At 55.2% G+C, this 123385-nt stretch overlaps 6 protein-coding genes across 16 annotated transcripts; all 6 read left to right on the forward strand.

Moving 5' to 3' along the window:
* Positions 1–15727: 15727 nt before the first annotated feature.
* Positions 15728–25422, forward strand: BCL3 (BCL3 transcription coactivator). 2 transcript variants are annotated; one of them, XM_004271193.4, is made up of 9 exons: positions 15734–16178; positions 17897–18050; positions 22355–22463; positions 22702–22906; positions 23012–23100; positions 23310–23387; positions 24005–24172; positions 24543–24660; positions 24798–25422. In XM_004271193.4, exons 1-9 carry the CDS (start codon positions 15923–15925, stop codon positions 24983–24985), a joined length of 1365 nt encoding a protein of 454 aa, XP_004271241.1. In that variant the 5' UTR covers positions 15734–15922; the 3' UTR covers positions 24986–25422. The 2 variants fall into 2 exon arrangements, with proteins under 2 accessions (XP_033286657.1, XP_004271241.1); XM_033430766.2 differs by having other exon boundaries at positions 15728–16178; positions 24543–25422.
* A 9434-nt stretch (positions 25423–34856) lies between these two features.
* Positions 34857–53416, forward strand: CBLC (Cbl proto-oncogene C). Of its 6 annotated transcripts, XR_007474371.1 has the most exons (13): positions 34857–35243; positions 37813–37959; positions 38364–38520; positions 38760–38881; positions 39998–40135; positions 42806–42893; positions 43586–43717; positions 45171–45308; positions 45597–45677; positions 48267–48382; positions 48503–48568; positions 52324–52414; positions 53196–53416. XR_007474371.1 is itself a non-coding variant. In XM_033430764.2 (11 exons), the coding sequence occupies exons 1-11, from the start codon at positions 34894–34896 to the stop codon at positions 48510–48512; spliced, it is 1479 nt and encodes a 492-aa protein (XP_033286655.1). In that variant the 5' UTR covers positions 34857–34893; the 3' UTR covers positions 48513–48751. The 6 variants fall into 6 exon arrangements, 1 of the variants encoding a protein (XP_033286655.1); XR_004483927.2 differs by lacking the exon at positions 52324–52414 and having other exon boundaries at positions 53196–53415; XR_004483926.2 differs by lacking the exon at positions 53196–53416 and having other exon boundaries at positions 52324–53189.
* A 570-nt stretch (positions 53417–53986) lies between these two features.
* Positions 53987–64548, forward strand: BCAM (basal cell adhesion molecule (Lutheran blood group)). The gene is made up of 15 exons (XM_004271191.4): positions 53987–54150; positions 56279–56400; positions 56964–57192; positions 57290–57360; positions 57590–57686; positions 57778–57960; positions 58491–58627; positions 58894–59050; positions 61027–61142; positions 61244–61385; positions 61548–61684; positions 61866–62010; positions 62099–62243; positions 63159–63276; positions 63370–64548. The coding sequence occupies exons 1-15, from the start codon at positions 54069–54071 to the stop codon at positions 63373–63375; spliced, it is 1887 nt and encodes a 628-aa protein (XP_004271239.1). The 5' UTR covers positions 53987–54068; the 3' UTR covers positions 63376–64548.
* Positions 64549–71612: 7064 nt separating this feature from the next.
* On the forward strand, positions 71613–99845 carry NECTIN2 (nectin cell adhesion molecule 2). Of its 5 annotated transcripts, none has more exons than XM_033430760.2 (10): positions 71613–71946; positions 83265–83660; positions 86730–87026; positions 88276–88393; positions 88812–88960; positions 95730–95883; positions 97398–97536; positions 97780–97843; positions 97990–98100; positions 98739–98885. In XM_033430760.2, exons 1-9 carry the CDS (start codon positions 71856–71858, stop codon positions 98049–98051), a joined length of 1470 nt encoding a protein of 489 aa, XP_033286651.1. In that variant the 5' UTR covers positions 71613–71855; the 3' UTR covers positions 98052–98100; positions 98739–98885. The 5 variants fall into 5 exon arrangements, with proteins under 5 accessions (XP_033286651.1, XP_033286650.1, XP_033286647.1 ...); XM_033430759.2 differs by having other exon boundaries at positions 97990–98076; XM_033430756.2 differs by lacking the exon at positions 97398–97536 and having other exon boundaries at positions 98739–99845.
* A 1421-nt stretch (positions 99846–101266) lies between these two features.
* On the forward strand, positions 101267–112641 carry TOMM40 (translocase of outer mitochondrial membrane 40). The gene is made up of 9 exons (XM_012533484.3): positions 101267–101726; positions 102437–102504; positions 102976–103068; positions 103939–104040; positions 104665–104770; positions 110172–110294; positions 110447–110523; positions 110643–110745; positions 111971–112641. Exons 1-9 carry the CDS (start codon positions 101453–101455, stop codon positions 112108–112110), a joined length of 1086 nt encoding a protein of 361 aa, XP_012388938.1. The 5' UTR covers positions 101267–101452; the 3' UTR covers positions 112111–112641.
* A 1774-nt stretch (positions 112642–114415) lies between these two features.
* APOE (apolipoprotein E) lies at positions 114416–117189 on the forward strand. Its single transcript, XM_004271187.3, has 4 exons — positions 114416–114517; positions 115308–115373; positions 115858–116047; positions 116342–117189. Exons 2-4 carry the CDS (start codon positions 115331–115333, stop codon positions 117057–117059), a joined length of 951 nt encoding a protein of 316 aa, XP_004271235.2. The 5' UTR covers positions 114416–114517; positions 115308–115330; the 3' UTR covers positions 117060–117189.
* The last annotated feature ends 6196 nt before the right edge of the window (positions 117190–123385 follow it).

Raw genomic sequence — 123385 nt, forward strand, 5'->3', positions numbered from 1 at the left:
CCCCAAAAGGGGAAGTGGGTCACCCACGGTCACCCGGCACGCGGTCAGCTCGGGACCCAGGGTCTCGTCTTCTCCATGTCCCACCACAGCCCTGGGAGGCTGGGGGAGGAACCGACAATTCTTTTCACATTTCTCACGAGAAAACTGGGGCTCCAGGAGAGGCCCACGCTCACCCGAGACTCTCCACGAATGGGGAAGTCGGGATTGAAACCCAGGTCCTGACCAAAGGATGCCTCTGTTGTAAGCTCCGAGGAGAAGGCAATGGGTGAAAAGAACCCAGTCCCGTCCTCCCAGGACCCGGTAGGGGAGACAGACCTGTCACAGACAGTGACAACCCAGCATTGGTCAGGGCTGAGATGAGGGAGCCCAGGAGTCTGGGTTGGGGGATGCCTGACCCAGCCGGGGGGTCAGGGAGGACCTCCTGGAGGAGGGGATGGCTCACTGAGACCTAGAGGATGAAAGGGAGGTGATAAATGCAAATGTTCCAGGCAGACGGAACAGCATATGCAAAGGCCCAGGATTAAGAGGGAACCTGGGGGGCTTCCCTGGTGGCACAGTGGTTAAGAATCCGCCTGCCAATACAGGGGACATGGGTTCGAGCCCTGGTCCAGGAAGATCCTACATGCCACGGAGCAACTAAGCCCGTGCACCACAACTACTGAGCCTGTGCTCTAGAGCCCGCGTGCCACAACTACTGAGCCCATGTGCCACAACTACTGAAGCCCGCGTGCCTAGAGCCCGTGCTCCGCAACAAGAGAAGCCACTGCAATGAGAAGCCCATGCACCGCAATGAAGAGTAGCCCCCGCTCGCTGCAACTAGAGAAAGCCTGTGCACAGAAACGAAGACCCAACACAGCCAAAAATAAATAAATATAAAAATAAAATAAATTAAAAAAAAAAAAAGAGGGAACCCGGGGACTTCTAAGTCTGACCTTGTCCCTCCTCTGATTAAACTCTCCTATGGCTGCTCTGGCAAACTCTTTAGCCTGGCATTCATTCATTCATTCACTCACTCATTCAAACAAACATTTCCTGGAGTTTGTAGCTAGTGTCAAGCCCTTTGGGGACATAGCCCTCCCCATGGGACTGTGACCCTGACTCGGGGTGTCAGGGAGGGGCTCCTGGAGGAGGAGGATAAGAGATGCTGGGAAAGAGGCAGGGAAGGGTGTTCCAGGCAGAGGGAACAGCCTGTGTGAAGGCCTGAAGGTGAGTTCTGAGCAGGACATGCTCCCCAAACTACTCACGTTCAGCTGAAGCACAGAGTGCTTTGGGAGAGGCTAGAGAGGCCAGCCTCGCAGCCCTTGTGTGGGCTTCCCTCCAAGGCACTGGGGAGCCATGGAAAATTTGTGAGCAGAAGAGAGACAGGAATAAACTTATGTCAGAAAGACACTGCCCCCCAGCCACCTGGAGGATGAACACGATGAAGCCTCAGAATCACAGACGGGTTTCTTTTTTCCAGGGGTGTGGAGGAGGTCTGAAAGAGGGGGTCCTGACCTTCTGGGGGCCCTCCTCCAGCTCTGAATGGGAGGCCTGGTCTGAAGCAACCACTAGGTGGTGCCAGGATCCCACCAGCCAGGTCTGAGCTCACACGGGGGGGCCAGGCCCAGAGCCCAGCAGAACTGCCTCTGGGTCCAAGAAGCAAATCCCACGTGCCCTTTGCCTCTGTGTCCCTTGGTCCTGCCCCCTCCAGAGCTGGGGCTTGCTAATGGTGGCATTTCAAGCATTCAGGTGCTGCTTGGAACCCCGCGACTCGGGAAAGAGCTGGCTGAGCCGCAGCAGACATCCTTTATCTCTCCTCACATTGGAAGCTCAGACTGGAGCCTCTTGTTTCCCACTTCGGGGTCATGGAGGACTGGGGGGATTCTTACCGCCCCCATCAGACTGGGGCTACCTGTCTCCTCCCTCGGATTAGAAACTCATCATCTCACACGTCAGAATGGGTCCTCCTTACCTTCCCCCAACAGACGGGAAAACCAGACTAGACACCTGTTCTCCACCCAGGGAAATGGGGCTTATCTTCTCTGTCTTATTTGGGAAATCCTGTCTCTCTCATCAGACTTGATGGGGGTGCTTTATCGTCCCCAGCAGGCTGGAGCTCCTTGCCGTCGCCATCAGACTTGGGAAACTTTGGCTCCCAGTTAGACCAGAGGGGAAGATTCCTCTGTTGTTGCAGGTCCTTCTTCCGTCCATCGAAGGAGCCATGCCCATTTTACCGAGAGGTAAACTGAGGCACAGAGCAGCAAGGCAGCACAGCCCGGTCGAGCTGCAGACGCTCGCCTTCCCCCTTTGCTCCCTTCTCTGCACCTACCCTTTGCCCTCCCTCCGCGCCCTGGGTAACTCCCCTGGCACTGGGAGTAGGGGAATTTTGCCCACAGGCCCTTGCACCGCTTGCCCGCCTTTTATTGGCGCGGGCAGGCGGCTGGGGATAAAGTCCAGAGCTGGGCTTGGGGCTCAGGCTCCGGAGGGGGGGAGAGGTGGCGGCTTAACCCCGCCAGAGGACGCCCCTGGAGGGCAGCAGGGTGGGTGGGGGATGGGCAGGGCCTCATCCTGGTCTCGTGGAAGGAAAGAGTGTGGGTTCAATTCTCCCCACCCTTTCCCGACTGTGTGGCCTTGGACTGGGAACTTTGCAGCCTCTCCAAGCCTGTTTCCCCAGCTGTGAAAAGGGGATGCTTCTGTGGGTGTTGTGAAGACTCTCTGAGTTCGTACATGAGAAACCCTTGGGACAGTGGCATGGTGACCCCGGAAGTCAGCATGGACCCCACCATCTGCCTTCCCCAGGAGGTTGCCTCCTAAATCTCTGGAATTGATCCTCTTCACTCCTCCTTCACATACCCTCCCAACCCAAGCCACCTGCTGTCTTGAGGCACAGCCAGTCCCCCTGCACAGCCAGAGGGGTCTTTCCAAAACTCAGTCCTTGGGCATTCCCTTTGGTCTAGTGGTTAGCGCTCCACGCTTCCACTGCAGGGGGCACAGATTCGATCCCGGGTCAGGAAACTGAGATCCCACAAGCCACTCGAAGTCTGGCAAAAAAAAAAACCATACAACCAAACAAAATTCAACCCTGACCCCTGCTTAGAACCTGCTATGGCTCCCCAGTACTCTCGAGAGAAAGCCCAAGGGCTGCACCTCAGCTCCAGGCCTCCTGGGCACTGTGTGGCCTGACCACTGCTTGTCTCCACCCTCCTTTCTATTTTTCTGAAAGATCCTGGTGTTCTCCTCTTTCAAGCACTTCCCCAGCTGCTTTAGGTCTCAGCTGAAACATCAAGGCCCCAAGGATGTCTTCTCCGATCTCCACAAACCAGGCCTGGTCCTCTCATTCCTCCCTCTCCTGGTTCCCTGTACCTCTCCACACAGCCCCTATCACAGGTAGAAATAAGATGTATTGGGGTGTCCACCTTCAAAGTAGCCTCTGAATTCATCCACTTCTCCCCATCACCACTGCCTGCATCCTGGCCCAGCCACCATCACATCGCCTATGGCCTGGACCATTGCAGTCTTCTCCTCACTGGGCTCCCTGCCTCCGTCCTTGCCCCCCGCCCCCATGCAGCCAGAGGGACCCTGTTAAATCCTCAGTCAGATCACGTCCATCCCCTGCTCAGGACCCTCCCATGGCTCCCAGGTCCCTCTGAGTAAAAGCCAAAGTCCCTGTAGTGAATCACAAGACCCAAATGATCTGTTCAACCCTCCCTCCTGCCCTCATCTCCCCAATCTCACTTCCACTCTCCCCTCTGCTCACTGAACTCCAGCCACACTGGCCTCAGTCAGCACAATCCACCTCAGGGCCTTTGCACTTTCTGTTCCCTCAGCCTGGCACGTTCTTCCCCCAGATGCCCATATGGCTCCTTCTCTCCCCTCCCAAATGTCACTCCTTATATGGGCCTCTGGATTTAAAAAACACTTCAAACCACTGCCCATCTCTCCCCCACCAACCCAGTCCCTTGACAGCTTTTTTTCTCCACAGCAAATACTTGACATTGTTTATATTTTCCTTGTCATACTGACAATCTGTCTTGAGAACTAGACTCTGACTCCCCAAGCACCAGACCTTATTTGTTCACCGCTAGAGCAAGGCCTGAAATACCTGTTGGTGGAATAAATGGATTGCATGCATCTATTTTGAACCTGTAAGACATTCACAAGTTTCAAAATCCAAAAAGCACAAAATGGTAGTGACCCCTGCCCCTAACATGACCCCTGCCCCTCCCGCCCCCCCAGTGTTGTTCCCATCTCCCAGTTTCTTGTGTTTTATCCCAGAGACAGTCTACGCACGGACAAGAAAATATGTAGACATATGTCCTCCCCCTCCCCTCTTTCCACAAACGGCACACACTCTTATCCTGTTCTGCACTTTCCTCCTAGCAATACATCAAGGGGAGCACACCACAACAGTCCAGAATCGCTTCCTCATTCTTTTTTTCTTTTTAAGCAACTGCATGCGTGGTGACCAAGGGGGAAAGAGCTTTTGTTGCAATCATTGTTTTCCAGGAGCGGTGTGGCTTGGTGGCCAAGCCCTCAGATCCGTCTCAGAGCCGGACTCGTATCGTGGTTCTGCAATCAGATCTCTCACGCCCTGCTGCTGGGCATGCAAACCAGAGTAGCCACTTTGGAAGACAGTTTGCCAATCTCCCCAGAGGTTAAGTATACACTTCTCATGTGACCCAGCAATTTCATTCCTGGGTACTTACCCAAGAGAAATAAAAACCTCTGGACACACACAAAAAAACCTATACGCGCATGTTTCTAGCAGCTCTCTTCGGAATCAGCCAACAGCTGGAAACAGCCCAGAGGTTCTTCAGCTGGTAGATGGAGAAGCAAACTGTGATCTATCCACACGTGGCAATAAAATGCAACACACTTCTGATATGCCAACCTGAGTGAATCGCAGATGCATTAAACTGAGCCAGAGAAGGGAGACTCAGAAGTCTCTATTATTTCATTTACAAGACATTCTGAAAAAGGCCACTCGATAGTGACAGAGAGCAGATCTATGGTTGTGAGGGTGGGGTGGGGGAAGGATGTGACCACAGAGGGCCAGCAGGAGGGGATCTGGGGGGTAATGGAAACCATCTGCATTTTGATTCCGGCGGCGACTACTGCATGCGTGTCACAAAGCTTATAGAACAGTAGAGAGAAAAGAGTGAATTTTACTGTATGCAAATTCTTTCATGAGTTTTTCTAAAAGGGTACATAAGGTATGATCCCATTTATATGACATTCTGGAAAAGCAAAACTATAGGAATAAAAAAACAGACCAGTGGCTGCCAGGGTTTGGGGATGAAGGGAGGGTTTGACTGCAAAGGGGAATAGGGGTAGTTTTCAGGCGATGGAATTCTCCTATATCTTGCTGTGATGCGATAATACGACTATCAACTTTTATCAGAACTCGTCCTTGGTACACACTTAAAATGAGTGCATTCTATTGTATCTATTGTATTGTAAATTACACCTCAATAAAGCTAGTTTTGTTTATTTATTTATTTATTTATTTATTGGCTGCATTGGGTCTTCGTTGCTGTGCACGGGCTTTCTCTAGTTGCATTGAGCGGGGGCTACTCTTTGTTGTGGTGCCCTGGCTTCTCATTGCAGTGGCTTCTCTTGTTGTGGAGCATGGGCTCTAGGCATGCGGGCTTCAGTAGTTGTGGCACGTGGGCTCAGTAGTTGTGGCTCACAGGCTCTAGAGCACAGGCTCAGTAGTTGTGGCGCACGGGCTTAGTTGCTCCGTGGCATGTGGGATCTTCGCGGACCAAGGCTCGAACCCGTGTCCCCTGCACTGGCAGGCGGATTCTTAACCACTGCGCCACCAGGGAAGTCCCCTCAATAAGGTTTTAAAAATCCTATCTCCCACTGCCCTTCCCTGGCTGTGGGACCTTAGGCAAAGCCCCTAACCTCTCTGTGCCTCCGGTGAAGGAGGAGGGATTCGGGGAGGAGGTGGGCGCTGAGGTCTCCGGTCTCACCGTGGGTACACAGGTACACAAGCACACGCAAGAAATGTTTACAAACAAAACAGAAGGGCTTTATAAGGCTTTAGGGTGAAACTGGGGGCAGACAGCTGAGCCGCTGACAATGGCTCCTGTGTCTCAGGAGGGCAGGTCCTGGGCTGAGCACTGTCAGGCCTTACCTGAGTCCCTTTGAACCACTGGGCACTCCTTGTTGACCTAGAAAAGCGAGGAGAGCCATCCCTGGGTCCCAGAGGGATGGCATCAGGGCTGCACAATTCAGAGCATTGTAAGAAAGTCTTTTTCAATAGTCAGATGGAGCTGACAGATCAGGTCGCTTCAGTCTCAGCTGTTCGGGAAAGAGTTTGGGTATGTACAGCCCCTTGCCTGCCCTCACAGTCTCACACGTAGGGGAGACTGATCTGCCCCGAGACAGTGACATCCCGGAATGGCTGGGACTTCGGCTATGGAATCCAGAGGGGGGTACGACCCAACCTATGGAGAGAAATCAGGGAGGGCTTCCTGGAGGACAGGCTGCCAGAGCTGAGCCCTGATACGTTGATTGAACATCTGCTGTGTGCCCTGGTTTGGATCTCAGTGCGAGAGATGGATTTTTGAGGCTGAAGTGAAAGGGGCGTGTGTGGGCAGGAGGATGAAGGGAAAGGCCGCTGCTGAAAGCTGGGGTGTGGGTGAGGGCAGAGCAGTGGGAGATAAGGCAGGAGGGAGGTGGTGCCTGGTTCAGGGCCTCTGGGGCAGGAGCCTGGACTTTCTCCCACTCACGCCCCAGGCAGGAATAGCTCTCTCAAAATCCATCCATGTGTGCAGGGAGGACGAGGCGGGAAGAGGCCGGAAGGGTGAGTGGAAGCGATGGGAATCAGGTGGCTGTCAGAGCCACATGGAGAAGCAGGTACAAGTAGGATGAGAAGGCAGAGGCCTTGTCTTTTAGGTCCCACCTGAGACCCTTCCAAGAGCTAGGAGGCCTCTGCCAATGGAGCTTCCTCGTTTCTAAAGCATGAAAGCAGTGAGTCTAAGGTTTGTCAAAGATGCTTTTTTTTTGTGTGTGTGTGGTACGCGGGCCTCTCACTGCTGTGGCCCCTCCCATTGCAGAGCACAGGCTCCGGACATGCAGGCTCAGCGGCCATGGCTCACGGGCCCAGCCGCTCCGCGGCACGTGGGATCCTCCCGGACCCGGGCACGAACCCGTGTCCCCTGCATCGGCAGGCAGACTCTCAACCACTGCACCATCAGGGAAGCCCCAAAGATGCTTTTTGATCATTCTTTAGCTCCTAAGACTCTCTGACCTGATCATTCTTCATGACTTAAATTCTGTTCGTCTTTGCTCCTAAAGTTCCACCATGGCAAGTATCTTGGATCCCTGGAGTCTCAGATTCATTCATTCAGTAAATATTTATTGAGCCTCCCTGTGAGAGGTGACAAACACAGAAAAGAACAAAATGGATGAAATTCCTGCCTCAGGGGAAACCACACTTCCCGAGCGTTCACTATGCACTTTCTTCCTGTCCCCAACCTTATGAGTTAAAGACATGAGCAATCCCCGTTACTCAAAGGAGGAAACTGAGGCACAGGATTCTGGAATGCCTTGTTCCTAAAAGTCTGGGACTCTAGAATTCTTTGCCCCTAAGATTCTAAGGTCCCAGAGCTGTTGTTGTTTTTTTTAATTGAAGTATAGTTGATTTCCAATGTTGTGTTAATTTCTTCCATACAGCAAAGTGATTCAGGTATACATATTTATATATATTCTTTTCCAGATTCTTTTCCATTATGGTTTATCTAAGGAGCTAGAGTTTTTTTGTCCTAAAGATTCTGTGTGCTTGGATTCAAGTGGACAGTGGACTCAACCTCATTAAGGAGTGAGGAATTGCAAATTATAACCACTGTGAGATTCACACACAGGCACGAATACCGGGATGACTCGTATTTTCAAAGTCTGGCCAGATCCAGTGCTGACAAGGATGTGGGGCAAGGAGAACTCACAGCAGACATTGGAGATGGGAGTGAAACTTGGTGCAAAACTGTCTGACTGTATCTTCCACAGCTGGACATCTGCACACCCTATGCCCCAACAATTCCACTCTTGGATTCTGGGGGAAAATGCGTGTACTCATGGGTGCCAGGAGACGCACACAGCATTGTCAAAAGAGGCAGAATCTGGAGACCGCTCATATACCCATCAACAGGACAATGGATTCACAAGCTGAGGTTTTCCATGCAAGAGAGAGATACACTGTCATGGAAATGAAGGCAATCCAACAGACGTAAGAATATGAGTGAACGTCACAGACATAATAAGATTGAGTACAAGAAGCCAGACCTAAGGTTCAAAACTGTGGGGATGGGGGGAAGGGGTGGGATAAATCAGGAGTTTGGGATTAACGTATACACAGTACTATATATAAAATAGATAACCAGCAAGGACCTACTGTATAGCACAGGGAACTATACTCAATATTTTGTAATAACCAATAAGGGAAAAGAATCTGAAGATATATATATATATATATATATATATATATATATATATATATCTGAATCACTTTGCTGTACACCTGAAACTAACACAACATTGTAAATCAACTCTACTCCAATATAAAATAAAATAAAATAAAAATAAAAAAATATAAAATAAAAATTTTTTTAATTAAAAAAATTTAAATAATAAAAAAATAAAGAAAAGAAATACAGTTGACGTTTGTAAACTGACCTAATATTCTAAGACTTGCTGAATTATTATGGTGGCTTTTCCTAGATATGGGATTTTCTATGTATACAACCATGTCTTATGTGAATAAAGACAGTTTCAGTCCTGCAAAATAAATAAATAAATGAATTCAAAACTGTAGTGGTCAAGTGTGTATTCACAGGTAGTAAAAGGAAAGCAATAAAAGCAAAAAAGAATGAGTTACCTTGGGCTTCCCTGGGGCGCAGTGGTTAAGAATCCGCCTGCCAATGCAGGGGATACAGGTTCGAGCCCTGGTCCGGGAAGATCCCACGTGCGGCAGAGCAACAAAGCACGTGTGCCACAACTACTGAGCCCGCAAGCCACAACTACTGAAGTCTGTGCACCTAGAGCCCATGCTCCGCAACAAGGGAAGCCACCGCAGTGAGAAGCCCACGCACTGCAGTGAAGAGTAGCCCCTGCTCGCCACAACTAGAGGAAACCTGAGAGCCTCAACAAAGACCCAACGCAGCCAAAAATAAATAAGTAAAATTTTAAAAATCTAAAAAAATAAAAGAATGAGTTACCTTGAGAGGAGGGAGAGGCAAGTGAGTTCTGATTTGGAAGAGGCCTGAAGAGGCTTCTGAGGAAATGGCAGAACCATTTCTGAGCCTAACTGTTCACAAAATGGAACATTCTATGTCATGCAATTCTCCACATTATGGTCCATCATTTAAAAATATATATTCTTTTTCATCCCACGATTCCACACCTCTCCGTTCCTCAGATGACTTCGTTCTCCAGGGGGCAAAATTCCTGAGGCTGGGGCAGGAGGGTGCGGTGAGAAGACACAGAAGAGAATTCGGGACCTGAAACACACGATACAATTTGATTTTCCCAGAAGCGAGCAAATGTCCTGTGACCGTGTGACCACAGGAGGCCAAAGTGACAAGTTCAGAGGTGGGTAATGTCCAAAGGAGATGCCACAAGCCAACCCTCACTCCCACCTCCCACAGTAAGCCTGACGGTAAGAGGTCTCGTGTACCCCAGCTGTCACCAGCCAGCCCAGAGCCAGGGCTGCAGGGGACCAGCCCCAGTCTTTCAGATGTAGAAACCGAGCCTGCCCAGGGTTGAGCAGCTGGGAGGCTTCAGTGCAGTGATTTGCTCGCTCCCAGCCTGCGACCTGATTCCACGGGGCAGGAGGGGTAGTGGAGACACGCCCGCCCCATCCTCACTCTTGTGGGAAAGTGCTACAGGGCAGGGGTGGCCCAGACTGGGACAGCGGTTGGGGCCAGGGAAGGTGAGTCCACCGGGGCCCCTGCTCAAATGAGGAAGGGCCTGGCGTGACCTGCTTTTCCAGGAGCCTGGGGAACTTTCGCATCTGTGTTTTTACGCTGTGGTGGCTGCAGGGGAGGTTGTGGCCTCGGGCTGGGGAGGCACCGACTTCCAGGGAAAAGGCCAGCTTTTCAGGGAAGGTGCTGTCCCTTCCTCAGAGATGGGCTCTGGGCTCTGCCCTGGGAAGGTGGGCTTGGGAAGGAGGGGGTTCATCCAGGGAGTGGCTGGGCTGATGCGTGACGCAGACACCAGCTTCCTCCTGGGTAATTCATAGCTTGCCCTTCAATACCGGGGACGAGACGGAATCTCATTAAGTGCTCCTAGTAAGATGGCCGATTCAAGCTACACCACTCAGTGAGCTAGTCTGATGGAAGAGGCAGAACCCAGAGGGCCAGACCAGGCTCAGAGGGCAAAGCACTTGGCAAGGGCCACAGGGCTGGAAACTGGCAGAGTGGAAGGTAGACCCAGAGTCGATTCGTCTCACTCCTTACAGATGAGGATGACGGAGACAACAGTGCTGAAGGCGCTATTGCTAACTCACTGGATCCTCTCGGCCATCATGTTATCATCCCCGTGGCTCAGAGGGGGAAACTGAGGCCAAGAGAGATCAGACGCCACTCCAAAGCCACTCAGGCAGAGCTGATACTCACACTCAGGTTGTCTGACTCCAAAACCGATTGTCGTGGATGGGGTCCCCCAGACAGCAGACACTTACAATTAGGAAGGCAAAATGTTTATGAGAAAAGGGGGTGGGGGAAGCAGAATTGGGGAGGGGGACCATCAGGCCATGATGCCAGCCCCAGGGGGAGCCCCTGAAGCAAAGACTGCCCATGAGAGGAATCCCACAGTGGGTGGAAATGGCCAGACCCTCCGACCCTGCCTGGCTCTGTTAATGGCCAGAGGTTGCCCAGGAGACCATGTCCCCAGTTGGCAAGCTGAGGCAGACCAAGTTGAAGGAGCCAACTGTTAGCCAACTGCACACCTGGCAGCTGGGCCACAAGTCCTTTCTTAAAAGAGGATCCAAGCAGTATGCCTCTGTGGCAGCCCTCCCATACCCTATATTAATAACAGCAATTATCTGAAAATAACAGCTTCCATTTACTGACAACTTACTCCACGCCAGCCTGTGCCAACGTGTGTTCATTCATTTGACCCTCACGACCATCCTGTGAGATGTGTGCTGGTTTTACCCCATTTTATAGATGAGGAAACTGAGGCTCAGAGAGGGTAAGTCACTTGCCGAGAGTCACACAGCTGCTCAGTGGCAGAGCTGGGGTTTGAACCCACACAATTAAAGAGTGAGCCCCATTTACAGATGAGGACACTGAGGCTCAGCATTATACCTCCTGACTGTCCACCATCAGCTCACTGGGACCCCTCTGCCCTACACCTGACCTTCCCAGAACCTGACCACCCCCCCCTACCCCCGCCCAGGGCAGATGCTGATATCCACAAACCTCTCCCACCACATCGCCCCTGTCTGATCAAGGCAGTGAATGCCGGGGAGGCTGTCCAGTCTCAAAGCCCGCCTGGAGAGGATGTTGCAATCCTCTGACTCAGCAGAGTGCGTGCAGACCCAGCAAGAGGGAGAAAAGGGAAGATTAAGTCTTGGCCCAAGCCCCAGATGGGCTGATCCTGCCTAGTGCCAGGGATTCCAGTAGCCTCCAAGGCCCCAGGGTGGGGAGGAACCAGGAGGTGCAGGGCATGCTCCAGGAAGCTGGCCTGCACTCGCCCCTGGGGGTGGGGCGGAGCCTCGGAGAACAGAGCTGCCTGCCAACCCAGGGTGGACTTGCAGCCCAGAGCCCAGACGGGAGGCTGTGTGACCTTGGGCAAGTCCCTTCCCATCCCGATCACCATCTCTGTTTTCCTCTGTCTGCAAAATTCACTTGCTCTCCCCAAGCCTCTCTTAAAGCTAACTTGATTCCCTCCTGCTGCAATGTGACCTTCTCTCCATTGGCGCAACCCTCCCTGGCCTGCAGAAGAGCACTGTAGGGAGAGTGTAGACCCCAGGGCCCGTGACCTTGCCTCTCCTGTGCCTGAGTTTCCCCATCTAAACCACTTCTTCCCAGGAAGTGTCTAGAATTAGAGCCGAGAGGGAAGGCCTGCGGTCTCTGGGACTAATGACCACCCCTCCCAGGTAAGTGGTGCAGCAACTAGGATGCTGGGGTCACAGAGACCTGGTTTAAAGACATGACTCCCCCTGTCTCTCACATTTCCCTAGGCAGTGACTTCACTCCTTTGTGCCTGTTTCTTTCTCTGTAAAATAGGGATTTTCGTTGACTTTTCCTCACAAGGTGTCAAGAGAATGAAGTGGGTCAATTCCTAGTGGGAGCTCAGCTAGACTGAATATGTCCATCTTGTCTCATCTCTGGGTGGAAAACGGTGACAAGGAAGACCTGGCCTGGTGGGTGAAGGCAGGCAACGTGGAGACGAGAACAGATATCATTCATTCATTCAGCCATTCATTCTGCACACCTGGTCTCAATCTGCTCAGCAGTCCTGAGAGGCAGAAGCTGTTATCATCCCCAACCATAAAGTCACGACAAAGGCACAGAGAGGGAAAGCTACCTATCCAAGGTCACACAGCCAGCACATGGCAGAGCCAGGGCTCCAACCCATGTCTCTAAGCCCAGCATGTTGAATCCTAATTTCCTCAATGAAATGGGTCCTGCCGTTGAAAATTTGGGTCAATTGATAATAATAATAATCATTGTTATTATCCCTATGCCAAGTTATAACAGGAAGAATGACAATCGCCGCTACGCTGTATTGAGCACTTTATAATTTAGGACCTACAGAATGGAAGCGTATTTTCTTGGTTTAGTCTGTTTTATAAATGAGGAAGCTGGGACCCCGTAACGTTAGATAATTGCTGCAAGCGACAAAGCTAATGAAAGCCCGAGACAGGATTTATACCCAGGCCTCAGTCAGAAGCAAAGAGGAGAAGGCCCAGGAATGAAGCCAAGAGGAACTTAGGGTCTGACCAGCCCAATCTTCTCCTCTTAGGAGGAACTGAGCTCTCCCCCACCCCGACCCCACCAAGAGCAAGAAAGCTGTCCTAGGATCGCAGCCTTCTAGCTAGGACTTCATTTCCCTCTTGGGACCTTGAACAGGTATAATCGTGGCCCTTCCTCCCCCAGGGACGTCTGGGGAAGGACAAGGGGAGAAGAAGCAGTAGGAGGCAGGAGATCTGAACAGGTATAAAGGGTGGCCTGTGTGAGGGAAAGTGGTTAGACACCAGGCAGGACTTCCGGGCCTTCTCTGGGAAGTTTCTGGGACTCATCCAGGGGCCGCCCCTACCGGTGGGGGACCTCCAGAGCTCAAGGCCCAGAGAGGGGAGACCCTGGTCCTTCCCACTGAGGGCACAGGGGGCAAGGGGAGAAAGGAGGGGGGAGCCATCCTGGTTCCTCATCCTCCGTTCCCGACACTGAAGGGAGGCAGCTGTGGGAGCTGGGACTTTCCTGAGCAGCAGAAGATTCTGGGAAATCAGAGACAGCTGCGGGGCGGTGCTGACTCCAGGCCTCCCTTCTCCTCCCCCCGCCACCCTCAGACCCTCTTCAAACCTCCTCTTCCCTCAGATCTTTCATCCTCCAACCGCCGCCCCCACTCTCTCCTCTTCCCTCAGAGCCACCGTCCTCACTTGGTCCTCCTCAGACCTTCTCCTTCTCCCTCAGACCCTCACCTCCTCCCTCAGACTCTTTTATCCCTCCTCCATCCTCAGACTCAGAACCCCCAGCGCCCGCTCTCTCAGCCCCTCCGAGCCCCTGTGGGCCGAGCGCAGACACCCCCTTCCCCCTATCTGGGCCCACAGCCATTTCTCCACCGGCCGCAAGGGAGCCCGGGAGTGGGAGGGCCTTGGGCAGCCGTCCAGCACCACTTCCTAGGGCCGTCACCTTGACAGGCCCCGCTGCTCCGAGGCTCAGCTGCCCTCTGTACAGCAGGGCAGTGCTCTACATCCCAGCCCTCCCCTGTGTTTGAGAGTCCCGGGAGGTGAGGGCTGGGTAGGCGGGGACCCCAGACTTACCACCCTAATTCCCTCACCTTTTCCCTTGTAGCCACAACTCTGCGGGCAGGGGGTGACATCAGCCCCATTTTCCAGAAGAACAAACTGAGTCTCAAGAGAAATGACCTGTCTCAGGTCCACTGTCAACAAGGGGTGGAAGTGGGACTTGAACCCAGGTCTTGCCCCCAGATGCTCTCCCATTACAGGCGGCCGAGGGGGAGATCCAGAGAGGCAGAAAGGAGAGAAGGGGGGAAAAGGGTGAGGCTTCTGTCAGCCCACAGCTGCTCCTCACATCCCGGTTAACGATCCACTGGGGTGGGGCCCCAGTCTTGGGCAAAGTCCCTTCCTGAGAACCGGGGGCCCACACCCATTTTCAGGGTCCCAGGAAGGGGAGACGAGGCGCAGCCAGAGATCGCGAGACAAAAATATGGGACGGGGCTGGAGACAGAGAGAGGGAGGCCAGGGATGAAGATGCAAAGACATGGGGAGACACACAGAACCAGGGAGACCCTGCGAGCCGCCTGGACAGACCCGAGGTGCAGCACCCATTCCCTGGCCCCCTTAGGTCCCCAAAGCCTTCCGCTCCGCCTCCGGTAACTCCGTGACCGGCACTCAACCCCAGCAACGGCCCCGCCTCCAGGGAAATCCGGGAAAGCCCCGCGCGACTCGGGCCCCTCCCCGGGGCGGGGAGAAGGGAGGCCGGGGAGGGGACACGGGAGAAGCCCGCCTCTGCCCTTCCCTCCCCCCCGCTTACACCACCCCGCCCAGCCGCCCGCAGCTCCTGCCTGCCTCTGAGTCATGCCCCCAACCAGCCTGGCCTGTTCCCCACCCACCAACCCCGCCCGGGATGGGAGCGGGACGTGGGGCAGAAGGGGAGCCAGACGGCCCCCGTCTCGTGGGCCCGGGCTTTGGTCGCTGTGACTCTGGTCTTGCGGCCCTGCGGCTCTTGCTATGTCCCCGTCTCCCTCCTCCTTAGTCTCTCACGACCTCCATGCCCCTTTCGCCACGTCTCTTTCTTTCTCTGTGCATCGAGGATTCCCGGAGCACCCACCCTGTGCCCAGCGGCTCCGGCTGGGTGCAGGGACCCCGCCGGGAAGAAACACGTTCACTGTTTCCCTGCGCACTCCCCACCGAACACCACCCCCAACGAAGTTCAGACCCAAAGCTGAGGAGGCACAGGAGGAGGCAGAGATGGGGGCAGGGCAGGCTGAGGGATAGTGCCTGGGCGCCTGCGGAGCGTAGTCCCTACCCCGGGTGCGTCTTTTCGCTCCCACAAAGGAGGAAACGGCTCACAGAAGGGAAGCGCCTGGTCAAGGTCACCCAGCAAGGAAGTAGGAGTAGGGAATCGAACCCGCGTCTTAGCGACCCCAGGGCCTCAGGGAATTGCCTCCCTGGAGGAGAGGCTGAGAGCAGACAGCACTCGAGTGACAGAGAGATGGTGAGGGAAGCAAAGAGACGATAGAGACAGAGACACTGAGAACAGAGACACAGAGATAGAGAGACATCTATCCAGACCCGAAAGCCAGACTGAGAGATACAGAGGCCTATAGCCAGAAAGACAAAAAAGCGGAGACGGAGCCTGACGCCCGCAGCCGCAGGGGTGGGGACCCCGCAACCCGCGACACCGCCTTCTTCCCACCCACCCCCCGCCCCACGCCAAGACCCGGCCGCTCCGGGCGCCGCGGGGCTGGGAGGGGGCGGGCGCGGGGCGCGGCGCGGGCGGGGCGCTCTGCAGGCTGCACCGCGGGAAGGCGGGAGCGGCGGCGGGTCCAGGAAACCCCTGGGGCGGACGGGTGGCCCCGGGGGGGCCGGGGGCGGGGAGGCAGGCTGTCGGCACCGCCCGGGCCGACAAAAGTCCCTTCAGTTCAGCCGGCAGCAGGGGAAGTCCCGGCGCTCGGCGCAGCCACCCTCCCGTGCCGCCAACCCAGCCGCACTCCGGCCGCCCGCTCGGCCGCCGTCCCCGGCGGCCCCATGCCCCGATGCCCCGCGGGGACCATGGACGAGGGGCCTGTGGACCTGCGTACCCGGCCCAAGGGCTCCGGACCCCCAGGCGCCGCGCTGCCGCTCCGCAAGCGCCCTCTGCGTGCGCCCTCCCCAGAGCCCGCCGCCCCCCGCGGCGCTGTGGGCCCCATCGTCCCCCCGGATCCCCTCCGCGGTGGCTTAGACACGCCAGCGGTGCCTGCGCCCCCCCACGGCCTGGCCCGGCCAGAAGCAATTTACTACCAGGGTGAGTGGCTTCCGCGGGTCATGGCCGGGTGGGGGCCAGGCAGTGCAGAGGGTCACTACCGGAGCCAGGAGCAGAGCTCCAACGTAATATACGGGGCCTCGGGCAGCTGAGGGACAGAAGCCAAGGTCCCAAGGGCACAGATATGGGGTTCCTGGGGAGCTGGGCGCACAGCCAGAGGTCCCAGGGGTGCAGATATGGGAGCTTCAGGGAGCAGTGCCTTGGGACACAGGTATCGGGGTTGTAGGAAGGCTGGGTGTCAGGGGGCCCTGAGGGATAGAGCCCAGGGTCCGAGTGCCACATATAGGGAGCTAGGAGACAGTGCCCAGCAGTACAGAAATGGGTTCTCAGGGAATCAAGCCCCAGGAACACAGAATTATAAACTCTTCAGAACCCACATATCTAGGGTTATAAGGAATCAGCACTTGGACCCAAGAAACTGGGGTCTTGGCATCCCGAACTATATGTGGGGTCAAAGGAAGTCAGGGGCACAGAGACTGGGGTTCTAAGGAGACAGATATTAAGGATCCCCGGATGTCAGAATCTCGGGAACCAAGATATCGGGAGACGATGGGAATTAGGAGAACAGCGTTGGAGTTCTGAGCACCCCAATATCTGGGATCACAAGGACCCAAGGAAACCGATCCAGATACCAGGGGTCCTTAAGGAGCCAGCAGGCCAGAGATCTGCGGTTCTGAGCACCCAGTTCTGTGTGCTTGCAAGTGACCAGTGTCTTCGCTGGGGTCACAAGGTCAGGTGGCCTTAGGGGGCTTGGGCTCAGTCTAAGAATTGGGGGCAGGACTGGGACTCAAGGATTTAGAGCCAGGAAGAAGGATTCAGGGGTCTCTGGGCAGAAGGCCTCAGGGTGTCAAGGCCTGGTATTGGACATGCAAGGACCAGGAAACTTGGGGGTTCAGGAATGGGAACCTCCAAGGACCAGGAGATGACAGAGAAGGCCAAAATCCATTTTCCGGATCCTGTCTTCATCCCTGACCTCCAGGAGGGGGTGGCCCCTCCCACAGCTGTGCCCACCTCACGATCTCGGAGTGACCCTCAGAGCTGCAGAGACCCCATGCCTAGTGCCTCCAGACCTGTGCCCAGTTTCTGCACCTTCCACCCCCTCAGAGTACAGCTTCAAGCTGTGCATCAGGAGGCCGGTCACAGCCTTCTCCTTTTTTCCTATTCCCCCGATGAGAACCTGGGCCTCAGTTTTCCCTATCTGTGTGATGGGTGGATATGGATTTGCCTGCTACCATGGTCCCTTCCAACACTTTGATCTGAACATGTTTCTGGCAGCACTCCCTCTCCCCAAACTCTGTACACAGTCACCCCACACCCTACATCCAGTGCTTCATCCATCCTTACCTCCCTCAGCCACAAATTCACTCAGCAAACAGGCCCTGAGGTCCCCCTGCTGAGTGATGATGGGGGTTCAGTCCTTAAGGGACTCTCTGCCTAGTGGGAGATGGGGCATCAGACACAAGTAAAGATGTGACAGTGAGAGTGTCCAGGGCTGGGGCGGGGGGTGGGCTGGGGGAAGCTGCGGGAGCCCAGAGGAGGGATGCGGTAGAGGAGTTTGTCTTGCACCTTGAGGACTCAGTAGGAGATGCAAAAGGGACCTGGGAAAAAGGGCAGGTGACACGCAGTAGCGAAGGCCGGGAGGTGGGGAGTGGGTTGAGGATCTGTGGGCTTGGTCTCACGCATGTCCTTTCTTTGCCCAGGACCTTTACTGTCCCTGTACCCCACCCCAACAATGGGCTCCCCCTTTCCTCTGCTGAACCTGCCTACACCCCTGTACCCCATGATGTGCTCCATGGAACACCCCCTGTCGGCTGACATCGCCATGGCCACCCATGCGGACGAGGACGGAGACACGTGAGTGACAGTCCCCCATTCATGGAGGGCAGTAGGAAGTGGGGAGACCAAGCTTCCACCCACCTCACCCACCCACCACAGCACAGGGGCACTCAGCGTGGGCTTTCAAGTTACCTGCACCTGAGTTAGAACCCTGTCTCCACTGCTGTGTGACTCTGAGCTAGCCCCTTTCCCTCTCTGGACCTCAGTTTCCTCTTCTGAAAAATTGGGCACCCTGAGAGCACTTACCTCCCAGGAGTGTTTTTGGAGCAGTGGGCTTCAAATGTTTTATCAAAATCCCAAACTGAGGAAGACATCTCACTGACCAATTTATTCTACGAACTATACATGTTAAACTCCTAGCACTGAGCCTCGCAGATTGCCAGTTCCATATGTGTTAATTACTGGTATTATTATCGTTATTGCTTTTTACTAAACCCAGCACACACACGCACATATAAACTTGAAATAAAAATTGCACAGAACAAAACAACACTCACCCTTACGACTTGGGATCTACTTTGGGATTTTCTATTCTAGTCTTATGTCATGGTTTCCTGGTCATAGCCCACTAAATTAACTTGACGACTCCTTAAGTTGACTTCCCAAATCTCATGGTTTTATCATCTGCCGTTTGAGGGGCCATGCTTCCGAGCAGCATGAAGCTGCTGAGAAATCCTGCACGGGAGGGCCTAGCACACAGTAAGCACTCGATATACTTGACCGCCATGGTTATTGTTATTCTATCGACCTCGGTTTGAATCTCAGCCGGCCACTTTCTCACCCCTCTCTACCTCAGTTTCCCCCTGTAAAAACAGGAAGCATAAGATGAGGGTCTCTGTGAGGCAGAAATGAAATGATTTCTATAAAGCGATTATCTGGGAATGGGGTTTGGGGACTGGAAACCACAGGTGGAGATGGGATGGACAAGCCTATTTCTACAAGGAAAGGGGGAGGCCTCCACCACTGGCTCCTGGGTGACTTCACATCCTCGAGCCTCAGTTTCCCTATTTGGAAATCCGGGCTCATAATCACAATTAGGATTCAGTGCAGTGATGTACATACACACAGTGCATAGAACGGAGGGGGGTGCACACGGTAGGTGCTCAGTACATGGGAGCGGCTTTTGGTTGGTTGAACAGAGCTCCCAGGGTTGTCGTGGACTTATCCTTGTGAACCCAAGCAGGAAGAAGTGCCTGAGATATACATATACAGGGCTCGGTAAAGCTAGTTCCCGCCCACTCTGGGTACGTCTGGGGTCATCAGTGAAATAGATTTAATTTGTATCCGTCCCCAGGGGTGATTTGTTTGCAACCTGTGAAAGCAGGGTGCAGAGGCGACCTGGCACACCAGTCTCCAGCCCCACACCCCAGCCGCCCTCCCCGCCCTCCCCGCTCTCCCCCAAAGCAAACACTTCTGCCTCAGCTGCCTGTTGGGGGAAATCCCTTCCCGCAGAACCTGACCGCAGCCCAGCTGCTCTGCCTCCCCCACGTCAGCACCCGTCACTCACTCACAGCCTCCCCCTCCTGGCGCTCCCTCTAACCTTAACCCCTTCCGCTGGGGCCGAGACTTTACCGGAATGGGCAGCAGGCACAGGCCAGGCGGGGGCGCGGGAGGGGGGACACGCTAGGTCTGGGTCCCCGGAACGACAAAGCTATGATTGGGAGGCTGAACTTCTAGGGATTCAAGGGAGTAAGATCTCAGGGCATTCGGACAACCTCCCCACCCCCCACCCCCACCCCCCCGCCACCAAGAAGTCAGGAGGCACTGGGGAGATGGAAGTCTGGGTCTCCAAGAGAGAGGGGAACGCGTTCTGAGTCCCAGAGAGCAGAGGTTGGGCGACTGCCTTCCGTGACCCCTGAGCGGGTAAGGAGCAGCGGGCAGGGCAGCTTGGGGATCTAGAACTCGGAGGGAAGGGGAAAGTTCGTATCCGCAATGAGTTAGGGCACCGTATTCCCGGGTCCCAAGAGATCTTGGGGATGGATGCCAAGATGTGGGGGTTAGGGAGCCAGCTGGAGTCGGAGCCCTGGAGGGTGGAGTTCCAGAGGGGTCCTCTGGCTGGAGAAGTTGGGGCCCTTACCCCCAGGGTAACTAGATCGCTTTGGATTAGGCTCCCCTCTCCGCCCTATTCGAGGATGGAAGTTGGGGTGTCCGGGTGGCCGGGGTAGATCCCCGACGGGACAGGCTTCCCTCCCCCGGGAGCAGGAAGCGGAGCCCCGCCCAGCAGACCTGTTACTGGAAGTCCGAGGGCTGGGCCGCCCCTCCCGTCCCCACTTCCTCCAGCCCCGCCCCACCCCCTGCGGCCCGCGCGTTTATGGGAACTCAGGCTTGGACGGTTTCTCTGAAATAATTTTCTCCCTCTGCCCTCACTTAACCCCTCCCGCCCCGAAGGGGACCCAGGCCGGGCGTCCTGGGAGATGCAGGGAGGGGAGGGAGCCCTTCCCAAGGGGGCCCTGGCCCAGCTCCGACCCCTCCCCCAAGATTTCTTTTTAAATTTGGCTTTCTGGGCTCAGGATCCAGGTTCAGCGTTACACCTGCATAATCTACTGGGAGATGGGCGTTCTTGTAGGCTATACTTTACGGAGGAGAAACCCGAGGCTGTAAAGGGCCGCCTAGGCGCACAGCTAGAGAGACTTGTAACGCAATTTGCAGCGCCGGCCTACTCAGCCCCGGCAGAGCCTCCAGGGCTGCAGGATTTCTCTGCCTCCAGTACCTAGGGAGCTGGATTCTAGCTGCAGATTCCACACTTGGGAGAACCGCTGTTCACCTCTCTTAGCCACACTCTGGTTCGTCAGCAAGCAGTGGTGGGTGAGAAAGAAGTTGCTCTAGAAAATGGCCTTTAAAGAAAGGTTGTAGGGACTGTGTACCTCCAGTCAGCCTTGTGCCCTCAGCGCTAATGTCCCCCACCGCATACAGTCGTCCCAGATTGCTCTCAGCTCTAAATGGCTCTTCCAGGCTCGGGGCCCTGGGAAGGGGCAGGAAGTTTATTGAAAAGTGTTATCCAGATCAGTGCCTACAGAGATGGAGGAAGCAGGACTGCGCACAGGGAGAATTTGAGCTGCTACGTAGTTTCATCAGGGCCTCAGTTATCCCACAGGGAATGTTGCAGCTGGAGTGGCCTTCAGAGTTGGGGCCAGAAGCCCAGGCCTTCGACACCCACACGGACCAGTCACTGGATGCCATTGGGTGGCATCTACCCACCTCACCCCCATGACCTGGGCAAGCAGCTCTTTTCAGCGGAGGGTAATTCCCAGAGAGAGCTGAGAGCTGACAACCTTCCCAGAAGCTGAGGGAATGAGTCCTTCAGTCCAGAAGTGGTGTGTGTGTGGGGGACCTGGGTTGCGCAGTCCAGCTTCCCAAACAGTGACTAGTTTGTCCCACCTCCCTTCTGGGCAAAATACATACTCTTGGGATGGAGGCTGACTGTGATCTCCAGTCACCACTGATGGAGACCTTGATGGTGGTATCGAGTTCATCCCCACCCATTCCACAGATGAGAAAACTGTGGCCTTGAGTGGGGTGGGAATGTGGTTACCAGCTTCAAGGATGGCCAGGGATCATTGAGAGGGACTCATCTATTCAGAGCGTGTTTGTGGAGCACCTGCTCAGCGCCAGCCGCTGTCCTAGGCACTGGGCAGTGATGGAAGCACACCAAACACTCTACCCTGGTGGAGTTGACATTCTATCGGGGGAGATTCAGACAGGAAACAAGTAAAGTGTACCACATCAGGTGATGAACTGGAGGAAAATAAAGCCGGGGGTGGGGGAGGGAGCCGCTGCTGTACCATTTTAGTAGAGGCCCAAATGAGGGGAACTAGTCCCGCAGGTATGGGGGGAAGACTCTTCCCAGCAGAGGGAACAGCCAGTGCAAAGGCCTAGGAGGCGAGCATGCTTGGTATGTTTGAGGAACACCAAGGAGGCTAGTGGCCAGAGTGGGCTGAGGAGAGTGGACAGAGATGATATCAAAAGGAACTGAAGAGCAGGAAACAAGATCACACAGGGCCTGTGGGCCACGGTGAGGACTTTACTCTGAGGATTCTGTGCAGAAAAGGGGCATGACCTGACTTAGGGTCTAAAAGGGTCCCTCTAGCTGCTATGTGAGGGACAGACAGTAGAGCAGGATGGAAGCAGGGAGGCCAGCGAGGAGGGGACAGTCCAGGAGGGGAGATGGTGGTGCCTGACAGGATGGAGGGAGTGGGGGTGGGGAGCAGTGGTTGGATTCTAGAGACACTTCTAAAGTATCCTGCGCATTTTGGAGTTAGCACTGCTGAGAGTATGGGGTGAGAGGTGACCAGCCTCTAACGCCTGTGATCCTCCACCCCCAGGCCACTCCACATTGCGGTGGTGCAGGGCAATCTACCAGCTGTGCATCGGCTAGTCAACCTCTTCCAGCATGGCGGCCGGGAGCTGGATATCTACAACAACCTCCGGCAGGTGCGGCTGGGGGCCTGGGGACCTGGATCTAATGGGAGAGGGGTCTGGGAACCTGGACTCCTGTTTCCTACGGGAAGAAAAGCTGGGGGCCCTGACTCTTGAATCTGAGGGACGAGGTGCTCCAGATTTCTGGTTGCTGCCTAAGACTACAGCTGGGGGTCAGGACTCAGGAATTCTGAGGAAGGCAGGACTGGGACGCAGGGCAGGGAACGGGTCCCTCACAGTCTCTGTTCCCCAGACACCGCTACACCTGGCTGTGATCACCACTTTGCCGTCTGTGGTCCGGCTCCTGGTGATGGCCGGTGCCAGCCCCATGGCACTGGACCGTCACGGCCAGACGGCAGCGCACCTAGCTTGCGAGCACCGCAGCCCGGCCTGCCTGCGGGCCCTGCTGGACAGCGCGGCCGGGGGCACCATGGACCTGGAGGCCCGCAATTACGACGGTGAGCATCTTCCCCGGGCGCGGGGTGGGGCTGTCCGGCAGGACCTGGAGTCCTGAGGCTGCAAAGCCCCAGGCCCAGGTTTAACTGAGCCTCCCTCTCCTTCAGGGCTCACCGCCCTGCACGTGGCCGTGAACACCGAGTGCCAAGAAGCGGTGCTGCTCTTGCTGGAGCACGGCGCGGACATCGACGCGGTGGTGAGCGCGATTGGGCCGGAGGAGGGGCCAAGAGGAGCGGAGGGGCGGGGCCAACGGGGCGGGGCTTGGGTGGGAGAGAGCCCGAATGGGTGGGGTGGGGCTTGAAGAATCTAAGGGGATTGAGATGCTGGACCCAGCGGTTAGGATGCGGGCCGCCGGCTGTTTGGGCAGTGCTAGGAGACGCTTAAAACCTTCCCGCCCTGCCGCAGGACATTAAGAGCGGCCGCTCCCCACTCATCCACGCCGTGGAAAACAACAGCCTTAGCATGGTGCAGCTGCTGCTACAGGTGGGTAAGGCCCCTGCCCGTGGCCTCTCGCCCACCCTTTCCTCTGACACCACCCGGCTGTCGCCCCATCCCTGCCACCGACGCCGCCTTCCAGTTCTGGCTCTTGCTCTTGCTGCGCTTCCAGCCCCGACCTTTCCTTCTAGGCCTCGTTCTGTCAGCCCTAGGACTTCACCCCTCCAGGCTACGAACTAGTCCGGGTCTTCTCCCATCCCTCCTCCGGCCCCAAAACGTCCCAGGCCCCAACCACCTAGAGTCTTGCTGACCCTGCCTTCCGGCTTTGGCCCTGTCCCCGCGCTGTCCTTCCTCCCCGACTCCGTCCAGGATCAGGCCCAGACTCTGGACCCTTCCCTTCTCTGACTCCGCCCCTGCTTTGGCCAGGGCTGCAGAGTCCAGCTCCGGTTGATTCGGCGCCGCCCCTCCAATCCCGCTCTGTCCCGCCTTTGTTTCCAACTTCTACCCTTCTATCACCCAACCCCGATCTGGCCCCGCCCCAGGTTGTGATTCCCACCCTCACGCCCGGCCCCGCCCCTCACTGTAGCCCCGCCCCCTGGGTTCCGCGCCCCGCCCCCCCCACCGGGACCTGGCGGTGGTCCTGACCCGCGCCTCCCCGCCCGCAGCACGGCGCCAACGTGAACGCGCAAATGTACTCGGGCAGCTCGGCGCTGCACTCGGCGTCAGGCCGCGGGCTCCTCCCGCTCGTGCGCACGCTGGTCCGCAGCGGCGCAGACAGCGGCCTCAAGAACTGCCACAACGACACGCCGCTCATGGTGGCGCGCAGCCGCCGGGTGAGTGAGTGTGCGCGCTGGTGGCGGCGGGGGTTACAGGGGTTTCAGGGGTGTCTGTGCCCGAGCGCCGGTCCTCGCGGATGTGACAGGTGAGTGGGCACGTGCGTGCAGGGGATGCGGCGGTGGGCGTGTGCGCGTCTGTGCCAGGGCGTGGAGGCGAGCCGGTGAGCCTGAGGGCGTGGGTGTGAGTTCTAGACAAAGGAGTGACTGAGGCACAAAGAAAGGAAGTGACTTGTCCCCCTGCACGTACTGAGAAAGAGGCGGTGCTCCCTGAGCTAGGAGACCCCGTGAGCTAGGAGAGATGGAGAGAAGCAGGGCTGTGTGGGCAGGGGTGGCCTGGTGATGACCCCACCCCCGCATCGCCCCGCAGGTCATCGACATCCTGAGAGGGAAGGCCACACGGGCTGCTCCTGCATGCCAGCCAGAGCCCTCCCCTGACCGGAGTGCCACCACCTCCCCTGAGAGCAGCAGCCGCCTCAGCTCCAATGGTGAGAAACCGGCTCCCAACTTCCAGCAGCCCAGCTCCGCCCTCCCTCAGAACCCAGGAGTGGGGGTCCCCAGCCCCCTTCCCCCTGGATCCAGCCTCTCGCTGCCCTCACCCCTCCTCTCTCTTCTCTTCCCACAGGTCTTCTGTCAGCATCACCACCCTCCTCGCCCTCCCAGTCTCCCCCCAAGGACCCCCCTGGATTCCCCATGGTTCCCCCCAATTTTTTCCTTCCTGCCTCATCTCCACCGACCTTCCTGCCCTATGCCGGGGTCCTCCGAGCCCCTGGCCGGCCGGTGCCCCCCTCCCCAGCTCCAGGAGGTAGCTGAGAGGGATGGGGGGGCAGATCTCGGACTCATGAGGAGGGACCTCGCTGCCCTATGGGGTCGGCCCTCCTGGAAACTGTGAAGATCTCACTCTGCCCCCCCCCAATCTTCTGGACCAGGATTTGCACAGAGGCACATATATTTACCCATAACCGCCCCCCTCTTCTCAGCATGGATATGCCCCCATCTCGTCCCCACCCCCAGCCCGGGACTCTTACCCTATTATTCTCAGGCACCGGTCTCCCATCTGGAACTTCACCCAATCATTCATTTCCTTCTCCTCTCCCAGAGCTGGTGGAACCAAGGAACAGCCCTCCCCTCTGGCCTTTACCCAGTTCAGTAAGGAGGGAGAGATGGGCTGTAGCCAGGCACTGATATCAATGTAAATTATTAGGCTTTTTGGTTGAATTTCTTTTGTAATAAACTATTTTTGTACCATATCCCTGGCTTTGCTAGGCCTCTTTCATGAGGAGGTCTGGAGGAAGTGTGTTTGTGTGTGTGTCCACCTGGGTGCTGTATCCAGCTGACTCTGTGTGAGTCTCAGGCTGACAGTGACCTGTGTGGGCGACTCTAGGACTTACGGTGTGTTGTAAATGCTCTGTCATTGTGTCACTGTTGGATTCCATAGTGCATGTGTGTGTGTGTGTGCTTCTGAAGGATTCTGCGGTTTGTGGGTCCCTGTGTACCACAGCTGGTTCCCCCCAATTGCGTACCTGTGGTAAGCTGTTGATGCCAGTTGCCTCTGGGTCTCCGTGCGTGTAGCATTTGTGAGTGTTCCTAACATTGAGACCTGCGGTCATCGTGTGATTGTTTCTATGTGACTGCCTCGCTTGGTGTGTCACATTTTGATTCAGTGGCTCCAGGGCCCCCCTGACATACATATATATTTTTGACCGTCTGGACGCGTCTCTTACGTATCAGTCAGGGTTTGCATTCATTTCCCGTTACCACAGTAACAAAGCACCACAGATTCAGCAGCTTAAAACAGCACAGATTCATCCGCTTGTAGTTCTGGAGGTCAGAAGTCCAAAATCAACTTGACTGGACCAAAGTCAAAGTGTCAGCAGAGCTGGTTCCTCCTGGAAGCTCTAGAGGAGAATCTGGTCCCTTGCACTATCCAGCTCCCAGAGGCCGCCTGCATTCCTTAGCTCATGGCCCCTTCCTTGTATCACAGCACCTTCTTGCTTCTATCTGTACATCTACTCTGATCTTCCGTTTCCCTCTTAGGAGGACCCTGTGATTCCCCCAGGTGCCCACAGATAATCCAGGATAACCTCCCCCATCTCAAGACCCTTCACTTCCTCACAGCTGCCAAATCCCTTTTGCCATATGAAGTAACATTCACAGAGTTCCAGGGGTTAGGATGTAAATATCATCGGAGTCTCTATTCGATCAGAGAAGCAACATCACTAAGCGGTGGGTATATGGATAAGTGATTTGTTACAGGGATTTGCCCGTTGGGAAGGGAAGATGGATGTACAATGGGGGGGCAAGGACAAGCTGGACCCCCCAAGAAAGGGCTGGACCCCATGTCAGCCCCCAGTGCCTCCAGCCTTGGAGAAAGGGGTGTCCTTTGGGAGAAGCTGGCAACCTTGGTCCCATTCTATTGGTCTTCTTGAGTGACCATGTGTTTGTGTTTCCGAGTGATGCTGAGTGTGGGTTTTTCAGTCTGGCGGGCCCTCCTTGGGCCTCTGGATCTTTGTATGTCTTGGTGATTGTGAACATTTCTGCTGCGGTGACTCCACAACATGCTGTATCTGTGGGGCCCACTGCCTTAACATCTTCCTAGGAGACACTGTTGCGTCTAGGCTAGGGGTGTGTGCGTGTGTGTACACACACGCACACACATCCATGTACACGCACTTCTGGGGCAGCTCTGACTGGGTAGCCCAATTTTTTTTTTCTGTACGTGGGCCTCTCACCGCTGTGGCCTCTCCCGTTGTGGAGCACAGGCTCCGGACGCGCAGACTCAGCGGCCAGGGCTCACGGGCCCAGCCGCTCCGCGGCATGTGGGATCTTCCCGGACCAGGGCACGAACCCGCGTCCCCTGCATCGGCAGGCGGACTCTCAACCACTGAGCCACCAGGGAAGCCATGTGCCAGTGCTTTTGATGCTGCCTCTGGGCTATGGTGTCCCTAGAGCTGCCTGATTTGGAAGACATGTTGGTTTCCTAGGGCTGCTGTAACAAATGACCACAAACTAGATGGCTCAAAATGAATTTATTCTCTCACAGTTCTGGAAGCCAGAAGTTCAAAATGAAGGTGTTGGCAGGGCCACACTCCCTCCAAAGGCTCTAGGGGAGGATCCTAGGTGGCTGCTGGCATTCCTTGGCTTGTGGCTGCATCTCTCCAATCGCTGCCTCCATCTTCACATGGCTTCCTCTGCTGTGTGTCTGTGTCTTCCCTTCTGGCTCTCATAAGGACAATTGTCACTGGGTTTAGCCCTAAACCCACCCAGGTAATCCAGGATGATCTCATCTTGAGATCCTAACCTTAAGTGCATCTGCAAAGACCCTTTTTCCAAATAAGGTCACATTTAAAGGTTTTGGGGGGTAAGGATGGGGACATATCTTTGTGGGAGGCCACCGCTCAACCCACTACAGAGGGTGACTGTTGGGCCCCGCAAGCAGCTGTGTGTGAGAACTTCCCACGTGATAATCCCACCACATGAGCAAGGTCATGTGCAGTGACTGTCTCTCCAGCAGACCATGAGCCCTGGGAGGACAGTTTCCTCCTGCTGCCCTACCCACAGCAGCCAGCACACTGCCTGGCACGGAGCAGACCCCTGAGAAGTGATGGTGGAATGAGTGAGCCTCACCCACTCCCCATTGCATTATGGTGTCTGTGATTCTTTGTGGCTGTGTCTGGTCCCCTGTCACACTGTGTGACCAGTTTGGGAGCAAATATTAGCAGCCATGTATTGACCATGATGGTACCCATATTCCAGATGAGAAAACTGAGACTCAGAGAGAGCAAGTTGCCCATCCAAGGCCAGGTCTCCTGCCTCCTAGACCCACGCTCATAGTCGCTGGGCCCTCTTGACTCACAGGAAGGTTGTATGTGGTTGTGCCTATTATTCTGTGTGTGCACACGCATGTGTGTGTGGAAAGGCTGCAAGATTACAGGTGGTGTGTCGTTAAGAGCACAGGCCCCGGAGTTAGAACTGAGTTCGAGTCCAGCTCTTCCATTCCCTAGCCATGTGACCTTGATCAGGCGACTTCAGGCCCCGAGCCTCCGTTTCCGCATCTGTAAAATGCGAATAATGCCCACGTCTGAGGGCTGATGGGTTGATGAGGATTTGATGAGAGTGTAGGTGCCAGCCCCATCACCAGCCTGGAGTGTGTGTCAAGATCTCCTTGTATCTGTGGGTCCAGACTGTAGGTGATGTGCCTCTTTGTGTGTGAGAAACTATCCCCCGGTTCAGAAGCTGAACCCGGCCCTGACCTTGGTAACTTACTTCTCTAAAACAAAGGATCTGGCCTCTCCACACATGGAAACCCCCTCTCAGCTTCCTGACCTTGGGACTGGGCACGTGTCCTTCCACACCCAGCCCCCTTCCCCTGAAGAAAGACTCGAAGGAGAGGGGAGAAGGGCTATATAGAGGGTCTCCAGTCCCCCCCCCAGCCCTCCCAGAATTAAACACCCCCCTTAACCACCACCACCAAGAACTGTTCTCATCTGTGAAAGTCCTTGCATTCTAGAGCCAGAAGTCATACTTTCAATGCATTGCTCCAGAGGCCCAGCCTCTGTTGCAAAGTTTCACTTGTTATCACCACCCTGAGTAAACCCAGATGCTCAGTCAGAGAATATCTCTTTCAAGCGCTTGCATGAAATCTGCCAAATCTTAAATGTGGGTGCTGTCCCCCCAAAATGCTTTTAAAAGCATAAGAACTAAACAGAACACATCCGCTGGTTCGGTGTGTGAGCAGACCCTCAAGTCAGCCACACCTCCATTTTACAGAAAGGGAAACTGAGGCCCAGAAAGGGGAGACACTGACCTGGTGGGTCGGTGAGTCCGGGATTCCATAATTCACCTTCACCAAGCAAAGGAATTCATCACCAAGAATGGGATGACAAACATCGTGTACCTTCTGATACCATGCACTGAGAAGGACACAGCATCACTTTTATAATATTCCTGCCACCAGAATCTGATCACAAGGAAATGTCAGACAAACCCAAATCTAGACACCTTACCAAAGAGCTAAGAAGTGGCCTGTGATTTATCGAAAACGTCAACTTCATGAAACACAAAGATAGGCTGAGCGGTTGTACCAGACTGAAGGACAGTATAAAGACATCAAAACTAAATGCAGGACTTCCCTGGTGGCTCAGTGGCTAAGAATCTGCCTGCCAGTGCAGGGAACACGGGTTTGAGCCCTGGTCCGGGAAGATCCCACATGCCACGGAGCAACTAAGCCCGTGCGCCACAACTACTGAGCCTGCGCTCTAGAGCCCGAGAGCCACAACTGCTGAAGCCCACGCGCCTAGAGCCCGTGCTCTGCAACAAGAGAAGCTACCACAAAGAGAAGCCCGCGCTCAGCAATGAAGACCCAACGTAGCCAAAAATAAATAAACTAAAAAAAAAAAAAAAAACCTAAATGCAACACATGATCTCAGATTGGATCCTGGACTGGAAAAAATGGTTTGCTATGAGGATAATTTGGGGACAACTGGTGATTTGAATATAGGCTGCAGTGTTACATGCTAGTATTGTATCACTGTTAACAGTCCTGCTTCTGATAACCGTACTGTGACTGTGTAAGAGAATGTTCTTGTATGTGGAGATACACATCGGAGTGTTTAGGAGCAAAGAGGTAGAATGTCTGAAACTTAACTCAAATGGTTCGAGGGAGGGGGAGAGCAAATAATAAAGCAAATTGACAAATTGTTAACGATTGATGAGTCTGGGTAAAGGGTATACAAGAAACCTTTGTCCTATTCTTGCAACTTTTCTATAAGTTTAAAATGTTTTCAAAAAAGAAAAGAACGCTTGCAAATTGCAAGTCATTGTTTTAAGGCTCTGTGTTTCTAAGAGGATTTAAGTCTGTGCATGCATCTGTGCTCAGAGCTTGCGGAGTTGGGAGTGTGAATTTGCTGCCTCAGACTCTGCTTTGGGGTATGACACGGGCTTTAGGGTGTGTTAAGGTCTCGGGGTGTGGCCAGGGTCTTGGGGGTGTGGGCAAAGTTTCAGAGGCGTGGCCTGGATGAAGGACAGGCCATATCCTGGGGTGTGGTCAGAACCTTGGGGCGTGGCCAGATTCTCAAAGGTGTGGCCAGGGTCTGCGGGCAGGGCCTGAGAAACTCAGTTCCCAAGGGAGGAGGTAAATCTGTGCTTAGTGCGCCCTCTTGTGGCTACCCTGGGGTCCGGCCTCCACTTTGTATAAACAGTTTTATTAAATATAATGTATATAGCCTACAATTCAACTATTTAAAGTGTACAATTCAGTGGTTTTGGTGAATTCAGAGAGTTGTGAAATCATCACCACAATCAATTTTAAAACATTTCTTCATCCCCAAAAGAAACCCCCTGCCCGTTAGTAGTCACTCCCTATTTCCCCCTAACCCCCTTCCTTCAGCCCTAGGCAATCCCTAATATTCTTCCTGTCTCTATAGGTTTGCCTATTCTGGACATTTTATATAAATTGAGTCGTACAATATGTGTTCTTTTGTGACTGGCATCTTTTACTTTAGCATAAAGCTTTTGAGGTTCATCCATGTTGTAGCCTGTATCAATATTTCACTCCTTTTAATGGCCAAATAATATTCCATTATATGGGAATACTGCGTTTAATTTACCCATTTATCCATTGTCATTTGACGGGCATTTAAGTGGTTTCCACAAATCTTTGTGTGGATATATGTTTTTAGTTCTCTGTGATATATATACATAGGCATGGAATTCCAGGATCATACAATGACTCTATGTTTAACATTTTGAGGAACTACCAAACCGTTTTCCAAAGCAGCTGCACCATTTTACATCCCCACCAGCACTGTCTGAGAGTTCCAGTTTCTCCACAGCCTCTCCAATACTTATTATTGTCTGTCCTTTTGATTATAGCCTTCCTGGCAGGTGTGAAGTGGGATGTCCTTGTGGTTTGGATTTGCATTTCCCCGATAATGTTTTTCAGTATCTTTTCTTATCATCCACTGATTTTTTAAAATAAATTTCTTTATTTTATTTACTTATTTTTGGCTGTGTTCGGTCTTCTTTGCTGCGGGCGGGCTTTCTCTAGTTGCAGCGAGCGCGGGCTACTCTTCTTTGCGGTGCGCGGGCTTCTCATTGCGGTGGCTTCTCTTCTTGCAGAGCATGGGCTCTGGAGCGCAGGCTCAGTAGTTGTGGCGCACGGGCTTAGTTGCTCCGCGGCATGTGGGATCTTCCCGGACCAGGGCTCGAACCCATGTCCCCTGCATTGGCAGGCGGATTCTTAACCACTGCGCCTCCAGGGAAGCCCTCATCCACTGCTTTTGTATCCACTTTGCAACTATATGAACTCTTAACCAGTTTGCCATATTTGGCACAGTTTTTTTTAATTAAAGCGTTAACGATATCGTAGTCCCATTGTATCCTCAGAGTCCATCTTTTTCCTTCGACATGTCCTGCATTTAATGCTCAACATTACCACTCATGGTTTCATACTATTATCACATACGATGCATCCCCCAATAATATAGAGCATTGGTTTTGCAGGTTTTCTTTTCTTTTCTTTATTTTTTGGCCACGCTGTGCAGTTTGTGGGAGCTTACTTCCCTGACCAGGGATTGAACCCGGGTCCTCGGCAGTGAGCGCACGGAGTCCTAACTACTGGACCGCTAGGGAATTCCCTTTGCAGGTTTCCTTACCTGGTATAAACAACATTGTGTTGTACTAATCCTTCTGCACTTGCTTTTTTTTTTTTTTTTCTAACTTATTGTATTAATTTCCTGTTGCTGCTGTAACAAAGGACCACAAACTCAGCGGCTTAAAACAACAAATTTGGGCTTCCCTGGTGGCGCAGTGGTTGGGAGTCCGCCTGCCGATGCAGGGGACACAGGTTTGTGCCCAGGACCAGGAAGATGCCGCGGAGCGGCTGGTACCGTGAGCCATGGCCGCTGAGCCTGTGCGTCCGGAGCCTGTGCTCTGCAGCGGGAGAGACCACAGCAGTGAAAGGCCCGCGTACCGCCAAAAAAACAACAACAACAAATTTATTCTTTCAAAATTCTGGGGACTAGGAGCTCCAAACCAATGTGCTGGCAGGGCTCTGCTCTCTCTGAAGGCTCTAGGGGAGGGTACTTCCTTGCCGCTTCCCAGCTTCTGGTGTTTCCCAGCAATCCCTGGCTTATACATGCATCACTCCAACCTCTGCCTCTGTCGTCCCATGGCTTTCTCCCTGTGGGTGTACCTGTGTCTGTGTCCAAATTTCCAGTCATATGGGATTTAGGGACCACCCTAATTCAGTATGACCTCATCTTAACTCGGTTACACCTACGAAAACGCTATTTCTGGGCTTCCCTGGTGGCGCAGTGGTTAAGAATCCTCCTGCCAACATAGGGGACACGGGTTCGAGCCCTGGTCGGGGAAGATCCCACATGCTGCGGAGCAACAAATCCCGTACGCCACAACTACTGAGCCTGCGCTCTAGAGCCCCCGAGCCACAACTGCTGAGCCCGCGTGCCACAACTACTGAAGCCCGCGCGCCTAGAGCCGGTGCTCCGCAACAAACAAAAGCCACCACAATGAGAAGCCAGTGCTCCGCAACAAGAGAAGCCACAGCAGTGAAAAGCCTATGCACTTCAAGGAAGAGTAGCTCCGCTTGCCACACCTAGAGAAAGCCTGCTCACAGCAACGAACACCCAACACAGCCAAAAATAAATGAATAAAATAAATTAATTTAAAAAAAAATTTTTTTAAAAACTATTTCCAAGTAAGGTCACATTCATAGGTTCCAGTGGACACAAATGGGGGAGGGGTACTGTTCAACACAGTACACTCATCATTACGTTTTTACGAGTCAGGTTGTTGGAATGTGTGTCCAGTTCATTCACTTGAACTGCTCTGTGGGAGTCCTTTGTGAACGCATACCACAATGTATTCATTGCTTCTGATGGTGGACACTTGCCCTGCTTCCAGTTTTCTCCATTTCCGACAAGGCTGCAATTAACATCCCTGAACACGTCTCTTGGAGTTTCTTAGGGCAATATTTTACAACCTACCCGACAAGATCCATTAGTGGGTTGTGAAATCAATTTCGTGGGTTGCAAACACAATTTTCCCTTTGATGAAATTCAATTAAATTGAATAGAAGATACGAGAGCGCATGCACACAGTCGGGGTAAGGATTGCCCTGTGAAACTTGTTTGTTTCAGGTGTATAACGTCCCAGTGTGAGCAAAAGCGTTTACAAGCCACGGCTCTGAAGGAGGTAGCTGGCAATGGCCTTGCCCTGCCAAGGCTTTGACGGATCCTGTCAAGTTATTCTCCGACCTAATTTGTCCGTTTACACTTCCATCAGCTCCTGGTCAACACTTGGTATCATCAAAACTTTGAATTTTTGCCAGGCCAGTGGGTTTTCATCCTGTTTCGCGGAGGTGGAAACTGAGGCTCAGAGGATGCGGGAAGGCAAGGAGCTGGGAGGCAGACCCCTCCATCCCGACGGCAAAGCCCGGGTCTTCGCTTAGTCTGAGACGTAAATTCGAAGATTCCACAAGTTAAGGATTCTCGGTTCTGAGAGATGGGGGATGGGGGCTGAGGAGGAGGGTGGGGTGCAATGGGAGCCTCATCTCTCATCCCTCTCCCCCTCCTACCTCAAAGAGTTTTTGAGAATTCAGTGAGAAAATGTAAAGCCTGACGCGCAAGGACCGACAGAGAGTGAATGTTTAATAAATGTTAGCTATTACTATTATTCTCTGATTGGAAATTCTCTAGGTACGTGCATATTTGTAATCAGAACTTGGCCAGTCTCCTGGCCGGGGCGTGGCCAGGACGCCCAGGGGCGTGGCCTGGATGCCTTGGGGGCGGAGGGACGGTCCGGCCCACAACGCCCCCGCGCCGTGGCCGCCCAACGCACAGCCCTGGCTGGGGAGATGCTACAGGTGGCGCAGGTTGGGGAGAGAACCACGTCTCTCCAGCCCTGCGCTGAGTAGCCGCGCCTGGGCCTCAGCATTCATGAACCTCATCTTCCCGCCTCATCCCCTGAGGACCCAGAAGCCCCCACCTCCTTTGGAAATCTGGTGTCTCAACTCCAGCCCGATTTTTCGCAGGCCCCTGTTGTGGGGACCCAGGAATTATGTCACCAAATTCCTGCTCCCTCAGACACCCTTCTCCCAACTCCTGCTCTTAGGGGACCCACGGGTCTGGGCACGCTGTGTTCCTTCTCAGGGACAGAGGGATCACAATATTTCCCTAACATTTCCTCCTAGAAAGTTCAGCTCTCTGACCTTTAATCCCATGCCACGACCCATGACCCAAACTTTGAGCCACGACCCAGGAAAGCCACGTTCCAACCCCATCCCCTTCAGGGTCTGGGTAGCTAAACTCCCAGCCCCACTCTCGCCCCCAACAAAAGTCCTAGGTTTCCCCCAACCCCTCCTCCACTGCTATCTTGGGACCCAGTCCTCAGCCCTTCCCAGAAGGGGCCCAGGCATCTTACCTGCGATTCCCACCCATTCAGGAAGTCCTATCGCCACCCACCAAAGCCACCCCATCCGGCTTTTCTTTGGGGATCAGACGTTTGAACCCCATCTCTAAGGAACCCAGTTGCCAGAGTCCCCAGCCCCCGCCCCCTTTGGACACACAGGTACCTGCAGTCCCCTCCCGGGTTCTCCAGGGCCCGCCCTCACCTGGCCCGCCCCGTCCCGCCCCCACCTCGGGCTGGGCGGGGCCGCGCCTCTCCCAGCCACTCGCTCACCTCCTCCGGCATCGGAGGGACTCATGGCTGCGGTGGCCCCGCGGGGACGGCAGTGGAGCGAATCCAAAGCGTTCGGTCGGGCGGTGAGGCTGCTGCAGCGCCTGGAAGAGCAATGCGGGGACCCCCGGCTCGCCTCGAGTCCCCCCTCGCTGCGGGACCTGCTGCCCCGCACCGCGCAGCTGCTGCGCGAGGTGGCGCACGCCCGGCGGGCAGGCGGCGGAGACGGCCCCGAGGGTCCCGGTGGTGCGAAGGACTTTCTCGTGGTCTATCTCGCTAACCTGGAGGCCAAGAGCAGGCAGGTGGCGGCACTGCTGCCACCCCGGGGCCGGAAGACTACCAACGACGAGCTCTTCCGGGAGGGCTCCAGACTCAGGTGAGCCCTTGCGCCAGGACAAAGGTGAGCTCGCGAGTGGGTCCCAGGTCATGCTCCCAGCTCCCTCCTCCCTCGGACCCAGGGGTCCCGGTCCCAAGCCCTTCTCCCTGAAGGAACATGGAAAACGGGGCCACCCAGGCTTTTCCTTCCTTGGGCACCCGGGCACTGAGCTCCGCATTTCCCCCTCTTTCTTGGCTAAGAAGCGGGCTGCTCTCCCAGAGGATTTAGACACACATCCTGGAATGTGGAGACCCCAGGGAGCTTCCTGCGTGAGGATCGCTAGACAAAGTACTCTTTAAGCCCCCATCACCGCCCCCACCTGAGGGACTCCCAGAGCCTCTTTAGTTCCTGAGGAAGAGCTAGCTCAGGACCTGGTGCCTGTCTACAGGTTGGCCGCTCCAGTTCTGAATTCTGGGGAAAGGGCTGCTGAGTGACAGGGGCAGAGGTTTGAGGCCTAGAGCCCAGAACAAGGTTTGGAACAGCGGTTCTCAATCCCAACAGGCCCCCACGCCCCTTTTTTAGAGCACATATTTTGTAGTGTTTCTTTAAATCCATCCTGAAATGAAATACATAGGGTAAATAACCTACCTATTCATAATTCTTTTAAAAAACCCACTATAATGCCCAAAATGTATTATAAGGAGGAGATAAAAGGAATGTTCTTCATAATAAAATTATCTATATTTCAAATGAAAGTGCCAAGGCATAGTTACAATTATTCTGGAAGGTAGAATTGACGAGTCAGACACTTGCACTTGGAGGGAAAAATCACTATTGCTGAATCAAACAGACTTCCCTGGATACGTAGGATAGTGAATTTCTGGAAAATTCAAAATCAATTTGCAAAGTGCAAAAAATGCTTATGTAGGGAATACCCTGGCGGTCCAGTGGTTAGGACTCCATGCTTTCACTGCCAAGAGGGCAGGTTCAATCCCTGGTCTGAGAACTAAGATCCCACAAGCTGCGGGGCGTGGCCATAAAAAATGCTTATGTGAAACTGAACTGGGTTCTAAGCTCAGATCATTAGAAACGGATTTTCCACCTTCACAGATGTCTGATGGGACATTGGAAGATTGAGTGGGGTGTGGGTAAATCTAACTGGAGGGGATTGTCCCCACAATCCAGCCTCAAGTAAATTTCTAGAAGCTCCTTAGAATGGTGGTATAACTCCACTGAGAACCACTGTTCTAGATGCAGTAGGTTCTAGAAACTAGGAAGCTTAGGGGCTCAGTGAGTATCTCAGTGGATTTTCTAGAGTTGAGGGTCCTAGCAACTCTTTGACGGAGATTCTAGACCAGGACTTTCCACTAAAATCTAATACAAGCCACATATGTAGTTTTTCATTTTCTAGTAGACATATTACAAAGAGTTTTTTTAGACAGGTGAAATAAATTTTAGTAACATTTTCTTTAACTCACTATATCCAATATATCTCAACTTACGATCACTATAAGGTGATGATTAATGAGATCGTTCACATTCTTTTTTTTTTTTTTCCTTTTGCGCTAAGTTTCTGAAATGTAGTGTGTATTTCACATTTAGAGTACATCTCAACTTGGACCAGTCACATGTGAATAGTGACTATATTACAGACTCTGGGAAGGGAGGGTGCTTAGAAACTGTCAAGGGTGGCCCTATAAAAGGCATCAGGGGTACTTCCCTGGTGGTACAGTGGTTAAGAATCCACCTTCCAATGCAGGGGACACGGGTTTGATCCCTGGTCGGGGGACTAGGAATCCCACGTGCCATGTTGCAACTAAGCCCACGTGCTCTGGAGCTCGCGCGCCACAGCTAGAGAGAAGCCTGCGTGCTGCAGTGAAGATCCCGTGTGCCACAACCGAGACCCGATGCAGCCAAAAAAAAAGGCATCAGGAATCCTACAGACCTGGAGGTTATTAATATAAAATAATAAGAACAGTAATAGTAATTAACATGCCTTGAGTGCCGGCTGTATACTAGGTTGTGCTTGGCATTTTAGGTGCTCGTAAGATGGGCAAGAATCCTCATCGCTCCCCCTGTGAAGCAGAGGCTGTACTTACCCAGTATTTATGCCCATTTCACAGTTGAGGAAACTGAGGCTTAGCAGGGGAGGGAGAAAGGAACTTGCCAAAAATCACACAACTAAGTGTCAGAGCTCCCCCCTACTGCTCGCCACGTCCTGAACGGCCCCTCAGGGAGGCAGCCAGCAGGAGGAAGCACAGGGGTCCACCACCCAGTGCTGCTAAAAACAACAGGGGGTCTCCGAACTCAGGCTGCCCCAAATGGCCCCAGCCCTAGTGGTCCCCACGTCCAGCTAGGCAAGGCTTCAGGCAGAGGCTGGGATTTATTTGCCGGAGGATGCCTTGGATATTAGGTGGTACCTCCCTTTCCTTCACAGACGGGGACACTGAGGTTCTGAGTGGGGAGGCATCAGCACTGCAACAGGCGGTCTTGGAATCTACTTTTATCCTGCACTGACACCCTAGACAGATTCTGGGGGCCTCACCCCTGTGGGTGTTCTGGCCAGAGGGTGGAGGTGTCAGTGGGGGCCCCAAGGTCAAGTCCAGGTCCTCAGAGCCCAACCTCGCAGGCGACAGCTGGCCAAGCTGACCCTCATCTTCAGCCACATGTGCGCGGAGCTGGGCGCACTCTTCCCTGGGGGCAAATACTGTGGACACACGTACCAGCTCACCAAGGTCCCGGCCCACACTTTCTGGAGAGACCATTGCGGAGCCCGGTGAGTGAGCACCCGCCCCTGGGACCCCATCCTGCCCCCGCCCACGGACCCAGGTGTCCAGGCCCCCGGCCCCTCCTCCTCAGACTCAGGAGTCCAGGCCCCTGGCCCCTCTCCCCTCACACCCAGGATCCAGGCCCCCGGCCCCTCCCCCCTCACACCCAGGATCCAGGCCCCCGGCCCCTCCCTGCTCAGACCCAGGATCCAGGCCCCCGGCCCCTCCCCCCTCAGACCCAGGATCCAGGCCCCCGGCCCCTCCCCCCTCAGACCCAGGATCCAGGCCCCCGGCCCCTCCCCCCTCAGACCCAGGACCCAGGCCCCTTGTTGCCTCCTTCCCAGAAGTGCTCCCATTCTAGCCTCCCAGAGGCTCCGCCTACAGTCCCCTCCCCCCACGCCCTTGCACCTAGGTGTGTGCTGCCCTGGGCTGAGTTTGAGCTGCTTCTGTGCCTCTGCCACCCCGTGGAGCCTGGCTGCACCACCCTGGCCTTGCGCTCCACTATTGACCTCACCTGCAGCGGCCATGTGTCCATGTTCGAGTTTGACATCTTCACCAGGCTCTTCCAGGTCAGGCAAGGCCAGTGCCTGAAGCCCAGACGCTTGGGTCCTGGGGGAGGAGGGGCTGGGGGCCGGATTCCTGGGTTCTGGAGAAGGAAGGGTCTGGAATCTTCTGTGTCAAATATATTCCTGAGGGAGTATCTTTGGGAGTGAGGGAGGTGTCTGGGTTCTTGGACTCTGGTAGGCACTAGGGGTGTGGGCTGCTTCCTCAGCAGACACTCCCTGACCCAAGCACTGCCCCACCTTAGCCATGGCCAACACTCCTCAAGAACTGGCAGCTCCTGGCCGTCAACCACCCAGGCTACATGGCCTTCCTCACTTACGATGAGGTCCGAGCACGTCTGCAGACCTACAGAGACAAGCCAGGCAGGTAAAAGGGCCAGGACTCGAGGAGAAGGCTGCCGAGGGTGCAGGGGTCTGGGTCCTAGGCTGGGGTGTCTGGATGGCCTAGACATCCTGCAGAAAGTAAGAACCGAAGGGCCGCAGTACATGGGACCCCAGAGAGTCGAGAACTCAGAGGTAGGATGCTGAGTGCCCCCTACAACCTAGGTTCTCCCGGGACCACCTAGACCTGCCCACCATCCAGCAGCTAAAGGGACAATACCTGGTCTGGCAAGGGGGCCTGAAGACCCTGCCCCAGGATAAGATTTGTTTCTGATAGGTTAGAGCCCATGCAGTACCATCTGTTAAATATTTTAAATATGACCTCCCACCTTCTGGGAAACCAGACACCTGAGTCCTTAAAGTATTTCAGGCCAGGAGTTCTGAGCTGTTGGATCCCTCTAGAGGGCTAAACATTGAGGGACTGAGCTCCCTGGAAGTTAAGGGAATCGGATGTCAGATTCTTACGTCTTTGCAGGGCTGAGGTGCAGGACCCCCAAGATGGTATATATTAGCACTCTTCCAGTTGTACTTCAAACTGGTGTAAAGGGAAAGAAAAAGAAATGAATTAATGCCCATAATTGAAAAGACCAGGTTTGGGTTTCAGGCACAGCTGGATCCAGGTGCTCAAGTGCTATTGTCAGAAATCAGTTCCTGTTCTCCCCCTGCTTTCCTCTTTGTTAGCCTCCTTCTCAACCACAGTCTTTCCTCATGGTGGCAAATGGTTTCTAGAAGCCCCAGCTTTACACCCTACCAGCTTATCAACCCTATAGAAATGGAGTGCCTTACTCCTAATACTTCCAGCAAAAGTCCCAAGGCTGACTCCCATGACTCTGGCCGGGGTCCTGAAAAGGACTGCTTGGCCAAGCCGGAATCAGCTTTGTCTAAACCCCAGTGAAGGTGGAGGAGGAGCCAAGCAGGTGAACACAGCAGACATTCGCTATAGTGGCAGCCAAGGATCTATCTAGCACCTCACTGCCTAGAAGTTTATAAGGGAGCAAGGACTTAGAGACCTGGATCCCCGACAGGGTGAAGGGCCGGCGAGTTCTAGAAAGGACAGCAGTGACCACTCCCTCACCCCATCCCTTCCTACCTCTTCCTCCAGCTACGTCTTCCGGCCCAGCTGCACTCGCCCGGGGCAGTGGGCCATCGGATTCGTGAGCTCAGATGGCGACATCCTGCAGACCATCCCTGTCAACAAACCTCTGTTCCAGGCACTCCTGGAAGGACAAAAGGAAGGCTTGTGAGTCACCATCCTAGCAGGCGGAGGGTGTCAACAGAATGCGCTTGGAAAGGTCATGCATGTAGAGCGCTGCCCAAGATCACCACGCCTGAGGGCACAGGGTTCACGGAGTAGACAACATAAACTTGCAGTACTACAGTGTGCCAGCAGGTGGCAGACAAGGGTCCAGAGGAAAGGGCACCTTTTCTAGTTCCCACAAAGCTGCCCTGTTGGGCTAGCAGCAGCTCTCCGAGGAGTGTGTGGGAGTTGAGCACAACCCCAGTGGTCCCCTTCCTTGGACTTGCACTCGAGGGCTTTTGTTTCTAGATATCCATATCCTATTCTAGAATTTAGACTGTTAGAGCAGAAGGAGAACTAGGCAAAAAGCTAGACTGGGGTTTTCGATCTGTAATCTTGGCTGCCCCAGGGCCCCTCTTTCGGAATCTGCCTTGGGTAGGATGGGAGGGGAAAGATTGGTAGGTGAGGTTCCCAAGTCTCACCCTGGACATTTAACCAGAGACTCCTTAGCTAGCGGTCGTATCTATATGATACACTATGAGATAGATGGTGGATAGATACACGGATGATGATAGACAGATAGATAAATAGATAGGTAGGTAGGTAGAGAGAGAGAGAGAGAAAGAAAGAATGGATGGATACATACATCAGATAGGTAGGTAGCTAGGTAGATGGATGGATGGACGGACGGACGGACAGACGGACAGACAGATAGATATGCAGTTGATTCTCATTATTTCTCATTATTTGTGGTAGTTCTGTTCTACAAAATCGCAGCCAACACTGAATTAGTGAATCCTGAGCCGTTGCTCCTGGGGGAAATACAGCTGTAGGTTCCTGCAAGATTCTGGTCACATTTTTGTCAACCCGTCACTACATAATAACCTTTATGTGTATTTCTGTTTAAAGACACCTAATTTAATACATTGATATATCATCGATATGTTCACATTGAACTCACGGCCCGCAGCACAGTAACTCACCTGAACAAAGCTCATCTCCCACACGTATTTTCTCCATAATGTACATCACGGCCTTCCCGTGCTTAGGACATGAGACAGCACTTCAGCACTCTGCTTGGGGGGCCTTTAAGCCAGCCAAGTCACCGAGAAAAAGCATTAAAATGCGGAAAATGGGGCACCAAATAGACTGTAAAAAGGACACATTTACAGTATGAGAACTGAAAGGAAAAGGCCAAATGCTGCTTTGTTCATCCTCAGCTGGGAGCGGGCCTGGTCGTGAATGACTGTGAAAATGCCGCAGGGAGTATTGATTTTGAGGTTCCGTATACATTTTAGCAAGTAGGCAAGCCTGCAAATTAGAGTCTGCGAGTAATGAACATCCATTGTGTGTGTGTGTGTGTGTACGTATATCTATGTATACACATACCCACACATATACTATCATCTCTATCTGATAACTGAGGACACTGTGGCACGGAGAGACAGAGACACTTGTCCAGGTCACACATTAGCTTCTGAGCTAATGAACTGGGATTTGAAGCCAGGCAGCCAGGCTCAGAACTCGTGCCTGACGAATAAAGTACTACGTTCCAGGTCAGATTTCGGTGGAGGATTCCCAGAGTTAAAATAAGTGTGAATACCATCCATCTGGTTTAACCCCCCTACCCTATGTACACACACACACACACACACACACACACACACACACACACACAATTTTAGAGACAGGAAAATCAAGAGAGAGGGGGCAGGCGACCCCAAGCTCTTTCTACCCCACAGCAAGACAGTTTTCTGGGTCTCACATTGATCCTAGCAGTTCCCCTCTCACTGGGTACTTATGTGTGGGGGCAAGTCCTGCTTGTTTTCTGAGCACTGTCTTACTTAATCCTCACCACCCATCTTTGCCTTAGGCACAATTATGTCCATTTCACAGAAGAGAAAACTGAGGCCAGAGAGGTAGAGTTGCCCAGCTCAGGTCACACAGTGTGTTTGTGGGAAGCCGCACCAGGGCCCAGGCCGGGGTGCCTGCACTGCTCTACCTGGCTGGCCAGGCAGAGCCACCGGCCTTGGGGAACCTGTGGCCCCGAGTTGATCTGGGGCTGCAGTTATGACCTGGACGGGAGACCCAGGGTGTGCAGAGCCTTCTTGTGGGCTGACCTGGAGCCAGGCTCTCAGACCTGGCCCACAACCCTGGTTCTGCATCCCTCCAGGCCTCACCCTGTGGCCTCAGGCGTTGCCTGTCCCACGCTGAGCCCCGGTCACCCTCTGTGAAGTGAGAATAGTGTAGACGGACTAGGGGGGTCCTTCCAGCCCTGTGGGCCGAAGACTCTAGGATCTGGTCACTCCCTCAATCTGTGACTAAGATGCTATTACGCTGGGACCTGAAGACTGTAGGACGGGTAAAGTTCTGGGAGGCCTGGGCCTGAGGTTTGATGTTTCCTGGTTCTCATGCATCTGGAGTTTCCAGAGCTGGAGTCACTTAGTCTGTCCTTCTATGGGGGTCTGAGGGGACACAGCCCTTCCTGAGGAGTCTGAGGGGACACAGCCCTACCCTGGGGGCCTGAGAGGACACAGCTTGCCCTAGAAAATCCCAATTTCAGGAGAAGGAGGGAAAATATCCCCAGGCCAGCTATGTATTGGGGGCAGATGTTCCAGGGCGGGGTGAGGGGTGCTGGAGGGCCCCTCGGTACCCCCTCTTCCCTTCCCCCAGCTACCTCTACCCAGATGGGAAGAACCACAACCCGGACCTGACCGAACTCTGCCAGATGAAACCCCATCAGCGTGTCCACGTGTCGGAGGTGAGGCGCAAGCCCGGCCTCCCTCCCCGGCTCACCGCCCACCGCCTTCATCCACTGCACCATGGCTCAGGGATCCCCTCCCATGAGTCAGGCCCTGGACTCGCAGAGCGCTTGGGGTTTTGTACTGGCTTGGAGGCCGCGTGAGCTGGGGTACATCACTTGGCCTCTCTGAGCCTGTCTGTTCCTCCTCTGGAAAACACAGCTCCCCCTGCCTCTTCCCTGGGGCTTTTCATGGGAATAAAACCAGGAAATGATACCGCTGAGATCATCAGAGCAGCTAATGCACTTTGCGCACTCGCTAGAGGCAGCCCCTGTGTCAGCTTTTAGTCTTCCAGCCATCCCATGGGTGAGAGGAGACATGACAAACAAAATTTTGAGTATGAGCATATCCCGTGCAGTATTCGGGACACACTTAGACCTCAAAATGTATTCATTGTTTATCTGAAAATCAAGTTTAACAGGGCATCCTGTATGTTTATTGGCTGAATCTGGCAGCCCTGAGCGTAGACCACCCCCAGAGAATAAGTCCCATAACAAAAGCACATGTAGGAGGCATTGGGACACACGGCCTTGAACTTAGGGGAGGCTTCAGGGCCGGTGCAGAGGTTTGGGACTTATTTCCTGGGGCCCGACTTGCATCTCCATGGCTGGTATCACCACTCAGTCGTCGTCATCCCCATCTCGCCTGCCAGGAGCAGCTGCAGCTGTACTGGGCCATGGACTCCACGTTTGAGCTCTGCAAGATCTGTGCCGAGAGCAACAAGGACGTGAAGGTGGAGCCGTGCGGGCACCTGCTCTGTAGCCGCTGCCTGGCTACCTGGCAGGTGGGTCCGACCCTGCCCTGCCTTCCCGCCCGGTCCCCGCCTCCCTATAGTAAAAGCCCCTAGAGGATCGCCCACACGCCTCGTCGATCACATGGGGAAACTGAGGCCCAGGGAGAGGAGAAACTTGCTCCATTTATGCCTCTGTCTCACTCTGCATCTGTCACCTCTGCTTCTCCTTCTCCAGTTACATTATTAGTGGAAGATGCTACATGGGCCCTGGTGTGGGAGGGGCGTGTCTGTGGGACTGACCACAGTAAATATGGCCAAGGCATTCCTAGCCCGTAGCATTCCCTCTCTGGGTGATCTGGGGCCAGTGGCTTTACCTCTCTGAGCCTTAGCTGCCTTCTCAGGGGAATGGGGCTGGTGGTAGTGACCTCCCAAGGGAGGATCCAGGCCTCTGGGTAAAGGGAACCCCTATGGAGTATGGGTGCCCGATACTAGGTTTTCCATTGTGATGTAAGTGTTAGACCTTAAGCTTTTGATTGTGCAGCTTATCATAACAAAGACATCCATCTCCCTGACACAGCGCCTAACAAAACAACTAGATAAGGAACTAGCCACCCCGACCCTTGAAGTTTCCCTTTAGAAAGCCCTAAGTAACGGAGCATTGGAGTGGTCCTGATTCTCTCTTCCCATACCCTGATTCTTGCTCTTCTGCTTTAAATTTGCCAACAAATAATGAACACCAGAAACCCTAGGCACCCCATTTGGCCCCTAATAAAAGCAGAGCTCCAGGTCCGCCTCCCTCCCTGCCTCTCTCCCTTCCCTCTGCCTGCGACCTCCCGTACCCTCCAGGACCTGTGAGTAATAAATCTTGTTCTTCAAAGTCCCCTGATGATTGATGCTGAGATGCGCCCTGCAGTCACAATAAAAACTGAAGGGCGGGCTTCCCTGGTGGCGCAGTGGTTGAGAGTCCGCCTGCCGATGCAGGGGACGCGGGTTCGTGCCCCGGTCCGGGAGGATCCCACACGCCGTGGAGCGGCTGGGCCCGTGAGCCACGGCCGCTGAGCCTGTGCATCCGGAGCCTGTGCTCCGTAACGGGAGAGGCCACAACAGTGAGAGGCCCGCATACCGCATAAAAAAAGAACCAAAGGGCTAGCCCAGCCATAACACTGGCCCCGGTGGTGGTGGCAGGGGGGTGTCTGTGGGACTCCCCACAGTGAATACATATGGCCCAGCTGAGTGTCTCAGGCATTCCTAGCCCATAGCATCACTACTGTGCGGCTGAGACCTACACAGCACCGCGGTGCTCTCGGGCTCTGGTCCAGCCCCTCCTTTCTGCCCTGCATGTCTCTCCATTTTTCTCTCTTCATAATTCTTCCTCTCTGTCTCCATCTCCCTCCCTCTGTCTGTCCTCCCCACATCACTCTGTTGGGGATAAAGGCCCCTGTAGTCCCAGGGGACCTGGTGGGGAACAGGGAGACCCTGATCCTTTCCCTCCCCACTCCCCCAGCACTCAGACAGCCAGACCTGCCCCTTCTGCCGCTGCAAGATCAAGGGCCAAGCGGCTGTGATTATCCATGAGCTCAAAGCCAGCGCCACTGCTGAGGACTCAGAGGACAGCAATGACAACGGAGGGGAGCTGCAGCAGGTAGGTAGGGCCAGAGGGGAGCTGGAGCTGGAATCCCTAGGGTCTGAGGGAGGAGGGGGCTGGTGGCAGGATTCGGGGGTCCCAGGGGCGTGGACTTTTGCATCCCTTAGGGTCTGGGGCTATGGCTTTCTCTAGTGTAACCCTCTTGGGGGTAGAACTTTGTCTCATTCTCCATTCCACCTCCAAAGCCTAGAAAGTGCCTGAACGGTGGGCCTCCAGGCAGGGGGACATGTAGGTGCAAAGAAAATGGTAGCTCATAACCCCCTCCCCACCCTCTGTCTCCCTTAGGTGACCCCCTCACCTCCTCCCCTGCCCCCTCGGCTGGATCTGCCCCCTGAGAGTCCGAGAAGCAAATACCAGCTGAAGGTGGTGAGTCAGGCACTGGTCTGAGGTGGGCAACTTGGGTCCCATTCATCCCTGGGGTCCCCAGTCTGACCAGGTGCTCAGGGGTACGGGCCAGGCACTTGCTCTCTGCACCCATTTACGAGGTGGCATCTGGCATCCACACCTCTATGGCTTCTTCTCTTCTCTCCCTTATTCATCCCCCCTCGTTGGCTTTCTGGCTCTCCTTCCAGCATCCCAGGTGTGCCCTACCCCAGGGCCTTTGCACGAGCTGTTCTCTCTGCCTGTATCTCTTTTCCGCAGGCTCACTTTCTCATCTCATCCTCTCAGGGAGGCCTTCACTGACCACCCTATTGAAAACAGCGCCCCTGTCCCTCCAAGCCCCTGCCCAGCTGCATTCTCTCAGTCCTTTGCACTGGCTGGCAGAGTGTATGGTCTATTGTTTTCTGTCACCGTTAGCAGGTTGTCACCTTCCTGAAGGTTAGGACTTTGCCTTATTCTCTGTTATATGAATCGTGCCCGACACATAGTAGGTGCTCAATAAATAGGTGTTGAGTGAATCAATGGGATGAGTCTTCCCAGCAACCCTATGAAGTCAAAAATGTTCCTCTCCTCATTTTCCAGAAGAAAAAAGCTCAGAGAGGTGACTGCACCTGCCCAAACACACAGCCTGAAAGAGGAGAAACCTTAAAAAAACCCCAAATCATCTACTTATTTTCTAAGTGAGCCCTGGCCTTGCTTTTTTTCTTCCCCCCACCCCCCTGGCTTCCGAGCCCCTGGCTTCCTGCGGTACAGGGGGTGGGGAGGTAGGGAGAAGTCTCTGTTAACATCTCAGGCTGAGTACACACCAGATCCAATCAATACTGGGCAGTCTTCAAACAAACAGCTCAGGAAGTCTGGGAACATTATTCGACCATAGCAAACAAGAGAGCCAGCTGGGAGGGGGGGCAGGGGCGGTGACACCAGCCAGGGAAGCTAAAAACAGATCGCAACCTGCAGCCAAAAACAAATGGAAACATTCAGAGGCACTCAGCCTCTGAGGACAATGAAGGGGGACAGAGGATGACAGGCACCTCTGGCCAGAGGGTCACACCTATGCCGAGGCTGTGCCCTCCGCCTGGCAGACCTTTTCCTCTTTCCCAAACCCGGCCTGATTCAAATTCCAGTCAACTCCTCTTCCGTCATTTTTCAAAACGAGGCAGAAGAGAGCCTCGGGTGTGCTACTTCCCAGCAAGGTGACTGTCATAATGAGAATAGCTAACACGCGTATGTAACTCCTGCTATATTTAGTTGCCGTGACAACCTGGTAAGGTAGATGCTGTTATGATCCCTATTATACAGAGGGGTACACCGAGGCTCCAAGATCTGAAGGTCACCCAGCTCAAAGGCGAGAGAGGCAGGCAGGACTGGAACCCAGGCCCCTGGCTCCAGACTCCAGAACTCATCCTTAATTTCCTTGTCTGTGAAATGGGCGTGATGCCAGTCCCTGCCATGAGGGGATTCGTCCATTCATCACTGGAGGAATCCCCCAGCTAGACATGCTCCCTCACAGTGCCGTTCTCCAGCAGAGAAATCCCCCTCTAGGGGTTGACACCGTCGTTCAAAGGGACCCAGGCACCTCGCTGTGACCACGGGGGACCTCTCCCATCCTCAGTGTCTCCATGTGGAGAATAAGGACAAGCGTGGCATGGGCCCCGGGAGTTGTGATGAAATCGGAAAGACTGGGCATTTGTAACCTGAATCAGATCCCCTCCCTCACCTCTTAGAAGCCCCCAAGACCCCAGGACTCCAAGAATTAAAGCCAACATCCTCTCCATCAGCCCATAAGGCCTGGGGATCTGACCCCCTCCCCACCTCTCTGACCTCCTACCACCCCTTCAACTCCTTTCCAGCAACAATGGACCCCCTGCTGTTCTTCTAACAAGCCAGCAAGCCCACCACCCACTGCAGCGCTTCTGCCCACATCCTTCTTGCACCGAGGCTTCTGTTCAATTTTCCCCTCGTCCAGGAGGCCTTCCCCAGCCACCCTCATGTCTGATCAGCCCCCACTCTCCCCCTCCACTATTTCAGTTCTCTGAAGGACACCTAACACTCTGGGATATTTCCTTGTTCATGCACTGATGACTCACGTTAAGCCTCTTGCTTAGTAGACTGCTGGCTCCATGAGGACAGAGACTTTAGCCTATCTGGTTCCTGGCTGACTCTTCAGAGCCCAGAACAGTGCCGGACACACTGGGAAATTTGTGGGAGGAATGAATGAATGAATGGGTGGATGGATGGATGGACAGACGGACAGATGGATGGATGGGGGGATAGAAGGGGGAATGGATGGGTAGATGGATGGATGGATGGTCGAATGGTTGGTCAGATGGGTCGACAAATGGGTGGATGGATGGATGGATGGATGGATGGATGAATGGATGGATAGACAAACAAAAGTTTGTTCTAAGCAAGCCAGAGGTGTTAGGGGGGAAAAAACAGCATGGACTAGGGCAAGACCCTGCTACACTGCCCGCCCCCCCTCCCACCCCCCATCCCCGCCATCACTGGGTTATCCCTGTCTGGGCCTGACAGCTGCAGCTCATCTGCGAAATTTCTTAATCTCCTCCCCTCCAGGCGCCTCTGGCACTCCCCAGACTTCGAGCCCCTCTAACCTTGCCAAGATTTTGGACTGAGGCCTCAGCCTCATTGGAAATCACCTCCAGCCCCCAGGCCAGGGAGGGCACCAGAGGGTAAGTGGAGAGGGCGGCTGGGGTCCAGGACTCCTGGGTCTGAGGGAGGAGGAGGTGGGGGAGGAAGGGAAACACTGGTCCTAGGAAATGACATCCCCCCTTAAATTCTCCCTATTGCAGAAACTCCTAAAGGGAAAGTCTCCCCTCCATCTGCCCCTGAGGGACCCACGAAGGCCTGGATGCCAGGTGAGGGCCCCGCATCGTCCAGCTTCCCTCCCTCAGCCTGGCCCTGCCTGCCCCACCCAACCTGGATGTGATACTACCTAACCCACCGCTCTTTCCACCTCACAGGGCACCCAGATGTGCTGCGAAAGGGAGTCCCAGGGGCTGGAAGGGGTTTGGGAAGCGGAAATAAACTGCCAAGCTGGGTCTGTCCTCTGGTTTGTGGGGAAGGAGCGTAGGGGCCACCAGGGGGCAGCTTGGTGTCGGGAACGGCAGTCCCTGGGGTCTGAGCCCCACCTGCTTAACCCTAGTGTCTGGGGTTCCAAGAGCTGAGAGTGGGAGACCCAGCTCCTCCGGATCCAGGAGTCTAGACTCCCAGACCCCTCCCCTCTCAGACCCAGGAGTCCTGCCCTCAGGACTTAGGAGTCCAGAGTCCCAAGTTCTCAGAGAATCAGGCATTCAACTCCCTTTCCCCAGCATGGAAAAAAAAATTCCCGGACCCAAACCCAGTTATCCAAGGCAAAAAGACCCCACATTTCCTTGAGAGTTATTTATACACCCAGTCTTCCCACAATCCATTCTCATCCCTCTCTCTTTCCTCCATGCCTCTTGGGAAACTTCTTCCAGAGGAGCAGTGGAAGTGTCTCCCGAAGGGACCCAAGCATCTCTCTGCCTAAGTTTAAACAATCTGGCATCCCCTGAGCCCCTGCCCAGTGCCCAGTCCCAGGCCGGGCAATGCTGGGCATGTGGCAGTAATCCCTGCCCTCCTGGGGCTCGCAGTCTGGTGGGGGAGACAGAACTGTCTCCAGACCGTGGTGACAGAGAGTGGGCAAAGCTGGGACGAGGGCAGCCTGGGGGGCTGCAGGAGCCTGGAGCAGACAGCTGACCCAGCCTGGGAGGTCAGGGAGGGCTTCCAGGAGGAGGGAACGTCTAAGCTGAGTCTGAAAAGATGAGAAAAAGGTATTTCAGTGTAAACAGAGCATGGACGCATGCGTCATGGATTTAGTTCCAAGCAACAGAAACCTCTGGGGCAGGGAGGGAATTGATTGAGAGGACTCGGGATCGCTCAGATTCCCAGGAGTGATTAGAGAGCCAGGATTGGAAAGTGATCAAGAACACGACGAACAGCTGGCCTCCACCCAGAGCCCCGCCACGATCACACCACAGAACCCGTCTGATGAGGATACACTGGTGCCCCAGTGACCACTGGACCCTGGTCATCTCTCTGCCTCTGCTGCCCCAGAAACAGGCTGTGTCTGCTAGCTGTTAACGTGGAACACATCACACTGAAACTTATTGGTGAACAACAGTAATCATGGTTGCAATGGGCCAGGACTGGGGGAAGGGCTCAGGATTTGGGGGGGGGGGTTCTGGCTCAGGGTGCGATCAAGTGGCACTGGCAGCGGGGCAGCTGGGGGCTGGACAGGCATCCCTCAGCAGTCTCAGACCTCTCTCCACGCTTGCTAGTTTGCACTTCCCCACAGCATGGCTGCCTCAGGGTAGTCCGACTGCTTATGTGAAGGCTGAAGCCTTCACAGAAAGTATTCCAGTGAAGCAGGCAGACGCCACATGGCTTTTTCTACCCAACCTTGGGAGTCACGGAGCGTCGCTTCGTGCCACATTCTAATGGTTACATGCGAGTCACAAAACTGCACAGATTTAAGAGGAGGGGACGTAGACCCCCATCTCTCAGTGGAAAGAGTGTCAAGATCAGGTTGTACACAAGTGTGTGTGGGGCGTCCCTGGTGGCGCAGCGGTTGGGAATCCGCCTGCCAATGCAGGGGACACGGGTTCGAGCCCTGGTCCGGGAAGATCCCACATGCCGCGGAGCAACTAAGCCCGTGCACCACAACTACTGAGCCCGAGCTCTAGAGCCCGCGAGCCACAGCTACTGAGCCTGCGTGCCACAACTACTGAAGCCCGCGCGCCTAGAGCCCGTGCTCCACGACAAAGAGAAGCCACAGCAGCGAGAAGCCCGCTCCCCGCAGCTAGAGAAAAGCCCGCCCGCAGCAACAAAGACCCAACACGGCCAAAACTAAAAATAATTAATTAATTAAAAAAAAAAAAAGAGCGTGTGGGATGAGAGCTATTGTCACAGCCATCTTTGGAAAGTAGAGTCTGCCCCAGCTGCCACAGCAGTAATAGATTAGCCAGGCTTTGTTTATTTGGCATTGCTAGCACATGATTCCAGAGTATAGCGGGATTCGCCAAACTTAGGTCACCTGAGCTACAACGGAGGCAAACGGAGGAAAGAAACATTTGTCCTTACTGGTTTCTACAGAGGGTAACAGGCTTTCGGATGGCAGGGATTCTTCTCAATGTGGGAAGGGGATGCACGTGCTAGTCAACCCTCCCTCCAAAAAGCCCATGACCATCCACCCCTTTGAACGCTCAACATCAGTATGTATCCTTTGCGCTACACTTATATTCTCTTCCCCCAAAAGTTCTCTTTTTTTTAAATTTTTTTAAATTTTTGGCTGAGTTGGCTCCTCGTTCTGCACGCGGGCTTTCTCTAGTTGCGGTGAGCGGGGGCTACTCTTCGTTGCAGTGCGTGGGCTTCTCACTGTGGTGGCTTCTCTTTGTTGTGGAGCACGGGCTCTAGGCTCGCGGGCTTCAGTAGTTGTGGCTCCCAGGCTCTAGAGCATAGGCTCGGTAGTTGTGGCGCACGGGCTTAGTTGCTCTGCGGCATGTGGGATCTTCCTGGACCAGGGCTCGAACCCGCGAATCATCACTATCATTTCTTTCTTTCTTTCTTTCTTTTTTTTGACAACGCTGCATGGCTTGTGGGATCTTAGTTCCCCAACCAAGGATTGAACCTGGGCCTTCAGCAGTGAAACCTCGGAGTCCTAACCACTGGACCACCAGATAATTCCCTCATTTCATATTTTTGATGCTTTAACAAACCCGGAAACTTTCTGGGACCCAGAACCTTCCTGGGAACAAGATATGTATATTTTTATCAACACAAACTTTCAGTAGTTACATTTTCCAGTGCAAGTCTGGAATCATTGGGGAATAGACATTGCCCCTCCAAATTAAAATGTGTAAGTACCTACACATGGGACAGCATGGATGGAATTGGAAAATTCATTGATTCCACAAATACTTTCTCAGCTTCTTCTCATGCCGAGCACTGTTCTAGGCACTGGAGATATAGTGGGGAACCAAAAAAAGTTCCTGTTCTCTTGGAGCTTCTGTGCAAGACAACAAAAAATAAATATGTGGTGGTGATAAGTTCTACAAAGGAAAAATGTAGTGAGATAAAGGGCTGGGATAGCAGGAGTTGCTAAATGAGATAGGATGGTCAAGGGAAGCTTTGTGACAAGGTGATAGAGTAGAGATTTGAAGCAAGTCAGGGAGGGAGCTATGGCAGGAAAGAATGTCCCAGGAGAGGAAAGAGCAAGTGCAAAGGCCCTGAGGCTGGAACACGCCTGGCGTTGGAAGAACAGCATGGAAGCAAAGAGACCACTGTGGCAGGAACAGAGCTAGCGAGGGGGAAGAGAGGGGCAGACGGGGTCACGGAAGTAGAGGACCAGATCTAGGACCCTGTGCGCCACGGAGAGGACTTCAGCTTTTATTCAGAGTGACAGGAGCCGTGGAAGGGTGCTGAGCAGAAGAGCGACAGCAGCTCACTCGCATTTTAATGGGATCCCTCCGGCTGTTTTGTGGAAATAAATTGTAGGGGACAAAGGCAGATGATATTTCAGTACTAGTTTCTGCAAGTCTGCGAGGAACCGTGCTGGTATTTATGACTTCCCTCCTTCGTCCACACTCCGTAGAATCCTCACCTAGAATCTCAGCTGCTCGGACTCTTGAGGAAGGTGGAAGGCAGGGTGCTGATGAGAGGGTGCCTAGCGTCCCAAGCAGTAGGTACATGAGCCAGGGCCAGAGCAACAGGGGAGTGGGTGCCTGGGGTCACTGTGCGTAAGCTTGTCCCGGGGAGCGCTTTTGTCTACGCGCGAGTTTCCACGTGCGTCCTGCGATGATCTAGTGCGGGTGGGGTTTGCACGTGAGCCTGAGTGCTTCTGCGTTTGAGCCTTGCAAGCCTTCCCTGAGTGCCTGCTCCGAGTCTGGCCTTTGCAGGGCGGTGTTGGGGACACAACAGTGACCGAAACAGCCCTGGCCCTCCCCTAACCGGCTCCCGGTCCAGTGGGGGAGACAGACTTGTCCCCAGACAGAGATGACCCAGAATGTGCAGGGCTGGGGTGGGGGAGCCCAGAGGAGGCGCCTGACTCGGCCTAGGGGAGCAGAGAGGGCTTCCTGGAGGAGGGGATGGTGCGGCTAATACTGAAAGGTCACCTCTCCCAATATAACAATTGCTCTCCTGTATGGACAAGGTAGCCTTGACCAGCCTAACCAATAACTCAGAGGCTGACCTGTAATCTAAGACTTCCCTGGTGTCTGACCGGTGACCACCCCACCCCCAGCTGATCAGAGGCCCGGGGAACCTCTCCCAGCATGACCAGCTGCCCCCTATTCTGACCAGTGTTGAGGGCTAGCTTCTCCCAGGTAACCAGTGAAATCTCACCCCCGTCCCCCAGCCAGCATCTAGGGATTTTGTCCCAGTCAGGCCTGGTTTGTGAGGAGCTGTGCACAGTCTGATCTGTGATCCCAAGTCTGACCTGTGACCCTTCCTTCTGACCCATGGCAGGGGCTCATCCCTTCCCTCAGGTGCCCTGGCCTCCTCCCCTCCCCCACTCACCTGCTACTGCCAGCCGGATTCTCTTCCCCTCCCCCCAAAGTTGGGAGCGAGTGAAGGGAAGAGAGAGGAAGGGGGGGTGGCATTCCTGGGATTCCCTGGATGGGGGGAAGAGAGGGAGGGCCCTACGGAGGAGAGCGGAGGAAAGTGCACCCCACGGCCCCAGTATCTATCACAGAGGCCTGGGCAGACCTGGGATTTGAAGACCATTCGTTACAAGAGATTGAACTGGTGGGTTCCAGGCCACTGGTCAGACAGGAAAGCAGCCTGGCGCACTGGCCACTGGGGAGGCTTCACGGGGCATACTGGGAGAAGCCGTTCTAGGCCTCTGGTCAAGCTGGGGATTGCTGGTTGGACTGGGGAGGCCAGTGCAGGCCACTCGTTGGACCGGGACCAGCTGTTTTAAAACGATGAGGCGAGCCCAGGCCACCGGCCATGGTGAGAACGAGTCCCCCGGTCAGATTGAGGGGGAGAGAGAGGGTCCGCGGTTGTCCATTGAGGTCCCCGCTCGGGACACCGGCTGGACTGGTCGGTCAGGGCACCCGCCGCGGGCGCTGGGCAGCCTGAGCCTGACACCCCGCGGGCTGGGGGCGGAGGGAGCCCCGCTCCCGGCTGAGCGCTGGGAGGTCGTCTCCGGGCAGTGGGAGGTCCTGGCCCCGCGCCCGGGTTTGGGAGGGACGAGGGGGGCCGGGCGGGGCGGGGCGGGGCGGGGCTACCTGGGGCGGGGCCTTCTCTCTCCAGCCCTGCGGCCGCCGAGCCGCAGCCCGGGCTCAGTTGTTTCCTCCTCTGCCGCCGCGCACGCCGCCGCCACCCGCCACCTTGAACATGGAGCCCCCGGACGCCCGGGCCGGGGCGCGCAGGGGCCCGCGGCTGCTGGTGCTCGCGCTTCTGCTGGGGGCGCACCGAGGTATGGCTCGGGCTGAGAGCAGGGCGCGACTCAGGGGCGGCCCCTGGGGGACCCCGGGAAGGGAAGAGGGGAGGGGCTTTTACCAACCCAGGAAGCCTAAGCTGGGGACCCCAGGGAGGAGGGATATGGGAGCATGGGGTGCCCCTCCCAGTGAGAGACATGGGGACAGCCAGGCAGAGGGGCTGGGGATCCACTGCAGTGGATTAGAGGCGACCTGAGAAGTCGCGGGACCCAAGAGCGCGGGCTCTCCTCTCCCTCCCCTACTCAGACCCTGGGATCTGCCCCCAGAGGTCCAGGCTTTCAGTGGCTGGAGCTTACCCCGGCACAGAAGAGACCAAAACAGATCTACCCGCTCAAAAGTTGTCAAGTTTTGAGAGGGTCAGGGACGCTGTGTCTAGAAAACAACAAGTTACGTGCATTTGAGGGTTCTCCCCCATGTAGCTTCAGAGCCCAGACTCAAAAGGACCCGCCTGCCCCGCCTCCACCTCCATGGGAAAGGGCTGGGGCACCAGCCCTGACAGCGGAGCCAAGTGTTTCCAAGTGACAGTGCCCCCTTCCCGGAGGCCCCAGATAATAAAATCCACACACCTGCATGGTGGTGGGAGGAGGGGAGGAGGCCCTGAGGCACTGGCAGCAGAGGGACAGAGAGATGAGAGAACTGGGGTAGAAAGAGATCTCTTCGTCCGCCCTTGCTGTCTGCCGCTCAGACCCAGCCTAGGGTACCAGCGTGGTCCCACCTCCCTCCCAGGGGGCAGGCCTGAGCCACAGGTGGGTGCCTGGGAATCCAGGCCCCTGGCACAAGCATGGCAAGTAGTGGGTCCCCAGGGGCAGAGCTGGGCCAGGCTGGGCGGGGAAGAGACCGGAGGTTCTAAGAATTGAGAGCTCAGGCCAGGATGCCAGCCCAGAGAGTGAAAGAGCCTGCTTTCCCGATGCAAGCAGCTCTATCTGCCAGGATCCTGGGACAGGAGTGCCGGCCCTCAGCTCCCTTCTCCCTTGGGACCCAGGATCCGGGCCCTCAACCCAGTACTGTTCTGAGGTGACACACTGCTCTCTCAAAGAGTCAGAGGGGCCAAGGAGCGGGCAGGGGGCTCGGGCAGGTCTGAGCCAGCCTGTCCCTCCCACATTCCTGAAACCTGCCCAGCCCTGTCCCCCTCACCGCGCCCACACACCCACCCTGCCTCAGCTCCGGCCCAGCCCCAGCCCCAGCCTCCCACTCCTGAGGGAAAGGGCCAGGGACAGGGCCGGGCCACATGGAGACTGAGAGAGACGCAGAGACCGGGAAAATAAGAGATGGAGACCCAGGGGGAGTGACACACATGCAGAGGCGGCGACTAAGATGAGAGAGAGACGGTTATCCCACAGCACTGTGCCAGGCCCTATGCAAAGTGCTGGAGGCAAAGGAATGAGCCCACCCAGCCCTGCGCTTGAGGGGCGTTTGATCTAGTGAGAAAAGCAAGGACAGACATGATTTGAGCCCAAGAGGATTGAATGGAGGCCACCGGGGCCCTGGGTGGCCCAGGGGAGGAGTGCTTAGTTCTGCAGGTGAAGGGCGAGATGGAGAGAAATGCTGATGGAATCTGAAGCTCAGAGGCGCAGAGATGACAGATGAAGGGAGAGAGGAGCTGGGTCCTGGGGCAGGGGCCGGGGGCCTGGACTCCTGGGTCCTGGGGGAGGAGGGGCCGGGGGCCTGGACTCCTGGATCTGGGGGAGGAGGGGCCGGGGGCCTGGACTCCTGGGTCCTGGGGGAGGAGGGGCCAGGGGCCTGGATCCTGGGTCTGAGGGTGGAGGGGTTGGGGGGCCTGGATCCTGGGTCTGAGGGAGGAGGGGTTGGGGGCCTGGATCCTGGGTCTGGGGAAGGAGGGGCCGGGGGCCTGGATCTTGGGTCTGAGGGGTGGAGGGGTTGGGGGCCTGGATCTTGGGTCTGAGGGGGGAGGGGCCGGGGGTCTGGATCCTGGGTCTGGGGGAGGAGGGGCTGGGGCTGAGGGAGGAAGGGTTGGGGGCCTGGACTCCTGGGTCTGAGGGCGGAGGTGCTGGGGGCCTGGACTCCTGGGTCCTGGGGGAGGAGGGGCTGTGTCTGGAAGACTACCTACTGGTGGTGGTGGGAGAGAGCTCAGTCGCCCTCCCACAGGTGCCAAGGCTGAGGTGCGCCTGTCTGTGCCCCCTCTGGTGGAGGTGATGAGGGGGGAGCCTGTCACTCTGGACTGCACCCCTTTGGGGGCCCATGACCATTTCGTGCTGGAATGGTTCCTGGTGAGTGCTGCTGGCTGGGGGCCAGGGGATGCCAGAGGGGAGCCTGAGAGTCGGGGCGCAGTGGGGCTGCAGAGTTCATTCCCTCATCAGAGCCCAAAGGCCCCTAGAAGCTCCACCCAGCTGCCTTTCCATTTTGCAGGTGGGGACGTGGAGGCGCAGCAAGGGGGAGGCCCTCTCCAGGGTCCCCTGGTGTCCAGGCACAGCCGAGGCTAGAATGAGGACGTACCCCTCAGAGCGCTGGCTCTTGAGAGAGGACATGTAGAGGCAGACACCCAGAAAGCAAGAGCCTGGGGGGTGGGACTAAAGAGAAAAAGGAAAGAGAGGGGAGAGGGAGACAGGTGGGAACAGAGGGAGATGGAGAAAGAGGGAGCCAGAGAGAGGAAAATGTGACAACAGACAGGGAGCAGGGGTGGGAGGGGTGGAGAGAGGGACAGAGGGACCAGAGAGAGAGAGAGAGAACGTGAGGCAAAGAGATCCACGGAGCAGCAGAAAGAAAGGGACATCGAGGCGGGAGGGCCGGGCTGACCGGGCAGCCCCCAGCTGAGGCACTCCTCCGCCCACAGGCCGACCGCGCTGGGGTCCGCCACCGCCTGGCCTCAGCCGAGCTGCAGGGCACTGAGCTCCAGGACAAGGTGCACGACTCCCGGGGCCGCAGCCCACCATACCAGCTGGACTCCCGGGGCCGTCTGGTGCTGGCCGAGGCCCAGGTGGGCGACGAGCGGGACTACGTGTGCTTGGTGAGGGCGGGGGCCGCGGGCACCGCCGAGGCCACCGCGAGGCTCAATGTGTTCGGTGAGTGTCTGGGCCCCCCCCCCACTAGCTGCCCTGGGAAGGGGCAGGCCGGTGAGAACCCCGGGAAGGGGCTCCTCACATAATGTCTCTCCCGTAGCGAAACCAGAGGCCACCGAGGTCTCCCCCAACAGAGGGACACTGTCTGTGATGGAGGATTTCGCCCAGGAGGTACCTCGGGCCACACCTTGATTCTAGGGTTCTGGGGGCGGAGGGGGCTGGGGACCTGGTCTCCTGCATCCTAAGGGCAGGAGGGGCTGGAGGCTTGGGCTTCCTAGTCTGAGGTATAGGGTGCTGGGAGCTGGACTCCTGCATCTGGCTGGGGAGAAACCCTAAGGGAGGGGGACCCAGACTTCAGGGTCCTGGCTCCGAGCCCATTGCGGGCCTGTGTCTGCCCCAGATAGCCACCTGCAACAGTCGCAATGGGAACCCGGCCCCGCAGATCACGTGGTACCGGAACGGGCAGCGCCTGGAGGTGCCCATGGAGGTGAACTCCGGTGAGCGCGCGGGAGCCCAGCTAGACTCCCTGGGGGCTGCGGCGGAACGGGGCCGGGCTGGCTGACCCCCTCATCCTTCCCTCTCTCCCAGAGGGCTATATGACCAGCCGCACAGTCCGGGAGGCCTCGGGCCTGCTGTCTCTCACCAGCACCCTCTACCTGCGGCTCCACAAGGCCGACCGGGACGCCAGCTTCCACTGCTCCGTGCACTACCGCCTGCCCACGGGCCGGCACGGCCGCCTGGACAGCCCTTCCTTCCACCTCACCCTGCACTGTGAGTCCATGCCGACCTCTGACCGCCCTGACCTTGGACTCTGCACCTCACTGTGGCCTGACCCTCCAGACAGACCCATGAACCGCCACTCCCCTCTGACCTTGCACTCCCTTAGCTCGTGGTGCAGTTCGTACTGGCTTCTGGCCTTTGACCTCTGAACTCAAATGGTAGCACGAGCCCCACCCTGACTTCTGACGCCCCTCATAGCACCCTGAACCCCACGGAGTTTCATGACTAAACGTTGTGCCCCATCCTTTCACACCACATTGGGTCCCCTGAATCTCACATTGACCTGTCACTCACACCGACCTCTGACCCTTGACCTGTTCTCTCAGCCTATCTCAACCTCTGACCTCGGGTCCCTGATCTCAGAATAAGTGCGAACCTGAGCCTTGAAAGATAGAACCTCAAAAAAAAAAAAAGAAAAAAGAAAGAAAGATAGAACATCTAACCTTTCACTGACCTCTCTCCCTTAATCCAGCCCTACCTTTTACAGTTGACCCTTTTCATGAGTCTGCCCTTTCCCTTAGATCCCACGGAGCACGTGCAGTTCTGGTTGGGCAGCCCATCCACTACTGCAGGCTGGGTTCGCGAGGGTGACTCTGTCCAGCTGTTCTGCCGGGGGGATGGCAGCCCCAACCCGGAGTACACGTTTTTCCGTCTTCAGGTAACTCACCCCATCATTCCCTTGGAACCGCCAACCTCTGACCTCTGCAACATACTCACCTGCACCAACTTCTGACCTTTCACGTGGGTGGTGTCTGGCTTAGCAGGGCACCTGTCCGGTGACCCAGGAGCTATCAGGACCTCTGACCTCTGATCTGAGAGAGTCCTGACTCACCGTGATGCCTGACTTGGATGACCCCTGACCTAGCATGACCCTGCCAGCCTAAGGCATCTCCTGAACCAGGTTCCTCATTCCTGGTCCCCCAGGACAAGCAGGAGGATGTGCTAAAAACAAATCTCGAGGGGAACTTGACCCTGGAAGGGGTGCAGCGGAGCCAGAGCGGGACCTACGGCTGCAGGGTGGAAGACTACGATGCTGCCGAGGACGCAGAGCTCTCCAAAACCCTGGAGCTACACGTGGCCTGTGAGAGCCCTGGGAGGGCGGGAGGGGGTGCCTGGCACCAGCCGCCTCCTCACCCTCACCCCTCCGCGGCCTGCCTCCAGCCCTTTCTGTGGTCCCTGCCCTGGTCCAGATGCCCCAGGCCCCTCCAGTCTCCCACACAAGGCAGCCAGAGAGCCCTTTCCAAAGCATAAACACCTGACCTTCCCCTGCTCGGAACCTGCCATGGCTCCCCAGTGCTCTCGGGAGAAAATCCACATGCCTCACCATGGCCTTCGAGGCCCACCTGGCTGCCCTCACCTTCGGCGGACCCTTCTTCCGGCCAAGGCATTCACCCCATCACACCACAAGCTCCTCTCCTCTTTCCTACAATAACTCCCCATCCTCTCTACCATCCATTCCGGATCAATCTCATGGGTCCCAGTCTTCTAAGAAGCCTTCTCTGTCCACCTGCACCCAAGCCCTGTGTGAAGGCTCTGTCCCTCCTCCACGCTCCTTCCACCTCCCTTCCTGGGGCTAGACCCAGTGCCAGATGTTAGGGACAGCTCTGTGAACAAGACAGCCCAGTCCCTGCCACCACAGAGCTCCAGGTCCGGTAGGGGAGACAGATGGTAAACACTGAACAAGACACTTTGAGTAGCAATCCTGCGTCTACAGAGACTAACACAGAGGGATGGGATGAGGAATTGCCCGGCGAGCGGGGATTATTTTAGATCGGGGGTGTTGAAGGCTGCGTCCCTAGGAAGCAGATTCTGACTACAGGCAGGAAACTTACGGGGAGCGCCTTGGGATCCACACCTATTTGGGGGTGGGGAGGGGAAGGAAGCAGGATTGGGCAGGGGGGGAAGTTGGGCTTCAGTCTAAGGAAGACCTCAGTCGGTCCCGCAGGGCACTTGGAGGCTGGGATATCCCCAGTTGGGGCGTGGGGGCCGGGCCTTTATACCGCCCACATCAACCCATTATTGGATGTGGGCTGCCTGGGGGAGGAGGGGACATGACCTTGAACGAGGGGCTCTCTGAGGCTCAGGCAGTTTCCAGAGCCGGCTGACAGCTGAGGGCTGACAGCTGACACCCTTCTCAACAGCTGGGGGAACAAATCCTTCAGTGCCGAAGGGGAAGCCTGAGTGTCCACAACAGAGGGTCAGAGAGGCCTCTCTGAGAAGGGGGAATTTGAGTAGGAAACCAAAGAATGGAATCAGAAATACAAAGAGCCAGAAAAAGAGCATTCCAAGCCAAGGAAACAGCACATGCAAAGGCCCTGAGGCAGGACCCAACTTGGCATATACTGTAGAACAACAGGGAGAGAATAGGGTAGCTGGAGCTCCTGGGATAAGGGGGGAGGGTGGGAGATGAGGTTGAAGCAGTGGGCAGGGTCGACTAGGCAGAGTCTTTTGGCTTCATCAAGGAAAGTGGCCTTGATGCCCACGGTACTGGGGAACCACCGCAGGATTTTAAGCAGAGGCAAGGGCTGACCAGTGTGTGTTTTGAAAAGATCCCCCTGGCTGCTCAGCAAAGGATGGACCAGAGAGGATAAGAGTCTTGCCCAGTAGGGAGACCAGTGAGGAGGTGACTGCAGCCATGAAGGCAGTTGGACCCTGGGGTCAGAGATGGAAAGAAGGGAGAAGATCCATTTGCGGGGGGCGCGGCGCAGAGCAGAGAAATATTTGCTAAAAGGATGGGTAGTACAGAGGAGAAGGCCAGGGTGTGGGTGGTAAGTCAAAGAAGGAGCGCCTCCCACCTCCAAGGTTATCCATTAACCTTGGGCCCAGACATCAGCTCTGGGGGCAAGTGGTCGAGGTGGGCATGTATTTTGGAGTTAGATTCCTAGATCTGGGCTCCAGGGCCCGGCTGGGAGAGTGAAGAGTTCATGGCGCTGGGGAGAACTTGGCGTTCTCTGCTGACGATTGTCCGTTCACGTCTGCACCCCCAACAGCCCTGGAGAGTCCCTAGCCGAGTGGGTGAGGGTCCGGGGAAGGTGACAGTCTGTACCCCCCCCCCAGACCTGGACCCCCTGGAGCTCAGCACTGGGGAGGAGCTTTCCTTACCCCTGGGCAACAGCACAGCCGTGAACTGCTCCGTGCGAGGCCTGCCCACCCCAGCCCTACGCTGGACCAAGGTGAGAGGGAAAAACATCCCCCCAGCACAAGACCCCCCGCTCCCATCGACCCCTCCCTTCTCTCACGGCCGGCCTGACCTTCTCTTTCTCTCCCCACCCAGGACTCGGTACCCCTGGGGGAGAGCCCCACGCTCTCCCTCCGCTCCGTCACCTTCGATTCCGCCGGCACCTACACGTGTGAGGCTTCCATGCCCACGGTCCCCGTCCTTAGTCGCACCCGAAGCTTCGAGTTGCTGGTCCAAGGTTTGGGGGCGGGAGAACAGGGGTCGTGTGGGAGAGTGGGGGGCCAGGACCAAGCAAGACAGAGTCCACAGCTGGTCCTTCTCTCTCTCCTCGTTCTCTCTCCCTCTGTCCCCTTCTCCGGGGTGCCTCCCGCTCACCTCCTTCCCACCCCACCACCCGCAGGCCCACCGGAGTTAAGGGCAGAGGAGACTCAGCCCAAGGCAGAGGGCGGCTGGAGGGAAGGAAGTGAAGTCAGGCTGACCTGCTACGCACGCGGCTACCCAGAGCCCAAACTCAGCTGGAGCCAGTTGGGCGGCAGCGTAAGGGACCCTCCTCTGCATCCCGAACCCTCTGGCACCCTCCCCAAGTCCCTGCCCCCCCAACGGTCCAAGCACTGTGTGTCACCCACCCCTCGCCCCTCCACCGACCACTTCCTCTTCACCTGTGCCCTCACCCGAGCCCTTGGCCCCGTGGGCCCAGGCCTGACACGAGCCTCCACAGCTAGCAGAGCCAGCCCCCGGGGGCCAGGGCTGGGTGAGCAGCTCCCTGACCCTGAAGGTGACCAGTGCCTTGAGCCGAGATGGCGTCTCCTGTGAGGCCTCCAACTCCTACGGGAGCGACCGGCACGTCTTCCACTTCGGCACTGGTGAGTGACCGCGGTGGTGGGACAGGAGCCGGGTGCGGGGCAGACAGCGCTGCTGGCTGACCGCCTCCCCCTCCGTCCTGCCCCGCAGTGGCCCCCCAGACCTCCCAGGCTGGAGTTGCGGTCATGGCCGTGGCCGTCAGCGTGGGCCTACTGCTCTTCATCGTGGCCGCCTTCTACTGCATGAGACGCAAGGGGCAACCCGGCTGCTGCCGGCGGGGGGAGAAGGGATCTCCGTGAGTGGCGTGCCACCTTGAAATTGACCTCTCGAACCCAGCTCTGACCTCACCCCCAACCTCTACCCCAAACCAACCACATCCCCAACTCCAGCTCCGTCGCCAGTAAGGTGCCGTCCCATCTCCGACCTCAGAGCTGATGCATGACCATGCCCTCCCCCATCCTCATCCCCAGCTACAGCCCCACCCAACCCATAAGCACCTCCCGACCCCCCCCAAGCCCACCTTAACCCCAGTCCCATCCCCCGTCTCATCCCCACCTCTGATCCCAACCCCAACCCATAACTATGCCCAAACCCACCCCAACCCCAGTTTAACCCCATCTGTACCCCAGCCTCCTCTGCCGCGACTCCAACCCCAAACCCAGCCCATAACCATCACCAAACCTGTCCCCGTCTAACCTCCATGTCTCCATCCTCAGCCCTGACACATAAACATCCCCATCTCCAACCCCAATCCTGGCCATGCCCCTAACCTCACCCCACACTCCAGCTTCCTGTCCATCCCCAGCCCCTCCCCCAGCCGCATCCTCAACTCTAGCCCGTACCCAGCACCAAAGGCAGCTTCAGCCACATGCCCATCCCCAAGGCCCCCCTGCAAACCCCATCCCGTTCCCATTCCTAGCTCCGAACCCATCCCCATCTGACCTCATCTCCAAGCGCAGCCACACGGCCGCCCTCGGCTCCAGTCCACAGCCATCCCCACACCCATCCTCCAAACCGACCCCAGTGACATCACCAGCTCCAACTCCAACAGCATCTTCGACCGTGGCCTCAGCCTATACCCAACCCCAGTGCCTCCTACCCCATCCCGACCGTTCCCACCCATCCCCAAGTCCATCCCCATCCAACACACGCCGTGCCCAGCTCTTTCCCTGGCCGTGACCACCGCCAACATGCTGCCTCCTCCCACTAGGCCACCTGGGGAACCTGAGCTGAGCCACTCGGGGTCAGAGCGGCCGGAGCAGACGGGCCTTCTCGTGGGGGGTGCCTCTGGAGGAGCCAGGCATGGGAGCAGAGGCTTTGGAGATGAGGTGGGTGAGGGCCTGGGCACCCTGGTGAGAGGGGGGTGCCGGGGGTGGCACAGCCTCTATGAGCCCAGGCTGACCCCTCCATCTTCTCCCCAGTGCTGAGCCCGAGGACCTCCCAGAGGCAGTCACTGAACCCGACCTGGAGTTGCGGGCACCAGAAAACCAGCCCTGCCCACGCCTCCGCCTGCCCCCGCCTTCCCGGCCTACCCTCATCCCTCTCGGGCCCTCCCTTCCTTCCTCTGTAGGCTGGGCAGGGACCACAGCAGCCCTACTGCTGCTGGGAGGGAGGAGACCTTCCTCCAGGGAGTATGACTCTCCCAGGCCCCAGAATAGCTCCTGGACCCAAGCCCAAGGCCTGGCCTGGGACGAGACTCGAGGGTCGGCTGGCCGGGGCTATTTTTACCTCCTGTCTCCACTGCTGGTCCCCCCACCTGACGTCCTGCTGCAGAGTCTGACACTGGATCCCCACCTCACCCCCCACCCCTGCCCTCGCCCCCTCATCTGTGGACACTGGAGTCTGGAATAAATGCTGTCTGTCACGTGGACACCATCCTGTGGCCAGAGCCTCCTCTGGGGGATGAAAGGGGAAAGAGGCGCAGGTGATGTTCCCCTCCCCCCTGGCCCTCCCGCCCCCTTGCTGCACCTCGGGAGAATCTGATGTCACGGAGAAAGAAATGAGAGAGAGAGAGAGAGAGAAAGAGGCGACTCAGCTGGATGAGGGTGGAGGAGAGAGGTGCTGGGGGTCCAGAGGGAGGTGAGCCTGGCCCCTGAGGACCAGTGCCTATTTGCGGGGTGGGGTGCCACCCCCTTAAGTAAAAGTTCCCAGTCTCTCTTGCCAGAGACCCAGGGGAATTGAAGTTTCCAGAGGAAAAGCTCTCTCTGAGCCGTAGAGTGGGTGGAATTAGGGATTTAGCTGTCTACTCTGAGGGTGGCCTGTTGCCAGCAGTTGAGGACTCCCTGGGGGAGGAGGGGTGACTTGGAGGAACCCCAGTGAAGGGGCCTGGGGCAGAGAGAAGAGAGGGTAGAAACAGCAAGGCCAGCTAGAGAGACTTACTGAGGCAGAGGAAGAGGGATTTGAAAGGAGGATAGAGAGGCTTAAGGGGAGGTAGAGGGATGGACTGGGGCGGCTCAGAGAAGAGAGAGAGCCATTGAGTCAGACAGAGATTTGGGGAGAGAGGCAAAGACAGACTAATACAGGCATACCTTGGACCTATTTCCAGTGCAGTTCCAGACCACGGCAATAAAGCAAATATCACAATAAAGCGTGTCACATGAGTTTTTTGGTTTTCCAGTGCATGTAAGTTATGTTTGCATTATACTGTAGGCTAGTAAGTGTGCGATAGCGTTATGCCAAAAAAAACAATGTGGGACTTCCCTGGTGGCGCAGTGGTTAAGAATCCGCCTGCCAATGCAGGGGACACGGGTTCAAGCCCTGGTCAGGGACGATCCCACATGCCGCGGAGCAACTAAACCCGTGAGCCACAACTACTGAGCCTGAGCTCTAGAGCCCGCGAGCCACAACTACTGAAGCCCACGCACCTAGAGCCCGTGCTCCGCAACAAGAGAAGCGACCGCAATGAGAAGCCCGCGCACCACAACGAAGAGTAGCCCCCGCTCACCACAACTAGAGAAAGCCCGTGCACAGCAGCGAAGACCCAATGCACCCAAAATAAATAAATTTATTTTAAAAACTAAAAAAGCAATGTACATACCTTAACTAAAAAACACATTCTTGTTAAAAACACTAATCATCATCTGAGCCTTCAGTGAGTCCCAGCAGTCACATCAAAGATCACTGATCACAGATCACCATAACAAACAGAATAACAATGAGGAAATTTGAAATATTGCAAGAATTATCAGCAGAGACAGGAAGCGAGCCAAGGCTGTTGGGAAAATGGCGCCAACGGACTCCCTCGACACAGGGTCGCCACGAACCTGCAGTTTGTGAAAAATGCAGTATCTGGGACGCGCAATAAAGCAAAATGCCATAAAGAGAGGTAGGCCTGTAGAGACAAAGACAGAAACACAGAACTGGGATTCAGAGAGATCCTTCCAGTTAGAAAGGAAGAGAAAAAATGTTTGAAAGGAGCAGCTCCGAAGCAGGAGGAGGGGGCTGGGGGGGGGGGGGCGGACGGACATGTGTGACTTTGGGCAAGTGACTTCACCTCCCTGAGTCCATCAGATGGAGATAAATCACACTTGGGCCGTGGATGGCCACTGTGAGAAGTGAGAGCAGCCATCCCTGTGCAATGCATGCTGGGAGGTCTCTGCAGGTGACCCCACCCCCTGTCATCAGTTTACTCAGCCACGAAGTGGACCAAGTGGGATCTGCGGCCGTGCGAAGTTGGAGCCACGTGAAGTTGATGCTGTGGGAGCCTCCTTGTAGGCAACTGAGCAGACGCCCAGAGGCCCCAGAGCAGAAGAGCTCACAGTGGCCGAATAAGGGTGCTCAAATCCCGTGGTTTATTGAATCAGATTAAAACAAACGTGAGAAGCAAGAGAGTTGGGGCGCAAGCCATCAAAGGGCCCCCTACCTGACCTCTGGTGTCCATATGGCTCTCTTGTCCTTTCACTGTGGTGTGGTCTCCATGCCCAGAGTCGAGGGGGAGCCAGGAGGCTCTGCACCCAGAAGATGCCAGGGCCACATGGGGGCAAATGCGCTCGGCCACACCTGCAGCTGGAGGAAAATGTGCTTGGTGGCCATGGCTTTTACCTGCATGACATACGTGGGCGCAGGACTCACCAAGCAGAGCGAGAGTCACCAGCGAGAAATACCTTAAGGACTCTCAGATACTTGGGGCTTACTCGATCTTTCCATCCTTCCCCTCTACGTTCAGCTCACTTTTTTAATCCAAGTATAGTTGATTTACAATGTTGTGTTAGTTTCTGCTGTACAGCAAAGTGATTCAGTTATACATATATATACATTCTGTTTCATATTCTTTTCCACTATGGTTTATCACAGGATATTGAATAGAGTTCCCTTGGACCTTGTTGTTTATCCATTCTATACGTAATAGTTTGCGTCTGCTAATCCCAAACTCCCAATCCATCCCTCCCTCCCCAGCTGAATATTCTTTTTAAAAAAAAATACAGCCGGGCTTCCCTTGTGGCGCAGTGGTTAAGAATCCGCCTGCCAATGCGGGGGACACAGGTTCGAACGATGGTCCGGGAAGATCCTACATGCCGTGGAGCAACTAAGCCCGTGTGCCACAACTACTGAGCCCGTGTGCTGCAACTACTGAAGCCCGTGTGCCCAGAGCCTGTGATCCGCAACAAGAGAAGCCACCACAATGAGAAGCCCGTGCACCGCAACGAAGAGTAGCCCCCACCCCGCTCACTGCAACTAGAGAAAGCCCTCGTGTAGCAATGAAGACCCAATGCAGCCAAAAATAAATAAATAAAATAAAATAAAATACAGCAGACACACATAAAAATCATAGGGTGGTTGGGAGAATTTGATAACTGTGGAAAGTGTTTGGTACAAAGCCTTGCACAGAGCATGTGTTCATTATTATTATTGTTATTATTATTATCATATCATCATTAATGGAAAATGGAGGGACAGAAAGAAAAGCAAGGAAGGGACCAGGTGGAGAGAGGTACCACTCTAAGGACAGATATTGGTGAAGGGGGATTTGGGGAGCTGGAGAGGGAGTGAACAGATGGCTGGGGGAGGGGAGGAAGGGGGTGCTCTGCCCAGCACCTGGTCCCCGAGTTAATGAAGGGAGGGTCCTGGCCTGTCTCCCAGTAGGGCATATATTTGCATAAGGTCCCTTATCTGCATGGCATCCCAGGCAATTTGCATACAGATGGTAGCCTGCGCCCTCCTCAGTCTGACCCCTCCTCCCACCTTGGCCACGGGTCTGGTAGAAGGGGAGAGGGGGAGGAATGAACCACCAGGATCTGGGGCTCCAGGAAGTGAAGGCAAGTTTGGAGTGGACTCCCCTTGCTCCTCAACTTTCTGTGGCTCCCTATTGCTTTCAGGACCTGCTAAGGTGTTGCCCCTCACACACCCACTGCTCTCTCTCTCACACCTTGTGCCTTTGTGACTTTACTATTCCTCCCACCTGGAACGTCCTTCCTCGTTTTCTCCAGCTGTAACAAGGCTTGCCTGTCCTTCAAAGCCAGGACATCTTGAAGAATTCTGACAAGTTTTCACTCCCTGTTCCTTGCCCTTGGAACTTTACTGGAATTTGTGCCACCTCTGGACTCGTGCAGATTTTATTAGTAAAGATATGCTTCGTTGCAAGTGACAAAAAACTGAAGCCAGAAAGTTGTGTAAGTGAAAAGGGAAAATTATTCACTCATATAACCAGGAAGATCAAAGGCAAAGGCTGACTACCTTCAGGCATAGCTGGATCCAGGGGCTCAAATAGTCTCATCAGAAAACTGTCTTTTTCTTTTTTTTTATAAGGGAGGTTTATCCTTTTTTTTTTTTTAATTTATTTTTGGCTGCATTGGGTCTTCATTGCTGCAAACAGAGGCTACTCTTCGTGGTGGTGCGTGGGCTTCTCATTGCCATGGCTTCTCTTGTTGCGGAGCACGGGATCTAGGCACGTGGGCTTCAGTAGCTGTGGCACACGGGCTTGGTTGCTCCACGGCATGTGGGATCTTCCCAGAACAGAGCTCAAACCCGTGTCCCCTGCATTGGTAGGTGGATTCTTAACCACTGCGCCCCCAGGGAAACCCAGAAAGCTGTCGTTTTCCATTTCTCAGCTCTGCTGTCCTCCATGCACGGACAGGGTCTTTTGCCTCTGGAGGCACCTATAGTACCAGATTTCTACCCTACAAGTTTAGCAACCCCCATCAAAAGAGGGTGTCCCTTTCCTATTAGTTCAAGCAGAAGTCTCAGGGCTAATTCTTATTGGTCAGGAATGGGCCCCACCCCCATCACTGAACCAATCCCTGTGGCCAGGGGATCGAATGCTCTGATTGGCCAGGACTGGCCAGGCTCACTCTGAACCAGAAGGGCTTAGTATGGAAGAGGTTACTGGGTGGGTAAAATGCTTGGCATCAACTCCCCAGCTCCATCAGGAAGCCTTTGGCCCTGTGCCCCTACCTCCTGTTGGTTATGGCTCTTCAGTGAACTGTCACCTCTGAGACTCCTTGACCCTGGAAATTAACTCCCCAGGTATGAGACCCACCCAGTCATTTGTCAACAAACACACAGGCAGTGCTCAACCTTATCCATGTGACCGGGGGCATGAAACTCTAGCCTACCACCCTCCTGGGCCTTCCCTCCTGGGCTCACCCCAGCTCACAAAGAATAGCCAGGAGACAGCTGAGCACGCTCCTTGACAGACCAGGAGAAGAATGGGTGCTAAGGGGGGCTTCCTGGAAGAAGTCTCCCTGGGAACTGGTTATTTTATTCAAGGGAGAAATGGGGGAAGGGAGAGAATTTTACAAAGCAAGTTAGTAGCAAAGATGGCACTAACCCAAGAGATCCTGGCCTTAGTCTGGCCCCAGATGGGGAGAAGACAGAGAGTTCTAGAGAGAATTTATTATGTACCTACAGTAGTTCTCCCTTATTTGTGGAGGGTATGTTCCAAGACCCCCAGTGGAAACATAGATTGTACTGAACCCTACATATACAATGTTTTTTCCTATACATACATCCCTGTGACAAACTTTAATTTATAAATGAGGCACAGTAAGAGAATATCTGAATTGCCAGCATCTTTTTTTTTTTTTGGCCACGCCCTGTGGCATGAGAAATCGTATTTCCCCCACCAGGGGGCGAACCCGTGCCCCCTGCAGTGGAAGCATGGAGTCTTAACCACTGGACCGCCAGGGAAGTCCCCAGCATTGCTATGGGGCCATTATTAAGTAAAATAGGGTTACTTGGACATAAGCACCGTGATACCGCCGCAGTCGATCTGATAGATCTGATAACAGAGACAGCTACTAAGTGACTCACAGGCAGGTAGTGTATAAGTGAGGATATGCTGGACAAAGGGATGATTTACGTCTAGGGCTCGAGACTTCATCACGCTACTCAGAATGATTTAAAACCAATGAAGTGGGCTTCCCTGGTAGCGCAGTCGTTAAGAATCTGCCTGCCAGTGCAGGGGACACAGGTTCGAGCCCTGGTCCGGGAAGGTCCCACATGCCACGGAGCATCTAAGCCTGTGCGCCACAACTACTGGAAGCACCACAGTGAAGAGTAGCCCCCGCTCGCCGCAACTAGAGAAGGCCCGCCTGCAGCAACAAAGACCCAACGCAGCCAAAAATAAATAAAAATAAAATTAAAAAAAAAAGATGAAGTTTTATTTCTGGAATTTTCCATTTGATATTTTCAGACTGTTGACTGTGGGGTAACTGAAAACGCAGATAAGAGGGGACTACTGTATTTGTCCAGCTGGCCTCACACCAGCCTAGTGTCGAGTCTGAGAAACACATTATGGGGAGCTCCCAGTCTGCTACTTCCTTGCTGGGTAGCGTGGGGCAAATGATCACTCTGTGTTCTGTGTACTTTTCAGTGAAATGGGGATCATAAGTGTCCCCTTCACGGGATTCTTGTGCAGAATTAACTGACAAGTAGCAAACCCTTTGACTTTGGGTCCAGTCACTTCAGCTCTCTTTGTGCCTCAGTTTCCTCATCACACAGGGTGCTGTGGGGGTTATTTGAGATAATACTTGTAGCGCACTTGGATCAGTGCCTGGCACATAGTAAGTGCTAAATACATTTATTAATAGCATTTTTACCAAGACGTGAATGCCAGTCAGTAAGAGTCTCCACCATGTAAGATCTTGCCCTTCTGAAGGGAAAAACTCAGGTGCGTGGCAGGTGGGAAGGGAGGACAAGTCTATGGGGGTCCTCTTGGTAGGGCAAGAAGCTCCCAAGCATCTGCCCCCAGCTGATCAGCTCCTTTTCAGAGGAACTGGAACGGAGGGATTTCAGGCGCTCGGTGGCATCCCCTCCCTCGGCCTCCTGTTTCCCGCCCTCGTCCCTACACGCTGGGCGGCCTCACCAGCTCCCCCGGGCAGTCCAAGGAATGTGAAGAGGTAGGTGGGGGTGGGGAGGAGCGGGAGCCGCCGGGGAGAGACAAAGGGGCCGAGTCAGAGCCAGAGACACAAAGACGCGAGGAGGCTGGGAAGATAGAAGTGGGACAAGGACACGGGGAGGGACCAGCGGAGTCTGGAGGCCCGATCCTAGCCCAGCCCCGCAGGGCCAGCGGAGCGCCAGGGGTGGTCTGTGCTGCCCCCTGGCGGAAGGCTGCGGTAAGGAGACGGTGCGGACCAGATGCAGGAGAGGACTGGGGAATGCAGGGAGCGAGAGAGAGGTCAAGAGAGACGCAGAGAGAAACAAGAGATACCGAAAGAGACACAGAAACCCACAGAGAGACAGAGGGACAGAGAAAGACAGAGATAGAAACATACAGAGAGACACAGACGCAGAGAGAGACACAGATGCAGGGAGCGAGAGAGACAGAAACACAGAGAACAAAGTCAAAGGGATGGAAAGAGACAAGGAACCAAGTGACACAGAAACAGTGATAGAAAAAGACACCAGGAAGAAAGAGACCAGAAACACTAAGAGACACGGAAACGTGAAGACTGAAAGACCCAGAGATAAACACAGGGACGGAAAAAGAGGCAAAGATAGACACAAAAACAGAGACACTAAAAGAGACAGAGAGAAATCTAAAAAGAAACGACTCCCAGAGTCGCAGGCAGAGATTGAAAAAGATGAAGATAGGCTGAGAGGCGTACAGACCGGAGAGACAGTGGCCCCGGGGAGAGAACTGGGGAAGTCTCGAGGCGGGGAAGGGGGTGGGGGTGGGCTCTCAGCGTGGGGGCGGGGCTCCAGAGGGGCGAACCTATGAGAACCCACGTGCCTCACGCGGGTGTGACGAGACGGCCAGGACTAATACTGAAGGGGGCGGGGTTAGGACTTTGGGCGGGACCGAGGCCAGGGTATACTTAGCTCCTGGGAAGGGGTGGGGCAGACTACCTGGAGAACGAATGGGAGAGGCCGTGTTGGGGGGCGGGGCTTCACGGAGGCGGGACGTTCGGAAGCCCCTAAGCGTACCCCGTTAGACAGGGGGCGGGGCGCGAGGACAACCTCTGGTGTAAAGGGGCGTGGCTAGAACACTAAGGGGCGGGGTTTGAACGCTAAGAGAAGGCAAAGATAGAATTCTGGGACAGGGGGGCGGTGACCAAAGAAACCTGGGAGGGGCGGACAGAGAATCCTGAGGAGCAGCGGGTGTAGGTAGAATCCTACGACAGGGAGGGAGAGGAATGCTGGGGGGCGGGGCGGGAGTGGAATCCCAGGAGGGGGCGGGGTCAGACCAGCATGAGGGGGCGTGGCCCGAGCCTAAGAGCGGCTCGGTGCCCGGGGGAAGAAGGGGGTGGGTCCTGTGACGTCAGCGAGTCCGAAGCCAGAAAGAAGCCGGGGGCCGGGGGCGCTGAGCCGGGAGAACCGGACCGCGAGAGCAGAGACGGGAGAGCAGAGCGCGGCGGGAGCCAGCCGGGAGCCGAAGCCACTCAGGCACCTGCGCGTCTGCCCAACCGATCGGCGCACGCAGAGTGGCCTGCAGGTCCCCGCCCGGGCCCAGTCCCTCCCCGGGCCCCCCATGGCCCGGGACGCAGCCCTCCCGCCGTCGAAATTGTCGCCGCTGAAGCTGCCTCTACTGCCATTGCTGCTGCTACTGCTCCGGGAAACCGGTGAGAGACCGCAGGCGCCTCCCCGCCGCGCGCGAACCCATCCCCTTCCCTACCCCCAGCAGGAGGGTGGCGATGATGAGGCGAGACCACCCCCCTTTCCTTCACCCAGAGTTGGGAGTCTGAGGCCCGGGGAGAATTGAGGGCAGGGAGCCAGATGCCGAGGTCCTCGAGAGGGGCGGGGAGCTCGGACTTTGGGTCCCTTAGAGGGCCAAGAGTGATAATTCGGGCGACCTGGGGAAGGGCCTGCGAGCTCCAACCCCGAGCCCGAGAGTGCTAAAGGCTCTGACTCCCGGGCCCCAGAAAAATTAGGGGCTGAGGGCTCTATCTCTTGGGTCCCAGGAAGAATGAAGGCTAGGGGCTCTGTCTACTGGGGTCCTGGTAGAATTGGGGTCAGGAAGGGCTCAAACTTGTGGGTTCCAGACTGTGAGCACGGGGCTCTGTTTCCTGGGTCCCAGACAGAATTGGGGGGAGGGGAGGGCAAAAGGCCCTGTCTCCTGGGCTCCAGATTTAATTGTGGGCATTGGAATGTCTCCTGAGATTCAGACATAAATGTGGGCAGAAACCCTGACTCTTGGGTTATAGATATAATTAAGGGCCGGAGGCCCTGTCTGGAAGCTGGAGGCTCGGTCGGCTGTGTCCCAGGTAGATTAAGGAGGCCGAGTCCCGCCGGCTGGGACACTTCCCTTTCCTTGAGAGCCGTCGGCGGGGCATCCCTGGGGAAGTTTTCCGGGTTTCACTTTCGCCGAGCCAGGGCAAGGCGGGGGCGGGCGCTCTCCTGGCTCCCGGTCCCGGACTCCCGGTTTCGGGACCTTATCTTTCCTCTAGTCGCGCCTTTGTCCTAGGAGCCGCAGCGGGAGGTGGACGCGAAGAGATGCCGCCCTAATCCGCTGTCTCTCCCTCTACTCGGCCCACCCCCCCGCCTCCCGTTTCCCCCACCTCCCGTAGGGGAGGGGTGCAGCCCCGGGAGAGGGAGGGGATGGGAGGAAGCAGGTGAAGGAGGCTTTGGCCCCGCCCCTTTGCAGGTGACCCGGCTGTTTATTCCCAGCTAGAAATTCAGGATACTGGAGTTTCCCAAAGGTTTGCCAGAAACTACGGAGGGAGCTTGCGGGACCCCTGGTCTTTTTTCCCCAGCATGTGTCTGAATTGTCTCCCAGCTTTGACCCAGAACTTTGTACTGACTCTTCCATCGCCTGCCTCTCCCTCTGTGTCAGAAATAGGGAGATAAAGTCAGAACCTGCCACCTCTGTGAGAATGCTCAGAATCCACCCGTCCTTGGGCCAGACATTGACTTGGTGCGTGATCTCATGGAAGGCTCTTGATCACCCTGGGAGACAGGTCCAGTTCCTGTTCCCATTTTGCAGATGAGGAAACAGAGGCTTAGAAAGGGCAAGCCACTTTCCCAGGGTCCACAGCCAGTCTGCAGACTTCAGAGCCTTTCTTGCCTCTGCCCCGCCTGGTGGGCTTCAGAAAGTGTTTCTGAGCCTCCATTTCCTCCTTTGGAAAACTGAGATAATTCCTTCCCTGCGGGGCCATTGGAGGAATCTAGAGGTCCCACTGGTCCCCGGGGGGGGGGGGGGGCGGGGAAGCTCTTAGCACCTGAGGAGGAGGTCTTCCCCTTTCCTGACCCTCCATCCTTGTGCCTTTTCTCTCTGCTCTCCCTCCCCTCCTTCCCTCACTTTCTCTCCCCGCTTCCTCTCTCCATTTCTCACCCTCTCCCTCTGCTCCTCTGGCTCTCTAATCTCTCTCCAAGCTCTTTCTCTCCTCCTTTCTTGCCCTCTCTCTCCCCTTTCCATCCATCTCTGTTTCCCTGTCCCTGGCTCCTCTGCCTTCCCCCTCCTTGGCCTCCACGGAATGAGGGTGCACCACCTGGGCTTCCTGCTGTGGCTGCCCTCCCCAGTCCTCCCAGCTTTCACTGCTCATCCATGTCAGCCAGGCAGCCCCACGGTAGCGGAGGGGGATGGGACGACAGGGGACTGCCCGCCTGCTGTCTCTTCTTGTTAAGGAAGGGGGACTGGACAGGGGAGAAGTAAGGGTGGGTCTGCTCACATCCTAGGGGGAGGAGAGGGGAGAGAGGGATACAGGGAGAGGCTGGAGATAAAGGGATGGGGACAGAAGCCAATAGAGGGAGGGCATCAGAAACAAATTTAGGGATGGGGTCAGAGACACATACAGGAATGGAACCGAGAGATGGGGGAATGAAATGCAGCCACAGGGATGGGGCAGTGTGGGAGTGGGAGTGGGGGGTAAGGGAGCTGGAAGGACATCTGGATAAAGGCAGGAACAGCATAAAGAGAGAGACAGACGTTTGGTGACAGGCAGGGGGCCCAAAAGACCCCAGCCAGTCAGTGACAGCGATGCCATGACCCAAGGAGGTCAGGGCACAGGCGACCCTCAAGGCCAGCAGTGTGTGGGGGCCACGGGGAGTGGTGGACACGGAAGGGACAGGGAGTTGGGCACTCTGGCCAGCTCCCCCCGCCTCCGCCAGGGATGCTGTTACATTTTTAATGTCCCGGTGATGCTGAGAAATGGAGCAGGAGGGGGAGGAGAAGAGGGGACCCAGTAAGATGGCCCAGCAAAGAGAAAGTGTGTCACAGGTGTGGAGAGACATGCAGAGATGGGGAGACCCAGGAGGCAGAGAGAGCTGAGGGTCAGGGACACCGAGAAACGGCGGCCCTGAGACATGGAGACCAGAAACCTGAAGAGATTAGGGACCCCAGGAATCGGTGCAGGGAGCCAGATTCCACAGACTAGGAGACCCAGACCCAGAAAGACCCAGACCTCAGATGTTGGAGATACAGAAGAAAAAGAATATGACACAGCTAGGATTTTTTTGGCCTGGTGAAAGTGATCTGAAATTGATTGTGGTAATGGAGGCACAAATCTATGAATTTACTAAAAGCCATTGAGCTGGACACTTTATTTTTATTTATTTATTTATTCATTTTTGGCTGCATTGGGTCTTCGTTGATGCATGCGGGCTTTCTCTAGTTGTGGTGAGCGGGGGCTACTCTTTGTTGAGGTGCACGGGCTTCTCATTGCGGTGGCTTCTCTTGTTGCGGAGCACAGGCTCTAGGCATACGGGCTTCAGTAGCTGTGGCACTCGGGCTCAGTAGTTGTGGCTTGCGGGCTCTAGAGCGCAGACTCAGTAGTTGTGGTGCCTGGGCTTAGTTGCTCCGTGGCATGTGAGATCTTCCCGGACCAGGGCTCGAACCCGTGTCCTCAGCATTGGCAGGCAGATTCTTAACCACTGCGCCACCAGGGAAGTCCCAAGCTGGTCACTTTAAAAGGGGGAATCGTATGGTATGGGAATTGTATCCCAATAAAGCAGTTAGAGAGAAAGACAGACAGACACACGCACACAGAGAGCAGAGACCAGGGACTCCTGGGAGACACAGCGGGGGGCAGACTCGGAACCCTAAGAATCAGAGACAGAGACACAAGAGATCAAAGAGACAGGACCTGCAGGAGGAGGAGGCCAGAGTCTCAGAGACAGAAATGTTTTGGTGTAAACTCTACGCTGGGCAGATCGGTGGGAGTGGGGTTCTGTCTGAGGGTCTTGACCAGGAAGAGATTCACCCCCAGAAGTATCAGACCCCACAGGGGAAACCTTCAGGGGGGTCAAACCCCTGCAGAAAGGCAGGGAAATCTCAGACCAGGGAGGGAAGGGGTCCCCCGAGGTGAGTGATGACCACGATCAGAGAGGTGGGCTGGGGGAGGGAGGTGCCGAAATGCAGGCCCAGACAGACAGCCCCATATCCTGGCTACCGCTGCGCACGCCCTCCTCAGACCGGCTCCTGGATGTCTGCTGTGAGGGTGGGCACTGTGATTAATGCAGTCAATTAATTGGCAAGGTAGCTGAGGCAGCAGCTGAGGCCAGCACTCCAAGCACGCCGGCCTTCAAGGACCTGCTGGAGTCTGCTGCACCCCATGGTGAGAGGGCAGGTCATGATGTGTTATTGGTCTGGAGGGTGTGAGACAAGCCTGGAGGAGCCAGCCAGGAAGGGACCCAGGAGTCCGGGCCCCCAGCCCCTTCCTCTCTGCCTTGATTTCCCTTCCCCAGATCTCAGGGTCTCAGGCTATAAGTCTCTGCACGCCCCCAGATGTTTCCCCTGGGCTCACACAATGCCCTGGGCAGCCCCGACTCTGCCACCATAGGAAGCCTGCATCCCACGGCCCAGGCAGAGGAAGCGTGTCTGGGGACCCAGCTGACACCTCATGAAGCTGTCACCAGCCTGGCTGGCCAAGGGAAGCTGAGGGAGGGTGATGTTCCCATGGCCACACTCTCCCCTGCTGTGGTGCTGGTCACGTCCTGGCCAAGGTCAGGGCACAATCACCTGCCCAGCAGCGTGCTGGACACTAGGGTCCGAACTCCAGGCCAGCCTTCCTCCTGGCATCATTTCTCCTGCTTCTGCCTGAAACGCAAAACATCTGGGCATCAGCCCACACTAACCCCGTCCCCCTCACCCCCACAGCCAGTCAGCTTCTGTGTCCCAACCATTCCAACTTCTGAATGTGTTTCCAATCTGGTTCATCCTCCATCCCCACAACCCTGACCCCTGAAGCCCGACCCACTCCATTCTGAGGGATTTTTCTAAAGCACAAACCAAACCCTGTCCCTCCACCTGCCTATAACTCTCTGTGGCTCCCCAGTGCCCCGAAGAAAAAGCCCAAACTCTAACTCAGCCTCAGCCTGTATGATCTAGTGCACTGCTGATTCCCCATCTTCACCTTTATCGAGCTCTTACAGTGTGCCAGGCACTGTTCTAGGCTCTGGGGATACAGCAGTGACCAAGACAGACGAAGATCCCTGCCCCCGGCACTGATGTTCTAGTGGGGAAGAGACATCAGCTGCTATGAGGAAATCGAAGCAGGGTCAATGGAGTTCCTGTTCTCATCATTAAGGTGGTCAGGGAACGCCCCAGAGCAAAGATCTGAAGGGAGGGAGGGAAAGGGAAGTGTTCCAGGATGAGAGAACAGCAAGTGCAAAGGCCCGGAGGTGGGACTTGCCTGGCATGTCTGAGGAACAGCGAGGAGGATGGTGTGGCTGGAGCAGGGTGAAACAAGGGGAGAGGGTGAGAGATGAGGTCAGAAAGAGGATGAGCACAGGTCACGCAGGGCCTTGTGGGCCGCTGTAAAGACTTGAGCTTTTCTCTGAGTGAGAAGAGAGCCACAGCAGGGACCTGATCTGCTGTAGCTTCTCTGGCTGTGTGTAGGAACAGACTTCAGGGGCAACGGCAACCCTCCCTGGGGGGATGACCCAGGGGAGAGATGCCACTGGCTTAGACCAGGATACAGGCAATGCAGGGATCAGACCTGGTCCGCTTTGCAGATATATTTTGAAGATGGAGCCGACAGGATTTCCTGATGGATTGCATGGGTGGCGCGGAGTGGGGGGCGATGGTGAGAGAAAGAGAGGAGTCAGGGATGACTCCAAAGCTTCCATCCTGAACCTTTTACTGAAGTGGAAATACCTAATAAATGGGCCATTAACCCCACAGGGGCTGAACCATCCTATTCATTCATTCAGAATGAGACACTTAGAATAGGGATTGTAGAGCCGTGGGATTTTTTTTTTTTTTTTTTTTTTTTTTGGCTGCTCCGGGTCTTTTTTGCAGCATGTAGGATCTTAGTTTTGGGGCATGCATTGCAGGATCTAGTTCCCCAACCAGGGATCGAACCCCAGCCCCCTGCATTGGCGCTGAGTCTTACCCACTGGACCACCAGGGAAGTCCAAGCCATGGGATTTTAGAACCTCATTCATTCTGCAAATATTAAGCATCTACTAGAAGCCAGTCTCTGTTGCAGATACTGAGGGTGAGCAAAGCCAGGCAAAGAATTCCTGCTCTCAGAGAGCCAAGAAGGTCATGAAACTCTGCTGTGTGAGATGGAGAGAAAGTGAGGTGCAGGGTGAGGGAACGAGGGCCAGCTAGTTGGAGAGAGGAGGGCTGTGTGGCCATCGGGGACAGAGTACTGGTGATGAAAGAACTTGCTGAGAACCTTGCCCCACAAGAAGCTAAACGTGGGTTTTTTAAATTTAATTTTTATTTACTTATTTATTTACGGCTGCACCACTTGGCTTGCCAACCAGAGACTGAACCTGCGCCCTCCGCAGTGAAAGCACAGAGTCCTAGCCACTGGACCGCCAGGGAATTCCTAAAAGTGGGTGTTTTTTTTTAAATCCTCTGAAGCAGCCAGGGCCACTCTAGATGCAGAAGGGCAGCCTCCCTCAGAAGAGCGGATTGAACCCAGGTCACAGCAGTGAAAGTGCCGAGTCCTAACCACTGGACCGCCAGAGAACTCCCCAGAAGACAGGTATCTTGCAGCCACAGTGACTTCCTTAGGACAGGAAATCTGAGTCCCAGAAGGGACCCAGCGACCCAAAGAGGGCTGTGGGGCTCTGTGGGCTATACTTGGCTTCCCTTGGCAAGGGTCTCCTCCTCCAGGAAGCTCTCCTGCCTCTCCCCTCGGCTGGGTCAGGCCCCTGCTCTAGGTTCTCCCCCTCCCCCCCAGCCCCACCCCTTCAGTTTTTCCAGCGAAGTGCTTGGTGATCACTGTCTGTACAATGTCTGTCTCCCCTCCTGAATGTAAGCTCCTAGAGGACAAGCAAGTGATTTGTCCTGACACATCTGTGGTACCTGCCCCCAGAACAGAGTTTGATATTTATTCAACAGGTTTTTTTTCTTAACAGTATTGATTGAGCACCTACTATAACCAGGCCCTGGTGTAGGCTCTGGGGATACAGTAGGAAACAAGACAGGCAAATCCCTGTCCTCAGGGGCTGACCCTCTAGCACCCAGGGCCTGCGGGTTGAGTCACTGTTTTTTGCCCACTGGTTGGCATAGTCTGGGAAAGAATAACCGGTGGGAAGGTTCCTACCATTCATGCCCTTGAAGTTCTAAATCTTCGCTTTAGGGACTTCCCTGGTGGTGCAGTGGTTAAGAATCCGCCTGCCAATGCAGGGGACACAGGTTCAAGCCCTGGTCTGGGAAGATCCCACATGCCATGGAGCAACTAAGCCCGTGCGCCACAACTACTGAGCCCATGTGCTGCAACTACTGAAGCCCGCGCGCCTAGAGCCAGTGCTCCGCAACAAGAGAAGCCACCTCAATGAGAAGCCCATGCACCGCAACAAAGAGTAGCCTCCCCTCACCACAACTAGAGAAAGCCCGTGCGCAGCAACAAAGACCCAATGCAGCCAAAAATAAATATAAAATAAGCTTAATAAATAAATAAATAAATAAATAAAATCTTCACTTTAGCCAAGTCCTTCTCCAAGTGAAGAACCCTTAATGGCTCCCACTTACCTCAAGAAGAAAACTTAAGCCCTTGGCCCTGCCCTACTTTGCTTCTGCAGCTCACACTGGCCTGGGTTTTTCCCTGATGGAGTGCCCTTCCCTCCTCACCCAGCTAGAAAGGGGCATAGCCTTTGGGAACCCTTGTCCCATACTCAGTGCCTTTGGGGGCCATGTGGGTTCCTGGCACCTTGAGGGAAGGGGGTGGCCCTTCCTCAGCTCCGCCTAACTGTTGCCACCAGAGCCTCATATCCTGATTTTTGTCTGGATTCGACCTTTAATCTCCAGACCCTTCTGTGGTGCTAATTCACTTCTGGAACAATGTTATGTGGGCCAAAAGTAACTATGTGGGAGAGCCGGATTTGGCCTGCAGCGGATGGCTGGCCGCCTCTGCTTGACTCCCCCGCCCTGCCAGCCCTTTGAGGATCTTACAGGAGAAAATCATTGTAATGGAATTGTCACAAGGGACCCTGCAGGGCTGCTTAAACATCCCCATTTCACAGATGGAGGAAATCAGGCTCGAAACAAGGTCCCCACCTGGAAAGGGACAGAGCCAGCAGGAAGCCCCCAGCCAGCTGCTCCGGGGGCCCACACATGACACTCTGCAGTTTGGTCCCGGCGCAGAGGAGGAGCCCATCTTCCAAGGTGGCACCCTTGGGTTTGAGTTGCAAGATATACGTGGGGCTTCCACGAGATGACGTCTGTGACACACAATGGCCTTCACTGATGACTTGTTTTGAGAAGTGCTTGGGACGGGTCCTGCCCAAGGGGCTGCCTTCTGCTGGGGACCCTCTCACTAGGGGCCCCTGTTAATTTTCCCTGGGTTCCTGTGTGAGGCCAGCGGTGGCACACGCTCCTCCCCTCACATCTGGAGACAGCTGGGCATGGGCCTTGCCTTGAGGCTGGGTGTCGAGGGCTACTTGTAATTACACTTACCTGGCTATGTTTATTTACCAAGCACTGATCTTGTGTTTCCGGCGACCCTGTGTGCCAAGTACTCTACAAACATCCTTTAATCCTTAAACGGCAATCCCTAGGAGATGGGCACCATTATTACCCTCCTTTTACAGCCGAGGAAACTGAGGCACAGAGAGGTTAAATGACTTGCCCAATGTCACACAGTCAGTAAGTTGCCGAGCCAGGATTCAAACCCAGGCACTCTGCCCTCAGTCACCATGCTGTACTGCCTTACACAGCAGAGAAACATTCATCTTTATTCTGGTTTTTATTTTTTTTATTATTTATTTTTGGCTGCGCTGGGTCTTCGTTGCTGTGTGCGGGCTTTTTCTAGTTGCTGTGCGTGGGCTTCTCATTGCGTTGGCTTCTCTTGTTGCGGAGCACGGGCTCCAGGTGCACGGGCTTCAGTAGTTGTGGCTCACGGGCTCCAGAGCGCAGGTTGAGCAGTTGTGGCGCACGGGCTTAGTTGCTCCGTGGCATGTGGGATCTTCCCGGACCAGGGCTCGAACCCGTGTCCCCTGCGTCGGCAGACGGATTCCCAACCACTGCACCACCAAGGAAGCCCCAGATTTTTTTTTTTGGTCACGCCGCGTGGCATGCGGGATCTTAGTTCCCTGACCAGGAATCGAACCCGTACCCCCTGCAGTGGAGGCGCAGAGTCTTAACCACTGGACCACCAGGGAAGTCCCCTTTATTCCAGTTTTTATTAACAATCAGAAAACAAAAGATAAGCTGGGAAATAAAAGCCATACGTTCAGACAAAAACTGGTACGCAAATGCTCACAGCAGCTTTATTCATAATTGCCAAAAGGTGAAAACAACTCAAATGTCCATGAACTGAAGAACGGATAAACACAATGTGGTCAATGCATACAATGGAATATTACTGAGCCATAAAAAGGAACAAGGCACTGACCCATGTTACAGCGTGGGTGCACCTTGAAGACATTATGCCAAGTGAAAGAAACCAGACACAAAAGGCCACATGTTGTATGATTTGATTTATGCAAAATGTCCACAAGAAGAGAATCTACAGAGACAGAAAATAGACTAGTGATTGCTAGGGGGTGGGAGGAGGGGGAAGGGGAGGGACTGTTTAATGGGTACAGGGATTTCTTTGGGGGATTTTAAAAATGTCCTAAACTTGATTTTGGCGATGGTTGCACAACTCTTGTGAATATATGAAAAGCCATTGAATCGTACTTTATTTATTTATTAGTCTAACTTTAAAAAAAATATACATAAGATATAGACATTTATTTATTTACATACTTATTTTGGTTGTGCCAGGTCTTAGCTGCGGCACGCGGACTTAGTTGCAGCATGTGAACTCTTAGTTGCGGCATGCGTGCGGGATCTAGTTCCCTGACCAGGGATCAAACCCAGGCCCCCTGCATTAGGAGCACGGAGTCTTACCCACTGGACCACTAGGGAAGTCCCTGAATTGTACATTTTTTCTTTTCTTTCCTTTTTTTTTTTTTTTTTTTAGCGGTACGCGGGCCTCTCACTGTTGTGGCCTCTCCCGTTGCGGAGCACAGGCTCCGGACGCGCAGGCTCAGCGGCCATGGCTCACGGGCCCAGCCGCTCCGCGGCATGTGGGATCTTCCCGGACCGGGGCATGAACCCGTGTCCCCTGCATCGGCAGGCGGACTCTCAACCACTGCGCCACCAGGGAAGCCCTGAATTGTACATTTTTAATGGGAGAGTGGGAATTATATCTCAGCAAGGCTGTTTTCAAAAAAATAGGCACAGCAACTACTGAGCCCGCGTGCTGCAACTACTGAAGCCCCGCGCGCCTAGAGCCCGTGCTCTGCAACAAGAGAAGCCGCAGCAATGAGAAGCCCGCATGCATCAGTGAAGACCCAACGCAGCCAAAAAATAAATAAAAATTAAAAAAAAAAAAAAGGCACAGAGGGCTGTAGGTTTTATAGAAAGGTGAGAGAAAGTATTATTCCTAGGTAGGAAAAAAAATGAAAACTGTCCTCACACTTTGAATTTTTTTTTAATTTCTTTTGGGATAGATTCAGGTTTTTGTTATTTTTGGAGGATTCTTTTTTCCCTCCAAACATTTGATAATGAAAAGTTTCGAACACACATGTGTAAGTTGGAAGAATGACCCAGCAGCCTCCCTCATCCTCTGCCCCTAGACTTGACAAAGGGTCACATTTTGCCACGTTTGACTTCGTGACTTTATCGTTTTTGTTGTTGTAGTTTTTGATGAACCATTTGAGAGTACCTTACAGATATGACATTTCCACCCCTTATCATCTCCTTCTCCTTCTCCTTCTCCTTCTCCTTCTCCTTCTTCTCCGCGCAGCTTGTGGGATCTTAGTTCCCAGACTAGGGACTGAACCCAGGCCCTCGGCAGTGAGATCGCAGAGTCCTAACCACTGGACCGCCAGGGAAGTCCCATCCGCCATTTATCTTCTAAGAAAAAGGAATACTACATAAAATAGATAACCAGCAAGGACCTATTGTATAGCACAGGGAACTATACTCAATATTTTGTAAAACCTATAAAGGAAAAGAATCTGAAAAAGAATATACAATACACATATATGTATTGAGAGATATATATAAACTGAATCACTGTGCTGTACACCTGAAACTAACACATTGTAAATCAACTATACTTCAATAAAATAAAAATAAAATAGGGAATTCCCTGGCGGTCCAGTGGTTAGGACTCCAGGCTTTCACTGCCAGGGCCTGGGTTCAATCCCTGGTGGGGGAAATAAGATACCACAAGCTATGTGGCATGGCATAAAACTAAATTAAATTAAATTAAAAAAATTTTTTTTAACTTTAAAGGAATACTACATAACCACAATTTAATCATCACACCTAAGATCATGAATGGTAATTCCATAATCATATGTCATCTAGCCTGGACACAAATGTCCCTAGTTTTCCTCAAACTCTTTCTGGCTGGCCTTTTGGGAATTGGGATTTCATAAAGATTCCTGCATTGCATTGCGGGTCTGCATTTCAGGGGGCGGCCCCTCAGTGATGGCCCGGAGGTGTCTGGGTCCTTCACTGACCCGACCTCTCTCTCTCCTCTCTCCGCAGGAGCCCAGGATGTGCGAGTTCGGGCTGCAGCCGAGGTGCGGGGCCAGCTGGGGGACACCGTAGAGTTGCCGTGCCACCTGCTGCCCCCAGCGCCTGAAATCCGAGTGTCACAGGTGACGTGGCTGCGCCTGGACGCGCCTGAGGGTAACCAGAACGTGGCTATCTTCCACCCCCAGTATGGTCCCAGCTTCCCCAGCCCGAAGCCTGGCAAGGAGCGGCTGTCCTTCGTCAATGCCGGGCAGAGCACCGGGGCCAGGCAAGGCACAGAGCTGGAGGTGCGGGACGCCACACTGGCCCTCCGGGGGCTGACGGTGGAGGACGAGGGCAACTACACCTGCGAGTTTGCCACCTTCCCCCGGGGCACCAGTCGGGGAGTGACCTGGCTCAGAGTCATAGGTGAGCAGGGTGGGGGGCAGGGCTGCAACGAAGTGGGAGGGTCGGGGATGCAATGCACGAGAGCCCCTCAGCGGTCTGTTTCTCCTCTTTAGCTGTGATATCGACCTTGTCCGTGATCTTCAGCCAATGGGCAGCTGAAGCACCTACTGTTTGCCACACGCTGTTCTGCAAGTTGGAGAGACAGCCGGCAACATGTGTTCAGCAAATTGAGTACCTACTCTGTGCCAGGCACTATGCTAGGCTCTAGGGATAAAGCAGTGAGGAAGACAGCACTCCCTGCCCTCCTGGAGCTTATACTCCAAACAAAGGAGTAGATAACATCCATAAGAAAAATAAGAGTGAGTCAGGTGGTTATAGGTGCTTCAGAAGTTGGAAGGGAGCAGGTTACAATTGTAAGCGAGGGTGGTCTGGTGCTAACCCATAACCCAAACTAGGAGGTGAAGGAGCCCTGCAGGTCTAGGAAGAGGGTTTCAGGCAGTGGGAATAGCAAGTGCAAAGGCCCTGAGGCAGGGCACACCTGGGGAAGAACAGGGAAGTCAGTGTGGCTGGAGATGCATGAATGGAGGAAAGTAGAAGGAGACAAGGTCAAGGAGGTGATGGGGGAGCACAGATCACAGCCTCACGGACCACGTGAAGATTTTGGCTTTTGCCTTGAGAGAACAAGAGCTACAGGAAATTCTGAACAGAAGAGGGATGCGATCTGGCTTGGGTTTTCACAGGCTCCTTCTGGCTATGTGGTTGGTGAGGGTGGAGGCTGGGAGACCACTAAGGAGGTGACGGCATATGTCCAGGTGGGAGGTGATGGCATCTAGACCAAGATGGAGGCAGTGGGGGTGATGAGAAGAGATTGGATTATGGAAATATTTTAGAGGTAAAGCCAGAGAACAATCAATTTGGCAAACAAAGGAAACACCAGGATGTTGCAATACTCAGAGTGAGGGCCCCAGTGGACTCATTTAGATAGAATGGTCAGCAAAAGCCTCTTCGTCGAGTCCCAAAGTGTGAGCAGGAGCCACCCCCAGGGACACGTCCATGGGCAGAGGAATGAAGGCACAAGCAGAGGGAACAGCCTACGCACATGCTGGGACATGAGAGCCAGCTTGGCATGTCCTAGAGAGGAGGCTGGTGGGGTTGGTGGCAAGGGCTTGAGTGACCCTCAACAAGGCAAGAAAACAGACAGGGTCATGACGATTGCATGGGCCTCGTAGACAGAGGCCAGGTGGCTCGACTTCATCTGAATTTTTTTTTTTTTTTCTGCTACGCCGCTCAGCTTCCAGGATCTTAGTTCCCCGACCAGGGATTGAACCCCCACCTTCGGCAGTGAAAGCTTGGAGTCCTAACCACTGGACCACCAGGGAATCCCCTTTATCTGAAATATTATTTGGAGCCATCAGAGGGTTTCAAATCATAAGAACATCCTGACAAGGCTTTTGAAATTGCTTAAAAAAAAATGACTGGCTGCTGTGTGTGGGCCATCAGAAGGGTAGACGAAGGTAGAGGGAAGCAAGGAGACCAGGTGAGAGGAGGCATTGGCTTGGAAGGGGGAAGAAGCAGGAGGGGAGGGGAGGGGAATAAAAAGAGAAGTGGAAATAATCACATTTTTAAGAGACAGAAGGTGCTTGTTCGTGAATTAAGGGAGGAGGAGAATCAAGAACTCCCAGCCCTCTGGTCCAGCAGGAAGGTGACCCGCACAACCACTTAGCGAAATGGGGAAGACTTAGGGAAGGCGTCTTTTTGAAGATGCTATTTCTTGCTAAATCTAGGCAATCCCCTGGGATCCCATCGTCCCCCGGCAACTCCACAGAAGCCACGTCACTCTGGACACTTAAGTCCCCCCCCCTCAGCCCCAGAGAGTTGGGGAAGTGTACCGTGTACTGTCCCTCAGTACACACTTCCCTTCCCAAGGTGCCCCAAAACCACAGTTGTTTCACAAAAAGCACAGCTGTTCTCCCCGCTCATCCCTCACAAAGGTCTCTCTTCTGCAATCATTTGTTCTATTCAAGAGATGCATAGAGAGCGCCTACCGTGCACCAGGTGCCTACAAAGGTGCAGAACAGTGAAGCCTCTGCTTTCTTGGGGAGTCAGATGTCAGGGAAGTTTCCTTGAGGAAGTGAGGCTGGGATCTGGAGGAGGAGGAAGAACAAGACAAGGAGAAGGGAGGCCAGAGCACTCCAGGCAGTGCAAGTCACTAAGACCCTGCAGTGGGTGGGAGCAGGGATGGGGTGGGTGTGCCTGGAGCTGTCATAGGACTGATGGGAGGGTGATCAGGGAGGATGTGAGCAGGCCCATCAGACTTTGGCGGTCAGGAGAGAATGCAGGAAGGATAGGAAAGGAGAGGAAGGCAGTACCACGTTGAGAAGCTCAGGACATACCCAGGTGGAGAGATCCAAGAGGCAGCTAGAGATGCTTCCTGGATCTCTCCACCTGGTGGAGAACTCAGGTGTCTGGTTATGGGCACACATTAGTAACTGTGGGTTGTCATTATTATTCCTCGTGGAGGTTTACCCTGCCTCATATTTTTCCATGTTTTCCAGGAGGATGAGTGAAAAGGGCAAAAAATTTCCAGCTTTGGGAAGCTCCATTGCCTTTATCCCACTTCTGGCACCACAATCTAATGGTGATTAAAGGAAAAGAAGTTGGAGGGCTTTTCAGCTGGACCTTTGAACCTCATTATTCTGCTTTGGCTTTCCTTTTAAAATCTCGGCCTCTTCCAGACTTGTGGACATTGTCTGTTTTTCTAGCAGAGCAGAACAGAAAATATAATGGCTAATACTTAGGTAGCACAGTGAGTGTCAAGTACCGTCCAAAGTGCTTTACATATCAATTTATTTAATCTGTACAACAATCCTACGTGGTGGGTACTATGATTATCCCCACTTTACAAAAGAGGAAGCTGAGGTACAGAGTTGGGAAATGACTTGCCCAAAGCCATGCAGCAGCAAAGCAGCAAAGCTGGGAATTGAACCCAGGCAGCTGGGGCTTAACTGCTCAGCTCCACTGCTGCTGAGGTGTTTGTTGAATGACTCTAGGTGTGGAGTGACCCACGCTGCCCTCTGTTCCTCTCCCCAGCCCAGCCCCAGAACCATGCCGAAACACAAGAAGTCACACTCAGTCTGGATCCTGTACCCGTGGCCCGCTGTGTCTCCACGGGCGGCCGGCCACCTGCCCGAGTCTCCTGGCTCTCACCCTTGGATGGGGAGGCCAGAGAGAGCCAGGTGTCAGGACCCCTGCCTGGTACAGTCACCGTCACCAGCCGCTTCACCTTGGTACCCTTGGGCCAAGCAGATGGTGTCAAGATCACCTGCAAAGTGGAGCACGAGAGCTTTGAGGAGCCAGTTCTGCTGCCTGTGACCCTCTCTGTGCGCTGTGAGTGCATCAGGATATGACCACACCCCCAATACAGTCTACACCGGCTTCTCTAAGGCACCGTATACATTATCCCTGAGTGTTGTCTACATTGGCATTCTGGGTCAGATTCTGCACTGCCTTCCTGCCCATTGTCTACACTGGCTCCCCGGGACAACATCTGCACATGCCCCCTCATTGTCTATACCGGCTTCACGAGGCTCTCACCTTGCTGCCACAGTCAATGGTAAATCAGAACGGGTTTGCAAGGGTCGGTATTATACATTTCTTCCCGATTCCACATCCAGTGAAGTCTTACCGGTAGCTTCAATCAGCCGTGTGGAGTATTTACACCAAGGAAATTGGCAAACACCTCAAATCAGGGCTATTCTATTTTTTTTCCTCTCCCTTTTCAGAGAGCCAGTTTACCAGCACACAACTGCACCCAGCAATCTTCTGGCTCTCGTGGACCCCAGTTGACACTGCTCCCTCACTGTCTATATCCACTACTCTGTCTACACTACCCAACCCAATAGTGTCTACATACACACCCCCATTCATACTGTCTAAATTGGTTCCCTGGACACTGTCTATACTGACTCTCCTACTTCTGCCCCCCAGTGTAATCACATTGGCCCCTCTGGAACCTATCAACAAAATATGTGTTTTGTTGTTGTTGTTTTTTGGCCACTCTGTGGATTAAACCCGGGACCACGGCAGTGAAAGAGCCGTGTCCTAACCACTGGACCACCAAGGAATTCCCCGCTGCACGCTGTCAATATCAACCCCTTCTGACATGTTCTGCGCTAGCTCTTCCCCAAACTGCTTACACCAACACTGCCTGATATTACCCAGAGAGGCTCTCCCTGGCACTCTTCCCACAGACCCTGCCAAACAGTTACTTTAGCAGCTTTTCCAGCCGCTGTCCAGTCACACCCCATACCCCAGCTCAGCATTTTCTATACTAGTTCCCCAGACAATGCCTTCAGTTAAACTAACTCCCTTACCCACTCTGGGCATGTCAGAAATGACACACGTTATCTAGAGTGGCTGCCTCGGGCGCTGCCTGCGACGAACAGTAACTTCCTCAAAATGACCCTCAGCCGTGTCCCTGGACAGTGTCTATACAGCCCGGATTGATTTGCCCCAGGCATTTTCCATGGGTCCACCTCCTGCCAGCCCATTTCTTTAGGATTTTTATCTATCTGCTCACCTATCACCCCCTTTGGGATTCTCCCTGTCACTGAGCCAGTCCCCCCATTTCCTCCAGACCCCCCTGAGGTCTCCATATCTGGCTATGATGACAACTGGTATGTCGGCCGTAGTGAGGCCTCCCTGAACTGTGACGTCCGCAGCAAGCCAGAGCCCACAGGCTACGACTGGAGCACGTGAGTCCTGTTTGGACCCAGACTCCTGGGTCTGAGGGGGGAGGGGCCAGGGGCCTGGATCCTGGGTCTGAGGAGGGAGGGGCCGGGGGTCTGGATCCTGGGTCTGAGGGAGGAGGGGCCGCGGGATCCTGAGTCTGAGGGAGGAGGGGCCAGGGGTCTGGATCCTGGGTCTGAGGGAGGAGGGGCCAGGGGTCTGGATCCTGGGGCTGAGGGAGGAGGGGCTGGGGGCCCGGACTACTGTGCCGTGAGAGAGGAGCTCCAGCGGCCTGAAACCGTGATTCCTCCAGAAAGAGGGACTCGCAGTTTGGGGTGTTAAGGAGTAAGTTTCAGGTCCGTAGAGCTTGGCTCCTGAGGGCTGTGTGACCTGTACTCCCCGTGGACCATGCTGTCCTTCTCATGTGACCCCCAAACGCCCCAGGACTTCAGGCGTCTTCCCAGCCTCAGCAGTAGCCCAGGGCCCCAAGCTGATCGTCCACTCGGTGGACCGGCTCTTCAACACCACCTTCATCTGCACCGTCACCAACGCCGTGGGCACGGGCCACGCCGAGCAGGTGGTCCTAGTTCGAGGTAAGCGGGGCTTGGGGATGGTGTGTACGCCTGGGTCTGCTCCCCAAGTGTTCCTCCCTTCTGGGTCCTGGGGCTGCACTGGAGGAGGCTGCGCCGCCGACTTGGGGAGAATTCAGACCCGCCTCAATGATGGGAGGGGGACGGTGTGGCTTGCCCCCAGGTGGGATCTGGATTGGGGTGACAGGGTAGGTGCTGACAGAGGAGTTAGGACGTTGAGACCTGCGCTGGGGTCTTCCTAGAAAGTAGAGGCCTGGGAAGGGCCTTCAGGGAGAGTTCCAGGGACATTGGCCTGGCCTCCAGCCAGTGAGACACGCCCACAGAATTGCACAACTAACAGTCATGTGAGGGCAGCTAGACAAACACTCGGAAACAATGGACTTCTTACAGTGAGGGCTGGTCAGTATGACCCAGAAACCTGTTTGAGTGTGTGTTGGGATGTTTGTGTTTCTAGAGGTGGTATTTTGGGTTTGTTTTGCTTTGCTTTGGTTTTTGGATTTTTTTGGCCTACCACTTGGCTTGCGGGATCTTAGTTCCCCGACCAGGGATCGAACCCACGGCAATGAAAGTGTGGAGTCCTAACCACTGGACTGTCAGGGAATTCCCTGGAGGTGGTATTTTGGAAATGGTGGCTGATGTGTCTATGGGTCAATAGTTCTCTGAGTCTCCACAATGGGAACTCAAAAACACAGATAGGACCCAAGACTTAGCTGGAGAGGAAATAAATAAAGCCAAAAATAAAGCACAGGTTCGGGCTGATGGAAGTGGGGTCGCCATCACAACTGTAGCCCAGGAGGCTTAGAGGGAGGCAGGGGGCCTCAGTGGGTGGGAGGAGGGCCCCCTCAGAAACACAACCAAAGACAAACTCACAGGCATGGGTGTGAAGACAGACACACCCACACCTGGAGACAGACGGAAGCAGGCCCCCTTACTGAGATGATCAACACACACACACGCACACGCACACCCGGAAAGACACCCAAGTGAAAACGGATCCCTCTTGAGGAATTCAGACACTCGCCGGGGAGATATGACGTAGCTACTGAGAAATAGTGTCACAGACCACACACCCAGAAAGACTGTTGGCCCACCTTCAGCGCATCTGACACGGTCAGGTGCACAAACACACACACCTGGAGGCAGACACCATCACGCAAACATGCCAGAAGCGAAAAGAACCGCGGACAGCAACAATTCCACGCGCGGAAGCATCGTCGCTCACACACAGATGCTGAGAAGGTAACTCGAAGACGTTCTCAAGTGCACACCCTCGGAAACTCCAAAAACCCCATTGTGGAGATTCTCTTTCAACAAACCGTCATCTGACAAGTATTTGCTGAGTCTTCCTGTTGGCCAGGCAGTCTCCTCTATGTGGGGAATACAATGGTGACCCAGTCTCAGTCCCTGCCCTCAAAGGAACAGCTGGAGGAGGGTCAGCTCCACCCACCCAGCGAGGTGCCCAACTGGAAATACACCCCCTGAACCTCTATCCCAGAAACTCACCAGAGAAACTGGTCTCCCCACCCGCACTGGGTCACTAGGCACCTCTGTGGGGTGGAGCCTGCAGAACACAGGCGGGATCACACTTGAGGGCCATCGGAGGAAGACAGAGCCACGAAAGCATGGACATGCCCCCGAAACACCCAGAAACCCCAGGGATATCCACCACTGGAAACCCCAAAGCGAACACGCTGGGTTCAGAGTTCAGCCTCGAGTGATATTCACCAAGTGAAACACACATACTCAGAGCCCCATCGGGAACCTGGGCAGTTGCGGGCTGCGGGTAATGCACAGAGAATCACACCCCCAGAGACTCTCCCAGTGGTGCCCACAGACCCGCAGACAGTCAAAAGCTTCATGGCAAAGACGTGCACCTACGGATGGACGCCAACAAACATGGGGACACCCTCTGAGCACCCTAGAAATCATCACGGGCAGTGAGTGTGCCAACAGGTGGCCTTGCCCGGAGAGGAGATTCACTCACAGCTCTTGACAGGGTCACGTCAGAGGGTCTCAGAGACGCCTCACGTCCCCACGCGCACTCAGAACCGCATACGCTCGCACGCCCGGTTTGGGGTTCGCGCCAGCGAAAACATAAGAACACAGGCAAGGCCACAGGCTAGACATTGCTTCAGAGAATTTCTGACCCACAGACAGGTACACGCTCACCCACCATCTCCAAATCATCATCCCCAGTAACACAGACACACGTTCCGACACGTGCGAAAACTGGGCTCCAGACTTCACTGAAAGAAATCTTTCCCATCTCCAGGGTACAGGTACAGGAATACATTCCCCCTAAAAAGCTTCACAAAATACTACTTACCCTTCACACTTGAGGTAAACTTTTTCTGTTCTATTTTGTTTTACTGCTGCTTGTGAGGCACCAGACTGATCTGCAGCCCGCTAGGTCGTGACCCCCCCTTTTTGGAAAACATCCAGCAACAGATGCCTGGGTCCCAGCCCCTCTGGTGTGCAGAGGCGCAGGGAGGGGAGGGTCAGGTGTAAGTGGACCCTCCCCATCACCCCCCCTCCCCGCCCCGGTCTCTCCCAGTCACACCCTGCATGCAGGGGTGGGGGAAGCGGGGGAATCTGATAAGATGCCAGTTGCATCCATGTCTATCCCTGTTGTGGGGCCTGGACGCCCCCTCCCTCATCCTCACTCCTACCCGCTTAGGGCTCCCTGACTTCCTTCTCCGCCCACCCCCACCCCCCATCCTCCCCCAGACCCCTCCCCTCCCACAAGCTCAGGGCCTGCTGGGAGAGGAAACCGGGAATGGGGGCTTCAGGAGCCCCATTCGCCACACTGGGGACACGTGCTCCCAGCCACTCCCGCTCCCGGTGTGTGTGTGGGGGAGGAATTACCAGGAGGCCCCTGGCCCTTCTCAATCCCCTTTCTCTCAAGTGCAAAGAGCTTTGGCATCAGACAGCCTCACACTCAAATCTAGGCTGCCTCTTCCTGGCTGGATCAGCCCCAAGATTCCGTGACGCTGACCTCAGAGTTTCTGGGAGGGGGTCTCAAACTCGGATGCCTACAGGGTCCTGGCGAGTGACCAGGGTGGCCAGGTGTGGAACTCTGTCCCCTTCGGAGTCACCAGCCTGACTCAGCCACGGCCCGTCTCACCAGGTGGAGGAGATGAAAGTTTAGTGTTGCCAGAAATGATTTTTTTTTTTTTTAATTTTTTGGCCACATCTTACGGCATGCAGGATCTTAGTTCCCCCACCGGGGACTGAAGCCATGCCCCCTACAGTGGAAGCGCAGTCTCTTAACCACTGGACCGCCAGGGTAGTCCCTGGGATCGGATTTTCTTTTTCCCCCTAAAAGAAATCTGGAATTTGCAGTGAAATGGCCTAGTGCTTTAAATGTTAGCTGGCAAGTTTAATTTTGGTTTTTGGTTGGTTGGTTGGTTGGTTTTCTATTTTGTTAGCAAGTTTAATTTGGGGAAAACGCTGTGCAGGTGTAAAGAGATCCATCTGGAGGCCACCCACTGGCAACCCCTCCGCATACAAAGTGCCCAGCCTGTAGCGAAGAGGGAACGGGCTCTCCCTTCCCCCCACCTTCTTCTGCCCAAGTTGAGTCACCTCCCTAGTTCCCGTCACTGCCCTGCTGTGTCCTGGGTCCCCCCTCCCCACTCCCAGATGTATCCTCTTGACCTCGTGTCTCCCTTTCTCTCTCACCCCTTCTTCTCTCTCCTCAGACACCTCCCGGGCCTCGCCCCGAGACGTGGGTCCAGTGGTGTGGGGGGCTGGTGGGGGCGTACTGCTGCTCTTGCTGCTTCTGGCTGGGGGGCCCTTGGCTTTCATCGTGCTGAGGGTGAAGAGAAGGCGGAAGAGCCCAGGAGGAGGACCCAGCGGCAGAGGAGGGTCCTACGATCCGAAAACTCAGGTGTTTGGGAATGGGGGTCCCGTCTTCTGGACGCCAAGTGCCCCTGGTCCCCTGAGGCCAGAGGGTAAGGACGAGGAGGACGAAGAGGACGAAGAGGCAGAGAAAGGCCTCATGTTGCCTCCGCCCCCGGCACTCGAGGACGACATGGAGTCCCAGCTGGACGGCTCCCTCATCTCCCGGCGGGCAGTTTATGTGTGACCCCAAGACAGGCAGACAGCCAAGGGTCCCATACTGGTTGAACTTGTTTGTCCGGAAGACACTGGAGTTCAAAGCTACCTCCCGCTTCCTTTCCTGGGATGTGGAGGGAGGTGGAATGTCACACACTGGACTTCTGTCTCCAGGGCTGCATGGGGCAGGGGAGCCCCCCACCCCGGGGAGCTCGGGAATGGGGAACCACAGAGCACCCTCCCCCCCAGAGACTCGATTTGGGCTCCAGCCTGCTCTGGCCCCATGACACTCAGGAGTTAATAAACACCTTGGAGGAAAACATTGGGGGTGTCTTGTAATACATCGGACCCCCTCCTTGGGGGGTGGGACAGGGACTGCTAGGTCCCAGGGGGTGGGCCCTGGAGACTGGGAGCCTGGTGGAGGCTAGACTTGGTGAGGCTGGGGTTGGGGGCCGGCGGGGGTGGGCTCTGGTCACTTGGGTCCTTGAAGGACACATTGGATGCCCGAGACACCTAAAGCCAGTGGGACTGGGAACTGGGCTTGGACTCGGGAGTTCCAGGACAGAGGCTGCCTCCCTGGGTGGAGGGGCCAAACTGGCGGGAGAACTGAGCTCCCCGGGAGAGCGGGGCTGGGATCCTGGACTTGTGGGCCCTTGAAGGTGGGGAGGTGCTGTGATCTGATCCTCTGAGGGCAGCTCAGACCCGACCTCCCAGAGCTTGCTGAGGATACTGGGAGGGAGGACCGCCCCTTCATTCTCGGGGGCCCTGAGGGGATGGGGCAGGGGGGGTTGCTGAGGAACCAGGAAAGTCCCGCCTCTGGAAGAACAAGGCAGTGGCCTTTCCTACCTCCTTTGTGTTCCCTTGTCCCCAGGCTGTGCCCAAGGGGATTTTCGGTGATTCAGAGGGAGGGGCTGCAGCTCTGCATCCTTCTCACTCCCCGCCACCATTAGAAAATCTCCCAAACCCGGGCAGGGAACTGCGGTGGAGGCATGACGGGGGGCAGGGTTACCTCTGCTCTCCTGAGCCCCGTGACCACCTTGGTAAAACACCAGTGGCCTTCATCTCTGCTCCTGAGGCTGTCATGGGATTCAGTAAGGCTGCGCCCGAATGCCCAGCGTGGGGCTGAGCACGCAGGAGGGGCTTGGTGAGCCCGTTTCTTCCACCTGCATTGCCTTCCACTCACGGTGCGGGGACACCGCGGTGACTCGGGCAGAGCTTGCCTTGCCCTCCCGGATATGCAGTCGACAACAGGAAGAGCAGCAATTTTAGGGTGAGCGTGTGTAGACTGAGCAGCAGTTACTCTGATATTCCCCCACGCTCTGAAGCCCTCCAGAGGATGCCAGGCTGTGTAACAGGAAGTTGTGGAAATCGGAGAGTCCAGGGATCCAGGCAGCGTTCCTACCGGCAGCTTTCTCTCTGCATCTGTGAAGTGGGGTGGATGCAAGGGGGAAGCCTGTGGATGGGGCTTTGGCACACATGTTATTTCCCCTAGTTGTTTATTGTCTGTACCACCCTGTCCAGGGCGCCCCCCCACCTCCTCCCACAATGGGAGGGTAGTGCCAGGAGGGCAGGGGTGGGAATTTGGCTGTTCTGGCAGACAGTAGGTCCCTAAGTGTCCCTGCTGGGCCCCGCCTTACAAGTCTAGAAAAACACCAACTGTGTGCCAGACCCCACCCCTTGGAGCGCGCAGTGTGGAAATTGGCAAGTAAACAGGTAATTGCTCCGAAAACGATTCAGGAAGTGGGAAGTGTTACAAAGGAGAGGCCCAGGGGGTCACGGGCTTCTCTCCACCCCTTTTCCTGTTAGGTTAGAGGAGCTATGATTCTCTGCCTAGGATGACTCCATTCTATGTAATGAAGGAGGGGGTCTGATCCCAAATCCAGAATCACGCTCTGACCCCCAACTTTTTTGCCTTTTCTCTCCATTCCCCATCACCTCTCTTCCCTTAGCTCCACACTCTCGCGTCATCATTCTGCTCTGGCCACATGGCCTCCTTGCTGTCTTTAAAAACAACTTGAAAAACTGCGCCTCGTGGCGCAGTGGTTGAGAGTCCGCCTGCCGATGCAGGGGACACGGGTTCGTGCCCCGGTCCGGGAAGATCCCACATGCCGCGGAGCAGCTGGGCCCGTGAGCCGTGGCCGCTGAGCCTGCGCGTCCGGAGCCTGTGCTCCGCAACGGGAGAGGCCACAACAGTGAGGCCCGCGTACCGCAAAAAAACACAACAAAACAAACAAAAAAAACCCTTGAGGCTTCCTCCCCAGGACCTTTGCGCTGGCTGTTCGCTCTGCCTGGAATGCTCTCATATTCTCATGGTTCACCCCCTACAGCTCCTTCAGATCTTTGCTCAAATGTCACCTCACAGTAAGGCTCTCTCTGACTGCCCTTGAGGGCCCCTGCTCGGTCACTTATCACCTACCCTACTATACACTATTATCCTCTATCACTTACTATCACCTGGCATATTAGCTATTGTGTATATTTCTCTACTGGTGTCCTCCCTGCCCAACAAAACATGAGTCCAATGTGACTAGGACTTTTGTATGTTTTGTTCACTCGATCACACAACAAATGATCATTAAGGATTAAGTGAATAAAAAGAATGTCCTCTGCCCTTGGGAAAAGAGGGAGACAGGTGGGTGGTGACTTGGGAGGTGGGGCTGGGAATAAGGCACTGTGGCTTCCGCCTGGAGACTCCCTCACACTGTCCCTCTTCTTGCAGAGACACCCAACACAGCAGGCGCAGGGGCCACAGGTGGCATCATCGGGGGCATCATTGCTGCCATCATCGCGACTGCTGTGGCCGCCACAGGCATCCTCATCTGCCGACAGCAGCGGAAGGAGCAGAGGCTGCAGGGGGCAGAGGAGGTGGAGGAGTGAGTGATGGGCCCTAAGAAGTGGATGAGGGAGGGGTCCCAGAACTGGGCACACAGAGTTGGGGAGGAGGCCGGGAGAAAGTCATCAGCAATGGCTGAGTGACCCAAAATAACCATGACTTAAATGGGGTGGAGAGGAGACTTTATTTCTGTCTCCTAGAAATCATGTCTATGACAGTTCTGCTCTGTGACGTCATCAGAGCCCAGGCTCCTGCTATCTTTTTGCTCCACCTTCCCTAGTGCGTGACCTTCATTCACATTCCAAGATAGCTCCCCTCTCTTTTATTGTTGTCTATGTACATGACAACCAGACATGGCCATCCTGGCCTCAATGACCCCATTCCTTTCAGTGGGAAAGGGAAATGGAAATGGAAATAGAAGGCAGTCAGCAGCCCTGTAAGGGAACCCATCACTTCCTCTAATTTCCCATTTCCCAGGGGCCTAGTCACATGGCTGCCTCAGCTGCAAAGGAAGCTGGGAAACGTAGTCTTTATTCTGGTGGCCACGTACCCAGCCAAAATGTCTATTACTATGAGAAAAGAGGAGCCTAGATATTGGGGAAAACTAGCCCCACTTCTCTGTGTAGAACACTTATGTGGCAGGCTTGATGAGATGTATGTTATGTATGTGATCTCAGTGAAGCCTCCTATCCATCCATTCATTCGTTCGTTCAATAGGTATTCAGAAAGTACCCACTTGGGGCAAGACCCTGAAAGCTAGGAACACAATGATGAGACAAACACTTAAAAGATGTCCAAAAAAATAAAATAAATTTAAAAAATAAATAAAAGACGTCCGCACACAAAAACATATCATATCATGGAAACTTAATTTTCAGATGGAGCTAAGGGTACCCATTTTCTCAAAGAGGAAACAGGTTCAGAGAGCTGAAATCACTTGCTGAAATTCATCCAGCAAGACAGCATTTTGGGGGCAAAATGGTTCTGAAATAATATGACCCAGTGTGTGTGAGGGGGAACACTTGTTAAAAATGCACCTTCCTGGGCTTACACCAAACCTATTGAATCAGAACTTTTACAAGAAGGGCTTGGCATCTGTATTTATAGCAAACTCCCTACGATGCACAAGAAAGTTTGTGAACCACTGTCTTAATCATCTAGTCAATGCAAACCAACAACTTGCTGTTGATCTCTTTTTCTAAGCCCATGAGACCCAGTGGTGTCTGAGATGGCCCTGGCCCTGGCCTCCCAGGGTTCACAGTCTCAAGGAGACAGACCTGTTCCCAGACAGTGGCAGTCCATCATGGCCAGGGATGGGCTAGGGAAGCTGAGGGAGCTGGGAGAGGCTAGAAGGGGCACTTGACTCAGCCTGAAAGATGAGGGAGGGCTTCCTGGAGGCAGGGACATCTGAGACGGGGATTGAAGGCATAGTAAGCCTCCATCATTATTATATATATAGGATGCTCTGGTCTGAGGGTGTGTAGAATGAGGGAATTTAACAGAGTTTGGGGGGCAGGAAAGCATTTCATTCATTTTTTTCATTCCCTCTTCTAGATATTTCCTGATATTCCTCATAGTGTGTTCTGGGAACGCCATGTTGACAACACAGATCTCATTTTTTTCCCCTCACTTTGCTCACAGTGGGGTACAGTGGTTGAATGAGATCAGAAATAATATTTCAAATACAAACTCAGTAAGTGCCCTGTGAGGGACATATAGGTAGACATGATCATATAACAGGAGTTCCAGATCCTCCTGGAGAGTCAGGAGGGCTTCCTGGAAGAAGAGAAATTCATGGGATGAGTAGGAGTAAGCTGGGTAAGGGGAGGTGGGTGATGGAAAGAGAGATCAGACAGAGGAAAGAACTGTGCAGTGGCCCTGGGGTAGAGGGCTTCTCAGGGCTTAGCCTTCACCTGACCTACCTCCTACCCCACAGCCTAGAGGGGCCTCCCTCATACAAGCCGCCGACTCCAGAGGCAAAGCTGGAGGAGCCGGACATGGTGAGCACTTCCCCTGGAGCCCGGGCTGCCCCCACATCCCCACACCACTTTTGCCACTGAGGCCGGGGCTGGGAGCGGGGACTGGTGGGGAGAGGCTGTCTGGGAGGGGGGGTGGTCCTGACCTGTCCCTCTCTCTCGCATCACAGCCCTCCCAGCTCTTCACCCTGGGGGCCTCGGAGCACAACCCGCTCAAGACCCCCTACTTTGATGCTAGTGTCTCATGCGCTGAGCAGGTAGGAGCTCGGGAGAGGACAAGGGTGAGTTTGGGATCTGAGTTTAAGGGCCTCCTTACATAAGAGGTCAAGGACTAACGGTTACAACTCAAGTTCAGAGCTGTATCTCTGGTCAGACCTTAGAGCTCTGAGATACATTTAGGATTCAGTGGGGGAGGTCTTGGTTGTAAAAGTCCAAGGACATGGGGTGAGAGTTTAAAGTCATCCCATCAAAGAAGACTGGTTGAGTATCTCCATTTGCCAGACACTGTACCTGGAGCTGGGACAAGACAGACAGTCACTCCCCTCAGTGGCCTCCTGGAGATCAGAGGTTGGATGTTGAGTTTGAGACAAGTCAGTTTTCAAGGGGCTATTTAGAGCTTAAGTTTAGGTCAAGATTGAAGTCAAAGACTCATGGGGAAAGACTTGGGGTCAGTGATCAAAAGAAAAGGGGAGGCTCAAGATTAACAGTGTAGAGTCCATGCTCTGGGCTTTGAGTTAGGGACCAGCTGTATGATTGTCCCAGTTCAATATCAACCCAGGTGACAAGGGGTGACATAGGGTGAGGTCAGGTCTGGTTGGCATGGGGAGATGGTGGTCAGGATTTGAGGGTCAAGGAGCAGAGTGGGATTCTGTGTCATGTTCAAGAGGTGACCTTGGGTTCATTCCCTCCCGATCCCCAGGAGATGCCTCGATACCATGAGCTTCCCACCTTGGAAGAACGGTCAGGGCCCCTGCTCCTGGGGGCCACGAACCTGGGGTCCCCCATGCTGGTGCCTCCAGGGATGCCTGCTCTGGAGACGGTTTCCCTGGATCTAGAGGACGAGGAGGAGGAGGAAGACTATCTGGACAAGATCAACCCCATCTACGATTCCCTGTCCTACTCCAGCCCCTCTGAGTCCTACCAGGGCAAAGGCTTTGTCATGTCCCGGGCCATGTATGTGTAAGCCGCCATGGTCCTGGCCTCTCATCTCTCATTTTTTGATCCCTCAACTTTCTGCCAGGGATCTAGGGCCCCCTGATCTCTCGCTTGGCCACTGTCAGTTAACACACATGCATCTCATCTGTGACTTCTGTCTTGGTGGCTCCACTGTGACCTCTAATCCATGATCTCTGACTCAGAGAAATGGGCCATGACAATGGAAAACTGATAACCTTATCTTAGGAGGGGCTGGAGAAGGTAGGTTTCTTCACAACCTCTTACCCAACGGGTCCTCAGACTGTGACCTTAGATTATACCTCTCATGTCCCACCATCTCCAGACTCCCCCCAAATCCCAAAGAAGACCCCAGACCTCTGATTGGACCTCAGGCAGTCACTCCTAACAGCTCTGCTTGGGTGGGTGTTGGGGGCATCCTGTTGCTCAGACCTGAGCCCTCCAGGTGGCAGAGCCCCACTCGCCCAGTCCCCACCCTGTCCCCAGTGGTGGGAGGGAGGGGATTTCCCCAGCCCAAAGCAGAACTTCCCCATCTCCTCCCTCCTGCAGGCAGGAGTCTCAGGGTGCAGACCCTTCCCTGAGCTCCCACTACCCCAATTCCTGTGTACAGAGAATTATGCCCCAGCTCAGGGCTACATGGGGTGAGCTTCATGCAGAGGGGGCCTTGCTGACCCCAGCCTTCTGAGAATTTGCTGTTAACTTTGAAGACTACTGAGTTCTCTTACTCCTGCCCAGCGGGGTTGGACCCACCCGCCTGGGTGGGGGGTGGGGAATGGATCACCTGGATCAGGGGTAGGGGATGTGATATTGTTTTGTAATACAGCATTTCCTACAAAATGAGTTTGTACTTTGACCAGGTCTCAACTCGTGTTTACTGTGGGCTGTGAACGGGATGGGGGTGGAACATAATGGGTAATGAATAGGGGGGTCCAGGGCTTGAGGGAATCAGTAGACTAGAAGTCAAGATGGGTTACAGACATTAAGAAAAGAGCCAAAGATGTGAAAAAGATAATTGAGGGGATAATGAGCAAAAATGCATAGCCAAAAACAGTGATGGGTAATGGAAGGAGTGGGGAGGAGTCCAGGGCATTTTTATTAACGAAAAGGAATCTGCAACAGCAGTCTAATGGGTAATGGACCGAAATAAACGAAACAAAGTAGAAAGAGCAGTAATTAAGTACGAGGGGCTCGGGCGTAATGAATAAATGGCAATAAGAATAGGCCAAAGGCAAATTATGAATAATGTTGTAATAGGAGCTCAGGGCGTGATGGGTAATAAGTCTGAAAGAATGAGCCAGGGGCAGAGGGATGAATAATGGAGAAATAGGGGCCGCAGGCATGATGGGCAATGGACCCAAAACCTTATGGTCAATTAAGAATTAGCTAAAAGAATTAGGGAAATGAACGGGCATAAATGGACTAAAGGTAGTACAGGCAACCAAGCTGAAATGAATGGAGCAGAAGGCATGCTGGGTAATGGGACAGGAATGAATGGGCCAAAGATGGAAGACGCAGTGACCGGGGCAAGGGTTGGGGGGAGAGATCCAGAAGGCATGATGGGTAACGAAAGGGGTGGGTCTACGGCAACTGTCTCGTTAAATAGGTAAGGGGCATTGTGGGTAACAAGAAGCAGGACAGCGTTCACATAACGGGTTAGATATCTCCCGTGGCACTGTGGGAAGGGCTAGCACTTCCGGCGTTCGGTGTGCGACTCCGGACTAGGGGGCCGCCCCTCTGCCGCGGTGCCTGGTGGGACGCGAGGCCTGACCTTGCTGCCTAGCAGCCTCTGCCGCGCAACCCACCTTTATCCGTGTCCCTTGACCCTGGCACATTAGCCAATGAACACAAAACGTTGATTACGTCACCAGGGTCCGACCCCTGTACATGCTGGAGCCAATCAGGATGCTTCAAGGGCAAAGGCCGACCAATTATCATGGCAACTTCTCTGAGGGGCGGAGTCGAAAGAGGGGCGCCTTCTGGAATGGGGCTGAGGCGATTCGCCAATGGGCGTTGCAAAGTGTGCAGCACAGACCAATGGCGGGCGAGCACCGGAACCCGCGGCATCTAGAGCCAATCGGTGTGGGCTCCCCAAGCCAATGGGAAGGGGGGGAGGTGTGCTTTGACCTGTCTGCGAGTGGGAACCAACAGAAAAGGACGTTCCAAAGAGGTGGGTGGGACTTTCATCCATGACTCCAATAGTAAGGCCAGACACTGAAGCTGGTGGGCGGACACCAGGGCCCGGTAAACCAATGGGCTAGGCGGGGCGGGGCGACGGTGGTGGCGGCGGCGGCGGCAGCGGGTTCGGTTGCGCGTGGCGCACGGGGTGGGAGCGGAGCACACCGGGGGAGGCGCTGCCGCGCGTGAAAACGGGGCTCCGAGCAGAGGGGTGTTCGCTGGCGCTGGGCCTGGAGCCTGCGGGCCTTGACCTCTGCCCTCTGACCTTTCCCTTTGCAGGCGACCATGGGGAACGTGTTGGCTGCTAGCTCGCCGCCCGCAGGGCCGCCGCCGCCGCCTGCGCCTCCCCTCGTGGGACTGCCACCGCCTCCGCCCTCTCCTCCGGGCTTCACACTGCCGCCGATCGGGGGCGGCCTGGGTGCTGGAGCTGGCGCAGGTCGAGGTTCCGAACGGACGCCGGGGACTGCGGCCGCCAGCGCTGGAGGGACCGGGGATGATAGGGCCTGCGGCTGCCTGCCCAACCCGGGCACGTTCGAGGAGTGCCACCGGAAGTGCAAGGGTGAGGGGCTAGGGGCCCGGCGGGCTTGTGATGGCCCGGATATCGGGGGAAGGAGGAGCACACTGAGGACCTTGGGAATTGGCACGGACCGTTGGAATCATTTAACAGAGCGTTAGGAGTTGACATTGGGATCGAATGGTGGCACATTGAGCTTGGGGCTTAGAACGATGGGATCAAATGGTGGAACCTCAGGATAGAATGCCAGAGCAGTAGAGAAAGCCTTAGGGACCTCAGGAGCCCCAGGAATCAGCCAAGCCAGACTCTTGTGATTGGGAGGGAAACTGTGGCCCAAGGTCACAGTGTCAGCAAAGGGTCAGTGGAGGTGGGACCCAAAGCTTCTGGATCCTGGCTTGGAGTAATTGTGATAACAAAAGTGGTGGCAGCAGCTTACTGAGCACCGTCCTGGCATTCAGTATGTGTTAACTCATTAAATCCTTGCAATATTTCTGCGTAGTGAGCATCTTCAACTTACAGATGATGTTTGACATAGATAAGGTAACTTGCCTAAGGTCACACAGGTAGTAGGTGGTGGCCCTGGAATTTGGATGCAGGCAAAGGCCTTGGTCCTGGGCCCATCCACTAGGCTATTTACTGGTTGGGATCCCTGGAGAAGGGAAAGCGAGGACGGTACGGAAGGAAGGGATGAGAAGTGTGTGTGTGTGTGTGTGTGTGTGTGTGTTGGAGTGTGACAGCACTTCTCTCTCCTTTAGAGCTGTTTCCTATTCAGATGGAAGGTGTCAAGCTCACAGTCAACAAAGGGTTGAGTAATCATTTCCAGGTGAGCCTTCCTGGTCCCATTATCCTCCAGAGGTCATCCCGGTCATCCCCCTGCATCTGCACGTACAACCCTTTTACTCCTCCCTAAAGGTCTGGGCTCCTTGATACTTGGAAAGACTCAGAGACTCAGTGCCGGGCTGATCACACAATAGCGGCCAGTGGTAGGGTTTGGGGACCCAGAATCCAGAGATACACCATCCCCCCTCAGCCAGCATCCAGGCAGGAATGAAGTACCAGGTGTGTAGCCCCAGCCCCAGCCCCAGCACATCCCTTCTCTGAGTCTCTAATCCAGTCAGGCCACACCTCCCAGTCTTCATCCCCTGTCCAGCCTAGAGATGCCCTGATGGGGAAGCCAGATTGGCAAGTATCTCCCATCCCAGGCAGGAGAGGAGCTGTCCTGGGAGTGGGCTCGACTGGGTTCCTTAAGGGGTGGCCCACAGACTCGTCACCACAGCCCTCCCTCTTCTCCCAGGTGAACCACACAGTAGCCCTCAGCACAATCGGGGAGTCCAACTACCATTTCGGGGTCACGTACGTGGGGACAAAGCAGCTGAGTCCAACAGAGGTGAGGTTCCTTTTGCCATTCATTTACTGTATCTTCTAACAATGCAGCCAGTCAGGCGAAGAAGGCTTTGTCAGTAGGAGGCCAGGACTGCTGAGAGTGTTGGGAGGTGGAGACTGTCTCTCCAAGGTGCATCGGAACCTGGGTCATCCCTTCATCCTGACGCCCACGTCTCTGCCCAGCCCTGTGCTGGTTGAGTCTGGGGACACCAAGGTCACCAGACAGTGATGACCCAGAGTGGGCAGGGTTGAGCTGTAGGTCTTGCAGGGCTTTGAAGGCCAAGCTAGGCATTTGAACTTTCGCTAGGGGGCGCAGGAGAGCCACAGAAAGATTTAAGTGAGGGAAAGACGTGATCAGATGAATGGTTTGGAGGTAGATAGCATTTCTCAGGCTGTCTGCCAAGGCTAGGTTAGGGGAGTGAAGGCAAAACCGGAGACCCGGAAGGAGGCTTGGGCAGGACACAGAGTTGCGGGACTAAATTAGGTCTTTGATTATATTAATGATTTCAATGCAATAAATTCATTTATTCAACAAACCTTCATTGTAACTCCCATTCTGTGCCCAGCCCTGTGCTGGGTGGTGCTGGGGACATAGCAGTGACTGAAACAGCCATGGGGCTCACAGCCTACTGGAGAAAGGGAGCAGCCTGTCCTCAGAGAGTAACAGTCCAGGGAGAGTGGGACTGAAATGGGGGAACCCAAAGGTTGTGTGAGCCCAGAGGGGAGCCTAACTCAGCCAAGGTGGTCTTGGAGGGCTTCCTGGAAGAGAGAACCTCATTCTTCTGAGACTTTCTAATCCTAGGCTTCTCACCGAGGCCCATCACGCATATACTTCTATGATGCTAGACCTCTAACCCTGCCCTCTGCCCCACAGGCCTTCCCCGTGCTGGTGGGTGACATGGACAATAGTGGCAGCCTCAATGCTCAGATCATTCACCAGCTGGGCCCCGGCCTCAGGTCCAAGATGGCCATCCAGGTGAGTGGGGGTCGAGTCGGCTGCTCCCCCAGCCACCCTGGGCACCAGGCTGCCCTTGGCATTGAATCCAAGAACCCAACGCACAGTGAGGCCAAACAGACCAAAGCATCAGAGTTTGATGCAGAGAAAGGTTTATCGTAAGGACCAAGCGAGGGATACAGGTGGCTTGTGCTCTGAAGACCCAAACTCCCCCATAGTTTACACGGAAGAGTTTTTAAAGACAAATTCGGGGGGAGGGCTGCAGGACGTGTGACTTTGTTCTGGTTGGTTGATGGTGAGGTAACAGGGTGAAATGCCAGGAATCTTTTGCTCGGCCTGACGTTACCATCCTGCACCTGGGTGGGGGGCCTTTTATATCCTTGAGAAAGAGCTAGGATTCCGCCTTATCGTGGCACTATTGTTTGACTATTATTTGATTGCTTTTCCTTTGTTTCTGCTTTCCCTTCCTTCCCTGATTAGAAAAGGTTTGGATTTGCCCTAGGGGAAGGTCTAGGAGACTGAAGCGTTTTCTCTACAAACAAGAAATGGGGGTTGAGTATGGGGACTAAAAGGCTTTTTGTACCTGGGAGGGCCCCATGGGGTCCTCCTCGCTTTCACCCTCACACTTGCCCCTCCCCTCCACAGACCCAGCAGTCAAAGTTTGTGAACTGGCAGGTGGACGGGGAGTACCGGGGTTCCGACTTCACGGCGGCTGTCACCCTGGGGAACCCAGACGTCCTGGTGGGTTCAGGTAAGAGGCATGGGGCTTGGCGGGGGTGGGGTGGGGGGATCAAACCCCAGTCCCAGCTTTGCCAGCAAATCCATTTCTTTCGCTGGCCCTCTTCTACCATCCAAGAAACAGTCACGGGCAGGCGTGACTTCAGAACACAGAACATCAAGCCCGTAGCATTGTTGGGGAGAAAGCAGGTTCAAGTCCCAGCTCTGCCACTGGCTTAACTGCGATTGTGGGAGCTTCCATCACCCTCGTGGGCTTCAGTTTCCTCATTTGTAAAATTGGGTTGCCTCACAGGGTTGTTGAGTGGGTCATGTGTGGAGAGCTTCGAATGGGGTCAGGCATGTGATGGGCCCCAAGGAAATGAGCTGTTCTTGTTACTACTCGTGGGGCTCTGGGGTTGCTCGGGGGCAGGCAGAGTCTACGTGCAGCTGAGGGGAGGCAAGTAAGTCTGAGATGGAGTTGGAGGAGGAACATTGCTGTTTAGGTTGGCTGGGGGCAGGCACCAGCTGACTAATGTCTGGACTTCTGATCTCTTCAGTTTGCTTCCCCCTTTTTTATTTTTGTCTCTGAGTGTCTGCTTTTGATTTCTCTATATTCGTTGAGTGAGTTTATCAATCACGTACTCTATGTCTTCCGCGTCCAGAGGATATGGTGGTGAACAAAGGAAAATTAGGTCTGTCTTCTGGGAGCTTCCATTCTAGTGACATAAGTAAAGCAGATGGGTGATGGAGCTGTGTGGAAAAATTACGGCCTCGGGAGGGGTGGGCAGCATCTTGAGAGAAGGCCTCGTTACATAGGTGATAACTGAAAATGAAGACTGAAGGATGTGAGGGAAGGTGCCAAGCAAATATATGGGAAAAGAGCTTTTCAGCCGGAAGGAACAGCAAGTGCAAAGGCCCTGAGGTAGGACCCTTCACTGGAACATCAAGGAGGACTGGGACTATAATGAATGAGGAAGGAGGGCAAGTGGTAGAAGAAGTCAGAGGCTAACAGGGCTATCACTTAAGGCTTTGTAGAGCTTTGGCCTTTACTCAGATTGAGTCTGGGGCCACTGGAGAGGGATAGGATCTGACTTAGCTTCTAACAGGACCACTTGTGTTGACATGTGGAGAACAGACTACAAGGGGTTCCAGCCTGGTGGCAGCAGAGCGGGTGAGAAGTAGTCCGGGATCTGGATGTACTTTGAAGGTGGAGCGATGGGATTTGCTGCTGGGTTGGGTGTGCGAGATAGAGGGAGGTCCGAGATGAGAGGTCAGCCTTTTTTGTCTTGAGCAACTAGAAGGGTGGAGGTGGTGATTCCGGATTCTTGTGTCTGCTGTTGGCTCTGTCAGGAAGAGCAGGCTCTTGGGCAGTACGTGCTGAGCAAAGGGGTGTGAAGGTGGGAAGCCAGGATACCTGTATGCCCAGCACCTGGAGCCCTGCTGGGAACAGAGTAGGCGCTCAGAAAATACTGAGCAAAGGAGTGAGCGGTGGTCACAGCAGGTCCTGTTTTTCACCTCCTGCCTTTCATCAGGTCCTAAGCATACTGTGCGTACCCGGTCCTTCATTCAGTCCCTCGAGGCACTAGGGATGGAGCAGTGAGCAAACAGTTCGTGGAATCCTCTCAACAGCCTTGTGGGGTAGCGCTGCTGTCATCCCCGTCTGATTGAGGCCCAGAGAGGGCAAGTAGCTTCCCAAGGAGACACAGCAAGGCTGCCTCCAGAGTCCATGCTCCTCTGTAGGGCACAGGGCCCCCTGCCCCCTCAAACACTCACCGGCATCAGCCTTTCGTGTTCCTCAACACTGGCCTCTAGGTCCCTCCTCCCTGGAGCCCAAGCCAGTGACACTCTCGTCTCTTAGTTCCTACAGGTGTCCCTTCCTCCCTTCAGGGACTGATCAAAACTTCTGGTCCCAGGTCAGTGCTGAGCACATGAGTAACTGACCACTGACAGCTGGGCGCTCCACCCGCTCTGAGCCTCAGTTTCCTCATCCATCTCATGGGCACAATTGCAGGGAGCTCACCTTGCTGAAGGAGGCAGTGGGAGAAGCTGTCAGCCCCAAGTGCGGGGCGTGACATGCCTAGTTAGGGTTCGCTCTGGGTTGCATCTCCATGCCGCCCCACATGGGCGGGCGGATCAGGGTTCTCATAGATGAGGAGAGCAAGGCCCAGGGTGAAATCAGTCCCCCAGGATCACAGCTAGGAAGCAGAGGAGCTGGAGTTTGAATCACGGCCTAGGCCTAACTGAGGAGCCACTGTCTTACGTGGTCCCCAGCCGTGGCCTTGGCCCCTCGTCTGGAGCCTCTGCTTCATTCTGAGCACCTAGCATGTGCCCACCTTGGGCGGGGTGTTGCTGGGACACACACACGCGCGTGCGCGCACACGTACACACACGGCCCTTCCCTGTCCTCACAGGGCTCTTAGGCCAGTGGGGGAGACATTTGCCTCTAAACAAACAATCACACAGTGACTGCATTACTGTTGGGAGAAATCCTACGCTGGGAAGGTCGAGGTTGCCGTGAGAGCTTATAACGGAGGTCCCATCTCTCCTGGAGTGACAGGGGCAGTGTCTAGACCGAGGCAGGGGAAGAGGAGGGCACTGCTCCCAGAAGAGGGCTCTGCATGGACAGAGCCCCAAGGAGCGCGGTGTGGGGAGGGTGGGAAGCCGTTCTTTTGGGCCGAGGCGAAGAACCACCTTCCCTTCGGTGCTTGCCTCCCCGCCGCAGCATCTGCCCTGGGTGCCTGCCCTTCCTGCCCGAGGTGACTTTCCGCAGGGATCCAGATGTGGCCCCAGACCTGCAGGTTTCGGGAAACCATGCTCCTTTCCCAGGTCTGTGCTCTGCCCCTTGCCCAAGGCCTCTTCTTTGCTCACAGACCTCTGACTCACTTTCTTTCCTTCTCATGGGGTTTTGAACTCAACAGGTTCTTCATGGCCACTCCAGACATTGCAGAATGGCCCCTGGTTGAGAGCCACTGGCTTTCACAAAGCCCCTGCCTTGGGGAGCTCCCGGGGGAGCTGGGTGTGGACACAAGTGGGAGGAAAAAACAGAGCAACTTAAGGAGAGAGATGCAGGAAGGGCTGGGATGTTCAAGAAAAAGGCCTGTGTGGAGATAAGCGCTGCGCAGTGAGTTGTGAAGCTCTCGGAGGAAGCCTGTTTCAAAGCTGGGGACGAGCCACGTGGGACCTTGCACCTGTGCCCTGAGGAGCTGGGGTCTCCTTGGCACTGGGGAGCCATAGCGGGTTCTGGAGCGGGGAAGGGGGAGCAGAGCCAGGTGTGTGCTTTAACAAGATCCCTGTCTGCTGCATGCGAAGCTGCTTGGAGTGTGTGAGACTGGGGCAAGAGACCAGGGAGAGGGGTGGGGCTTGGGGAGCAGAGGGCGAGGCAGGCCCGGGAGATGGGGCGTGGGAGAGAAGTTCAGGGCCCGCGAGGCACTCAGTTCCAATCGTGGCCAGAGACTCTTGAGTTAAGTCCCCTTGTGATCTCTGGATGGTCACTTTTCCCTGTGTGGGCCTGAGGTCCCCCTTCTACTGAAGGAGTGGCTGCTCCTGGCCAGAGGTGTGCTGGTAATGGCTTAACAGCCGCCTCAAGGGGTAGGGGCCAGGAGGTGGATCTGTGTCATCTACTCATGGGGAGAAGCCAGCTCCAGCCCTCCCTGACCACACCCTCCCCCAGGGCACGTCCAGAGCCCTGGCCAGCAGCCCTCAGCCTCGCTCAGCCCCCCTGGTGGCAACCCTCACCCAGGTGTGCCTGAAGATATGAGCAGCCCGATCCTGTCGTCCTGTCCTGCCCTGCTCCCAGAGCCGGTCCCTAGTCTGTGCCTCTGATCTCTGTCTGGGAAGCCTTCCCGTCTCCGGTTCACACCTCGTGCTCCTGTCCCCGAGGCTTCGTCCCACTCCCACCCCCGGCTCTGGGCTTTCCCTGTCCCTACCTTCCCTTCTGCTCTGGTCTCCCTCATTCTGGCTGGGGGTCCAACTCTAAGCTTATGTCGCCTGTCCTCACCTCCTCTGTCTTGTCAGGTTAGGAATCTTCAGTTCCTCCACCCCTCTCCATTTATTTTCTTTTTTTTCTTTCTTTTTTTTTTTTTTATATTTATTTGGCTGCTTTGGGTCTTCGTGGTGGTGCACGGGACCTTTCGTTGCGGCACGCAGGCTTCTCTCTAGTTGCGGCTTGTGGCGCGCGGGCTCCAGAGTGCACGGGCTTAGTTGCCCCGCAGCATGTGGGATGTTAGTTCCCTGACCAAGGATCGAACTGGCATCCTCTGCATTGGAAGGCAGATTCTTAAGCACTGGACCACCAGGGAAGTCCCCATCTGTCTGTTTCTGATTGTTTCCCTGTCTCTACAGAGATGTCTCTTGTTTTCTTTTTGTCTGTCACCACTCCCTCTGCAACCCCCAGTCACTCTCTCTTCCTCCCTGGTTTTTCCTCTCCACAGAGATTACATCTGTGGCGTCTCCTCTCCTGGGCTTTCAAAGACAGACACGAATGAGTCCTTAGGCTCAAGGAATTCAGCCCAGTGGTGGAGTCATGGGTTAACAGACACTCAGGCGGCCTCAGTCAGAGCCATCCCTCCTGCCGAGGGACAGAGGTAGCAGGGCCCGTCCTCCTGACTGCCGGGTGCTGGCTGTGTGCCAGGCACTCCCTGTGCACCGCACCTGCATCCAGCCCTCTACTTCTTCTCACAACCTCATGGGGTGTCCCGTTCACAGCAAAGCGAGGCCAGTGGCCCGCGGTTACTATACCAGCAAGTGGTAAGGCTGGGATTTGAACCCAGGCTGTCTGGCCCCCCGAGGTGTGCTCTTACCAGCCCTATCCTTCCTATTGCTCATGGCGGCATAGTGTCTCAGAGCCTGGGCTCAGGGCTTGGGGAGGCCTGGATTCTGCCCCTGATGCATCGTGTGACCATGTGGAAGTGACTTACCCCCTCAGCCTCTGTGGCTTCCTCTGTAAATGGAGACAAATCAGTGCAGAGCAGATGAGGTCCCAGGGGGCCTGGGAGGCTGACCTCAGAGCCCTGCGAACTGCTTGAGCAAGGAGCCCGAGTTGGGGCTTCCCCGCTGGCGCAGTGGTTAAGAATCCGCCTGCCAATGCAGGGGACATGGGTTCGATCCCTGGTTCGGGAAGATCCCACATGCCGCGGAGCAACTAAGGCCGTGCACCACAACTACTGAGCCTGCGCTCTAGAGCCCGCAGGGCTTCCTGCGCTCTAGAGCCCGTGCATGGAAGCCCATGCACTGCAACGAAGAGTAGCCCCCGCTTGCTACAACTAGAGAAAGCCTGCGTGCAGCAACAAAGACCCAATGCAGCCAAAAATAAATAAATCAGTTAATTAACTAATTTTAAAAAAGAGCCCGAGTGGGAGGCCTGAGGGAGCGGGAGTCCAGCTGGGCAGAAACTAACCACCGAGCCCAGAAGTAATACCTTCCCATCTCACCTGCAGGAATCCTCGTGGCCCACTACCTCCAGAGCATCACGCCGTGTCTGGCCCTGGGCGGAGAGCTGGTCTACCACCGGCGGCCTGGGGAGGAGGGCACTGTTATGTCACTAGCTGGGAAATACACATGTGAGCCTGGGGACCCTGGACTCCTGGGTCTGAGGGAGGAGGAGCCTGGGGCCCTGGACTCCTGGCTCTGAGGGAGATGGGGGAAAACCTGGGTTCCCAGATGCCGAGCCCCCTTGGTAACCTGCCCCACCCCCCACCCTGCTCTCTTACAGTGAACAACTGGTTGGCGACAGTCACGTTGGGTCAGGCGGGCATGCATGCAACATACTACCACAAAGCCAGTGACCAGGTGAGCTGGTCCAGGGACTGGCCGCGCGGCACACGTGCTGGGTGTGGGGTGCCCGGGGCTGGCATGCCTGAGAGTTCAGCCTGGGTGGCTGACCCGTGTGTGTCGCCCTGGCCCCCCAGCTGCAGGTGGGCGTGGAGTTCGAGGCCAGCACCAGGATGCAGGACACAAGTGTCTCCTTCGGGTACCAGCTGGATCTGCCCAAGGCCAACCTCCTCTTCAAAGGTACAGGCCTCCATTCCCCTGTGTGGGAAACAGGCAGGAGGTGGCTCTGAGTGGGTATACCGGCTGGGGAGATGGCAGAGGGCAGTGTGCCGGCCCCCAGGTTGCCAGGAACGCTAGTTGAGAGGGTGGATGGGTGCCTGGGCCCTGAGCTTTGCACCTACCACCCCCGAGTGGCCCTCTCCCAGTCTGCGCACACGGCCCTCGCTTTTCTTTTTCTCATGAGTGGAAGGCAACTTGGAGCACAGCCGGCCGACCCCACAGTCTCACGTTAGGGAGGCTGCCCAGTCACAGCCAGATCCGGAACCTTCCCCGAGGCCGACCGACTCTAGTCTTAAGTTTCCTCTTGGGCCTCAGTGGCTCTCAGGTTTGGGGTGTGTGGAGAGAGCCCTGGAAGGGCCGCTTCAGTGGGCCTGGGTCAGGGTTTCCGAAGGCAGCCAGGAGGGCCAGGGATTGGGTTTGGGGGTTTTTATTGTTGTCGGGTTTTGTTTTTTTTTTGCTTCTGAAGCCCGCCTTCCCTGCCCACCTCTCGAGCCCTTGCTCTGCAGGCAGCCGGGGTCAGAGGCTGGGTTTGGGTTCAGTGAGTTCTCAGGCTCCACCCTGTGGGGACCGCACCAGGTACTTGCACACCTGTCAGGTCCTGGGGCACAGGCCCTGGAGGAGATTTCAGTCTTTCTCACTTTTTTAAAAAAAACTTTTATTGGAGTATAGTTGATTTACAATGTTGTGTTTCTGCTGTACAGCAAAGTCAATCAGCCATATGTGTACATATCTCCACTTTTAGACTTTTTTCCCATATAGGCCATTACAGAGTATTGAGTAGAGTTAGAGATTTCAGTCTTTCATTCAGCAGATGCTCAGCACCTGCTCTGTGCCCGGCCTTGTGCCGAGGATGCTGGGGGCACAGCAGTGACCAGGCCCCTTCTCCCACCTCCACCCCCAAGCCCCGGGGCTCACAGTGGGAGGGACAGACCCATCCCCAGAGAGCAGCGACCTGGTGTGGACAGGACTGGGATGACGGGGCCCATGGGGTGGCGGAGGGCTTCCCGGAAGGGAGGGGTCACTGAGCGCAGAGCTGAAGTACTTGGAGGGCGTGAAGAGGTTTCGGGTGGCGGGGACAGCACGGTCCGTGGTCTGGCCGGTGGTATCTGAGGTGGGCCGGAGGGCAGCTCGCGGGGATGGGGCGAGAAGCCAGCGCAAGGCTCTAAGCTCGGTTGTTCACCCATAGGTTCCGTGGACAGCAACTGGATCGTGGGCGCCACGCTGGAGAAGAAGCTCCCACCCCTGCCCCTGACGCTGGCCCTCGGGGCCTTCCTGAATCACCGGAAGAACAAGTTCCAGTGCGGCTTTGGCCTCACCATCGGCTGAGCCCCTCCTGGCCCCTGCCTTCCACGCCCTTCCTCCTTCAGATCCCACCTCCCCCTCCCCCTGCCACGGAGGGGAGACCTGAGCCCCCCTCCCCCTCCCTTCCCTCCTCCTCGGGGGTCGGGGGGCAGCGGAAAGGAGGGGACCCATCACCCCCGCAGGTGGCGGGGGGCTCCTGGAACCACAGGCACGTCAGGATTCGGAGTACCAGGGGCGGCGTGCCCGGTGGGCCTGGGGTCCAGGAAGGGATTCTGGAATCTAGGGGCGCCCGGGATTCTGAGCACCAGGGGCAGAGGCGGCCAGACAACCTCAGGGAGGTGTTGGAGTGTCCCCGTGCCCCAGAGGGCCCTAGGCCTAGCCCCCAGGGGGCAGCAAGAAGAGGCGCTTCCCCATCCCCAGTCACTCCACCCTACCCGCTTTCCCATCCACCCTTCGGTATAAATCATGTTTATAAGTTATGGAAGAACTGGGACATTTTACAAAAAAAAAAAAAAACCTACAAAAAATATACATGGAAAAAAAAGAAATGGCAGGCGTCTGTTTTCCTCCACGTGTCTGTGGTCCGTTTGGCCTGTTCATTTGGTCTGACCTCCCACAGTGACTAGCAGGGGCCAAGGGAATCGAGCGGAGTCCCTGGCCAGAGCCCAGACCAGAGAGGGGAGGGGCCTGGCCGAGGATCACACAGCCTCCCTGTGACCTTCCCTACAGGGGCATCACAGGCCTTCCCTCCCCAGGAGGGCATGGTCTTGTGGTCTTGGCCTGGCCAGCATGGCTGCAGAGGACTTTGTCCCTGTGAACTGAAGCAACAGGGGTGAGGCTGTCTCTGGGTGCAGGGGTGGGGGTGGCGAGCTGGGACTCCGGGGTCTTTCCAGGTTCCCAAAGGGGCAGGGCACGAAGGGGTGTGAGGACTTTCTGATAGGAAGGTCAGAGCTCCGAGAAGCTTTAGGAAGCATCCAAGCACCCGGATGGAGAGAGTTCAGAGTCGGTCACTCCTGCTTCAGGCAGACCCACACCCTGAGCCCTCGCCAGACAGAGGAGCCGAAACCCCGCCTCTCACACACTGGGGAGGGAGGCTGCCGACCTGACCTGTGATGAGCCATCAGGGCCCAGAGACCACCCCACCGGCTCCCTGCCGGTGCCAGCTGAGCCCCAAACAAACAGGCCTGGGCCTGGCTGGCACTGGGGCTCCCTTCCTGGGATCAGGCATCCAGCCTCCCCTGACCCCATGGCGTCCAATGTTCCCACCCCCTCAAAGGACCAGGAGTGAATCCCAGCTCCTCCAGTTCGTCCAGTGTGGCTTTACCATCCACCTCAATCCTGAATCTCTTCTCAGTTGTCTCCCATCTGTGTAACAGCTGGCGTTCATGTCACAGAGATGCTAAGGAGGGAGGGGACAGTAAGGGCCCACTGTGGCCCATCACAGAAGTTAACTCCAACTCAGGGCCTGCTGTTTGCGAGGAACTGCTCAGTACTTCCTACATATAGTAGCCTGTTGCTTCGCCGAACGACGGTTTTAGGTGCAACTGTTTTCCCGGTTTTGTGGACCAAGAAACTGGATGTTCAGAGAGGCTAGGTCATTTGCTCAAGGTCACACAGATGGCAACCGGCAGAGCCTGGATTCAGGCCCGGACAGTTCGGTTCCGGAGTCCACAGTCCTAACCAGGCAACACAACACGAATGCTTCAAGCCCTGCGGAAGGTACAACACACACCGATTCCTGGAATCCACGATGCTTGTGTTGGGGAGAAATGCTGGATTTCCAAGTCACAAGTGGGGAAGGGGACTCAGAGAGGCATTCACCCGTGCCCCAGGTCACAGCCCAAGAGGGAGCTAGGGTTAAAGCCCAGGTTTCACTCTCAAAGCCTGGGCTGTTACCAGATGCCTTACACTGTCCCCAGAACTCCCATGCCATTTCTGTCTGGGCCTCCAGCTCCTTTCTCCCCCAACCCAGAAATCCCAGACCGCAGCCACGCTTCTTCCTCGGACCCAGGATTTTGGGCCCCCAGCCCTTTCCTCAAATTCTATTCATCCATCCGCTGGAAAAGAGAGGGACAGGGAATGGGTGTTCCGGGCAGCTGCCTGCTTCCTCTTCCATGCCCAGCACCCTGTCCCCAACTCACCCACCCACCAGAATGGAGGAAGGCGCCTGAGTTACTGGGTGAGATGTCATCTCTTTTCACGGAGGCTGGGAGTGGGAGCTGCTAGCCTCCAAGCCCCACCCCCCTCCGCCTCCCTGCTGTGTGTGAAGGGGGAGGAGAGCCCACCTCGTGACCTGACAGGGGCTGGCCCAGCTTGCCCTAGATCTGGAGGAGTGGGCGGGGCAGGGGGAGCCCTATAACTGGACGAACCTGGGATCCCTGACTCCTACTCAGCCCCGGAGGAAGCGAAGGACACCATTCCCCAGGAACGGGTGAGAAGCAGAGCTGGGGGCGCAAAGTCCAGCTCAGGGTTTCTGTGGGGGATGGGCTGGGGGTGCACGGGGGGAGGAGGAGGAGGTGGCGGTCCTACGCCTGGGCCAGGACAGAAGCAGGAGCAGGGGATGAGGCCAGAGGCAGGGGACTGGACCTAGAAGAAGCGTGGGCAGCAGGGGCATCCCGTCTGGGCTGGAAGGTGGGGTCAGGGGAGCAGCTGGACCTGTAGGAAAACCAGACGAGCCATAGCAAGAGCCCACCAATTGTCACTGTCGTTTATTGAGCACCTACTGAGTGCCCCCATCATCCTAAGATCTCCGTTCGTGGGAGGCGCAGGGGTGGCGGCGACCAGGGGTGTCGGCAGGGTAGCTAGAGCGTCGGTGGAAGGACTTTTGAATGAGGATTAAATTAGCGAATATGTGGAAGATACCGTTTAGATGTGAAGTTGGAGCTTAGAATGTGAAGGTACGATGAGGAATGCGAGGTTGGAACTTAGGAAGTCCAGTTGGGGCTCACAGGGAACTCCGGGGTGGAGGGGAGGGTGGGGTGAGTGGAATTTGAACCCTGGGAGAGAGGGATGGAATTTTTGGCAGGGACCGCCTGAGGATGGGGAGATAGGAGAAGACAATGGGAATTAAATAGACAATGAAGGGGCCGGGCCGCTTCGCAACTATTTGTGATTGGATTAGATATGGGGTGCAAGGCTTTGAGGGCCGAGACCTGATGGGGCGGGGCTCTGAGTGGGAGGAGTCCCCACTGCTGTTGAGTGACAATGTCTCCCTCCCCCAGGTTGGCCAATCGCAAGCCAGAAAATGAAGGTTCTGTGGGTCGCCTTGGTGATCACGCTCCTGGCAGGTATGGGGATGGGGTTTGCTTAGGTTCCTTGCCCCTCCCCCTCCCATCCTCAGCCGTACCCCTTGCCCTCTTCCCGTCCCTGGGTCCCCTCTTTTGCTGGTCTATCTCCCCAGGTCTGAGGTCTCTCCGACATTCATTCGTTCTGAGCAGCTGTTTTATTCGCTCTGAGCCTCAGCTTCCCCATCCTTAAAGTGAGAGTTGTAACAGTTTCTAATCCTTTGCTGTCGGGCAGGTAGTGAGCAGTAGTTAAGCGTCAGCTGTGATTAGTTTTATTCTCCATCACCCCAGCATGGCGGTGCATGGAACACACAATCAATGCTTGCCAAGTGATTAAAACAAGCTGGGTGTCCCTCCACCTCCTCCCTGCCCACCAGTGCTCTGATGAAGCCCACCAGCCTTTGTGGAGCACCCACTCTGTACCAGGTACTGTGTGCCTGGAGGGGACAGAGGAGGACATTGACTGCTGTGAACTTGCTCCGTGCAGGATGCCAGGCGGAAGTGGAGCCAGAGCCGGAGCCCGAGGTGCAGCTGGGGCGGGAGTGGCCCCGGTGGCAGGGCAGCCAGCCCTGGGAGCAGGCGCTGGGCCGCTTCTGGGATTACCTGCGCTGGGTGCAGACATTGTCTGACCAGGTGCAGGAGGAACTGCTCAGCACCCAGGTCATTCAGGAACTGACGTAAGTGCCCCTGCCCTGGCCCCTGACCCTCCTGGTGGGCAGTGCGTTCCAGACCCTCAGCTTCCAGTGGTCTGGGTTTCTTTCTGTCCCCATCACCAGCTCTTGGTGGTCTGGATCTCTCTTCACTTCTTGCTTTCTTTCCCTTTTTAGCTCCTGGCTTTACCTCTCTCTGATTCTGTTTTTCGACCCTTCCTGTCTCTGGCATGTTCCTCTCTGTCTCTCACTCCATCACTCTAGCTCAGGATCCCTGTTCCGCTCTCTTCACGCCCATGCTCCCTCCTTCTCGCCCCTTAGGGTGCTGATGGACGAGACCATGAAGGAGGTAAAGGCCTATAGGGAGGAGCTGGAGGGGCAGCTGGGCCCCATAGCCCAGGAGACGCAGGCCCGTGTGTCCAAGGAGCTGCAGGCAGCGCAGGCCCGGCTGGCCTCTGACATGGAGGACGTGCGCAGTCGCGTGGCGCAGTACCGCAGCGAGGTGCAGGCCATGATGGGCCAGACCACCGACGAGCTGCGTGGCCGCCTGGCCTCCCACCTGCGCAAGCTGCGCAAACGGCTGCTCCGCGACGCCGAGGACCTGCAGAAGCGCCTGGCCGTGTACCGCGCGGGGGCGCTCGAGGGCTCAGAGCGCAGCGTGAGCGCCATCCGCGAGCGCCTTGGGCCCCTGGTGGAGCAGGGCCGAGTGCGGGCCGCCACCGTGGGAACCCTGGCCAGCCAGACGCTGAGGGAGCGCGCCGAGGCCTGGCACCAGAAACTGCGCGGGCGGATGGAGGAGATGGGCACCCAGGCCCGGGACCACCTGGAGGAGATGCGCGAGCAGCTGGAGGAGGTGCGCGCCAAGGTGGAGGAGCAGGGCAGCCAGATGCGCCTGCAAGCGGAGGCCTTCCAGGCCCGCCTCAAGAGCTGGTTCGAGCCTCTGGTGGAAGACATGCAGCGCCAGTGGGCTGGGCTGGTGGAGAAAGTGCAGTTGGCTATGGCCACCAGCCCCACCTCTGCGCCCATCGAGAATAACTGAGTGCCCGCGCATCCCCCTGGGAGGCCCCGCTCCTGTGCTGGCCCCACGTCCCCCCAGCCTACAGGAGGCCCTGTCCCTGCCCCAGCTCCCGGTGGGCCCTAGCTTAATAAAGTTTCATCAAGCTTCACGGTAGCTGCTGGGCGTCCGTGTGTGATTTCTCACAGCTCAAGCCTCAGTTTCTCGTTCCTTCCCCACACCGGCCGCGCAGTGCTCCGTCCTGCCCCCTCTGCCTGTGTGGGTCTGTTCCTTTGTCTCTTCGAAGTCTGTCTTTGCTTCCTTCTGCCCCTTTCTGAGTCTCCTTTTTTCTTCCATCTCTGCTCACTCTCTTCCCTGCCTCTCTTACCCTTCTGTCTCTGAGATGTGGTTCTGGAACCAATCCACCGGTGGGTTAAACCCTACAGTTGCCCCTGACTACTGTGGGCAAAAAAGCAACGCCTCTGAGGGATTTCCCTGGCGGTCCAGTGGTTAAGGGGATGCGGGTTCGATCCCTGGTCGGGGAACTAAGATCCCACATGCCCGTGGGGCAACTGAGCCCCATGGTCCACAGTGGGATCTCCCACGTGCGGCAACGAAGACCAGCCCAAAATAAAATGAATTCATTAATATTTTAAAAATTAAAAAGCAACCTCTCTGAGCCTCCAGGGGCCCAGCTTCACAATACCTGCTTCATAGCCTTGTGACTCAAAAGACCTAAGATCGCTGTCATTAATTGTGAGCCATTTTCACTTTTTTTCCCCCCTCTCATTCTCCCTCCTGTCTAATCTAATTCGGCTTTCTTCCCTCTCCTGGGCTTTGCCTCCATCCCGCTGTCCCAGAGAGGCTTCGTTTTTCCAGCTTCCTCTTTTCCTCCACCTCTGTCTTTTCTCTCTCCCTCCTCCAGTTTCTCTTGCCCCTGGTCCCGCTTATTTCTTTTTTCCCTTCTTCATCCGGGTTTGTCTTCGCCAGCATTTTGTTGCATTTGTCTTTCTCCCCTCATTCTTGTTCCTTCTCTCCTCCGGCTGGTTGGTTAGCCTCTGGTCTACCCTGACGAGCCTACCGGGTGCTGGGTTCAGGCTGCCGGGTTCGGGCTGCCAAGAGAGGCACACTCTGCGAGGGTCTGCAGCAGGCCCCTTGGCGTTTAGGGCTGGACAATCCACTTGGAAATTGACACACAGAGAAGCGTGGCTGGAGCTTGGAGATGCCGGGCGCTCTCCCCTCTCACGTCCTCAGTTCTCCGAGGAGCAGAACAAGGTTCCCATCACAGGGACGGGCCAGGACTTGTATCTCCCAGGCCGACTTCTGCCTGCTTTGGCTCCAACACACTCTGCACTCCGAGCTTCGCCCAAGTTGCCTCGCTTGCCCTTGTGGAATCAGCGCCCCCCCTCGCCCCCACCAGATGATTCACCCTTGGGGCCGAGGAAGGAGGGGAGGTTATCTGTGGGCTCAGAGGCAGGGGGCCTAGTCCCACCCAAGTTTCTGCTGACTCACTGTGTGCCCAGGACCTGGGACCAAGTCCCCTGAACCTGTTTCCCAGATGTCAGTGAGGGCGGGGGCGTCAGCCATATCGCCCACTTGAAGATCTGAATCTTGAATTCGGTATGAAGCCAGCTAAGCGGAGAGGGTGTCCCGCCTCATTGCAAGCAGCCCCCCACCCTGGTTAGTTTTGTGAAAGGAGGCTGGAACGGGGTGCTGTGGGGTGGAGGCTGACCCCAGCAGGGATCCAGAGAGACAGCCTGAAGTCCAGGAAGGGGAGGGAGAAGATGACGGACAAAGAAGGGGAGGACACTTAGAGCCTCTCACTGAGCCGTTGAATGTTCTTGGCTACCCCCCAGTTGCCCCATCTGTAAACAGAAACTCCTACAGCTGCCATGAGGATGAGACTGGCAAACTGAAGTTGGCGTTCTGGTCTCGTGGGGTGGGGTGAGGAGAGGAGACATTTGCGGGATGTGTGGGGAACGCTGGGGGCTCACAGAGGAAGCAGATGTCTGGGAAGGCTGCTGAGGGGCCAACAGGTATTGGCAGCATGGAGCTGGCTGGAGGGCTGTTGCAATCCCGCCAGGGTGGTGTCTGTGCTTCCCTTTCACAACCATCCCCCTCACCCCAAGGCTGATACGTGCGTGTGGGGACATGAGGCCAGCCAACCTGGAGTCTGGGGCCAGGGCCACCCTCCCCCAGCGGCTAGGGTTCATTAGCAGTCAAAGGCAGCTGGGATGGGACTTCCCTGGTGGTGCAGTGGTTAACTAATCCGCCTGCCAATGCAGGGGACACGGGTTCGAGCCCTGGTCCGGGAAGATCCCACATGCTGCAGAGCAACTAAACCCGTGCACCACAACTACTGAGCCTGCGTGCCACAACTACTGAGCTTGCACTCTAGAGCCCACGAGCCACAACTACTGAAGCCCGCGCGCCTAGAGCCAGTGCTCCACAACAAGAGAAGCCACCGCAATGAGAAGCCCGCGCACCGCAACGAAAAGTAGCCCCTGCTCACCACAGCTAGAGAAAGCCTGTGTGCAGCAACGAAGACCCGATGCAGCCAAAAAAAAAGGCAGCTGGTAGGAAGGGGGACGGCAGCCCTGAGGGATTGATGTGGTGGAAGGAAAGGGCGGTGGTGCTTGGTGTGCGGAGCGGCCAGAGAGGGTGCACAAGAGCAGACGGGGCGTTTACAGGGGCCCTGGAGGCTTGGACAGTGGGGAAGCAGAGAGAAGGGAGTTTCTGGTGGAGTGGTTGGAGGGGCACACATCGGGAGCCTGGCAGCTGAGGTTTTGCACTTTTGACAGGTTGAAAAGACCTCTCAGGCTTCCCTTGTGGCTCAGTGGTAAAGAATACGCCTGCCAGTGCAGGGGACACGGGTTCGAGCCCTGGTCCGGGAAGATCCCACATGCTGCGGAGCAACTAAGCCCGTGAGCCACAGCTACTGAGCCTGCGCTCTATAGCCCATGAGCCACAACTACTGAGCCCACACGCCACAACTACTGAAGTCCATGTGCCTAGAGCCCGTGCCCCACAAGAGAAGCCACCGCAGTGAGAAGCCCACACACTGCAACGAAGAGTAGACCCCACTCGCTGCAACTAGAGAAAGCCCACGCACAGCAACGAAGACCCAAGGCAGCCAAAAATAAAAATTAAATTAAATTTAAAAAAAAGACCTCTGTCCAAAAGGGAGATTGGGGGAATAGAGACCCCAGAGAGCATCCAGGGAGGTTTGGGAGTCTCCCAGAGGCAGAAAGGTGGGGGAATAGAAGAGCTAGTATGAGAGTGACGTTGGAGGTGGCATGGGGTGGGCAGGAGTGTGGAGGCAGACTGTGTGACCCCAGATTCCCCTGAGCTGAAGAGGCCTGCTGAGAAGGGGGAGGGGACGGTAGAGGTGGCCTGGGGACACAGTGTGAATTGAGTTAGGGAGTTATTGAGGGTTACCGAGAGACACCCACTGAGGCTGGGAGAAAGGTATGAAGACCCATAAGGGAAGAGGGCACAGGGAGAGGGGAAGGCTGTCCCCTGAGTGGGGAAGGGACTCTGGCAGCTGGGGGTCCCCAACAGTCAGGGAAAGTTGGAGGTGCAGGTGCTGAAGAGCAAGACGCTTTGGGCCTAAGGCTTCAGCCCTGTGCCCCACCTGGTCCCCACCACCACGAGGGAGGGGTGAAGGAAGAGAGGTGGGTGGGCACAGGGAGGCACGTGGCCAGGTGAGGCTTAGGGTGAGGGAGATTAACTTGACCACCCCCCTACCCCCCACCCCCCACCCCCCACCCCCCGCCTCAAAAAGGTCTCGGGCCAGGCCACCCAAGCTGGCCTCAGTGCCCAGGAAGGAACATTCGGAGTGCCTCTCTGGCCCCACCCCACCACAAGGCTCCTTCTGTCCCTCCTGGTCGTGACGGTGGCTCTCTTTGTGGTTTTGGGAGGTTAAAGTGGGATGGGACACTGAGAGTTTGAGATTTGGAAGAGTGAAGCTGTCATGGGCCTGGGGCACAGGCTTAGATGACCCTTGGGAACTCTGGGGCCCCTTCTGTGCCCTGGTTCCCATGTCATCCCCCAATTGCCCCCATCTCTACCCGCCCAGCTGAGTTTCAGCGTTCCCTAAAGGCTAGTCCAGTGGGTGGCAATCTGCCCAGGGGAGCCCTAGCAACCGATGACGTCTTCAGTCTTGCTCCTCCGGGATTGGCTGGCTTGCTTTTACAGCCTTGAAAGGGCGGGGGACCAGTCCGGTGCTGAGAGCAAGGCAATTCTCAGCATCTTGAGCCTGATCTGGGGGTTCTGGTACCCCTCGCCGCATTCTAACACCATGACCCCCAGAAACACATTCAAGGATCTCCTTTCCCATCCCTGGAATCTCATCCTAAAGGGCTTCCATTTTGAAAATTTTTGCACTCTTGACCCTCTTTTGGGCACTCCCAGCCCCAGCCCAGGCGGCCCCAGGCCGCATCAGATTCCTTTCCATCATCAGAGGAGTAACGTGGTTGAGTCAAGTCGTGAAGACAACGCAGCGAGTTGCGTTGAGATATTTAACGCAACGAAATTGAGATATTCAAAAAACAAAACAAACAACAACAAATTGAGACTCACATACCATAATTGTCACCCTTTGAAGGTGTACAATTCGATGATTGTTGGTATATTTGCAAAGTTTGCAACCATCACCACTATCTAATTCCAGAACATTTCATCACCCAGAAAGGAAACCCCACACCCTTTAACCCTCACTCCCATCCCCTTCTCCCCAAGGCAGGGCAACCACTAATCAGCTTTCTGTCTCTATAGATTTCCCAATTCTGGACATTACATATGAATGGAATCATATAACATGTGGTCTTGGGGCTTCCCTGGTGGCGCAGTGGTTAAGAATCCGCCTGCCAGTGCAGGGGACACGGGTTCGATCCCTGGTCCGGGAAGATCCCACATGCCGTGGAGCAACTAAGCACGTGTGCCACAACTACTGAGGCTGCACGCCACAACTACTGAAGCCCACGCACTTAAAACCCACGCTCCACAACAACAGAAGCCACAGCAATGAGAAGCCCATGCACTGCAACGAAGAGTAGCCCCCGCTCACCGCAACTAGAGAAAGCCTGCGTGCAGCAAAGAAGACCCAACAGAGCCAAAAATAAATAAATAAATTTTTTTAAAAATTAGGCGAAACAAGTATGCTAAATCAGAAACAAAACAAAACCTAAACTAAATGTGGCAGTTTCACAAAACCCGTCTGAGGCAGATACTGTCACTGCTCCTACTTTACAAAGGAAGAAACTGAGGCACAGAAGGCTAAAGTCACTTGTCAGACATCCCAAAGCCCAAAGTGATTAGAGACGGGATTTGAACCCAGGTGGGGATCCTGGGGCCACATCCTGACTGATTTCCTCCCCTGCCGAATCACCCTGCCTATCATATGGGCTACAGCTATGCACACACACCTGGCCCCAGGCCCCACTGGCATTACATCCAGCATATTAAAATGCACCCACGTCCCTTATTATATATAATTCCTATGAGGAGTCACACTGCTGTTGGCTAGTTAGTATGTGGGTATATTCTGTAGCAATTTCATTTAAAAAAATACTAACTTTTGGACTTCCCTGAAGGTTCAGTGGTTAAGGCTGGACCTTCCACCGCAGGGGGAGCGGGTTCGACCCCTGGTCGGGGAACTATAAGATCCCGCATGCCAAGCGGTGCAGCCAAAACAAACAAAAAAAAAGTTCAAAATTACTAACTTTTAACATGGTCAATTTTTTTTTTTTTCACCTTGGAACCAATCAAATGATTTCCCAAGCATTTTCCTAAATTCCAAAACATCGCTCAGGTTAAAGACTCAAAAGACACACAGGGGGGCTTCCCTGGTGGCACAGTGGTTAAGAATCCGCCTGCTAATGCAGGGGACACGGGTTCGAGCCCTGGTCTGGGAAGATCCCACATGCCGTGGAGGAACTAAGCCCGCGAGCCACAACTACTGAGCCCGTGCGCCCCAACTACTGAAGCTTGCGTGCCTAGAGCCCGTGCTCCGCAACAAGAGAAGCCACCGCAATGAGAGGCCCGCGCACCGCAACGAAGAATAGACCCACTTGCCGCAACTAGAGAAAGCCCGGGCACAGCAACAAAGACCCAACACAGCCCAAAATAAATAAAATAAATAAATTTATTTAAAAAACAAGGGGCTTCCCTGGTGGCGCAGTGGTTGAGAGTCCGCCTGCCGATGCAGGGGACACGGGTTCGTGCCCCGGTCCGGGAAGATCCCACATGCCGCGGAGCAACAAAGCCCATGCGGCACAACTACTGAGCCTGTGCTCTAGAGCCCGTGCTCTGCAACAAGAGAAGCCACTGCAGTGAGAAGCCCACACACCACAATGAAGAGTAGCCCCCCA

This window comes from Orcinus orca, chromosome 20 (assembly GCF_937001465.1).
Source record: "Orcinus orca chromosome 20, mOrcOrc1.1, whole genome shotgun sequence".
Classification (NCBI taxonomy): domain Eukaryota; kingdom Metazoa; phylum Chordata; class Mammalia; order Artiodactyla; family Delphinidae; genus Orcinus; species Orcinus orca.

What these genes read in the sequence shown, in the direction of transcription:
- APOE (XM_004271187.3), top strand. Translation starts at nt 115,331, where the DNA reads ATGAAGGTTCTGTGGGTCGCCTTGGTGATCACGCTCCTGGCAG. An exon ending in GGTGATCACGCTCCTGGCAG is followed by an intron (nt 115,374 to 115,857) that starts GTATGGGGATGG and finishes TGCTCCGTGCAG; the next exon opens with GATGCCAGGCGGAAGTGGAG. An exon ending in CAGGTCATTCAGGAACTGAC is followed by an intron (nt 116,048 to 116,341) that starts GTAAGTGCCCCT and finishes CTCGCCCCTTAG; the next exon opens with GGTGCTGATGGACGAGACCA.
- BCAM (XM_004271191.4), top strand. Translation starts at nt 54,069, where the DNA reads ATGGAGCCCCCGGACGCCCGGGCCGGGGCGCGCAGGGGCCCGCGGCTG. An exon ending in GGAGCCAGTTGGGCGGCAGC is followed by an intron (nt 61,685 to 61,865) that starts GTAAGGGACCCT and finishes GAGCCTCCACAG; the next exon opens with CTAGCAGAGCCAGCCCCCGG. An exon ending in CGGGGGGAGAAGGGATCTCC is followed by an intron (nt 62,244 to 63,158) that starts GTGAGTGGCGTG and finishes TCCTCCCACTAG; the next exon opens with GCCACCTGGGGAACCTGAGC.
- CBLC (XM_033430764.2), top strand. Translation starts at nt 34,894, where the DNA reads ATGGCTGCGGTGGCCCCGCGGGGACGGCAGTGGAGCGAATCCAAAGCG. An exon ending in AGAGACCATTGCGGAGCCCG is followed by an intron (nt 37,960 to 38,363) that starts GTGAGTGAGCAC and finishes CCTTGCACCTAG; the next exon opens with GTGTGTGCTGCCCTGGGCTG. An exon ending in GAAGGACAAAAGGAAGGCTT is followed by an intron (nt 40,136 to 42,805) that starts GTGAGTCACCAT and finishes CCCTTCCCCCAG; the next exon opens with CTACCTCTACCCAGATGGGA.
- BCL3 (XM_033430766.2), top strand. Translation starts at nt 15,923, where the DNA reads ATGCCCCGATGCCCCGCGGGGACCATGGACGAGGGGCCTGTGGACCTG. An exon ending in TCTACAACAACCTCCGGCAG is followed by an intron (nt 22,464 to 22,701) that starts GTGCGGCTGGGG and finishes TCTGTTCCCCAG; the next exon opens with ACACCGCTACACCTGGCTGT. An exon ending in GGAGGCCCGCAATTACGACG is followed by an intron (nt 22,907 to 23,011) that starts GTGAGCATCTTC and finishes CCTCTCCTTCAG; the next exon opens with GGCTCACCGCCCTGCACGTG.
- NECTIN2 (XM_033430756.2), top strand. Translation starts at nt 71,856, where the DNA reads ATGGCCCGGGACGCAGCCCTCCCGCCGTCGAAATTGTCGCCGCTGAAG. An exon ending in GACCTGGCTCAGAGTCATAG is followed by an intron (nt 83,661 to 86,729) that starts GTGAGCAGGGTG and finishes TCCTCTCCCCAG; the next exon opens with CCCAGCCCCAGAACCATGCC. An exon ending in TGTGACCCTCTCTGTGCGCT is followed by an intron (nt 87,027 to 88,275) that starts GTGAGTGCATCA and finishes CATTTCCTCCAG; the next exon opens with ACCCCCCTGAGGTCTCCATA.
- TOMM40 (XM_012533484.3), top strand. Translation starts at nt 101,453, where the DNA reads ATGGGGAACGTGTTGGCTGCTAGCTCGCCGCCCGCAGGGCCGCCGCCG. An exon ending in ACTAGCTGGGAAATACACAT is followed by an intron (nt 110,295 to 110,446) that starts GTGAGCCTGGGG and finishes GCTCTCTTACAG; the next exon opens with TGAACAACTGGTTGGCGACA. An exon ending in ACCACAAAGCCAGTGACCAG is followed by an intron (nt 110,524 to 110,642) that starts GTGAGCTGGTCC and finishes CTGGCCCCCCAG; the next exon opens with CTGCAGGTGGGCGTGGAGTT.